Source organism: Oryctolagus cuniculus, chromosome 11 (genome assembly GCF_051225735.1).
Source record: "Oryctolagus cuniculus isolate XC-2025 breed Fujian yellow rabbit chromosome 11, ASM5122573v1, whole genome shotgun sequence".
In the NCBI taxonomy this organism is placed as follows: Eukaryota; Metazoa; Chordata; class Mammalia; order Lagomorpha; family Leporidae; genus Oryctolagus; species Oryctolagus cuniculus.
In genome coordinates, this window is record NC_142877.1 from 47,444,976 (window position 1) to 47,571,612 (window position 126,637).

The window sequence follows — 126,637 nt, forward strand, 5'->3', positions numbered from 1 at the left end:
GAAATTCCAGCTGTGCCAAGACATAGGGCAAAGCATGACGTGGAACACAAATCAGAGGTATCCTGCAGAATTAAAACAAGCAGGAGGGGCCGGCGCCGCGGCTCACTAGGCTAGTCCTCCGCCTAGCGGCACCGGCACACCGGGTTCTAGTCCCGGTCGGGGCGCCGGATTCTGTCCCGGTTGCCCCTCTTCCAGGCCAGCTCTCTGCTGTGACCAGGGAGTGCAGTGGAGGATGGCCCAGGTGCTTGGGCCCTGCACCCCATGGGAGACCAGGAAAAGCACCTGGCTCCTGGCTCCTGCCATTAGATCAGCGCGGTGCGCCGGCCGCAGCGCACCGGCCGCGGCGGCCATTGGAGGGTGAACCAACGGCAAAGGAAAACCTTTCTCTCTGTCTCTCTCCCTCACTGTCCACTCTGCCTGTCAAAAAAAAAAACAAAAAAAAAAAAAAAAAAACAAGCAGGAGGTAGCACATGATCCAGGATGGTAAAAAAAATAATCCTTATTAAGAAATTACTTGGTGAAGGTTCCATTCCAAGTCGCAGGTCAGTTGGGAAAGAATTTAGCTCGGCAATTTGTTTCTTGCAAAATCCTGTTATCTGCAAAAAACAGAAACTGCCATTGGCAGAAGAGTGTGGGTTTCTAGAATCAACATGTCTGAAGATTCTATTCGGAGTGTCACAAGAACGGTCATTGTTTGAGGATCTCATCCCCTAAAACGATTGATGGACATTTAGGTGAGGTGGTTTACTCATAACTAGGAATAAAAGAAAATAAGTCATTTGATAGAACCAGTGCCATATTGGCCAAATAATTCTGGTGGTGTTTAGCAAGGATTTGGCCACCCACAGGTGATTGAAGCATTAGGAACTGTGTAGACTAGACCTCTCTGGACTGCTACCCAGTGGGCTCTTCTCTGGAGGACAGATGAGAGTCAGGCAGACTCTCCAACACAGAAGTGCCCAGTGCCTCATAATGAAGAATAGCAAGAGACAGAGGAGGGGCCAGCGCTATGGCGCAGTAGGTTAGTTCTCCGTCTGCGGTGCCGGCATCCCATATGGGCACCGGTTCTAGGCCCAGCTGTTCCTCTTCCCATCCAGCTCTCTGCTAGGGCCTGGGAAAGCAGTGAAGATGGCCCAAGTCCTTGGGCCCCTGCCCCCTGCCTGGGAGACCCGGAAGAAGCTCCTGGCTCCTGGCTTTGGATCTGCGCAGTTCCAGCCGTTGCAACCATCTGGGGAGTGAACCAACGGAAGGAAGACTTTTCTCTCTGTCTCTCCCTCTCACTGTCTGTAACTCTGTCTCTCAAATAAATAAAATCTTAGAAAAAAGCGAGAGAGAGATGGAGGAGTCCCAAAGACAGAAGGACTCATGTGAGGGGCAATGAGCTTCCAGGTTTGCTGCAATGAAACAAGGACACCATGAGGAAGACCTCAGCACTTTGTGAGCAGATGGGCTGGCCAGGTTTTCCCGGTGATTGCTGAGCAATGCTGAGTCCTCTGCCGCTGGAGGTTGTCAAGCCCTGGCTGGGTACCAGGGAGCAGAAATCCCTGCTCTGCACGGGGGGCTGGGCTGGGTAGCATCTTCCAAACCCATTCTGTAGATTCTACCTGGCTGGGCTGTCTCCGTACCCCAAGTCTGAGCCCAGTTACAGAAATCCTGGTGCAGTGTGGTGCGGCAGATGGAGTGGTGCTGGTGGCAGCTGAACAGCGGCTCTCCGGTAAACAGAAACCCTGGTGTGTGATATGGTGTTGACTCATTTCCGTGGTGTGAATGCGCCCACAGGGCCAACTCCACGCTGCCAGGGTGATGTCACTGAAGGCAGAGTGGGGAAGAAACACGCAGAAGCCAGCGTTCCCTACATGCAACAGATGACATTGGCAGAGGTCATGGAAAACCACACAGTTGTCAGGTTGTGTTGGGCTCTGCAGCTGCTTCATTTGGTTCCCTGTGATTTACTCCATTGGAGGTTCATATAACTCACTTCTTGTGCTGGCTAGTACTTGACCTTGAGCCTTGAAATGTTAACCACTGGATCTCTGGACTCCTATGTCCCCTGAAATCAGGCCTTAAGCAATGCCCCCCAACTTCTGAAGCAAGTCTGGAGAACTTCACAGGCCCTCCCAGCGTTGAGGCTCCCCGGCTTCCATGTTCCAGCACAGAGGAAGAGAAGGGTTGCCTTGGGCTGCAGCTGGGACTCACTCCCCCCGCCCCATGGCTGTTAAGGAATTCCGGGCCTCCACACAGCAGCCAGCCTGCAACCACAGCTGCCTCGGGGTGCCATCCTTTCTTTGCAAGGTCTTGGGTAGCTTTGGTGTTTAGGGTACCGAGAAGCCTCACAGAAGCCAAGGCCTGGAAGCAATCCCACATTGGGAAAGGAGCAGAAAATCACATGGGAGAGCCAAGGGAAAGCTGGGCCAGAGGTGGCACAAAGGCAGAGGCCTCGAGTCACACCCTGCCCTGCAGGTGTCGACCTGTGGTCGGTGCACAGGGAACTCAGAACAGAAGAAGCAGAGACCGAGAGAGCACCCAATTGGGAAACCAGGAGGGAGGGAGGGAGGGAAGTCTTTTGAGGAGATGCCAAGTATGCTGAGAAATAAAACAAGATCAGTTTTGTCCTCAACCATTGCAAGGAACTTTTGGAAAAAATGACCAGGTGCCTCCTGGGCTCTGGCGTCCCCATTACCCTCACATAGCGGCCCTAAAAGTCAGGTTTCCTCAGCTGCTGGAGCTCAGATACACCCGCAGGTGGCCCAAGGTCACAGCTGGCAGCTGGCAAGGACAGGGATGAGGCAAGGGTCTCTCCCTCCCTCCCAAGCCCCCTCTCCACCTCACTCCTACCCCTTGCTCTGCTGGAGCTGACGTCCTACTACTAATAGGGAGAAAAACAGGAAACACACAAACAGATATACCACACACAGGAACACACACACACATGCCACATGCAGGAACACAAACATGCATGAACACATATGAACATACAAACACATGAACAAACACACACAAGAACACAGGCACACAAATACATACATACCACATGCAGGAGCAAGACACAAACACGCAAATACACAAACACATATGAACATACATGAACATGCAAACCCATGGCATCACACAAGTACATACATGAACATACAAATACATTAAACACATATATGAACAGAGACATACCTGAACATACAAACACATGAACATGCAAACATGCATACCACACACAGGAACATAGACACAGGAACACACAAACACACACATATGGCACACAGGAACACAAACAAGAACACACAAAACATACACACAAACATGCATGAACAAGCACATGAACATACAAACACATGAACACATGTAGCACACATGAACACACATGAACATGCACGCTAACACAAAAACACCATAACACACACACATGAACACATGCTAACACTTGAACCTACACAAACACAAAGCACAAGCACACACTTGAACACACACACGCACAGACACCCACAGCAAGACCACAAATGCCAAGTACAGCAGAACAGAGATGGGAATGTGCAGGAGTGCATTTAAAATAGGGTCCACAGCGATACACGTAGACATTCACCCCAAGCAGTGGCCTGAATTCCCTTCTCCTTCCTGAGGGTGGGCTGAAGCCCATGAGTAGCCACCAAGGAACAGAGGACGAAGAGAGAGTGTAGGCTGTACAGTGGACACAGCTGCCCATCCCACCCACACCAGCAATGCCCAGGGCTGAGCCCAGGGTGGTCAGCAGTCGTCACGTGGCCCTGGCTGTGACGTAAGAAAGGGAGCCAGTGGGTAAGAAGACCCTGAGCTCTGTGCTGTTCCCCCCAGCACCTAATCCTGGGGGGAGCCAGGTGGGGTTGTCCTGGGCCATGCACGCTCATAGGTGAAATACAGACAAAGCCATCGCTTCCTGGCCATGGGATGCTTTCAGATTTTAAATCACAGATGCTGGCAACCCGGCTCCTGCCTGACCTGCATGAGACTTCACTGGCCTAGTGTTCTCTGCGGCCTCTCTCCCCAGAGACCATGCACCTGCCTGTTCAGGTCTCCTCCAGCGTCCATGCTTGGCTAGGAGACTTGCCGGGCCTGGGCTCTGCATGGTGCTACCTCTCCACGGCTTGCTGGCCTCAGTCTGCCTACCCTCAGCCTCTGAGAAAGCTCCAGGTTCAGGAGGCTCCCTCTCTTCTGCGCAAGAGGGGACCGGGCACTCAAGAGAACCCTGTTAGGACCCATCGGCCAGATTGGAGAGACAGGGAGGAGTAGCAGGAAGCAGCAGCTCACCCCCAGGAACGCGGGCGGGGCCCAAAGCAGGTGCCATGGAGACTCTGGGTTTTAAGAAGGGAAATCCGAAATAATCCAATAGGACTTGCATTTTTACAAAGTCATCTCCAAACACCGTGTGTGTGTGTGTGTGTGTGTGTGTGTGTCCTAGGGTCCTAGGGCTGCTCCCACAATGACAACAAATCCAGGTCACTTGCATGTATTCTTGCACAAGTCCAAGAGCAAGGTGTGGGCAGAGCCACATGCCCTCCAGCATGTCTGTGGGAGAATCCTCCCACCTCTTCCAACTCCAGGCAGCTGCAAGCCCCCTCCCTGGGCTCATGGTGACCCCACTCTGTTCTCTGCCTCTGTGTCTCTTCCCCCATGTTCAAAGCATCCCCCCATCATATGGAATTGAGGCCCATCCTACGATGCTGCAGTTCCTCGCAGCTGTGGACTTTGAGCGGATACTCCTCGACCCAGACACCTCTGATGTCTACACGGGTTGCTCTTAGCAACAGGGGACCAAAAAGACTCAGTAGCGGAGACGCTGCCATGGTGTAGCAGGTAAAGCCACCACCTGCAGTGCCAGCATCCCATATGGGTGCTAGTTAGGGTCCCGGCTGCTCCACTTCCAATCCAGCTCTCTGCTATGGCCTAGGAAACCAGTAGAAGATGGCTCAAGTCCTTGGGCCCCTGCACCCGCATGGGAGACCCAGAGGAAGCTCCTGGCTCCTGGCTTCAGATCGGCCCAGCTCCGGCCGTTGTGGACAATTGGGGAGTGAACCAGCCGATGGAAGACCTCTCTCTCTCTCTCTCTCTCTCTCTCTCTGCCTCTCCTCTCTCTGTGTAACTCTGACTTTCAAATAAATAAATAAATCTTAAAAAAAAAAAAAAAAAACAGACTCAGCAGCCAGTGATGCAACCACAGAGACTCCAGGGTCAGATGCCCAGGCCCCAATCCAGCCCTGACACTTAGTGGCCATTGAGCTGTGTCCCAGTCGCTTCCTCCCCTAAGCCTCACTATCCTCCATCCCCACTGGCACTGCCCCCAGCCAGTGGCAAGTGTGTTAAGTGCTCAGGGCCCTAGGACCCTCATGCTTTAACACATGGGAGTTGTGCTGGGCTGCATCCACGGGTCTGCGTCAGCCAGGATATCAAGACCCACTCGGGAAGATGAACTTGACTGTCCCACCCAGGGAGGCTCACTCCAAACCTTGCCCCCTCTTCCCAACTGTGCACCTTTCCCAGTCACGGCTGATCCCATGATGTCACCCGTGGTTGATAAGACCCAGCCAGCGTGGCTAAGCCTGGAAGCTTGGATACAGTGGCCACAGAAACAGATGCCTCATCACCCACAAAGCTGGACAGCGGTCAAGAGGAGATGAGCCCAGCCTCCCCCGCTTCCTCCAGCCCTGCCCTCCATCCTGGCTGAGCTCTGTGAGCACCACTCCCAGCCGGGAGGAAGCAGCGCTGTTTCCACGGTGCAGGCTCCAGGAGACGCCTTTTGTCACCCCATGCCAAGGCGAGTGGCCAGGGCCAGGGCAGGGAAACGCAGACCACTCTGTGTTCTGAGAGTAACAATGTCACATGGACAGAAAACCCTGCAGCTCCTTCGATGTCCAGCAACCCCTGGGTGGACAGCTGTGTTTCTATCCATACCAAAGATGTTGAAGGGATGGGAGAAAGAAAATTACGTGGACATGGGCTTTGCAGTTCTAAAGCTACTTAACACGCAGCTGACTCATGAAAGGTCTTTGCAGAGCCCCATGATCTGTAAATAGTCCAGCATCTCTGTGCCCATCCTACAGATGGGAGACCACAGGTGCACAGCAGTGGCCTGGCTAATGCCAGAGCCCAGGCTCAGTCCAGGCTCAGTGGAGGAGCAGGGATTTTTTTTTTTTTTTTTTTTTTTTTGTCAGGCAGAGTGGACAGTGAGACAGAGAGACAGAGAGAAAGGTCTTCCTTTGCCGTTGGTTCACCCTCCAATGGCCGCCGCAGCCGGCACACTGCGGGCGGCGCACCGCGCTGATCCGATGGCAGGAGCCAGGAGCCAGGTGCTTTTCCTGGTCTCCCATGGGGTGCAGGGCCCAAGGACTTGGGCCATCCTCCACTGCACTCCCTGGCCACAGCAGAGAGCTGGCCTGGAAGAGGGGCAACCGGGACAGAATCCGGCGCCCCAACCGGGACTAGAACCCGGTGTGCCGGTGCCGCTAGGCGGAGGATTAGCCTAGTGAGCCGCGGCGCCGGCCTAGGGATTTCTTTAAAAAACATTTTTAAATTTCTATTCATTTGGGGGCCAGCACTGTGGCACTGTGGGTAAAGCCACCATCTGCAGTGTTGGCATCCCATGTGGGTGCTGGTTCAAGTCCCAGTTGCTCCACTTCTGATCCAGCTATCTGCTAATGTGCCTACAAAGGCGGCAGAAGATGGCCCCAGTCCTTGGACCCCTGCATCTGCATGAGAGACCAGAAGGAAGCTCCTGGCTCCTGGCTTCGGATTGATGCAGCTCCAGCCATTGAGGTCATATGGGGAGTGAGCAAGCAGATAGAAGACCTCTCTCTCCCTCTGCCTCTCTGTAACTCTGCCTTTCAAATAAATAAATAAATCTTTTTTTAAAAATTCTATTCATTTGAAGGGGTAGGGGATCTTCTATTCTCTGCTTCATTCTCCAAATGGCCACAACAGCAGGGCAAGGCCAGCCCAAAGCCAGGAGCCCAGAACTCCATCTGGGTCTCCAACATGGGTGGCAGGTTCCCAAACACCTGAGCCATCTTCTGCTGCTTTCCCAGGTGCATTAGCAGAGAGCTGGATTGGAAGTAGAGCAGCCAGGACTTGAACCAGCACTCATTATGGGATGCCAGCAAAGCAACTTAACCCTCTGAGCCACAGTGCCAGCCCTGAAAACCCATTCTTATCCTGCATTACTTGCCCTGAAAGGGACACAGCCACCCATCCCCAGGAGAGAGGCCCAGCCTTCATGTTCATCTCACAGGATCAGCTCACAGGTTGTCAAAGCCTTCCTCATCCATGAGCATATATATGTTAGTAGTTATGTCTGAAGACCCAAGGGTGGGGAGAGACAGGGAACTTGGAGCAAAAAGACCAAGACAGTCAATCTGATCCCTGCAAGCTCCCTGAAATGTTCAGAGTCTCAGTTCATTCACTGTCAAGTGGGGACCGTGACACCTGCCTGCCACCCTGGTGCAGAGACATACATGCCCCATGGAGAAAGTCCATTACCTCAACTTCCAGAATGAGCCTTCAATCCGCAGCCATTCTTTTCCCATTAAAAGCCTGAAAGGCCACCACAAAACACACCAAGCACCGTAGTAAGGAAAAAGGTTTATTGTCAGTGGTGGGGGGTGGGATGGAAGACCCGACCCCGACAGGCTGGAGAGAGGGCAACAGAGAAAGAGAAGTGTGTGAGAAACAGGTCTTGTTATAGCCTTGCATGGGTAGGGAAGTGGGAGCAGCAAATCCCATTAGGGTGGGGGTGGAATGGATGCTTATGGTTGGACCATTTGGTCACCTGACTTCTAAGAAGCCAGGCTGGGCTTAGGGCCAAAGCTTATTGTACAAGATGTAGGCTGGGCCAGAGCTTAACACGGTGCCTGGGGCTTAAGATGGCACCTCAGATAAGACAGCACCATTTCACTAACAATGCCCCTAGCTCTTTCTTGAAGGGAGAAAGGACCATCAACCATGATCATGACTGAGCACAGCCAACATTTGAGCAAACTCAAATGTTGGTGAGAAGACTCCATGCCTGATGACTGACAAATCCCAAATCCCATGTGGACGGAGAGCCAGTCTCCCATTCACAATAGCTGCCTGCTCACTCCTGAGTCACACAGGTCAGGCAGGAGGGCCGAGACCTGGGCAAGTCCAGAAAGGGACACTGAACAATCCAATCAATCCTTTCAACTGCCAGCTGCTGCCAAGGGGAGGGACACAGCTCTTTACGGCCCACGACTGAGGGTTCTTAAGGCACCTGTGAAGCCATTGCGACTTGAGGTAGGTGGAAAATTCACTTGCCAGGCACAACATTTTGGGCCACTGGTGATTTGAGCCAGGAAATGACTCAGCTTCCTTCCAGCCCCAGGCTGTCACAGCTGGGAAGGCGAAAAGACTATTTGCCAGGGTCTGGGGAGCCAGCCAAGTGCACCTTCACACAGTGGCCTCCCCTCATGGGTGAATACGGCCAAGCTGGCCTGGGAGCACCCTCACACCATGTCCTCCCCTGTGGGTACACACAGCCTAGCTGGCCCAGAGTTGGCTGCAGAGTAGGCAGGGACTTCCAGGCGACTGAGCCTCTCAGGAGCCCAGCACACTGGGTAAAAGTAGACCTAGGACGAAATCCCTATGCATCCTACAGCAAAATTGTAAGGGCCTACACCACAGACCAAGGCTGAAGGCTCTCCAGACCTCTTCATAGCCACACTGGAAGCTACAAGACATAAATCAGTTCCTTCTCGATTTCAAAAGTGGGTAATTTCCATCCTAGAATTCTATACCCAGCTGTCTTACTCTACTTGGCCTGCTTTTAAAAAAAGCAATGTTGGGGCAGTGTTGTGGTGTAGCAGGTAAAGGTGCCACCTGCGACACCAGTATTCCATAAAGGTGTTGGATCACATCCTGGCTGCTCCTCTTCTGATCCAGCTCCCTTTTAATGTTCCTGGGAAAGCAGCAGAAGATGGCTCATTTGCTTGGGCCCCTGCATCCATGTGGGAGACCCAGAAGAAGCTCCTGGCTCCTGGTTTGTGTTTGACTCAGCCCTGGCCATTGTGGCCTGCTGGTGAGTGAACCTGCAGATGTAAGATCTCTCTCTCTCTCTCTCTCTCTGGATGTGTGTGTGTTTAACTTTATTATTTGCTTAAAGATTTTTATTTATTTATTTGAAAGGCAGAGTTACAGAGAGGCAGAGAGAAAAAGAGAGAGAGAGAGCTTTTCCATTCACTAGTTTATTCCCCCAGATGCCCACAGTGGCCAGAGCTGCACCGATCCGAAGCCAGGAGCCAGGAGCTTCTTCCAAGTCTCCCACGCAGGTGCAGGAACCCAAAGTCTTGGGCCATCTTCCACTGCTTTCCCAGGCTACAGCAGAGCTGGATCGTAGTGGAGCAGCCGGGACTTAAACCAGTGCCCATATGGGATGCCGACACCACAGGCTGCATCTTTACCTGCTATACCACAGCACCAGCCCCTCTCTGTGTAACTTTTAAAAGAAAAAATCTTAAGACTGGGTAACTTGCAAGCCAGACATTTATGGTTCATGGTTCAGGAGGCTGAGAATTCCAGGATCAAGGCATGCATAGATGTGGTGTCTGGGATGAGCTCACTCTCCACACAGCCATCCCCTCACTGAGTCCTCCGGAGGCAGAGGGATGAGTCAGCTCCCTTTCACAAGGGCACTAATTTTATTCCCTGAGACCTGATAACTTCCCAGAGGCCCCGCCTGTTAATAACATTGCATTGAGGGTCAGGTTCCAACAATGAACTTGGGGGTGGGGGGAGGGGGACAAACATTCAAGCTTCAACGTCAATGAATGAAGCAGGAGAGAGGACCAACACATTCACACGTGTAAGTTCTCAGAAATTCCTTCTCCCTTTTCTCTTTGACAAGAGCCTCCCAGAGTTTGTGTTCCACCAAATCAAGAGAAGGAATCAAAGGCCATGGGTGCTCTGGAACCCAAGAGCCAGAGAACTGGACATTTGCGAGGAGAGGGAACCCCAGGTGGAAGGGCCAGGGTGGCACTGGTGATGCACCACGGAGCCCTGACCTCAGTCTGGATGGGAGGGGCCGGGGAAGGGGCATCCAGCACAGACTTCTTCAGAAACTGAAAGAGCCTCTGGGGCCCAGCGTTGTGGTGCAATGCGGGAAGCTGCCTCCCACAAGACCAGCATCCCATATCAGAGCGCTGGTTCGAGTCCCAGCTCCCTCACTTCTGCTCCCTGGGGTTTATTTGTTTGGTTTTATTTGAGATTTATTTATTTATTTGAAAGTGAGAGTTACAGAGAAAGAGGGAGAGACAGAGAAGGGTTTTCCATCCACTGGTCCACTCCCGAAATGGTCGCAATGGCCAGAACTGGGGCACTCCTCATTCATGGGCAAGGTGGGATGAAGACTGGTGCTAGGGCTGTAATGTGATTTCATTTCATTGATTCCTGCTTGGAAGGTGAGGGCTTGCTCTCTCCTTGTGACCCCTAGGGTCCCAGGCCTTGGTCTGAAAACTGTGAACGGTTTTCTACCCAGAGTCCCCTGGGTGTGGGAAGTGTGGCCTCATCATGGGCCACGAAGCAGCCGTGGAGGGGCTCACATTAACTCTCAGAGCAGTGGCAGCCCGACCTGCTGTGTTTGCAGGAGCAGCGTCCCTTCTGTGAAACCTGCCCACTGCAGGACTGAAAATGCTGGATCTCATATGGAAGCACTGGTTCGAGTCCCAGCTGCTCCACTCCCGATAGATCCAGCCCCCTGCTAACTAACACACCCGGGAAAGTAATGGAAGATGGCCCGAGTGCTTAGGCCCTTGCAGCCCAAGTAGGAGACCTGGATGGAGTCCCAGGCTCCTGGCTTCCATCTGGCCCATCACCAGCTGTTGTAGCCATTTGGGAGAGTGAACCAATAGAGGGAAGATTCTCTCTCTCTCTCTCTCTCTCTCTTACACACACACACACATACAACCCTCCCTCCCTCCCTCTCTGTCTGTGTCACTCTGCCTTTAAAATAAACAAATAAATCTTTTTTAAAAAATCAGAAGAACAATCTCAGTGTTACCCTAGATTTCAGGAAGGCATCATTTTGTCTCACTGAGCTTTATTTTAATTGGTTGTTGTCAATAGTGGGGCCAAATCTCAGGAATAAGTGGCAAAACTCCACAAACAAACAAAAATGGAACGATGAAATTCAATTTTAAGCAAATTGAACAGTGACAATTCAGTGCTTCATTCTAATTCGGTGTCTCTTACATTAATTAGCAAGTTCAAAGGGAATCTTTCAAAATTTTGACAAAACCCCCAACAATTACTCCCAGTGCCAAGTTAGGTCTGACTCCTAGGCCAGCACCAATAATTCTTCTGTTGGTGGTGAGAATGTTCCAGCAAGCTATGGAAATACAATGTTGCTTCCCACATGATGTTCTTCAGTTTTCTGCTAAAGAAAAATAGCCCCTTTTGCTTGAACTGGCCGTGAGAACCGTGGGTTAGCCAGAAAATGAGGCTGCACCCGAGAACCTCCTTGCCAGCACCAGCGGCCAGCAAGTTCACCAGCGGTCACTGGGTTCTTTCCCAAGGAAGTGAGGGTTTCAGGTCAGTCATGGGGTTTCTTGCACTGTGCAAGAAAACGTTTAAAAGAATGATGCATGAAATTTCTCATTTTTAGAAAAATCAGGGGCTTTGGCTTGTGAAAGAGATGCAGACACACACAGGTGTGTCCTCACAGGTATGAGCTGGGCGTGATCTGAAAAAGGCATTAGGAATTGGCTGTGCAGCCGCAGAGGGAAGACGAGAGCCAGAAAGATTTGGATCTCCTGAAGACGTATTCGAGATGCACAAAACTGAGCTGAGGTTTTGGCCCTGATTAAGGAGGCAGCTTTGTCCCGGGAAAAGAAATTGAGAATAAGAAAACTTTCGTTAGGAAGGATTTGCCCAGGACAGATGCTGAGACCAGGATTTAGGGCAAGTAGGATATTTAGGAAAGGATCCCAGGAAGCAGGGGGGGGGGGGGCAGGGTAGCAAGAACCCCAGGGAAAGCTGCTTCAGGGTGGTGTTAGCACTGTGGGGAGCGAGCTCTGAGGTGGGTGTGTTACCTCCGGCTGCCATGCAGGCCAGCCAGGGTTAGCTGGTGTCTGCTGGGCACTTCCAGGGTGGGCCAGGAGATAGGAACACTGGCAACGCCTGCATCAAAAAATAACTTGGTGTTTGCCTCTGACTCCTAAGCTCCCTATTCCCAGCCCTATTCCCCATCCCACCCCCAACCCCCACTCCTGGAATTCTGTTTTCCTGGCACAGCTTCTTAGAAACCTTGATCATGCCCTGCAGCTGAACTGATGTTCTGGCCAGGGCATGAGTCTCTAATGGGCTGCTAGCCCCCTCCTCCTTCCCCCAACCTCGTGCCCAGGCCCTCTGTGGGAGGATAGTCCAGGGTCTTCTGGGAAGAGACGAGCCTTTGCCCACTGCCCCCTGCTCCCCACTCCAGCCCCCACCCCTGGCCCTGACGCTCCCTCTGCCAGCCACAGGGAATAGAATTGGCCTGTGCAGCACCCATGGGTGGCTGCTTTCAAGGTGGCGTGGAGCCCACCTGCACGAGGAGGAAGACGCCGGCCTCACCCTCCATGCCCCCTTCCTCACCACCAGCCCTCGCCCAGGCCTGAGGGTGGCTCCAGCCTCCTCCCACCCCCAGCTGGTGGTCCAGGCTCCACAGGCAGCAGTGGGGAAGGGGAGCCAGCTCTTTCTTTGGCCAGGAGCAGGTGAACAGGCTGGGCTTGGGTGGCTGACCTGGGAGTGGGAGGTGACCAACCCATAGCACCCATGCTGGCCTGAGACCCAAGCCTGGAGGGGGGCAGGGTGGGAAGTGGCTTCTGGAAAGTTCCTTGCCCTGCCCAGAGCCTAGGCCCACTCTTGTCCATGTGGCTAGCTAATGCATCCTTCTCCCCACAACTCCAAGGCCATCCTTGCTCTCTGGCGATTGCTTTGTGAGTGTCCCACACCCTCCGTCTCTCCTGCCCCCCTCCCAATGGTTCCACAGGCCACCTGTCACCTGCACACCTATCACAAAGTCATGATCGCCAGCTCCTTGCCTTCTCCAAACTCCAGGAGGATATGCGGATCCCTTGGGGAGAGGCCTGTACTTGGCCTAGGGGAGGGATTATCCGTGTCTGTCCATCCATTAGGTTGAGGATTTGTTTAGGGTTCTAAGGAGGCGGCTGTTTAAAAGCAGAAAAGACTTTTATTGAAGACAGGACGTGTGGGGGAGGGAGCACAGGAGGGGAAAGCCACAGCCCATCCAGACAGGGAGCAGGGCAGGGGTGGTCCGAGAAGAGATCCAGCCCCCCAGGCAGTGGGCAGCAGCCTCTTCATGCTGTTTGTTGGGACGGGGGCCAGGCAGGCAGGAAGAGACCCATGTCCACTACAACAAGGTGGGCTCAAACGGGCAGAAGACCCCCTGATTTTCAAGCATAGAGCGTTGTTGTCAGGTGCGTGTGTCCAGGGCAAGCGAATGTTAAGAGCCAGAGCCGGCAGACTCTTAGCCCATAAAATTCCATCCCAACATCCTCAGGGTTGGGGCTCCGTCTGCCAGGCGTGAAGTGACTGATTTGTGTCCCAGCAGCTTAGCAAGGACGCCAGCTCCCCAGCGGGGGACACCAGGCTCCCTGCCCCCGCAGCATGCACACTGCCAGAGGTGGGACTCACCAGGGATGGTGCAGGGCCTTGTCGGGCCAGGGTGAGGGGTCCAGGTGTGTCCTGGGCTCACTTCCCAGGAGTCTAGAATAGACAGTGGGGGCTTCAGCTGAAACTAGAGGAACAGGCCAATTTGAATAACCCCACTGTCGTAGGTTGGATTGCGTCTCTCCCACTTCTTACCTTGAAGTCCTAACCCATAGAATGGAGGGGGGGGGGGGGCCTTATTCAATGTGCAGCTGTGGCTCATTGAGATGGGATTACACAGCAGGTGGGCCTCACTCAACATGCTACTCTCCTTATAAAAAGGGGAGGGCCAGGCATTCGGCCTCCTGGCTAAGATTCTGATTGGGAAGCTCACATCCCCCATGGGGACTCCTGACACCAGCCTCCTGCTAATGCAGACTGACCCTGGGAGACACCAGTGACTGCTGAGTTCCCCTGGGAGATGCCGGTGATGGCTGAGTTCCCGGCTCGGGGCCTCAGCCTTCTGGCCATTGTGGGTATTAAGGAACGAACTGGCAGAGATGATCCCTCTGTCTCTGTCTCTGTCTCTCTGTCTCTATGCTTCTCAAATAAATTTTAAATTTATTTTTTTACGGGCCAGCGCTGTGGCACAGAGGGTTAAAGCCCAGGCCTGTAGTGCCAGCATCCTATACGGGCACTGGTTTGCACACTGGCTGCTCCACTTCCAATCCAGCTCTCTGCTATAGCCTGGAAAAGCAGTGGAGAATGGCCCAAGTGCTTGGGCCCCTGCACCAGCGTGGGAGACCCAGAAGAAGCTCCTGGCTCCTGGCTCCTGGCTCCTGGCTCCTGGCTCCTGGCTCTGGATCGGCTCAGCTTGCGGCCATTTGGGGAGTGAATCTGCAAAGGGAGGATCGATCTCTCTCTGCCTCTGCCTCTCTCTCTGTAACTCCACCTTTCAGATAAATAAAATAAATCTTTAAAAAATTATTTTTTTAATCTCTCATTCCATTCCAATGTATTTGCACGTTTCTGATTGAAATCAAAAACAGAAAGAAAAAGACAGGCCAGACCTTTCATGGGAGAGGATCCAGAGTTCCCTCTACTCCCCATCTTCCTCATCACTAAGGCTCAGTCTTTTCTTTTCTTTTCTTTTCTTTTCTTTTTTTTTTTTTTTTTTTTTTTTTTTTTTTTTTTTTGACAGGCAGGGTGGATAGTGAGAGAGAGAGACAGAGAGAAAGGTCTTCCTTTGCCGTTGGTTCACCCTCCAATGGCTGCTGTGGCCTGCGCACCGCGCTGATCCGAAGGCAGGAGCCAGGTGCTTCTCCTGGTCTCCCATGGGGTGCAGGGCCCAAGCACTTGGGCCATCCTCTACTGCACTCCCGGGCCACAGCAGAGAGCTGGCCTGGAAGAGGGGCAACCGGAACAGAATCCGGCGCCCCAACCGGGACTAGAACCTGGTGTGCCGGTGCCGCTAGGTGGAGGATTAGCCTATTGAGCCGCGGCGCCGGCCTCAGTCTTTTATTTTCAAGAAATTTTTTTAAGATTTATTTACTTCAAAGGCAGAAAGAAAGAGAGAGATCTTGCATCTGCTGGTTCACTCCCCAAATGGCTGTAACAGCCAGGGTGGGTCCAGGCCAAATCCAGGAGCCTGGAACTCCACCTGGGTCTCCCACGTGGGTGCAGGGGCCCAAGCACTTGGGCCATCTTCCACTGCTTTCCCAGGCACATCAGCAGGGAGCTGGATCAGCAGTGGAGCAGCCGGAACTTGAAACTAAGACTCCAATATGGGATGCCAGCATCACAAGCAATGGTTCAACCCACCACACAAGGTCACCTGCCCCAGGAGTAAGGAAATTAACTTGGGACTGGCGCTGTGGTATAGCAGGTAAAGCTGTCACCCACAGTGCTGGCATCCCACATGGGCACAGGTTCAAGGCCCAGCTGCTGCACTTTCGATCCAGCTTTACTAATGTGCCTGGGAAAGCAGCAGAGGATGGCCTAAGTCCTTGGGACTGTGCACCTGTGTGGGAAACCCAGAAGAAGCTCCTGGCTCCTGGCTTCGGATCAGCCCAGCTCCAGCAGTTGCAGCCATTTAGGTAGTGAACCAGCGATGGAAGACCTCACCGCCCCCCTCTCTGCTTCTGCCTCTGCCTTTCTGAAACTCTGCCTTTCAAATAAATAAATTTTACCCCAAAAAAAGAAATTAACTTAATTCACTAGCTGTTAAATAACAGTGAACCGGCCAGTGCCGTGGCTCACTAGGCTAATCCTCCGCCTAGCGGTGCCGGCACACCGGGTTCTAGTCCCGGTCGGGGCGCCGGATTCTGTCCCGGTTGCCCCTCTTCCAGGCCAGCTCTCTGCTGTGGCCAGGGAGTGCAGTGGAAGATGGCCCAGGTGCTTGGGCCCTGCACCCCATGGGAGACCAGGAAAAGCACCTGGCTCCTGGCTCCTGGCTCCTGCCATCGGATCAGCACAGTGCGCCGGCCGCAGCGCGCCGGCCGCAGCGGCCACTGGAGGGTGAACCAACGGCAAAAGGAAGACCTTTCTCTCTGTCTCTCTCTCTCACTGTCCACTCTGCCTGTCAAAAAAAAAATTTTAAATAAATAACAGTGAACCTTTGACCACATTAACCTTTAACCTTTAACCTTTCTCCACAACTGTCTTTGTTGTCTCTGGATTTTTCTCTGAAACAGAACTTTCCTTGGTCTGTAGGAAAGAGCCCTTAGGAATCTGTTATGCTTTATAACTATGTGACAAATTTTATCCTTTTATACAAGGTATAATTAAGTGGAAATTGGGACTTTGTTGAATACAAATGACACATACTTGGAACAGACGTCAGGGGCAAATGTATTGGCTTTTCCAATGGCAAGTCCACAAGGTGGGCTGAGGGGTCACCAGGTGCCTCAGTCCAACCTAAATGGAGCCCTTCAGAGGGTGCACACACTCACACCACATCCAAACACAGCACCATGCGCGTCCCCACACAGAGGGCCACAGAAAACCCAATCTGGGTGCTCATCTGTTGAAAGAGCAAAAGAGGCTCCTGCCTTCCCACCATCCCCAAAGAACCAACCTGAACCCCTCAGTTCTGCTGAGCAGACAGCACGACCCTGTGACATGGTCCAGCTCCCACCCCATTCAGAAAAGCCCACCTGTGCATGCAGCTCCTTGCAGGCAGCACCCAACAGTGACTCAGTGCTCTAGAACGGACCTGTGGCCTTTATGTGAGGACGACACAGCTGATGAACCTGCCCGCCACAGTGGACTTTAAACAGCAAGCTACACAAATGGATCACCTCACAAAGGGTGAGGGCAGAGAGCGCTGCCATCCCTCTGTAGCCAGGGAAGCCTTGGAGGCTTCACAAGTACCGAGAAAGGCTAGACATTCATCTGATCTCAGAAAACGCCACAGGAGAACGCTGGCCAACAAGGGTCAGGATGCTACATAAAGAGAAAGGAATTAATCGGCCCTCATTAAGAGGATGCTGCAGTGACATTTAGACCACATCAAAGAGAAGGCGTTTGTGGAGGGAGCCTCCCACCCACAGCATGCCCGCCAGCCCACTGGCCAATTCTGGCCTGCAAACAGGCTCCTGACCCTCTCCATCCCCTCTAGCCAAGGACAGGGTCACGTCCAGAGAAGGCTGACCATCTGTGCAGCTTGGACCATGCAGTAATAAGTGCTCCCCCCACCCACCCACTTCCAGCCCTGGCTCTTGCTGGGAAAGCCTTGGATCTCGTGGCTTCCATGAGATACACCCTCCTGCTCCTGCCTCAAGCCTCTGCCCGCCCGTGACCTCTTCTCAGATTTGGAGAGAAGTTGACAAGGAGCTCACTGGAGCTTCCTGAATTGTCTTCCTGTCAGCCTGAAAGTCCCTCTGTGGCTTCCTCCCGCCACCACCTCCTGTCTTTCTGCAGGCCCTTCCCACTTAGTTCTACAGGCATCAGAGCCACACCCCAGACAGCACCACTGCCTTTCCCACAAGAGGCCCCTAGACAGCACCAGGTGCATCCACAGCCTGGCTGCCAGCTCAGAGGCCTCCTTGCCTGGCCTGGGGCCTGAGAAAGGCCACCAACCTTTCCCCACTGTGCCAAGACAGCCTACCACGCTGGCCTCCACATGGACCTGACCTCTCCTGCAGGTCCTGCAGCACCTCTGGCCACCTGACCCTGCTGGCACCAGCCTCTTGTTGCACTGTGTAGCTAACTTTGATGCCCCTGTCCAGGTAGGCAGGGACCAGGCCTCACAAACCTACCTCTCACAGATGATGAGGCTGCTACACACACACATACAAACAAAATGCACACACATGCATATATACACATATACATACAGGCAGACACATGCACCATGCATATATACATGTACGCACATGTGTATGCATACACACATGCATATCCATGCACATACAAATACATACAAATACATGTGCACACGTGCATATACAAATGTGCATGCACTACACACATGCAGACACATGCAGCCATGCATATATACATGCACACATATACATACATACACATACACACATGCATATCTGTGCACATACAAATACACACAAGCATACATGCACAGATGCATACATATACAAATACATGTATGCACAAATACATACATGCATATATGTACATACACACATGCAGACACATGCAGCCATGCATATGTACACATGTGTATATGTACACATACACATGTGCATGTCTGTGCACATATAAATACATACAAACATGTGTGCACGCATGTGTGCATATACAAATGCATATGTGCACACATGTGCATGCACCCACATATACACACATATATGCATGCACATACACACATGCATGTCCACGCACAAACATATGTGCACACATGCATATATATACACAAATGCACACACACACATATATACACACAAATGCACATGAGCACACACAACACCAGCACACCACACCCTCCAAGTCCTTCACGTGAAAAAATCCATGGAATTTTCAAAGAGGGAAAACACAACGCTAACTGGAAAGTGGCTCATTCAGAAAAGATGTCCCTACTGTTATTTGTGAAATGCGCTTTTGTGCCGTCCTGTGTTCCGCAGAGCGTCTCTGAAATGCAACGCGCTGGCTGTGTGAAATATGCATCCCATTTGCGAGAGTCATGAAGAAGAATGTAAAACACTTCATTTTTACTGCCAACCTATTGAGGTGATATTTTAGATGTCTTGTGTTTAAGAGAATGTATTACTAAAATTAATTTCACCTCTTTTCTTGCTTTGCTCCAAACGTAAAATTATACATGTGAGAAAGCTGGCGTTGGGGCACCACAAGGTAAGCTGCTGCCTGTGACGCCAGCATCCCACAAAGACAGGGCACCTGTCTGCCTGGCTGCCCTGCTTCTGATCCAGCTCCCTGCTAAGGTGCCTGGGAAGGCGGCAGAGGATGGCTCAATTACTTCAGTCCCCACAACCTAAGGGACCCCGTGCGGGTGAGCCAGGGGTGCGCTCCTGTGGCATGTGGTATACCCTCACCCACTCACAACCTGGCAGGCAGTGACCAATTCAATCCTAGTCAAACAGAAAATCGTCTCTTGTCACTCAGAAGTATATATCCTCAATCACTCAGTTACCAAATGCACTGGTTACCAGACTGTCATTTGCAAGAATAGGATCTTGGGTGGGCTCCAGTTCTAACCATGGGAGGCTTTTATTTTGTTTTCCACATTTTGGTCACAAAAAGGAAAACTGACATTCAGTAGCTGGGCCTTGACCCCAGGCCAAGGGTCAGGAGGGGAGTGGCATTGGAATGGACGTGCACTCTTTTACTCCATCGAACTCTCATCCTTGCGGGCTGTGGGTCCATCCTGGGTTGACTAGAAAGGAGCCTGTCTCTGTTGGGAGTCCATTAGGGCTTCAGTGAAAAATCTAGAACAAGCTGTGTAGACACAGAGGAAAACATCTGGGAGATTCTTCCAGGCTCAGTCAAGGGCCCCTGGGAGCAGCTGCCATGGAGCTTGTGCCAGAAGACAGGAGAGCCTCACCTTCCAGAAGGTTCTTCATCTCTGGCTTCACGGGCTAAGGACATGTAGGCTGCTGCTGACCCTCCTGGTTCCCCCTGAGGACAGACAGCAAGAAGGGAGGAGGACCTGCTCTGTGTCTCTGGCCCGGTCTAAAGGGGACGGGATTTGGGCTGGGAAGGGAGGGCCAGTGACACATGACCTTGAGTGAACCAGAGGTCTCCCAGTTCCAGAAAGTCTTTGGCAAGAGTCAGAGCAGCTCACTGAGCCCTGCCGAGGGGCCATTGTCTAGCAGAGGAAAACATCTGTCGCTAACCCATCCCACAGCCCAGCCCTCACTACAAACACCCTCCGGGTCTGACCCAACTCTCCACCTGCTGTGTTCTGAATTATGGCTGGGAAATGCTCTATGAGAGCTTTGATTGCTTCTGCAGCACATTTCTCCTTCATGCACCATGTTCCCAGTTCGCTGTCATCAACCAATAAAGCTGGACTGTCGTTTGGCCAGCGTCCAGGCTGTGTGGGTGGGGAGCAGTGGACGAGTGTCCCAGGAGAGAGGCCACCTGGGGCGGTGCACCAAAGCCGTCTCGGACATCTGATGCTGCGATTGAGAACAATCCTTCAAGCTCCCTCCTGCTCGGCTTGCCAGCCTCTGGCTCTTCCTCCTCCTCCTCCTGTCCTGCACCTGACCTCCACTGGGGACAGTGCAGCGCACATCATGCCCCAAGGAGGCACCAGCGTTCCTCCCTCCTTAGTTCACATCTGCTTCAGTGCCAGGACGAGAGCTACAGCCGGGGGCCTCCGTGCTGAGCTCAGTGCAAAGCAGGGGTCGTTTCCTGAACCTCAAAGCAACCGCCTGAGTTTTGCAGCGGAGGAACCTGAACACTGAGAGAAGCAGCCCCTGTGCCATGAAAATGCCACTCCTTGCCCCAGGACATGGTCGCTGTGGGAAACCAGGGTCAGGGACACTGTTCTGTGTCCTGGCTGGAACGTTCACCATCCCCCAGCAAACCCCCTCTTCAAGAGGACCACACAGGGCAGTCGCAAATTAGGGCCAGAACACATAGCGTGCGCTGACTCAGGCTCTAACCTCCGTAGTGCCCGCCAGCCTCACCCCTGCCCTGCCACTGCTCCCTCTCACCCAGGAGCCCCAGGCTCAGTCCATGGGCCTTTCTGCCGTCCACTGCCCGCTTCCAGAGAGCTCCTCCAGCCTCCTGGCCTCAGGGACCACCCCCATGCCGACTATTCAGACTCCCCGTTTTGTCTCCCCTGGACTCTGCACCTGCGTGTGCACCTGCAGCTCGCAGACCTCACCTGGGTGTCAGTGAGCAGTACTAGCTCACCACAGCGAAAGGGACTCCTGGCTCCTCCCCATCCCACCAGCCTGCTCTCCCTACGTGTCTAGCCGGTCGCTAGTCATGGTTCACCTACAGTCCCTGGCAACTCCATCATCACCAAAGCTTGGAGCCATCTGGAATCTCTTTCTCTGATGTCCCACATCTGACAGCTTCAAGCAATTCCCACCACATCCACTGTGATCCTTGCCTCTTCCTCATCCTCACCCACCTAGGTCCACACTGTAATTCCTGTCTGATCCCTTGCCTGCAAGTCCACTCCCTTCCCTGCAGCCTGGGTGATTCTCTTATACCTGAGTCACGGGGCTGACATCTAACCTAGTACTTAAGATGCTCATGTCCCACAGTGGAGGATCAGCTCCAGCTCCCGAATCCAGCTTCCTGCTAGTGGAGACCCTGGGCGGCAGTGGTGATGGCTCAAGTGACCGAACCCCTGCCACCCACATGGGAGACCTGGATTGACTCAAGTTTTGCAACCAGCCAAGCCCCAACTATTTCCCCAGTATTTGGTAAAATGAATCAGTGGATAGAAGATCTCTCTCTGTTTCCCCTTCACTCCCATCACTCTGCCTTTCTTTCTTTTTTTTTTTTATTTAATGAGCATAAATTTCCAAAGTACAGCTTATGGATTACAATAGCTTCCTCCCCACCGTAACTTCCCTCCCACCCACAACGCTCCCCTCTCCCTCTCCCACTCCCTCTCCCCTTCCCTTCACATCAAGATTAATTTTCAATTATCTTTATATACAGAAGATAAATTTAGCGTATATTAAGTAAATATTTACTCTGCCTTTCATGTAGACAATCAATAAGTATACATTCAGGAAAGAATGCTAAGTTGGGTGCAGACCAACTGCCCCTATGTGTCTTTAAGCAAAGCCCCAGCAATGTGGCGATTTCCTGGAAGTGTGGTTGCCAGCAGCACCCCCCCCCTCTGCACACACAGAGATGGACTTAAGTAAGACTTTTGGGCAGGTGCTGGGATTTGTGTGTGTCCCCATGAATTCACAAGTCAGCCCCTTGTGGCAGTGTGGACAGGCGCAGCCTCATGGGAGGTGTTTGTGCACGGTGGGCTCTGCCCTAATGAATGGATTCAAGGCCTCCTGGCAGGAGTGAGTGAGTTTTCAGTCTCCCAGCCTGAAGCGGTGACTACAAGAGCAGGTGCTTGGAAACCAAATCTGCCTCCTGCATTTTGCCTCTTCCATCATGAGCTGAAGCAGACCCGAACACCAAGGACCAAAATAGACTTCTATTCGTTACAGATTGTCCAGTCTCAGGAATCCTGTGATGGGAGCAGAAAGTGGACTGAGACACAGGTAACCACTGAGTGCTGGGAATAGTGGACAAAGGCGCCACCCCTTGACCTCCCAAGGTCAAGGAAAGCCCCCAGCTGCAATGAAGCCAGCATCCCAGCACCGCCATCATTACAGCAGTGGGCAGCCTGTGCTATGCTATGCTAATACCCCCCGGGATGAGAGGTCGAATCCATCTTTGTTGAATGCCTTTATCTGGACCATGAGCCTGGGGTAACTGGTCTTTCCCAGGACAGTGCAAAACAGAGTGGGAAAAAAAATCTACCCAGGTAGAAATAACTCCTTCAGCCAGCATCAAACAAAAATGGCTGAGGCAGGAATGATCTGTGGAAGACCAGGGTCAGGAGAGATAAAATGCACCCTGCCCCATGCACTTGGAGCAGGAGCCAAGCCCACCAGGCCACCGCAGTGTTGGTTCCAGCGGGAAGGCGCCTCCCAACCCCGCACGCCGGCTTTCATCTCAGCCGCCATTTGCGTTTTCACTTCTGTTTGACTTTGGCTGGGAGTTAATGAACTGTCTGCTAATCTAGCAACAGAGAACCTCGGAGGAAAACTTTTTCAAAGGGAAGATAAATGGGATTCTAAGAGAAACAGACATATACAAGGGGAGCAGACCCTGTGGAGTCATCCTGGCTGCTTAGCGAATGTCTTCGCCTGCTGTGGACAAATATTGATGGCTGAAGGTTTAACGGGGAGATCATGAGCTGACATCCTTGTAAATACTCAGGTGACCATGCACTGACGGCCTAAGAAGAAGTGGGGCTGTCGCCACATGCACACACATGCTAGAATGAAAAGTATTACACACTAGAAGAAAACAGGAGAAAATTGGGGATTTCTCAGAACACAAAAAGCAATTATCATTTTTTTTTAAAGGTGCCATAATGTAAAAGGCCTGCTCTTTAGAGGATGCTGATAGGGGATGGGCATTTGCTGCAGTGGTTGAGGTGCTGCTTGGGACACTACACAGCACAACAGAGCGCGTGCACTGCAGCCCCCACTCTGCTTCTGATCTGGCTTCCTGTTGATGCGCATGGTGGGGGAAGGGCAGCAGACAACAGCTGAAGCACCTGAGTCCCTGGCACAGGGAGACCCAGGTGGAGTTCCCAGCTCCTGCCTTCTGCCTGGCCAACCCCAGCTGTTGTGGGCATTTGGGGAAAGAACCAGCAGGTAAAAGCTCTCGCACGCGCGCGCTCTCGCTCTCACTCTCGCTCTCTCTCGTTCATCTCTTTCTCTCACTCTGCCTTTCAAATAAAAATAAAGCTTTTATAAAGATACAGTTAAAAAATTCAAAGACAAACCACAATGGGGAGAAAACATTTGCCAAACACATATCTGATGGAGGACAGCTGGCCAGGCTAAGGAACCCGTTCTGGGACTCAAGAGTAATGCACAATCCTATTTGAAATCGGCCGAAGGTCTGCATGGGCACTTCCCAAAGAAGTAAACATAGATACTCGATGTCACTAGTTGTTAGGGAAATGGAAGTTAAAACCACGTATCTCTACATGCCTATTCCAATGGCTCAAAGATTAAAGCACTGCTACATGCAACTGGAATTCTCACACATCAACGTTGAAAATGCAAAATGATACAGCTCCTTCGGAAAACAGCTTGGCAGTTTCGTAGCAAGTCAACCACACCTGTGGCACAGGTGTCTGATCTTTGTCCTTGAGAAATGAAAACATACGTCCACTGCAAACCTGTAGTGAAGCTTTATCCCGGTTTTATCCATGTCTGCCAGAAACTAGAAAAAATCCGATGTCTGTCGGTGAACACAGAAGCGAGCTGCGCTACCCCACACTTCAGTATCCCACTGGGGATTATGCACCAGTGAAACCAATGAACTTTATCTGCTTGTGCAACAGCAATAAATCTCAAATGCTCTGTGCATTTGAAAGATGTGAGGTGAACACGGCTGCACGCTGAGTTCCCATACATGGAATTCTGGAAGAGGAAATCCATAGGGGCGGGAAACACATGGGGCTGCCAGGAGCCAGGAAGCAAGAAGGGATTGGCTAGAAAGAAAAGGAAAAGGAAGCAAGCCAGGGGAAGAGGCACCCTTGGAGGGGGAGGACACAGGGTGTGAAGTGTCCCGAGATCGTCAGCACAGAAAATCCTGAGGTGCACCTGCTACCCACCATCCAGGCAGGCGAGCCACATCCAGACGTTAGCCCCAGCTGATTGTTGAATAGCAGTCCCCCTCCCCCTTATCCACAGGGACACAGTCTAAGACCCCCAGTGGATGATGAAATCATTGGTACTGAACCCCGTGTGTCCTGTGATTTTTCCTCTAGGCCCTGCAGCATTGCCACATAGAGACAGCCTTAGGGGCCTGCACTGTGGGCTAAGCCTCTGCCTGTGGTGCCAGGATCTCATATGAGCACTGGTTCAAGTCCCAGCTGCCCCACTTCCGATCCAGCTCTCTGCTATGGCCTGGGAAAGCAGTAGAAGATGGCCCAAGTCCTTGGGCCCCTGCACCCACGTGGGAGACCCAGAAGAAGCTCCTGGCTCCTGGCTTCGGATTGGCACAGCTTGCCATTGCAGCCATCTGGGGAGTGAACTAGCTCATAGAAGACCTCTCTCTGTCTCTCCCTCTCTGTCTGTAACTCTGCCTCTTAGATAGATACACAGTCTTAAGGCATCTTCCCCCTTTTATGTCCTAGTGCCTCCTTGTCAGCACAACCCTTGTAGCTTGTGGCTGTTATTAAATAGAAGAGGGTCCCTTGAACACGTGCCCGGTGACCCTTGATCTGACAGCCACCGGGAAGGCCACGAAGTGACCGACAGATGAGTGGCGAGTACCCCAGGGATACGCCGGACCGAGCAGACAGCACAAGCCTCTCTCTCTCACTCCCCAGATCAGTACACAACTTAAAACTTAGCAAGTGCTTCTTTCTGGAATTCTCTATGCACTCTGGTGGTTAACTGCAGGTGGCTGAAACTGCAGAAATGAAACCCCGGGGCAGGAGGGGACTGGTGTACCACCCACCCTTTGTCCATCCCCCCCACTGACGGGCAGCTGGGCCGTTTCCAGGTCGGGCCTCACTCTGAGTACTCGGGGACCCACGGTGGACGTTAAGCAGCTTAGCCGCAGGCTCAACATCTTAACAAACTGCTAGGGACTGCGCTGCCCTGCTTTCCCGCCAGGGGCCCTGTCCCCCTACACCTGCTGGGCTGGGTCCTCTTGGTGTTAGCCACGTAGCGGGCACGGGCGGAGTTCAGGGTTGCTTTAATGTGGTCCTTCCTGGTGCCCAAGGGTGCTCGGAGCACTTTCAAAGGCCCCTGAGAAGTTGGGGGGTCCCCCCAGTGGCACGTGGAGACCACGGCGGTCCTCCAGCACCTGCTTGGCACCTCCTCCCCCTCCCGCAAATGGAGGGCTCTCCCCGAGGGGCTCTGGTTTCCGCCTTGAGCCAATGGCCTTGGCCCCTGTTAGAGGTCAGCTCCCAGCGTGCTGCCGGCATGTGTCCTGTGGGAAACCCCGATGCAGACGTGGTGGGTACTCGATGTACGTCAGCTCACCGCACGCTGCAGGTATTTACGTCAGCTCCCAGCATGCACGTGATGGGAGCCTGCTGTATGTCAGCTCCCAACATGCACATGGTGGGTACTTCCTGTACGTCAGCTCCCAGCATGCACGTGGTGAGTGCGTGCTGTACGTAAGCTCCCAGCATGCATGTGGTGGGTACGTGCTGTACGTCAATCCCAGCATGCATGTGGTGGGTTCGTGCTGTACGTTTGCTCCTGGCAGGCAGCTGGTATGCGGTGTGTCCTGCACTTCGGCCCCCAGCTTCCGTCGCGCAGCCTGTACGTGTGGTACTCATCTCCTCGCACACTGCCGGCATGCCCACAACGTTTGCTCCCGCACCCCTGCCGACTCCCGCTTGGACTCCACCTGGAGGGAGACGCAGGTGGGCAGATTCCGAGGGGTTGGGGCCGGTCCGCTGTCCCTGGACAGACCAGAGCCAAGCTGGGTCCCTGGTGAGACCTCGGGGATTGTCCCCTTCAGTGCAAGGCATCGCAGGGCCTGTCCCCTCCAAGCCCCCGCCGCACCACGGGAGGCGTTTTGTCAGAAACCCAGGCACGCGCAGGAAGCAGGCTCAGCCCCAGGCGCAGAGAGGCATGCAGAGCGCTCCCTCCCCAGGGCATGGGCCGCGGAGCCAGGAGACCCATGCCCAGGATAAAAACCAGGCGCCTCCTCTCCCGGGCCCGCCTCTGAGGCTGACAGCCTGCACCTGTGTCCGCCGAGACACACCTGGGTGTGCCTGGCACGGTTCACACACCCCCACCTTGGCCTGACTGTCCCCGCACCGTGTGGCCTGGAGCCCACGGCGCTGGTCCCTACATAAAGTCTCAGCGTTCGAGGGTGGCGGGTGCTGGGAGTGGTGGCACCGACGGGAAGGGCGCCGGGCCTCTGGGGATGTGAGAGCTCAGAGCCAGGGCAGGCGGGCCACACCCAGACCTTAAGCCCCAGCTGCACCGGGACTGGGGGCGGGGCGGGGCGGGCTGACTTCCTGAATCCGCGGAGGAAGGGCTGGACCCCGCTCTGTGCAGGGATCAGGGAGGGAGCCAGATGTCACCGCGGTGACAGCAGCCAGAGGCCGGGCTGGGACGGGGGCGCCGGGCGGGGAATTTCTTCCTTCGTGAGCAAGCAGCTCCCGGAGGCACACGCTGCAGGGAGAAATGGTGTTAGTCTGCCATGAGGCCCACTTGGTGAGCCCCTGAGAAATGGGATGTGTTTAAGTGCGGTACAGGAGGACTCCAGGGAGTGGGCGTTTAGCCTAGTGGTTAAAACACCTGTGTCAGGGCCGGGGCTGTGGTGTAGCGGGGAAAGCCACCGCCTGCAGTGCTGGCATCCCATGTGGGCACTGATTCGAGTCTCAGCTGCTCCACTTCTGATCCAGCTCTCTGCTGTGGTCCGGGAAAGCAGTAGACGATGGCCCAACTTCTTGGGCCCCTGTACCTGCGTGGGAGACCTGGAAGAAGCTCCTGGCTCCTGGCTTCCTATTGGCACAGCTCCGGCCATTGCGGCCATTTGGGGAGTAAACCAGTGGATGGAAGACCTCTCTCTGTGTAACTCTGCCTTTCAAATAAATAAATCTTTAAAAAAGCAAACGAACAAAAAACCCGCTTGTGTCCCACATCAGAGCACCTGGATTCAGCTCCTGACCCTGGCTTCCTGCTAATGCACACCCTAGGAGTCCGTACAGATGGTTCAAGTGTTGGTTCCCCTGCCATTGGCCTGGAAGACCTGCGTTGGGTTCCAAGCTCCTGGTCTTGATCATTGGGGCAATTTGGGAGTGAATTAATGGATGAAGCTCTCCCTCTCCCTTCATTCCCTCGCGCTCTCGCTCTCTCTCTCTCTCTCTCTCAAATTGAAAGCAAGAATACCAGAGATATGGGAAGGGCACGAGGCAGGCCAGCAGCAGCACCTCCGCAGACAACACATCCCAGGCCCCAGAAACTACAGCACTACAGTCAGGTGCTCTGTGAGCAGGTGGGCGTGCCACGAGAGCTTTGCAGAGAGATCGTCTGACTGGACTTTTGTGAAAAGACGCTGCCTGTGCCAACCGTGCTGGGGACACGCTGCAGGGTGCGGAAGGGGCAGGACCTGTCGTGTGGTGTTTTCATGGTGGTGCACGCTGTGTCAACTATTTCTCTAAGTCCAAAGCATAGGCCTGATGACTGCTCCTGACGCCTGTCACTCGCAGACAGGTATCCATAGCAACAGCCCTCTCGGGTACCCACCGCCTCTCCTTTAGCTGTCATGAAGTGTATAAAGTATACCTGAATTCTACGTGACGCTGAGGTTGTAGTTAAGTACACAGCCTACTGAGTTGCAGCCGCCCGTGTTAGGCAGAACCTGCAGCCACGAGATGCACACAGCAGCCTCAGGTGCAGGCACTTCCCCCAGCCACCTTCCTGGCTGGGCCTGGGATGCCACCATCAAGGAGATAGTTCTGGAAATAATCTGATGGGAGAACTTTAGACCCCCCTGGACAGGAGCCCGTGTGAAGGTGCTTGTAATTCCTGTTTCAGGAACGAGAAGAAGAAAGCAAGAACACCATTCCCTTGGTGTTCAGAAGGCCCTGACTCAGCTGAGGCTCTGTCATCACCACCTTAAAATAATAGAATAGAGGAGAAAGGAGGCACCACTGTTAATACCACTCACTTGGATGGGCACACACGCACCTGTTATAGTATTTCCTGGGCTTTTTTGTCTGTCTGTCTCTTTCTCCACACACAGACAGAAACACATAATTACAAACAGGATGTATCAGTATTTGAGAGGGGCTTCAAAAACTTTATGGAAATGGATTCAGATATAAGTTTATTTTGTCACAAAAATTTTGGCATCCATGCAGATTGTTCATAATGCATATTTTGATGATGTTTTAGGAGACCCCCCCCTCATGCATGTACACACACAAGCATATACAGAGTCTGGGAGTGTGGTTCCGGGACCCCCACCAGTGCCAGCTCTGTGGATGCGCAAGTCACTTAGATAAAATGATTGCATATAACCTAGACACATGTCCCTGTGTCCTGTAAATCACCTTTGGATTCATTATAATGCCTAATATTTTTAAAATACTGTGTAAACAGCTGCTACACCAAATTGTTGAGGGAATCATGGTACAGAAAAACAGTCGGTCCATGTTCAGAATGGCTGCAAGTTTTGGAAATTTTTTGAATATTTAGAGGGATCAAGGGTTTGATTGAATCCACAGCTGCAGAACGTGCAACTAGGTAGTGCCAACTGTATGTAAGTATATATGGGAGGACTTTAGAGAGTTTGTGGGAAAATATAATTAAAGTTAGCTTTGTTTTGGTACAAAAAAAGTGAAATCCATGAATAGTTAGTTTTCAACTATTTATTTCAGAGGCAGAGTGACAGAGTGAGGGAGGAGACAAAGAAAGAAAGAGAGGTCTTCCATCTGCTGATTCGCTCCCTACATGGTTACAAAGGCTGGAGATGGGCCAGTCCAAAGCCAGGAGCCAGGAGCTTCTTCCAGGTCTCCCATGTGGGTGCAGGGGCCCAAATGCTTGGGCCATCTTCTGCTTTCCCAGGCACATTAGCAGGGAGCTGGATGGGAAGTGGAGCAGCAGGGACTTGAAACAGCGTCCATATGGGATGGTGGCACAACAGGCAGCGATTTTACCTGCTACACCACAGTGCTGGCCCAAAAGATTTTACCTTATTTTATGCTGACAGTCCCAGAGGATTGGTATCCAGAGTCTGGGCCCTGAACAAAACAGGACAACATTTTATATACCTTGGCACAAACACCTGCAACTTTCCCTTTACCTATTTGGTTAGACATATTTTGATTGGCTATTTTATAGCTATAACACAGCTTATGTAATTATTACAAGACTGCATATGTATATATCAAAAGTGCTTAGGTTGCAAAGTAGCTTTTCTCAGAAAGTCCACTTTGCCTCCTTGTTCCCCAAAGGCCCCTGCTGGAAAGCCCCTACCATATCTGTCCCCAGCCAGTTCCCCTTCACAGTATAACTACTTGTTTTCTTTAGTTTGGGGAGGGGGTAGTCCCTGCCACATCAGACCAAGGACAGAGCCATGATCCCTATTTGATGCGGCATCTTAAATGCAGCAGTATACCCGTGGCACTAAGTCAATGCTCACTCAGTATCTGCTGGATAGATAGATGGGTGAATGAGTTGGGTACTTGAGTAGGCACCATGGGGCAGCACCAGGACACTGCAGGGTTGGCGTCTGTAAGCCTTAAGCTGGAAGATGAGAAAGGATGCAAAGAGCTGTCATCCAATACTGTGTGACCTCTCAGGGACACTGAGAGGCCAAATATTTGGACACTTGTTAATAACAGGAAGACAGCAACCCTTGTTCCCAAGACTCTGGGAAGGGGGCATCGCTTGGACTCGTGCACTCTGTCTTAAATATTCCAACAAAGAGAGGATGCAACAGGTCAGCTGGTTGCTATGCCTGCCCTCGGTGTCCTAGAACTCACTGCAAGCTGCCAGTGGCCTTTGTCACCTCAGCACTCTGAGCTAATGATGTACAGCTTCATTGCTTTGGCTGATGGAGCTTGGGGAAGTTAAGTGTTCTCTTTGATATTTGTCTCTGGAATTAGAAAACAAGTCAGAAAGACAACTCATAAAATTCTGCCTGGAGCACTGTCGCGTTCCCAAAATGATCCTTGGCGGGGGGGGAGGATACAGGCTTATCCATATTCAATCTTTAAAAAAAAAAGATTTATTTATTTATTTATTTATTTATTTGAAAGGCAGAGTTAGAGGCAGAGAGAAAGGTCTTCCATCCACTGGTTCACTCCCCAAGTAGCTATAATGGCTGGAATGGGGCCAATCCAAAGCCAGGAGCCAGAAGTTTCACACGCAGGTGCAGGGGCCCAAGGACTTGGGCCATCTTCCACTGCTTTCCCGGGGCATAGCAAAGAGATAGGTTGGAAGTGGACCAGCCTGGACTTGAACCAGCGCCCATACAGGATGCCGGCACTGCAGGCGACTGCTTTACCTGCTACGCCACAGCACCACCACCACTCCACCATCTTCAATCTTTCAAAACAGAAGTCATGATAAACATGGACTATCTCCAACAAATATTCCCTGTTTTGTTTATTCCAAAAGCACAGAGTGGATGCCCATCTGGGATCAAGCGCTAAGCTCAGAGCCCAAGGACAGGAACCATCAAGACAGCTGCTCTCGGAGAATTTTCTGGCACGTAGAGGAATTAGCCAGCTTCCTGTCACCCTAACAAAATACCTAAGAAAAGCTATTACGAGGGAAGGAGGCTGATTTCGTCTCACGATTTTGGGAACTCACAGTCCAATATCAAGTAGACCCCTTTGGTTTGTCCATCTGGTGAGGCTGGAGGATGGCAGTGTCAGAGCAGGTGCAGAGAGAGAATCACGTGGCCAGTCAGGGAGCAGAGAGCGTGGCTGGGCCCGATCTAGTTTTTAAAATCAACCCTTGTGCAAGAGCTATCGACCTAACCCAATAGCCCAATGGCCTCCCGCTAAGCTCACCTCCTCAGTGTCATACTTGGATTACATTTCTGCCACCTTAGCATCCTCAGTTTATGACTCTGGGATTTAACTGCATGGATTTGAGAGCCCTATCATATTCAAAACATAGCAGTGGAAGAGTCAGAGAAATCAGCAAACAATCCCCAGATGGCAGGAGAAAACAGAGACAGAGGTGTCCCTGGGCTTGGCCAGGTGAGTGAGTGCAGGAGGTTCAGGATGAGGAGGTTGCAAGGGTCAAGGAGAAGAACGGGGCTGCAGACAGGGTGGGTGGTGGAGGGCTTCGTCTGGGTGCAGGTTGAGCCTGTCAGGGCTGCCGAGTGGTGGGATTCAGTGGACTGCCCTACCTTCTTTGCTCTAGGCTAACAAAGAGCCTTTCCCAGGATTCCAGGAGTGCAGTAACTACACAAGTAAGCATCCCAGCCCCTGCTAGCTGCTCCAGGGACTAGCTGGTGATGGGAACACTCACTGTTCACAGGAACTTGGTGGCAAGACTGCATCTCACTATCTCTTTGGAGGGCACTCAGTAAAGATACATTTTTATTTGTTGCTATGTCGCATCTTCCCAAAGACATGGGAAGCTCTTCCTTCGTCCCCACCCTCACCAAACATCTGCGGGAGAGAAGCCCAGCCTGGACCCAAGGTCAGCTGCCATCATTTTCCCCAAGTGCAGGAGCCCAGTAGTCCTCAAAGGCCAGGGCTTCCTTTACCCGCTTAAAACCCTCTGTATGTGGAAAAGCAAAAGGTTGTCGGTTGGGTTCCTTCCCCAGCTCTGCCTTAACTTTCCTGCTGAACTCCAGCCTATGGCATGGTCACAGGGATAGTCTTCCAGGAAATGGAGAACACATGTGGTGAGTATGTGCAAAGATTCCAGCATTTAAACTTCATGTCATGGGGGCCGGCACTGTGGCATAACAGGTAAAGCCGCTGCCTGCAGTGCCAGCATCCCATATGGGTACTGGTTCAAGTCCCAGCTGCCCTACTCCAGATCTCTGCTATGGCCTGGGAAAGCAGTAAAAGATGTCCCAAGTCCTTGGGCCCCTGTATCCATGTGGGAGACCCAAAAGAAGCTCCTGGCTCCTGGCTTCAGATTGGCGAAGCTCCAGCCGTTGTGGCCAACTGGGGAGTGAACCAGCAGATGGAAGACCTCTCTCTCTCTGCCTCTCCTTCTCTCTGTGTAACTCGGACTTTCAAATAAATAAATAAATATTTTTAAATTTTTTTATTTATTTAACAGAGTTATAGACAGAGAGAGAGACAAAGAGAAAGGTCTTCCTTCTGTTGGTTCACTCCCCAAATGGCCGCTACGGCTGGCGCTGCGCCAATCCAAAGCTAGGAGCCAGGTGCCTCCTCCTGGTCTCCCATGTGGGTGCAGGGGCCCAAGCTCTTGGACCATCCTCCACTGCCCTCCTGGGCCACAGCAGAGAACTGGACTGGAAGAGGAGCAGCCGGGACTAGAACCGGCACCCATATGGGATGCGGGCACCACAGGCGGAGGATTAACCAAGTGAACCACAGCACCGGCCCCTAAAAATTTTTTTACAAAACTGCATCATGCCCAGAAAATGTCATCAATGCTTAAAACCGGATTTCCTGATTGGGACAGCTTTGGAATACGGTGTGACGTTATAGTCGCTAAGTATCTAAAGCATACCCTACACAGCACAATAGGTCATCCCTCAATCCTTGGCACAAAAAAAATTTAAAAATGGATTCTGATGGAGTTTGGTCATGGCTCTATAGGTAATAACAATAAACTTGATGCAGAAAGAGCATATGGAAAGAGATGGAGGGAGTGGAGAGAAAAGAGAGGAGAAAGAAAGCAAGGGAGAAACTCTCCCATGGAGTTTTGGAGAGGAGAGTGAATTTCACGGCTTAGGTCATCTCGCCTAAATTTAGACGGTCATCTATTCACTTACTCTTGCTGCTTTCCAAGTGGAAAACCTGGGCCCCTCATACCTCTCATTCTCCATAGATATGCTCCTAGTCCCGAGTGGGCCTGCCTCAGGCCTCTGCAGCTGCCTGGCAAGCCCAACATGTTGGGACTGAAAATAACAGCATTCGACTCTTCCTTGCAAATCTCGGGGTTTCCAGGGCAACATCCCCGTCTCCACTGGGCTCGCTTGGTGGCTGGGTTCAGCGGGCAGCAGGGCTGGTGGCTGTGTGTGAGGTGAGGGCCCTCTCTCCACCTCCATCACACACCTGCTCATTTGGTCCTGGGGCTGCCCAGCCTTCACCTGGTGAACCTACACACATGGTTCTCATGCCCTGTCGGCTGATGTCTGGTCTGTCTTTTTTTTTTTTTAAGATTGATTTGTTTATTTTAAGGTCAGAGTTACACGAAGAGAGGAGAGGCAGAGAGAGAGGTCTTCCATCTGCTAGTTCATTCCCCAACTGGCTGCAACAGCCGGAGCTGTGTCGATCCAAAGCTAGGAGCCAGGAGCTTCTTCCAGGTCTCCCATGAGGGTACAGGTGCCCAAGGACTTGAGCCATCTTCTACTGGTTTTCTAGGCCATAGCAGAGAGCTGGATGAGAAGTGGAGCAGCTGGGACACGAACCAGCGCCCATATGGGATGCTGACATTGCAGGCGGCAGTTTTACCCACTACACCCTGCGCCAGCCCCCAGGTGTCTGGATTTCTAAGATCCAGTCCATAGGGCTGAGTCCAGATGTCGTGTGCTTTTCTCTCAGGGCCACAAAACCCATAGTCAGATTCCTCCTTTCTCTCTGCTGGTTGAGAAACCACTGGCTTAGGCCAAGCCAGTTGCTTCATCTGCAGAGTGGGCCCAGGGCAAAATGAAAAATTACGAAGAATTAGCCCAGCTGTCTGTCATGTGCTCATTGGCAGTTAACCAGCTCTGTGAATTTATTTTCCCTTGAATAAATTCACTTTGGCTGTAGAAAAAAAAAAGCATGAAAAACTTCAAGATGATCGCAACAGAGCATTAAGCTGACCGTGGGGCCTTTCTGTGCCCTCTGAGACTGCACAGGTCACACCCCCAGGAGGCTGGTACTGGCCCCAGGCATATGTCTGGGAACCCACAGGTGGAAACCCAGGTGGGGTGGCCAAAACATGGTATTTATGCAGCTTGCCCACGGCTTGCTTCTGCTTGCCCCCTCCCTCTCAAGTGAACAAAAGACTGTGCTGTCTATACTTGGTCTATACTATTCAGCTGTCTATACTGAATAGAATCCTGCCATTTGTGACCACATGCATGAACCTGGAAAACAATGAAGTGACTCGAGCCAGACACAGAAAGACAAATGCCACATAGCCTCACTTCCATGTAGAATCTGAAAAAGTTGGCGATTTAAGAGTAGTACTTGGGACTGGCGCTGTGACACACTAGGTTAATCCTCTGCCTGTGGTGCCGGCATCTGTCGCTCCCCCTCTTCGTGGAGGAGCAACACAGGACCCTGCGCTGTTCTTTCGTCTGCTCGGCCCTCCCCGGGTTTGCTGCTGGTTCTTCCCGGGTTGGCTACTATCCCTTCCACCTCCGTGGAAGGGCAGTTCCCCCTGGCCGCATTCCCCACTTCCGCAGGGGAGCGGCACACCGCCGGCCGGCTCTTTTGGGGGCTGCACGGGTTCCCTTAGATGTTCCCCATAGATGTTCCTGGTGCATGCCGTCTCTCTCCTCCTTTATAGTCCTCCTCCGCCAATCCCAACTCGGCTGAGTACGCTGCTCTCCAATCAGGAGCAAGTCCTACAGTTAATTGGTTGAACTGGAGGCAGCTGTGCGGAAGCTGTTTACTTCTCTCCCAGCGCCATATTGTGGGAGAGCAGATGCATAGAATAAGTCCTAATTCGAGTAACTTAGTCCAGTCCGGATTGCTCCCCACAGATCCCCCTTTCTTTTTATTTTTTAGCGTTGATACGCGCCTGTCTTCGGTGTCCCGCGGAACACACTCTGCTCTACTTGCTAGAGTTGCCACAGGCTCTTACAAGTCCTATCAATCAGGAAAACCGAATCCGGGTCCTCTCTTCGCCATTGTGAGGAGGTTTTTAGGCGCTGATGCATGCCTGTGTTCGGTGCCCTGCAGCGCATGCTCTGCTCTGCCCGCAGGGGCTTACAAAACCTATCAGGCAAACCGAATCCAAGCCTTCTCATTGCCTTATTGTGGGGGAGACTTATTAGTGTTGGTTCGTGCCTATCTTCGGTGACCTGCAGCTCATACTCTGGTCGAGCTGCTTGCTGGCGCTTACCGCCTTAAATTAGGCAGACCGAATCCAAGCCTCCTAATTGTTACATTGTGGGGAAGCCTTACTGATGTTAATTCGTGCCTGTCTTCGGTGACCTGCGGCGCATAAGCTGCTAGCTGCCCGCAGGTGCTCATCGCCTCACTTGATTAGGCAGACCGAATCCAAGCTCTCACATTGCAGTGTTGTAGGAAGGCCTTTTTATTTCTCTATTTCTCTATCTCCGGGCATTCCTATTTCTCCCATTTTACTTCTATCTTCCAGCATTCCTATTTTTCTCACTTTACTTCTAAACTTCTGTTTCTCTTATCCCTGCGGCTTCCCGCTCTCATTCTTATCCCCGCGGCTTCCCGGCTGCGCCCGCCCCGAGGCTGCTTCTCGGCGGCTTCCCGGCTGAGCCGCTTCAGCCCGCGCCTCTCTCATCTGCGCAGCTTCCCGGCTTTGCGCGGCTTCCCGGCGCCTCGCCCCGCCGGCGCCCGCCCCGCGGCGGCTTCACGGCTCTGCGCGGCTTCCCGGCGCCTCGCCCCGCCGGCGGGTTCCCGGCTCTGCGCGCACGCTCCGAGGTCTCCACGCACTTCGCGCCCGCACCACGGCCTCGCGCCAACGCCCCGTGCTCTCTCTGCACGCGGCGGCTTTCGCGAATGTTTCCGCCACCACCGGCATTCAGTCCAAGTTCCCCGGACTAACCTGGCGAATCCTGGCGGCCCACGTCTCTGCCTCTGGTTCCAGATCTTCGCCTCTTGCTCCCCGGGGTGACTTGAAGAATTCCAAGGTGGCTTATATCTCCGCCTCGGCCTGCACTCGCGGCTTCATCCTCCCTAACATTTCTCTCTACCCGGTATGTTTCCTTAAGTTTTCTTCCAACAATATTCCTCTCATTTCTCCTGGCTTCTCCCCACAGTCCGTATCCGAGTCCAAGCCTCCTCCAGGTTTCACTTTCGCTTTCAGTCTCCTAGCTTCCCCGCCATAGTCCGCATCCGAGTCTATGAAAGCTTTCACTTTCGCTGTCAATCCTAACTTCTTTCCCACAGTCCATATCCGAGTCTATGCCTAGGCTTTCAATAGCTTCTTCCGGCACCTTTTCCGTCCGGCTTTTCCCTAGGCTCTTTGCTAGTCTCTCTCTCCGGTATTTTCCCACTTCTTCCCGGTCTTTCCCTCCTAGGTTTCCTATCCGAGTCACGGCACCACTATGTCGCTCCCCGTCTTCATGGGGGAACGACACTAAACCCTGCCTAGGCTTCATATCCGAGTCACGGCACCATTATGTCGCTCCCCCTCTTCGTGGAGGAGCAACACAGGACCCTGCGCTGTTCTTTCGTCTGCTCGGCCCTCCCCGGGTTTGCTGCTGGTTCTTCCCGGGTTGGCTACTATCCCTTCCACCTCCGTGGAAGGGCAGTTCCCCCTGGCCGCATTCCCCACTTCCGCAGGGGAGCGGCACACCGCCGGCCGGCTCTTTTGGGGGCTGCACGGGTTCCCTTAGATGTTCCCCATAGATGTTCCTGGTGCATGCCGTCTCTCTCCTCCTTTATAGTCCTCCTCCGCCAATCCCAACTCGGCTGAGTACGCTGCTCTCCAATCAGGAGCAAGTCCTACAGTTAATTGGTTGAACTGGAGGCAGCTGTGCGGAAGCTGTTTACTTCTCTCCCAGCGCCATATTGTGGGAGAGCAGATGCATAGAATAAGTCCTAATTCGAGTAACTTAGTCCAGTCCGGATTGCTCCCCACAGGCATCCCATATGGGCGCCGGATTCTGTCCCGGTTGCTCCTCTTCCAGTCCAGCTCTCTGCGGTGGCCCTGGAGGGCAGTGGAGGATGGCCCAAGTGCTTGGGCCCCTGCACCCGCATGGGGGACCAGGAGGAAGCCCCTGGCTCCTGGCTTCGGATCGGCGTAGCACCAGCCATAGTGGCCATTTGGTAAGTGAACCAATGGAGGGAAGACCTTTCTCTCTCTCTCTCTCTCTCTCTCTCTCTCTCTCTGTCTATAACTCTACCTGTCCAAAAAAAAAACAAAATGAGTAGTAGTTATCAGAGGCTGGGGAGCAAGAGATTGGCCACCAGGCACCAAGTTCTACACAGACAGGAGACTTGAGGTCCGGTGCTCTGCATGGCAGGGTGACTGAAGTTAAAAAAAAAAATGCATTGTGTATTTCAAAATACCCAGAAGAGAGGACTTTGGAATGTTGCCCCACAAATCATGAAGGCTGTCTTGACTCTTCCCACTGCCAAGGCCCTGCCACAGGAGTCGTTGGCTTGAGGAAGAGGCATCATCTGGAGTTGATAGCCAGGAAGCTCACGGCGCTCCTCTGAGTATGGCGCAAACGTCCTCTCAGGGGTGCGCACCGTGTGTGCTCACCTCCAGATGTGCAAATCCCTTAGAACATCTGCGAACAGCGCTCCGTTCTCTCAGCTCGGAGATTCCCCACTCGAAACTGAGCCCCCGAGCACCCGTGTAGAGGACCTGAAAGCCGAGGTCCTCCTTTGCTCCCTGCTGCATCCACAAAAGGCATTTGGGGCAGGGCTGGGGTGACTTCCCTGCTGCATTCCCGCTGTGTATGCACAGGACTGCAGCCTCAGCCCAAGCGGAAGCCAAGAAGCATTTACTGGGAGCCTTGTTTAGCAAATCGTTTTGATGTGCGTTAATTCTATCCCAGTCTTTTTGTTTCAATCTGCTCTGTTCCTCTAAATAAACAACAGTTAAGCTAATAACTGAGGGAGGACAGAACCAACAGCAGTTGGTTCTTCCCCACGTTCTCCTGCAGTTGGATCTTGCAGGCATGGCGCCTGTGCGGCTGCTGGGTTTATTTATCTGCACCCTTGCCAACTGCACACGTGCTCCCCTGGGGGCAGAAGGGGGCACCATGAACGGGCCCAGGGGCCAATCACTGCTTGGTTCTCCTGGGAGGACCGGCCAGGGAGGCATTCAGAGGACGGGCAGAGCCGGCGTGGACAGAGTCTGGTCTTTAGCAGATTTCAACAAACTCTACCACAGGGGCATACTCTCTTCTGCGAATTGCAGACATTCCGATTTTTTTTTACAATGCCAGGGGGTGCATCACACATCTACAAGGCACTGGAAGAAGGCAGGAGGGATACAACTGTCTGACAAATCCTAAAAATCTAATGTCTAAAAACCAAATGTCTAAAAATCCAATAGCTGACTTCCTCCAGGGGTGTATGAAGGTGAAATTATGCCCAATCAGATACTAGTGGGGACCTGGAGAACTGTGGTGCACCTGTGACGCAGGCATCCCACATGGAAGCACTGGGGTGAGTCCTGGCTGCTCCGCTCCCAACTCAGCTCCCTGCTAATGTCAGCCAGCAGAGCCTCCATGCACCAGGTGCCTCCCTCTCAACCAGGTGATATTTGACCTCCTCAGCAACCACAGCTGGACGGCTTTAAAACGTGTGCTCATGCTGGGACGCCAACTAGGAGATTCTGAGTTTAAGAGACCCAGGGCAAGCCCAGACCAGGCTGCACGTCCTGCCCTCCAGCTGCAGCCAACTCTCTCATCACAGACGCAGCACGAGGCCACTTTGCCAGCTAGACTGCTCTGGGCTTTTCGCCGTTCCGACCATGTGCCGGTGAAGACATGGAAGAATTCTCACACCTGCTTGGAGGGCAGAACGTGGGGCTGACACTTGGACAAGCAGCTTGGATGTTGCTTATCAAGTGCCATGTACCCTTCACCCCCAGGATGGCAATTCTGCTCCCATATGAAAAGCCAACTGCACAGAAAAGACCAGACAAACGTGCTCCGGAAATTTGAGGTGTCACAGTCCAGAGAGGGCGGGCCAGCCACCCAGTGGGACACGACTCCCCGTGAGTGTCCCCAGCCACATGGCCAGAGCTCACAGGCATCAGGTTGAGCAGAAGCAGCCAGATTCCAAGGACCACTTGCCTAGTGCGATTCCTTCTACTTAGGGGAAGTTATCCAAAAGGAAAACCTGCCGCAGATCAGCATTGCTTGAGGGTGGGGGATGGAAGGGACCTGAGAACTTTCAGGGGTGAAACAAATTCTCTTCCTAAATGGGGGTTGAGGTCAAGGTCAAGTGTTAATCCGGGCTGCACTGTCCACAGCTGCTCCTCACCACTCCTCGCTTCTCTACCCCCTACCCAGTGCACCTCCCAGTCATCGCCTCGCCTCTCCCCGCTCCAGCCTGCTCAGCCTCCTAAGCCCACCTGTCTCCCACCAGCAGGGCAGAAGCCACTAGGGTCTACCCTACAAAAGTGCTGTGCCACGCCCAACGTGAGCAGTGCTGGTATCCCACATGTCAGCTGGCACCATTGGGCTGATCAGGGGCGTTCGTCCATGCGAGATCTGGAATCTGGGGAGGCTCTGGTCTCCTGCCCAGCTCCCATACTGGCCGGGCTAGGCCAGGACCACAGTCATTCCTCATGCTGGTGTGGGGCAGGATCTGTACTTCCTGCAAGATCCCATGATGTGGGCACTGCTGGGCCAGGCACACCCTGTTACCAGGCTGTCTGCAGCAGCATGAATGCCCATCACAAGTAGAACAGATTAATATAGATGGTGACCTACTCACTGTGCAAGGCCCCATCCCCGGGAGAGCAGGCGTCTACAACCACACGCAGACCCAGCGTGAAACCGTGATGCTGAGGGAAAGGCGGCAGACGCAGGGTGCACCCTGGTGTACTTTTTTTTTGGGGGGGGGGGATTTATGTATGTATTTTTTTCTTAACGATTTTATTTATTTATCGGAGGGGTAAAATTAGAGAGGGAAAGACAGAGAGAGCTTCCATCCACTGGTTCACTCCCTAAATGGTCACAACAGCCAGAGCTGGGTCGATCCGAAGCCAGGAGCCAGGAACTGTTTCTCCCATGCAGGTGCAGGGGCCCTTGGGCCCTCTTCCACTGCTTTCCCAGGCCATTAGCAGGGAGCTGGATCAGAAAAGGAGCATCCATATGGGATGCCAGCACCACAGGTGGAGGCTTAGCCTACTACGCCACAGCACTAGCCACTGTTTTTATTTTGAAAAACAGAGTTGGGGGGACAGGGAGCAGAGAGAGAGATCTTCCATCCACTGGTTCACTCCCCCAGGTGGCCCCAAAGGCCAGTTCTAGGTCAGACTGAAGCCAGGAGCTTCCTCCGGGTCTCCCATGTGGGTGGCACATGGGTCACTTTCCACTGCTTTTCCCAGGTGCATTAGCAGGGAGCTGGATCAGAAGTGGAGCAGCCAGGATATGAAACAGCACCCGTACAGGATGCCGGCATTGCAGATAGTGGCTTTACTCACTACGCCACAACACCAGCCTTGAGGGTGAGTCGTTTTATATCAGGTTCAACAACCAAAAACACCATCTTTGCTGCTAGAACCCAGATAGGGGTCACACTTGTGGGGGTGTCTGGGTGGAGGCTTAAGGGGGCCATCATGGGGCTGGTCACAATCTCCTCCATGTGGGTGCAGGTCTTACTGTGTGAAAAGTGCCTTGAGCTGGACGCGTATAGTCCAGAAACATTCGGGGTGTTTCTACGTCCATCTTGCCTTGATACGATAGCTGAGAGGGGTCCAGCTCTGAGGCTTCACCTGGGCTCGGCCAGGTCTGGGACTGATTTCTCTCTCTACCTGAATGCGCTCTGCCACCAGGAGGCAGCTACTGGTTATCGTTATTATTCCCATTTTACAGATGAAGAGACTGACGACAGTAGGGGTTCCATTTCCTTCCCGAGCATTTCCCAGTCTGGGCTCAGGTTTGGCTCTCTGGGGCGAACTGATGGAGGCTGCATCTCCCCCTCCTCCTCACACCCGTGCACTCATGCCTGCTTTCCTGTGGCTGCCAGTCTGCGGTCAGGACACCGATTTGCCAGCCGTGCCCACCACATTGTACTTCATCCCTGCCTGTGCAGGAGGAGGCAGGTGCCAAGGCAGCAGGTAGTGATGCCGCCAGGTCAGGCTCCAAAGGGAAAGAAGGCGCAGTGTAGACGCTGCTCTTTCCCAGGGCTGTGATCTGATGGCCAGGGGTCTTCCTCTCCAGCAGCCCAGAGCCCTGCCTCTCTCCCTGCTCCCTGCTGGACCTCCTGCTGCCCAGAGTCCTCTCGGGGCCACACCCCCAGGGAGAGGACCAGCCAGCAACGGGCAGAGGGACACATGGAGAATTCAGAGCAGCGCGTGCCTCACTGTCACATCTGGGCTGCTGCTGGCCAGCAGGGTGGGTGGGCAGGAGGACAGGCTGTGTGCACAGAGGAGGCCACAGGCACCTCGGGGGTGCTGCAGGGCTCCTGGGCCAACTCTAGCCTGCAGCTGTGTAGGAAAGGGGGCCTGGGGCGCATGCACAGTCCAGCACAGCAGCCCTTCCGAGTCACATTGCCATGAGGGGAGTGCCACGGTCCCTCCCACAGCACCCGACCTCTGTGTCCTCAGCTCACTGGAGAAAGTCACCAAACCCACCCCTGGGACCATGCAGAAATTTCTGGAAAGGATAGAGTCAGCCGTAAACAGACAGAAATAATAGTCATCAGTTGTTTTTTTTTTTTTTTAATTTTTTCATTTGAGAGGTAGAGTTACAGACAGAAGGGACAGAGACAAAGAGAGAGGTCTTCCATCCACTGGTCCACTCCCCAAATGGCCACACTGGCCAGAGCTGTGCCAATCCGAAGCCAGGAGCTGCTTCTGAGTCTCCCATGCAGGTGCAGGGGCCCAAGGACTTGGTCCATCCTCCACTGCCTTCCCAGGCCACAGCAGAGAGCTGGATAGGAAGAGGAGCAGCTGGGACTAGAACCAGTGCCCATATGGGATGCTGCAGGTAGAGGTTTAGCCCAATACACCACAGCGCTGGCCCCTGTTGGCACTTTTTAAGACCATAATAGGGGCCAGTGCTGTGGCAAAGCCCCTGGCTTTAAGCCCCTGCCCTTAAGCCCTGGCCTTAAGCGCCTGTCTTTCAAATAAATAAAATAAATCTTTAAAAAAAGAAAAAAAGACCATAATAGGGCCAGCACTTTGGCATAGCCCATGGAGCCACAGCATCACATATGGCGCTGGTTTGGGTCCCAGCTGCTCCACTTCTTATCCAGCTTTCTGCTATGGCCTGGGAAAGCAGTACAAGATGGCCCAGGTCTCTGGGCCTCTGCACCCATGTGGGAGACATGGAAGAAGCTCCTGGCTCCTGGCTTCGGATCGACCCAGCTCTGGCCATTGTGGTCATCTGGGGAGTGAATCAGCAGATAAAGGATCTGTCTCTCTCCCTCTCTCTCTCTTTCTCTGCCTCTCTTCCTCTCTCTGTATAACTCTTTCAAATGAATAAATAAATCTTTAAAAAAAATTCAACTACAAGAAAATAAAGCAATTAAAAAAAAAAAGACCATAATAGCAGCCTTTTACTCAGAATCTTGAACAAGGGCATTGGGTTTGGAGCATCAAAAAACAAAAACAAAAAATTGCCACGTGGAAGCAGCTGCAGGTCAGCACATCATGACAAGTTTGCCACTATTCTCACCCCAGTTCTTTAAAACAAAGTATCCTCTGATCTGAGTTCCAAATTACGGAGTTCATTCCCAAGCAACAAGCACAGCTCTAAGAAAGAGTGGCAGGAACAGAGACTCCCGGCTTGTATTCAGTGGCGATTGTGCTGTAAGGAGGAGAGGTTACCCATCTTCTGCCCCTCCGTCTCCGTTGTCCCCTTGGCCCTGGAAGAAAGTAACCGTCTTCTCTTCTTCTTACGGGAGGCAGGAAACCCAAGGGAACCCCAGGCCTGGCCAACCATTGGCTTAATGTCTGAGCACCCTCCAAGAATGCCACGCATATCCCCAATCCCCTAAATCCATGAGCCCCTCAGGGCTGCCCCACCCTGGCCCCACATGATCCTGCAGCTCCCAGCCATTGCCCCTGCCCCACACCCCTGAGGTTCGAGCCCCACCTTCCTATACAGCACCAGGTGGCTCCCTCTGTAGAGCGTCGGTCACAAAGTGCTGTCTCCCACAACTGCAGTGGCTGAGGATCCGCACAACAAGCAATCCGCAAGGCAGAGGTGTGGCTCAGAGACTAAGAGCTGCAGGGCCAGTGGGTGCCAGTGGGTTCCAGCACATTCCAGTGGATTCCAGTGCAGTGTGAAGGTGTGAGAACCTGGAATGCCAAGGGCACTTCTGCCTGGCCCACCTCTTTGCTCTGCGCAGGTCCTCCATGATTGGACGATGCACACCACATGGGGGAGGACAGCTGCTTTGCAAAGACGTCTGGTTCAAATGCCAACCTCCCTTGTGGGGCTGGCGCTGTGGCGCAGAGGGTTAAGCCACGCCTACAACACCAACGCCAGCATCCCGTATGAGCACTGGTTCAAGTGATAGACCTCTCCTTGGATAATACATAATACAGGTGATACATCTCTTCCTAAATCTACAAGGGTACTTGCAATCTTATTACTTTGTTTAGGTGGGGAAAAAAATATTGAAAGCCACACATATGAAAGGTTTTTCTAAAATCCATGAAAAATGCAAGTTATAAAAAAATGCATTCATTTCAAAATCTTCACAGCAAAACAAATTTATCTTCTAGCTTCCAAAGAACTTAAGATTTATTTTTTTATTATTTGAAAGGGAGAGTTACAGAGAGAGGGAGAGACAGAGAGAGAGGTCTTCCATCAGCTCGTTCACTCCCTAAATGGCTGCAATGACTAGGGCTGGGCCAGGCTGAAGCTAGGAGCCAGGAGCTTCTTCTGGGTCTCCCACATGGGCACAGGAGTCCAAGCACTTGGGCCATCTTCCAATTCTTCCCCAGGTGCATTAGCAGGGAGCTGGATCAGAAGTGGAACAGCCTGAAAAAAAAAAAAACCTAAATGAAAGATCTCTGTGAGTGAGATCCCAGTGGAAAGAACAGGTCTTCAAAGAAGGAGGTACCTTTCTCTGAAGGGAGGAGAGAACCTCCACTTTGACTATGACCTTGTCTAAACAAGATAAGAGTCGGAGAACTCAAGGGGCTTCCATAGCCTTGGAAACTCATGACTGGAGCATGGGGAGATTACTGAGGCCATAAACAAGAGTGTCAATTTGTAAAGTCAACAACAGGAATCACTGTGCACTTACTCCTCATGTAGGATCTCTGTCCTTAATGTGCTGTACATTGAGACTTAATGCTATAACGAGTACTCAAACAGTATATTTCACTTTGTGTTTCTATGGGTGTGCAAACTGTTGAAAGCTTTACTTAATGTATACTAAACTGATCTTCTGTTAAAAAAAAAAAAAAGAAGAAATTATCAATTCCCAACTTGACTCTCACTGGGATTAAACATGACAATAGGTCTGATCTGATTTCATCATCATTTAAAGAATCATCTATTATTTTTCACTTTATGTTTCTGTGTGGGAGCAAACTGTTGAAATCTTTACTTAATGTATGCTAAACTGATCTTCTGTAGATAAAGAGAATCGAAAATGAATCTTGATGTGAATGGAAGGGGAGAGGGGGTGGGAGAGGGGAGGGTTGCGGGTGGGAGGGACGTTATGGGGGGGAAGCCATTGTAATCCATAAGCTGTACTTTGGAAATGTATATTCATTAAATAAAAGTTTAAAAAAAAAGTGGAACAGCCTGGACTCTAACTGGCACCCATATGGAATGCCAGTGCTGCAGGCTGGGGCTTTAACCTGCTGTGCCACAGCACCGGGCCCTCCAAGAAATTTTTGGAATTTCTTTTTGAAGTATTCTGTCATATATAGGGGTGTGTGTGTCCAACATACTATTGGCTCTGCCTCCCTGGGGACTCTGATACACCAAGTGTGATAAAAATTCACAGCAGCCCACACTGTCCCAGCTCCTGGGTAGTTAGTTCCATGTCTTAAATATTTGTGTCTCACAAAAATGAAAAGAGAATGAGACAGGTGCAGGACTCTACGGAAAGGGAGAAAGAATTTGTAAGTAAAGGTTGTCCTACTGCATGCCGTGTTTGGGCCTGTATTTGGAAATCTTCTCTAAGTAAAAGGCAAGAACTTGGAAAATTAGCTTAGACCCAAACCCAGCCCATAACAGTGGTACTAACGCGCGTGTCCGTAGGTTGCCGGTCTTCAGACACTTGGTCTAGGGCTGGAGCACCCGGGCTCTTGGCCAGAGAGGCTGCCTGCTGAGATCCTGTCTGTGATGCCAACAGAGCAGCTCTCTCTGCAAAGGCGAGCGCTCCCTCATGTGGCGTTCTCTTGGAATAGCAACTTCGTTGTTTTGCTCACAAATCCGCAGCCTGGGCTGGGTCCGGCAGGGTAGCCTCCAGTCTGCCAGCTGGGGCTGGAGGGTCCGTTTTCACAGTGGCTCACTCACTCCACGTGGGCACTGGGCACAGGCCGACCCGGGCATGGCTCAGCTGGGGGTAAGGAAGGGCTGGGGGCCTCCATTCCACCCACGTACATCCAGGCCTGTCCAGGGTCTACTCACAGCATGGTGCTGTTTCAGGGACACACAGAGCAACAGGGCAGCACAGGCTGCCTCCCCTTTCAGGGCCTGACCCTAGCTGGGACGCCAGCACCTGGGCCTCTGAACTCTGTTTGCAGTCAACTAGGCCTGCCTGCTCCAAGGGGAGGGGCCTCAACACCCCCTCCTGATGGGGGGGGGGGGGTAGAAAGGCAAGCTTCAGCAGAACTAGTTTTTTTAAAAGATGTATTTATTTATTTGAAGTCAGAGTTACACAGAAGAGAGGTGGGGGGGGGGGGTCTTCCATCCGATGGCTCACTCCCCAGATGGCCCCAGTGGCCAGAGCTGCGCTGATCCGAAGCCAGGAGCTGCTTCTGGGTCTCCCACATGGTGCCAGGGCCCAAGGACTTGGACCATCTTCTGCTTTCCCAGGCCACAGCAGAGAGCTGGATCGGAAGTGGAGCAGCCGAGTCTCAAACCAGCGCCCATATGGGATGCTGGAGCTTCGGGCCAGGGTGTTAACCCACTGTGCCACAGTGCCAGTCCCTCAGCAGAACTATTCAGAGTTCCTTTCTGGAAAACAGAATCGGTCATAGCAGGAAACAGCAAACCACTGGAATTCAAGGCAGCCACACGCCACAGCTCAGAAGTGTAAGTGTACGTGTGCCAGGATGCAGGACTGAGCACAAGTGTGCACGTGTGAGCATGTGCATGAGTGTATGTGTGCATATGTATATATGTGTGCTGTGCATGAGTGTGTACGTGTGTGCATGAGTGCATGTATGTGTGTAAGCATGAGCACACGTAAGCATGTGCATGTGTGCATATATGTGTAAGCATGTGTGTGCTTGAATGCATATGTGCATGAGTCTATGTCATTGTGAGCATTGTGTGCATGAGTGCATGTGTGTGTGCATTTGTGTATATATGTGCGTGTGTGTGCTTATGTAAGCATGTGTGTGCATGAGTGTATATACATGAGTGTACACATATTGATGTGCACATGCATATGAGTGTGCACATGACTGTATGATATACATCTGAGTGTGCACGTATGTGTGTGCGCATATGTCTTACTCCAGCCCTCCTCCCAGCTGTGGCCCGTGGTGACGTAGGCCCAGCCCTACCCTGCTTCATGCTGTTCTGTCTGTGCTCATGGCCACATCTCAGTTCCTAAGCTCGTGGGCCTTGATTTCTCCCGCCTTCCCAGAATCCATCCCCCCTTCCTCTGGGGACAGCCCTCACCCCATTCCTTTGGGAAACATGGTCTTAGTAGAACTGTCTGGCAGGCTCTCCAGCAGATGCATGGCTCCAACTGGAACCAGGCCAATCCCACTCTCTCCTGGGACTCGGCCTTCTGCAGAAAATCCCACGGCTGCAAACCTCACCCACCACAGCCTCAGAAGCACCTGCTGCCGAGTTCTTATTCCTAGACCCGAGGAGCCACCTTTCCTGCACCTGCTGGCAACTCTGCAAGTGCCCATAAAACCCCTTTTGGACCCAATAGAATGACTTTCTCCATGGCTTCCAGGGTGTCTCCGAAAGGCAGGCCTCCGACTGACACCCCTCCCCAAAACAGCCTCAGCTCACCCCAATGCAGCCTCAGCTCGCCCCAGTGCAGCCGCAGGAGCACAGATGAGCCTGCTAAGGCAGAGACGGGACAAGACAGGTTCTTGGTGGCAGCACATCAGAGGCAGGGCTGCTCAGCTGCTACTGCACATCAATGGCTCCAAGTCACGCACACAGCCTCATACAGCAACCAAATGCTGCCATCAGCCTGCCCCAGAGAGCAACACTGACAGTGGCGGGGGTGGGGGCTGGGGAAGAGCAATGTGTGTTTACAGACTTAACGGTTCTTAAGTCAGGCCTGTGTGCAGCGCTGCCAGGGACTCCGTACACACGACAGATGTGCCTTTTCCTCCCTGGACGGGTTCCACGGGGCACAGGGGTCCACAGGCTCCCTGGTCACGTAAGCCAGGCTCATCTTCAGAACGTTGCCCATGTGGGCTGGTGACAAATCCTACCAATTTGTCAATGTGCCTGTCGCAGGTTGTAAGCCCATCACAAGGAGGGGTGGGATTGCTGGCAAACACTGAAGCTGCTATTGATGTCAGATGTCACCCCACCGTTCTGCTCTGTGCTGGGCCTCGTGCAAAGCTCTTGGCACCATTTCCCCTCCCTCTTCACATCAGCCTGAGCCCGTGGATATTAGCATGGCCTCATTCTACAGAGAGGCTAACGCACTTGCCACAGTCATCTAAGCCACGTTAGTTAATTTGCAAGTAACTTTGTGCCCAACTTTTATTTTTTATTATAAGATTTATTTGAAAGTCAAAGTTACAGAGAGAGAGAGATTTTCCATCCTCTGGTTCACTCCCCAGATGGCTGCAACAGCCAGGCTGAGTCCTGGAGCCAGGAGCTTCTTCCAGGCCTGCCACCGTGGGTTGGACCGTTTATGCTGCTTTATCGCCTATGGGGGAGCGGGGGTGAGCCAGCGCTGCAGTCGACAGCTTAACCCGTGAGCCACAATGCCATCCCCTAAAAACTCGATTTAAAAGGACCACTACTCTGAGGAGGCTCACTCACCCTCTCTACTCTGCCTCCAAATTATTTTCAATAACCCACATTTTCACCCACTGTATGAAGCGAGAGGTGGCCTGCAAGAAATAGCCCAGGAGCAATGGACCTTTAGCCTAGCAGTTAACTGCCTGGATCCACACCCTGGCTCCAGCCTCCAGCTTCCTGCTAACATACACCCTGCAAGGCAGAAACGATGGCCGAAGTTACTGGGCCCCTGGCACCGACGTGGGAGACCCGGGTGGAGTCCCAGGCTCCTCTGGGGACATACCTCACCCCATTTCCTGCAGCCATGCACTTGCTGGAGAGCCTGCTCCAGATGTTGTGGGCATCTGGGGAGTGAACCAGAGGATGGGCGCACAAGCTCTCCTCTCTCTATCTCTCAAAATGAGAACAAGTCCTGAAATGTGACAGCAAGGGTTGTCTCGGGAACACAAGCAAAGAGCAGATTAAACTCCACGCGCCGCAGCCAAGCCACGGGCTAAGGGCTCTGCCCGGCTTTGCAAGGAAAGAGCCTCTCAGAACGGGAGGAGGCAGCTGAGGGCTTTTTTATTTGCATGTTCCAGTTTCCCAGGTCCCCGGGTTAGCCGGGCCGTGGTTCCCACGCCGCACAACTGAACTGCCGCACCCACGAAGCTCGCAGCGGCCGGAGCTGGGGGCAGCGGCTTCCCCAGGGCCCCTCGGTTCGCAGACACAGGAGGCCGCCGTGCCACCGCGTCGCTTGGGCGCAACTGCCACCTTCCCTCCCCAGCCACACCTCCGTCCCCACCCTCGATTTGTCTCCGTTTGGCGGAAGCCGGTCTCCCTCTGCGCGTGCGTTAGGGTGTCAGCTCTGGCGGGATAGATCCGCTCAGGTGTTGGTTGCACCAGGTAGACTTCCATCGGCGTCCCCACGGACACTCTGCGTCTGATCGACAGCATCGGCTACGTCAGCGGCTGCTGCTTCCCGAGAGCGCATCCAGTCGTGACATTTCCCGAGTCTTTTACATGGGATCGCGCCACACAGGTGAACGTGGAAGGAACGCATCTCCCCACCGCCCACCGCCCTTTCCCTATCTTTCCCGACCCGCCTCTCGCCGCAACCAATGGAGAGCAACTGGAGAGGCGGGATCTTGGAGGTTTAACCCAATCAGAGGTCGCATCTCACCAGCGGGGGCCGGAGTCTGGGACTTGGTTAGACCAATGAAAATTCGAGCGCGAACTTGCCGTGGTCTTCTGGGAAGGCGCCTTTCCCGGAAATCGCCGCTCCTTTGAGCCACACCTGGGCGGAGCCAGCCTTCAGGCTCGCCGTCTTACAGATGGATCTAGAAGCCTGTCAAGGGGAGGCGGGAGTGGGCGGGACCGAGGCGCTCACGCCTGCGCGGAACACCGCGGACCTCGAGCGGGAACCGGCGGACGGCGTCCTAACGTCCATGGGCTCTGGGGCTCCGGCGACGCGGGCGGAGCTTCTCAGAAGAAAAAGGAAGGGAGAAGGAACGGCTCTTCCCGAAGTGAGCGGCGTACGCCGCGCGGCCTTTTGGGGCTGGTTCCCTTCGCGAGGCCGCGACCGCGCGGGGGACTCCCGGACCGGACTCGCCGCGGCTGGCGCTGCCCTCACAGGTGGGTGCCTGCCCTGCGTGGTAGTCCGAGGGCCCCACAGCCTGCGCGGGGTACCCCGAGACCCCTGCCCACGTGCGTGCCCTCGCCGACTCCCCCCCCCCCCCCCCCGTGGTCAAGAGTAAGACGCGGGGTTGGAAATTTGCGCACGTGGTTTCGATGCGGGTGAGCTGCGGGCTGTGGCCTGTGCGGGACGCGCGACGGCGAACCCGATGTCCAGGGAGGGGAGCGGCAGGTCCCAGGCCAGGGGCCGGCCGGTCCGAGTGGGCAGCGCGCTCGCGCTCGCTCGCTCTCGGATTTGGTAGCTGCGCGGGGGAGGGTGGCAGCTTGCGCCTGAGATGGCTTGGAACAGAAGTGGGGGCGTGACAGACAGGCTGAGCCGGGGGAGCCGGGCGGGGAGGGTTGCGGTGCGCGCGGGGCGGCAGGTGCAGCCCTGCGGCCTCCAGGAAGCCCCCGCGCCAGGGTGCCGGAGTTGGCCGAGTGCGGGCTTGGCGGGGCTCAACCCTGAAGTCCATGGAGGGAGTGGAGACACCCAGGGAGGGCAGTGGCTGGCTCCAGGATCGGGCAGCCGGCAGGGGTCTCCCGGGGGCCAGACCACCGCGTTTGTCAGCCCCCAACCCTGGATGGAATCTTCCATCCATGTCAGAAGCCGAGTGTTTTTTCAAGGGGGCTGAGGCCGGCACTGTGGCACCTCGAATTAAACCGCAGCTTGGGACGCCCGCAGCCCATGTTGGAGTCCCTGGGGTTAGTCCACGGGCCCCTGCCACCCACGTGGGAGGGCCGGGTGGAGCTCTTGGCTCCTCCTGGCTTTGGCCTGGCCCAGCCCTGGCTGTGTTGGTGACATTTGGGGGAAGATCTCTTCCTCCACCTCTTGTGTCACTCTGCCTGTCAAGCGAGTAAATACATAGACTTTTTAAAAAGCCGAATTTTGTTTTTGTTTTTGTTCCTAAGGCAAGGTCTTTGAAATGGGGGGGAAGGGGCGGGCGATCGAGGGGCCCAGCACCTGGGACCCTGGCAGCCCTTAGGACAGCCTGCTTGAGACCCAGCTGCTGTGGTTCCGGTCCAGCTCTCTGCTATGGCCTGGGAAAGCAGCGGAAGACAGCACTGGGCCCTTGGACCCACGTGGAAGACCCGGGTGAAGCTCCAGGCTCCTGGCTTTGGCCTAGCCCTAACAGCTGCGGCCATCTAGGGAGTGAACCAGCGGTTGGAAAAGTCTCTCTCTCTCTCTCTCTCTATCTCTCTAACTCTGCCTTTCAAATACATAAATATAAAAAAAGAAAAGAAATCCACTATTTTAATAATATTGTTCTCTGTTGGGTTTTAAGTGAAACTTTTTTAATCATATGAAAAATATAACAATTGTGATTGTTCCCTGGAAATAGCAAATGTTATTTATGCTTTTGGATTTTTCTTTTAAAGAGATGTAGCTTTGCAGAGCCCATCTGTCGTGGCCCTGCGGCCCCATGGGTATCCCCTGGTGGGTGTCAGCCCTGCAGAAGTCGGCTCTGCGCCCCTTAAGCTCCCCTCGCCCTGGGGGGATTGTGGCTGCCATTTGGGTCGTGTCCTCTGGACATTTGTTGTCTTAACCTATTGAGAATCGGGCATCCCTTCTCGGCCTTTTGGCTGAGATCAAGTGTGAGAATCTGGCTTCTGCTTCCTGGGGGGTGGGGTGCGGGGCACTTTAAAAGGCCTTTCAAACTCAGCGGCCGCAAGTTCACCCTGCCTGTGTGCTTGGCCTTGGTTGAGCCGGGAGTGCTGTGTGCACCTGCAGCTGCTGGCCACGCCCAGGAAGGGCGCTGCCACTCTCCGTAGGGGCACACACACCTGTGCCCCGGCGCTTCCCTCATCAGACACGCTGCACCCTGTAAAATGGGATTTGTCAACTAAGCCCCGATGTACCCGGCTGATCTGATGCCACAGCAGTGACGGTCCCGTCCCGCCGTGGACACACTGAGGCTGTGGCTGCCTCTGCTCCGCGTCTCGGGTTTGCCCCTGGGATGTCAGCAGGACGCACTTGGGCACTAACGCGTGTTCTCTTCACCCTCCCTGCCCCGCAGCCCTGGGCTTCTCCGGTCCGAGACGACGCCCCGGCGGGACCCCACACCCACAGCAGCGGGGATGGCGTCTGTGGACTTCAAGACCTACGTGGACCAGGCATGCCGGGCGGCCGAGGAGTTCGTCAACGTGTACTACACCACCATGGACAAGCGGCGGCGACTGCTCTCGCGCCTGTACATGGGCACCGCCACCCTCGTGTGGAATGGAAACGCCGTCTCAGGACACGAGTCCCTGAGCGAGTTTTTTGAGATGCTGCCTTCCAGTGAGTTCCAGATCAGCGTGGTAGACTGCCAGCCTGTGCACGACGAAGCCACGCCGAGCCAGACCACGGTGCTCGTGGTCATCTGTGGGACGGTGAAGTTCGAGGGCAACAAACAGCGGGACTTCAACCAGAACTTCATCCTCACCGCGCAGGCCTCACCCAGCAACACCGTGTGGAAGATCGCCAGTGACTGCTTCCGCTTCCAGGACTGGGCCAACTAGGGGCGCCCCTGCTGTGTGGGGAGAGACGCCAGGCACGGATCTCAGGAGGCGGGGACCCCAGGTTCTCCTCCGCGGCTGCAGAGACTCCACAGAGCGCCCTGCGCTGAGGCTGAACCATGCGCGAGTCCCAGGAGCCACTCTCCTGACAGGGACTCACTTGTCCTTGTCGCCTTTTCAACCTAGCAGACTTTTCTATTTTTCTACCTGCTCAGTAGAGAACCCAGCTCTGGAATTTCTGACAGCGTAATATAAACGTCGCTGCTTTTCCTTTTACCTGATGTGTTTGAGTTTCAAGGGGAGGGGGAGGAGAGGAGGGTTAGATGTGGGCAGAGGCCTGAGTTCCTGGCCCTGGCACGGGGGGTGCACACAGTGACCCCAGGCTGCAGCTCACGCAGCATCACCCAGCCCTGCCACACGCCAGGCCCACTGCAGCCAGGTCTTTGAGGGCAGAGCCGAGCAGCCAGGTCTTTGAGGGCAGAGCCAAGCAACGGCGCTTGTCAAAGGCCCTCCTTGTGCTAGTGCAGGGCACAGGGCCCCGGGATCCCAGACAGGTGCCTGGGCTTGCGGAGCACCTTACTGCGGGGTGAGTGGTGCCAGCAGGGGAAAGACTAAAGGCTCAGCCGCTCACTTCAGGGGAGCGGCAATTGGATGGCACACAGAGGAGGTGACCAAGTGTGTGTGTAAGAGGAAGACTCCTGAGTACGGGGGACTTGAGGATCAGAGGCCGCGTGACTGGCCCTGAAGCCAGCCCTGATCGTTTCTCCCGTGTAGAGGAAGAGAAGCCCTGAACGAGTGCACTTCAGAAAGCTCCTGGAAAATGGGAGTCATGAGAAACCACGGTGTGGTGTGCGTGGGCTTCAGTATTTTTACACTGAGAAAAACTTAGCTTCTGATTCCATTTTCCTGTTAACGTTCTGAAGTCCCCTTGTAGCAGGCCCCGGCTTTCTCTGACAGTAGACGAGAGCTTGTGACTGTGCAGCTCTCCCAGTTCCATTTTCCTTGGGAAGAGAGTGTGAGGTTTGGCATGGGGGTGGGAGTTGGGATGTTGGAATGGGAAAGTGTGGGAAGGAACTGCGTGGTGATGGAGCAGTGTCCCAGATGGTGGTCTCCTCCTGTGGCCCCCCGCCCCGGGGCGTGTTGACTCCCCAGATCGGTTTGCAGGCAGGTTTATGAGTCAACCCCATCTGTGCCATCATCTGCCTGGGGCAGGTGTAAAGAACCCCGAGGACAAGGGTGTGCAGCGGGGGCAGACAGTGGGCTTACATTACCCGGGGCTCCGCCGCGGCACACTGGGAAACAGTAGGCTCAGGTGTGTCCCTGGCACTCCAGGGTCTCCTAATCCCACCAGGAGACAAGGCTGAGATGGCAAGGTGAGTACAGTCAGGCCCTGCATGACTATGGGTCAACATCACAACATACACAGTGGCCCCCTAAGATGGTCTCACCTGGGCTGGCCCTACATGCAGCAGGTTCCCATATGAGTGCCAGCTTGACATCAGGCTGCCCTACTTCTGAGCCAGCTCCCTGTTAATGCACCTGGAAAAGTAATGGAAGATGGCCCGAGTCCTTGGGCCCCTGCACTCATGTAGGAGACCCAGAAGAAGCTCCTGGCTCTTGGCTTCAGACTGGTCTGATCAGCTGTTGCAACCACTTGGGGGAGGGAACCAGCAGATGGAAGATCTCGCTCTCCTCCTCTCTAATTCTGCCTTTCAAATAAGTAAATAAATCCTAAAAAGTCTCCCCCAGTGGTAGTGGAGCCATCTCATGTGTGTGAGGATGCTGTGGGATGCCTGCACGGTGACAGTCACCTGCCGAGGCACCTGTCAGGACAATGTCATTATCCTGTCCGGACAACGTGCTTTCAGAGCCACAGCAAAACAGTGGCCAGGCAGGTCCGACTCCTGCCCGACCAGCTAGGCCAGGCAGCTCGGCGGAGACGCTAGCACAAAGCAGAGCACTTCCAAAACTGGGAAACGGAATTCAAAGCTGCTTTGAGCATAAAAATCGCGCATGGCCGTACGTGTGAGTTTCCACAGTCAGGATCCTCGGACACATCGTCTGTCTACAGGAAGACGCAGGGGCAGAGGGTGGGGACAGGCTGCTGCCGGGCTCCACACCCCGGCCCAGGGACGCTACCTCCCTCACCTGCAGCCTGGAGCGTGACAGGAACTCCTGGGGGTCTTAGAACCACATTAGCCAGAGAAGCTGTGGGCAGGGGGCCTCCTGAACCTCCCCCAAACCCCGGCATGCCAGAGCAGGTGTGCACAGGCTGAGCTTGGAGCTGACCGCCTGCCTGGAGTTCCGGGAATGTCAGGGTGACGTTGACAGGGCCCCTCTGCATTGCTCACTGTTCATCTCTGCTGTGAGACTCCTCCACGTCACTCCACCTCCTCCCCTCGTGGGCCCCAGCTGCTGCCTCTTCCAGACGCCCCCTCAACACACTCCACCAAACCCAAACCCAGCAGTACCCTGGATGGAGCACGGTGCTCAGAGACCTCAGGGAAGAACTTGAAAATTGGAAACAGGAAGGCGGATGCTCTCGCTTTAAGAGGCAGAGAGAGAGCTTTTCATTCCTTGGCTTATTCCCCCAAGTACCTGCAACAGCCAGGGCTGGGACCAGGGCACAGCTAGGCGCCCAGGACTCCGTGGAGTGTTCCACGTGGGTGGCAGGGACCCCAGTGCTTGGGTCACCTGCTGCCTCCCAGCCTGCACGTTAGCAAGAGGCCGGAATCCGAAGCAGAACAGGCACTGGAACCAGGCACTCAGATATGGGCGGGAGCGCCCAGGTGGGCCCGCAAAGCTGGGCAGTGGGTCCCAGCAGAACCCGAGCCTCTCGCGGCGAGGGCAGAGGGTAGGGGTCTGCGGCGGCCGCGTGGTCCCTGGTGCGGGTTGGGACCGGGTGTAGGCGATAAGGCCCCGCTGCGCAGAGGACGGCACAAGGGCGCACAGCCCCACCGCGGACGAGGACCGGTGTGGAAGACGCTCCAGCAGGGGACGCATCCCGGGTCGCGGGAGGCAGGTGGGGGGCGGCTCGGCCCGCTCCTGCAGTTCTGGGACGCTCCTGCGCTGTCCAGGGAGGCCAGCTGGAGTCAGGGAGGCAGGGGGTTCTCCTGAGATCGCAGCGCGGTCAGACAGAGGTGAAGTCCTGCCATAGCCGTAAAGCCGCCGCCTGCGACGCAGGCCTGGGAAAGCAGCTGAAGATGGAGAGAGCGAGCGCGCGAGCCAGCGCAAAGCCAGGAGGCATTGGCCCTGCTGCTGCCTTCTCTGGCCCAGCTTACAAAATAGGGCCGAAGGTGGTGAGGGTTAAACGGGGATCGGCATGGCCACAGGATATGCTTAGCCCCGGCCAGCCCCCCACCCCCACCCCGTGAATGCCAGGCTGTGAGTGGAGTAGAGGAATCCAGCACCCACAGTTGATCTCCATCCCGAGGAACCGCCCCTCACCCCATCTTTCGAGGGATTGGCTCATTTCTCTGTTTTTTTTTAAAGGATCTATTTATTTATTTGAAATTCAGAGTTACAGAGAAAGGTCTTCCATCTTCTGGTTCACCCCCCAAGGTGACCCCAGCAGCAAGGGTCATGCCAGGCTGAAGCCAGGCGTTTCCTTCGGGTCTCCCATAGGCATGCAGGGGCCCAAGCACTTGGGCAGCCCCTACAGATGCCTAGAACATTCCTCAGAGGCAAGACGGGAAAGGTTGCCTTGTGGCAGCTGACTGCACAATGGACCCTTAACAGGGAAATGCAATGGAGAATCCTACTAGTTCCCCAGTAATTATGTGAAGATGAGTTGTTCTATCAGGCTAGGAGGAAGAGTAGTAGGGGCTGCTCTCATTTATTTATTATTTTATTTTAAAAGGTTGACTTATTTGAAAGGCTGAGTTAAGAGATGAGAAGAGAGAGATCTTCCATTGTTATTCCCAAAATGACCACAAAGTCCAGGGCTAGGCCAGGCAGAAGCCAGGAGCCTGGGAATCCATCCAGGTCTCCCGTGTGGGCACAGGGACCCAAGTATCCGGGGCATCTCCCACTGCTTTCCCAGGTGCATTAGCAGCGGAGCAATTAGGACTGGAACCGGCTCGCCTATGAGATGCTGGCATTGCAGGAGGTGGCTTTAACCTCTTGTAGCGTCTACAGGAGACATGGTCACATTATTTTACGTATTTTCACTGTTTTCATGAAATCGCCCCTGAGCCTGCATTTCTTCCACAAAGTTCTGCAGCATCAAACCTCAGGTGTAACTTTTTGTCAGTGAGGCGTGGACATGTGGTTTATTGTCACACCAGAATTCCACCACTGGTGTCTCCTCCCACGGTGAACTGACTGTTGGCATCCTTTGCAGATTTTGTATTGCGCATGCGATGTTTTCGTCCTCACTGATTTCCCAGAGGTTCTTTGAACAAGCCTGAAGGAATTACCACCTTGGAACCTGGCCTTGTGTGCCAATCCCTGAAGCATGTTTTTTAAAACATTTATTTATTTTAAAGTCAGAGTTACAGAGAGAGAGAGAGAGTGGGGTCTTCCATCTGCTGGTTTACTCCCCAGTTGGCCACAATGGCCGGAGCTGCGCCAATCCAAAGCCAGGAGCTTCTTCAGGTCTCCCACACAGGTGCAGGAGCCCAAGGACCTGGGCCAACTTCTACTGCTTTCCCAGGCCATAACAGAGAGCTGGACTGGAAGTGGAGCAGCTGAGACTCAAACCGGTGCCCATATGGGATGCCAGCACTGCAGGCAGTGGCTTTACCCGCTACGCCACAGCGCCAGCCCCCCTGAAGCATTTCTAAATGAAACAGAATATAGAACTTGGGAGAATCACATGCCACATCTTCTGTTGGCAAAGCATTAGAGCTGTGAGGACACCAGTGATGCAAGTCCCCATGCGCACACAGGCGCAACACTGACCCCAACCTGCCCTGTCCTGGTGTCTCGCCTTCATATCTCCTCAGGCTTCCAACAGCTTCTAACTATGCCACGTGCATTTTCAGACACTCAGATGTGATCCTTGACAGTGATCGAGCAGGGACCACAGCATTGGGGCAACACGTTTTTTATTTGAAACTCTTCTATAAAAAATGATTCACTGATTCTGACAGCAAGCATGGATGTGAAAGCATTTGTGGCCCGGTTAAATCCATCCTGGGGTCCAGCACTGTGACATAGCAGGTAAAGCTGCTGCCTGCAGTGCCAGCATCCCATATGGGCACCGGTTCGAGTCCCGGCTGCTCCACTTCTAATCCAGCTCTCTGTTATGGCCTGGGAAAGCAGTAGAAGATGGCCCAAGTCCTTGGGCCCCTGCCCCCTGCTTGGGAGACCTGGAAGAAGCTCCTGGTTCCTGGTTTTGGATTGGCACAGCTCGGGCCGTTGCAGCCATCTGGGGAGTGAGCCAGCGGATGGAAGACTCTCTCTCTTTTCCTTTCCCTCTGCCTCTCTGTAACTCTGCCTTTCAAATGAAATAAATAAATCTCTAAAAACTAAAAGAAAAAAGCACAAGAGTTTTGATAAATACAATACCATGCTAAACACCCCGTGTGTGTGTGTGTGTGTGTGTGTGAGAGAGAGAGAATCTCTTGCTCTATCGTGTTTCGGTCCCCTTAGAGGATGTAGAGCAATGGGAACTGTTCTGCAACACCGATGAGAAGGTACAATGGTACATCTGCTGTGGAAGGCGATTTGGTGGGTCCTCAAACAGTTAAACATAAATCAGCACACGATCCAGCAGTTCCACGTCCAGGAACCCACCCAGAAGAATTCAGAGCAGGAACTGTGTTACTTGTACACCAGTAGTCAAAGCAGCATGATTCACAGTAACCAAAACATGGAAACTGCAGTCAACAAACGAATAGATAAACAAAGCAGCCACTGGATCCATACAATGTAACATTACTCGGCCTTAAAGGGGACTGAAATTCTCACCCACACTGTGACTGGGATCATTACGCTAAGTAAATATTCAGACAGAAAGGGCTACCATTCCTATGCAGTGCCTAAAGTAGGCTAATTCAGAGACACAAAGTAAGACAGGGGTTACTCCTGACTGGGGGAGTTACTGCTGCACTCCCCAAATGCCTGCAATGCCAGGGGAAGGGCCTGGAACCAGCTTCCCTGAGGTGGGCAGGAATGCAACTACATAGGTTTCCCTGCTGCCTCCCAGGACCTGCATTGGCAAGAAGCTGGAGCCAGGAGCCAGAGCCAGGTGTCCGACCCAGGCAGTGCAACATGGGAAGCGGGAGTCTTAAGACAGACGCACCCCTTCCCCTACCTCCCAGGCTTTGCCGACACCAGCAGCGTCGCACTCGGCAACTGCCCTTAAACTGCTTCTCCAGTCATCAGAGAAATGAAATCAAAGTACGTAATAGGAGCATTGGTTTCTCATGTTCAGGGCACGGGGCCTGGGATTGGGCCAGGGAGAGCCAGGGACGCTCACTTGCATTAGTGTAGATATCTCCAGCCTGGCTTTGTGTAGGAGTTCCCACAGCCTGGTCCACCACAGAGAGGCAAGGCTGCAAGTCAGCTCAGCCATAGGGCAGGGGAGGGAGGGGTTTGCTTGCAGATGAAAAGGGCTGGGCTTGCACGGTTCTTACTGTGAAGCTTCCAGAGAACTGACCACACCAGATGTAGCCAGCAGCCAGCAGCCGGGGGGCCCTGGGCAGCAGACAGTCAAATGGCCATTCTTTGATTTGTTCACTCATTCGTTTGTTTAGCAAGTATGTGTACAGGTTTCTTCTTGTCAGGAAGTTGAGCTTGGCTTTGCTGGGGCCTGGGGGAAGAACCGGAAGTGCAAATGCCCTGTGCTGAGGGGCATATGACCACCACAAGACCCCGGGCCAAACACAACGGCCAGGGAAGTGCTAGGGCTGGCGCCGCACTTCTGGGAGGAAGCCACCACTCTCGCCCAGCAGCCTTCCAAGCCACGTTCCTCCTCTGTGACCCCTGCTGGAGGCTCGCCAAGCAACGTGGAGTCTGGAAATGTTACCCAGTCCTCCTCCCTTTAGTTCCTTTTCTTTTTTTTTTTTTGCCAGATCTGACAAGGGGCAGCTCCTTACCTGGGGAAGTGGCCTGCCTGGGCAAAGCTGGCTCTGGAGGGGCCGTCCTGGCTCTGGGCTTGCTCTCTGTGGGATCGTGGCTAAGTTCGCTTCAGCTCCTTGGGCCTCCATTTTCCTCTCTGTAGAATGGGGATAATAATGCCAGCTTAGAGTTCTGCGGGAAGAAATGAGCAACGCCAGTGATGATCTCAGCAGAGCCTCGCCCATGGTAGGCATCAAACACTTTCTGGTTCTTATTTTCATCATCATTAACTCACAACGGGGGAACAGGATGTCGGGGTACAGCCAATACATCTAGGAAGGCGGCAGAAGATGGCCTAGGTGCTTGGGCTTCTGCCACCCAGGTCAAACACCTGGATGGAGCTCCTGGTTTCTATATTGGAATGCAGTATATTGGGCCCAGACTGGGAGATTTGATGTGTGTTTCAAAATATATTGGTTTGAAGGCCAGCGCCGCGGTTCACTAGGCTAATCCTCCGCCTTGCGGAGCCGGCACACTGGGTTCTAGTCCCGGTTGGGGTACCGGATTCTGTCCCGGTTGCCCGTCTTCCAGGCCAGCTCTCTGCTGTGGCCAGGGAGTGCAGTGGAGGATGGCCCAAGTGCTTGGGCCCTGCACCCCATGGGAGACCAGGATAAGTACCTGGCTCCTGCCATCGGATCAGTGCAGTGCGCCAGCCGCAGCGCGCTGGCGGCAGCGGCCATTGGAGGGTGAACCAACGGCAAAAGAAAGACCTTTCTCTCTCTCTCACTGTCCACTCTGCCTGTCAAAAAATTAAAATATATATATATATATATATTGGTTTGGGAGTTGGGGACACGGACTTGGGAGGATTTCTGTCCGGAGAGCACATTTTAGTGCCAAGAATTTTTGGGTAGAATTCAAAGTAGCCATGGAACAGAGGGGCAGGGCTAAGGGAACAGCTCAAGATCGGAGTGGTTAGAGCCTGTGGGATGTGGGGGTGTGCTCTGGGGTGCGGCCAGAGCTGAGAAACCCGGAGGGGAAGAGCACTGCCGTTATATGAAAGACTTTTGCTGTGTAGTTCACCCTCATTATTTTATAGAGAGGTCTGCTCCTTGCTCCCCAGCATTCCTGCTGCTGGATTTATGCCTGCATTCTTTACCTGTTGACTCTGCTCCTAAGTCTTCTATACAGAGTGCGGTATTTCCTCCTGCACTCCTTAGACAGCTCTAACCATCGGGTCTCTATGGTCTGACTCGGATAATTTAAGGTCTCCTGGGTTCTGACATTCTGCAGTTTCATGACATTGCATCACACATGATTTTATTATCTATCCTTCCCAAACCTGAGAATTTCTTTCTTCAATTCTGGAAAATGAGTCACCATTATCTGTTTGAAAATTATTTCTCAAAGCCTTTTTTTTCCTGCTTCTTGAACCCCTATTGGTATTTAGACTTTCTTAGCCTCTCCTGCATCTTTAACTTTTTGTTCAGAATTTCCATCCTGTGTTACATTGCTAGCCTTTTCCTCTGTCTTCCAATTCAGTAGCTTTCACTTCAGCTGTGCCTAAACTATTTAACTCACCAGGGGAGCTTTTATTTTCAGTGAATATATTTTGACTTTCAGGAGTTTTATTTAGCTCTTTTTCTTTTTTTAAAGGTTTATTTATTTATCTGAGAGGCAGAGTTAGAGAGAGAGAGATCTTCCATCCGCTGGTTCACTCCCCAGATGGCTGCAATAGCCAGGGCTGGGCCAGGTGGCACCAGGAGCTTCATCCAGGTCTCCCACTTTGGTGCAGAGGCCCAAGCACCTGAACCATTTTCTGCTGCTTTCCCAGGCGCATTAGCAGGAAACTTGATCGGAAGTAGAACAGCCAAATAGCCCGGACTCGAACTAGCTTTACCTGCTGATCCACAATGTCGCTCCTTATTCTATAGTCTTCCTGAGGGCCATACTCTTGTATCTGAAGCCCCTAGGGGTGTAACCTGCTGTGTGCAACACGGCTGGCTCCTACTCATTCAGGGAAATTTGTTCTGTCTTCTGCGTTTCTGGGTTGTGAGTTCATGAACAGAAAGGTGAGCCCTCTGAGACCTGAGCAGGGGCATCCCCCTTTCCTCTTGAGCTGTTTTACATTCGTTTCTACAAATTTCCCTGGAATATTTCTGGTCTGGTCAGGGACCAGTTTTGTTGGTCAATGGCCACCACGATAAAACAAACTGAAAAAAAAATTGTATGTAGGAAGCTGACTCCTGTTGAGGAAATATAATTAAAAACATAACCTCCTAACCCAGAGATCTTCTCCTCAAAGGTAGCAGAGAAAGGAAACAGTTTTTTAAAAAATTGGAGGCCAGCATTGTGATGTAGGGAGTTAAGCCACCACCTATAATGCTGGCATCTGAAAGGGCATTGGTTTGAGTCCAGCACTACCAGCTGCTCCACTTCTGACCCAGTTCCTTGCTAATGGCCTGGGGAAAGCAGGAGAAGATGGCCCAAGCGCTTGGGCCCCTGCCACCCACGTGGGAGACCTGGTAGAGTTCTGGGCTCTTGGCTTTGGACTGGCAGAGCCTTAGCTGTTTTGGCCATTGGGGGAGTGAACCAGGGAATGGAAGATCTGTTACTCTGACTTTAAATAAATCTTCAAAAAAAATTTTTGGGGGGCTGGCGCAGTGGTATAGTGGGTAAAGTGGCCTCCCACAGTGCTGGAATCCCATGTGGGCACCAGTTTGAGTCCTGGCTGCTCCACTTCCAGTCCAGCTCTCTGGTATGGCCTGGAAAAGCAATAGAAGATGGCCCAAGTCCTTGGGCCCCTGCACCTGCTTGGGAGACCCGGAAGAAGCTCCTGGCCTTTGGCTTCGGATTAACCCAGCTGCAGCTGTTGCGGCCATTTGGGAAGTGATTCAGCAGATGGAAGACCTCTTTCTCTCTCTAACTCTGCTTTTCAGATAAACAAACCTTTTAAAAAATGTTTTTGAATAGGCATTCAACTGGCATGCGATGCAAGTTCCAGTTAACCCTCTGAGAGGCTGTGCAGACAAGAAGGAATCTCACTCGGTGCGGAGCGAAGCAAAAGCGACGCGGCACCCACACGCGTCCAAGACAGCCAAGTCCTCAAGGAGACGGCCTGGCTACACCGCTCAGCGCCGCCCTCTATCCTGACTCTCCCTGACGCCGGCGCACGGCCGGCTTCGAGGGCAGCAGATCAAACATCTCACACTTGCAGAAGCCCGGCCAGGCTTCAGAGCCCCCATGCACCTGTCCAGGCCGGGACAGGCGCTTGATTCCGGGGCTCTGAGTAACACGCGCCCAGAGGGAGCGGAGGGAAACCTCCCGCTTTCCACCACCAACGCGACTGGGCGGCGAGACAAAGCCGAGTCCCCGGACGGCGGCGCGGGGGCCCCGCACCCACAGAAGCGGAGCCCGGAGAAACCGCAGGTCACGGGAGCCCAAGGAGGCAGATCTCGGGGCACCCATTGCGGTATCCCCTGCGTTCCGGGCGGGGCGCGGTGGACCTGTCGGGGGCCTAGCAGCGGCGGGGTGGGGCACTTGGTGCTCCGGCCAGCCGGGGACCCAGCCCCTTGCCACACGCATCAGGCACGCTCCGGCGCCCCGAAGCTGCCGGCTACTGGGGAGACGCCCCTGTGACCATTCGCGGTGGCTCCGCCCCCCCCGCCGCCGCCGTGACCCGCCTCGCCAGCGGCGCTGTTTTTTGCGCAGGCGCAGGCCATGTCTCGCGGCGGGTGACGCAATCCAGCGCGGCCAGTGGGTGGTGGCGGCGGCATACGTCAGATTACGTAACTCTGTCCGAACGGTCGCCGCAGCGCGACGTGCGCGCGCAGCCCCTGTCCCGGCCTGTGTGGAGGAGGGACGTGGTGGGCGGTGTCTGCGGGGCGGGGCGGGGCTCGCGGCGGCCAATCGGCGGTCCCCGCGCCTGGTGCCGCGCCCCGCCCAGCCAGGCCGGGTAGTTCCTGCGGGCCTGGTCCGGCGGACGGCGTCTGCGGCGGGGCCGCTGGCTGGGAGGTGAGTGTGCGGTCCGCAGGGGCCCCGGCGAGCCTCGCTGCCGCTGCCCGGCTGTCCGCAGGTCCCGGCGGCGCTGAAGAGCGGCGGACCTCGGGATACTGGGGCAGGACCGTGTGCGGCCGAGCCCCGGGGTGCGGGCCGGGTCCACGCGGCCCCGGATGCCTGCGTCGGCGAGGAGGGGCTTGGCCCTGGCCGCAGCATTTTGTGGTGCGGGTCGCCTTTGAGAGGCCGGAGGTTCACGGCGCGGGGTCAGCCAGGGGACCGGAAGTCCGACCGTAGACCCACGCCCCCTGTGCCGAGCTGGCGAGCCGCGTCTGGGTGCCCCGGGCTCGGGCTGCAGGCGTCCGTGCGGGGGCCGGGCGGCAGCGGCGCGGAGTTGAAGTGGGCGCGGGGCACCAGGCCGCAGGCACTGGAGAAGTCGCCCCGGGGCGCCCGCAGGCACGCACGTCCGCCCGAGGCCGGCAGACTGGGGGTGGGGGCTGGCCGGGGGACAGGGGCGCCGGGCCCCGGGTTCCTGAGGAGACCTGGGGCTTCAGGGAGCGTGTGGGGCCCAGCGGACAGCTGAGGCATGGCCGGAAGCGGTCCGAGGAAGGTGGGCGCAGGGTCCAGGGCATAAGTCTGGGGGAGGGGCAGCGGTTACCTCTGCGCGCCCACTGCACTGGACGGACTTCTGGGGCCCAAGACGGCGCTTAGGGGCTGCGGAGAGCAGCTTTGCTTTGAGGCCGGAGCCCAGCCGGGCAGGCCCAAGCTCAAGTCCAGGCCAGCCCCTCACTACCACCTTGTTAGGGCTTCTGTGTTTCTGCATGGGGAGCTAGCAACAAGGAGCCCCCCACCGGCCACCTGCAGAGGGGAAACCCACGGTTCAGCCGCACCCTTGGGGCTTGCACTGTTTCGGGACAGGAACAGTCCTGCAGGTTGTAAAGCGTTTAGGGGTGGTGATGGGATTCTGAGCTACTTTCCCCAGTTTTCCTCACGGAAAGACGGTATTTACAGGTTTGTTTCCACAGGCAGAGATGATTTCTCTAGCGAGGACGGCGTTGTGGCACAGGGGGTTAAAGTGCCACTTGCCCTGTTGGCATCCCATATCTGACAGCTGGTTCCAGGACCAGCTGCTGGCTAATGAGCCCCTGCGTGAAAGATCCCGATGGAGTTCTGGGCTCCTGGCCTAGCCCTTGCTAGCCCGGGGGAGTGAACCAGTGGATGGAAGGTGTATTTCTCTAGATGTTTTTTTATAAAAATGATTCTCTGAGGTTTGCTCCCAGAGAGTGGCTAGCATGTTTCCTTTTAATTATCTGGTTTCCTGGCCAAAGAATCAGACGTTGTTGCCATAAATTCTGTCACAGTTTTAGGGCATGTCTGTAAGCAGATTAGAAAATGACCTTGGGGGCCTGCATGGTGGCCTGTGACACCAGCATCCATATGGGTGCTGGTTTGAGTCCTGGCTGCTCTGCTTCCAATCCAGCTCCCTGCTAATGCACTTGGGGAAACAACAGCCGATGGCCCGAGTGCTTGGGCCCCTGCCACACACATGGGAGACCCGGATGGAGTTCCAGGCTCTTGGCTTCCGCCTAGTGCAGCCCTGGCCATTGCAACCATGTAGGGAGTGAACCAGCAGATGGAAGATCTCTCTCTTCCATAACTCTGTCAAGTAAATCTTTAAAAACAAAAATGGATGACCTTGATAAGCAAGTTATTGTTTTGTTTTTAGATTTATTTTATGTATTTGAAAGACAGAGTTACAGAGAGAGGTAGACAGAGAGGTCTTCCATCTGCTGGTTCACTCCCCAGTTGACCACAATTGCCAGAGCTGCGCCAGTCGGAAGCTAGGAGCCAGGAGCTTCTTCTGGGTCTACCACATGGGTGCAGGGGCCCAAGGACTTAGGCCATCTTATAATTTCCCAGGCCACAGCAGAGAGCTGGATCAGAAGAGGAGCAGCCGGGTCTTGAACCTGCACCCATATGGGATGCCGGTGCTTCAGGCCTGGCCTTTAACCTGCTGCACCACAGCGCCAGCCCCCAAGTTATTGTTTGAATGTATTCCATTAATGATAGTTTTGGTTGTATTTGTTTATCACTGGAGGAAACCTTAGGAAAATGTTCTCTTATTTCATGCAAATATCATCTTTGGAAAGGGCACTGTGAGCTCCAGGACACTGCTGGCTACATGTGCCCATGGGCAGAGCCAGGCTGTTAATGGCGCTGGTACCTCCGGTGAACACAGACGCCTCTCGTGATTTGCAGCTCTTCTGCTTGGGGGGTTGTTAAAACTGCTGTTTGTGTCTTCACAGCTGGTTTTGGAAAGGAAGATGGAAAGTGGCGCGGTGCTGCTGGAATCCAAGTCCTCGCCGCTGAACCTGCTGCACGAGATGCACGAGCTGCGCCGCCTGGGCCACCTGTGCGACGTCACGGTCAGCGTGGAGTACCAGGGCGTCCGCAAAGACTTCATGGCCCACAAGGCTGTGCTGGCGGCCACCAGCAAGTTCTTCAAAGAAATGTTCCTTAACGAGAAGAGCGCCGACGGGGCCAGGACTAACGTGCACTTGAATGAGGTGCAGGTCGTGGACTTCGCTTCGTTCCTCGAGTTTGTCTACACTGCCAAGGTGCAGGTGGAAGAAGACCGGGTGCAGCGGATGCTGGAGACGGCCGAGAAACTGAAATGTCTGGACTTGTCGGAAACGTGTTTTCAGCTCAAGAAGCAGATGCTGGAGTCGGTGCTTTTGGAGCTGCAGAATTTCTCAGAGTCCCAGGAGGCAGAGGCCAGTGGCGGCCCCCAAGTCGGAGTTGGCCCCGACCCCCGGGCAGGTGCACTGGGCATGGACGGGGCTCACCCCAACGGCCTGGTGGATCGCTCAGACTACCCAGGGGAGCAGATGAGCAATGGTGTGTCACCAGGCACACCGCCGAGGAAGTCCAAGGAGAAAGCGGACAAGAAGAAGGATGTGGCTAAGCCTCCCTACCCCAAAATCAGAAGAGCCAGCGGGAGACTGGCCGGAAGAAAGGTCTTCGTGGAGATCCCTAAAAAAAAATACACGAGGAGGCTGCGAGAGCAAGAGACAGGTGCCGAGGGCGGCTCGGGAGACCCCGGGACCGCGCAGGCCCAAGACCCAGAGAGCGCGGGGATGGAGACCGGGCCCCTTACAAAAGTTGAGGGGGGTGGGGCTGGCATGCAGGTGGCAGACCCCCTTCCAAAGGCAGCCGGGGAGGGGGAGGAGGAGGAGGAGGAGGAAGAGGAGGAAGAGGAGGAGGGGGGTGCGGCGGAGAAGAGGAGGAGCAACCTGAAGTGCGGCGTCTGTGAGAAGGCCTTCTTGTACGAGAAGAGCTTCCTGAAGCACATCCGGCGGCACCACGGCGTGGCCAGCGAGGTGGTGTACCGCTGTGACACCTGCGGCCAGACCTTCGCCAACCGCTGCAACCTGCGCAGCCACCAGCGCCACGTGCACAGCAGCGAGCGGCGCTTCCCCTGCGAGCTGTGCGGCAAGAAGTTCAAGCGCAAGAAGGACGTGAAGCGGCACGTAGTACAGGTGCACGAGGGCGGCGGCGAGCGGCACCGCTGCGGCCAGTGCGGCAAGGGCCTGAGCTCCAAGACGGCGCTGCGGCTGCACGAGCGCACGCACACCGGCGACAGGCCCTACGGCTGCACCGAGTGCGGGGCCAAGTTCTCGCAGCCGTCAGCGCTCAAGACCCACATGAGGTGTGCAGTGCACAATGGGCGGGCGGGTAGTCAGTTTGTAGTACACCTGTCGGTGGGCAGTGCTCGATGGGTCAGTGCTCAGTACTTAGGTCTGAGACCCACACCAGCAAGTAAAGGGCCCTCCTCTCAGTTCTAGGCTGGATTTGGGGGTGCTATCGTGGTGCCCCTCATCTTTTGCTCGCTTTGGAGTCAACACAGTTGGCTCAGGCAGTGCTCAGTGAAGCAAGGTTGAGAGCCACTTCCCACGAGCTGGGAGCACCAGACGCTGGGGCCGCTTCTCAGAATCCAGGTTCCACAGCGCCATGACCTCCAGACTGGCCATGTCATGTCCCGCCGTGGCGGGAATGTTCTTGATCACGTGCTGCTGCCCTCACAGTACTTCCCCGGGCTGCTTGTGGCTGGTCCTAACGAGGAAGCTTTCAAAACCTGAAGCAGCTCTCCTCACTCAGCGTGTTAAACAACTTGCACAGGCTTGGCCTGTCCCTGCACGTGCCTTCCAGCATACGCAGTGGGTCTCCCGAGCAGGAGAGAGGTGTGTGCAGGCACCCCGTGCATTCTGGGATGGAGAGCGTGGCCCGCCTGCTCCTCGGGCCTTTGCAGGAAATGATGTGTGCGCGGTCGAGTGGACACCATGTTGTGAAGTGGGCTTTGACTCGCACCCCGAGTTACCATGTGAATGTTGTGCTTTCAGAATCCACACCGGGGAAAAACCTTTTGTCTGTGATGAGTGTGGCGCAAGATTCACCCAGAACCACATGCTGATTTATCACAAAAGGTGCCACACAGGTAAGCGCTCACGCTAAGCACTCAAGCTGTCGGGATTCCGGGGCTCAGCTAGCTGTAGAAGGGAAGCCAGATGATTGACAAGTGGGCACCTCCTGCCGGAGTGGTGCAGGCTGAAGCCAGGACACAGCTCTTCCATCTATGAGCAGACAAGTGACAGGGTGACCGTGTACAGGTGTACTGTGGCCTGCACAGTACACACCAGGCACCAGGGCCCGGGCGTGAGTCTTCGGGGTCAAGAGATATGAAATAGTCCTTACTGTTCTGCCCAGAAATTCCACTGGCAGGAATCTGTCCTCCAGAAATTGTCCAGAATGTAGGGAAAGGTACCTTGTGTTATCCATCTTCTTGCCATTTTTACTAACAAAGAATTGGAAACAACCTGCATGTCCCACCGCAAGGAAGCAGCTCAGAGCAGGCTGAGAAAGGCAAGAAAGAAATGGGCGTGCCCGGATGTGGAACTTAAACATGCACAACACAGCATACCTTGAATCCCAGCTGACTTGCAATTCAGCACGTAAAAAAAAAACAGGAAAAAAAAAAAAAAAAAAAACATTGCTGTGTGATGTGTCAGGGTGCTGGGATCGTCTGATTCCTGCCTCCCCAAAGCTTTGGGATTCGGCTTTCTCTCGAGGGGTAGCATCTCAGCTGGCCTCAGGCTGGTCCAGCCCACGAACATAGTTCCTTTTCCACGGGGTCTTTACCCCTGAGCACTATCATATGAGCCGCAGGTTCAGATACAGCAAGGCAGAGATGAGGCATCTGATGAGGGGAGTGCAGTTGTTAGTGGAGGTGAGTGGCGGGGGACAGTGTCGGGCCACACCGCGGGCTTGGCAGACTTGGTCATCTGAGGCGGTAGTCAGGTTTTAGCAAAGCCAGTATCTTCATCTTGACATGGATGAAATCAGGGGTGCCCTTGATGGGTGACCTTCCAGGGGATGACAGAAGCAAAGGTTGGAATTCAAAGCTTTTTCCTGTCCCACCTTCATGCTGACAGCAGTTAGTCCCTGGGAGGGTTACACACACACACACAGCCGTGGTAAACTTCCTCTCCCGTCCAGAAGGAATTTCATTCTTAGAGAGCCACCTGGAATGGAACGGCTGACTTGCCAGCATGCCAGCTGGCTGACCGGTGCCTCTGGTTCTAGTCCAGCGGCATTTTCGCTGGCCGATCCACGGCCTTTCCCACCAGCGGCCTCTGGTGGTGTCTACTTAGTCCACATAGGTCCTCTGAGGGCAGAGCCGCTCTCCCCACACTGCTCTGACCTTCACTGCCTCTTGTCCACGCAGGTGAGAGGCCTTTCATGTGTGAGACATGCGGCAAGAGTTTTGCTTCGAAGGAGTACTTGAAACATCACAACAGAATCCACACTGGCTCGAAACCCTTTAAATGTGAAGTGTGCTTCCGGACTTTTGCTCAGCGGAACTCCCTGTACCAGCACATCAAGGTCCACACAGGTACGGCTGCCGGGTGCCCGGCGGGGGGGTTCAGGCCGGCAACAGACAACCCCAGGTTATAGACGGACTAGGAGACTACCTGGAGTGAAGTTGTGGGAAAGCTTGTGTGTCACATACATTTTTTTTTTTTAAGATTTTTTAAAAATTTATTTGAAAGAGTTAGAGAGGTAGAGGCAGAGAGAGAGAGAGGTCTTCCATCTGCTGGTTTCACTCCCCAACTGGCTGCAATGGCCAGAACTGGGCTGATCTGAAGCCAGGAGCCAGGAGCTTCTTCCAGGTCTCCCACGTGGGTGCAGGGGCCCAAGCACTTGGGCTATCTTCTACTGCTTTCCCGGGCCATAGCAGAGAGCTGGATCAGAAGAGGAGCAGCCAGGGCTCCAGCTGGCGCCCATATGGGGTGCTGGCACTGCAGGTGGTGGCTATGCCACAGGGCTGGCCCCCATAACAGCATTTTTGAAATGCTGAGGAGCTGAGGAGGAGTACTTACATATGTACATGAGACAACCAAGACCCTTTTCTTCTTTTTTTTTAAGATTTATTATATTTATTTGAAAGGCAGAATTACAAAGAGGAAGAGACAGAGAGCACAAGCTTACATCCAGTGGTTCACTCCCCAGCACCAGGCTGGGGCTGGGCTAAGCCAAAGCCAGGAACTTCCTTTGTGTCTCCAACATGGGTGCAGGGGCCCAAGCACTGTGCCGTATTTCACTGCTTTCCCAGGCCATTAGCAGGGAGCTGGATTGGAAGTGGAGCAGCCGGGACTCGAACCAGCGACCACATGGGATGCTGGCACTGTAGGCAGTGGTTTTTCCTGCTACGCCACAGCACTGCCTGAGTCCCTTTCCTTTTTACGGAAAGGAACGGCCAGCGTACTGATTATGCGCATGGCTGTGTGAAGAGACTACATGTGGATAACCATATACACATGCAGGTGCGGTGACTAGGGGACTTACGGTGCTACACACCATCACTGTGGCACAGAGTTGTCATTTCTACACAGTGCTGGCTGCAGGCATGGACCTGTGTCTCTGGTCGGCTAGCCCTTGAGCCGCTGCCAGCACAGCCTGCCTTAAGGCAGGCGTGGAGGCTTTCCTGGGGTTTTCAGACCGTGTTGCTCCAAAGCCTGCTCGGGATTACGGGCGGCAGGCCAGGGAGACTCACCAGCAGTGTTCTTCCTCTGTCCCGTCTCAGGGGAGCGCCCCTACTGTTGTGACCAGTGTGGGAAGCAGTTCACCCAGCTCAACGCCTTACAGCGCCACCATCGGATCCACACGGGCGAGAAGCCGTTCATGTGCAACGCTTGCGGGCGCACGTTCACGGACAAGTCCACTCTGCGGCGGCACACCTCTGTAAGCAGCAGGCCGCGCCCCCACCCCCGGGCTGGCTCAGCGGTGGGCAGGGCAGGGGGGCGTTTGCAGGGCAAGGCCAAGCGGAAGCCAGAGTGCTTGCAGGCTGCAGAAATGCCCTCGTCAGTGGGTGCTGCGCGGGAGACGGAGAGACACACTCAGTGATGTGTTCTGTGTTTGATTTGTAGATACACGATAAGAATACTCCATGGAAGTCTTTCCTTGTCATTGTAGATGGCTCCCCCAAGAACGACGAGGGTCACAAGACAGAACAGCCGGATGAAGAGTACGTGCCGCCCAAGCTTTCAGATAAACTGCTGTCTTTCGCAGAAAGCAGCCACTTTCACGGCCTGGCCGCGGTGCCTGGCAATGTCGCCCCCGCCCACGACGGCAATGCCGCAGACACCGCCTGCAAGGCCGACGCCGCCGTGGTGTCCCAGGATGCCCTGCTGGCCACCACCCTCAGTGAGCTCAGCGAGCTGAGCCCACAGGCGGACGCAATGCCCGCCCAGCTGCACCCCTTGACCAGCATGGAGTGAGTGGGAGCACGCGGGGCCTGGTGCCAGGCAGGACCCTCCGTGGGGCCCCATGTGGTGGCAGCTGCAGCCCAACGGGGCCTGGGGCCAAGAGACAGCCGTCCCTGTGCAAGGTGTGGGCAGGGACGGCCTCCATCCATCTCCCTTGGCCTCCGTCACCTTGCACGTCATCATCGCTGCGTTGTGAAAGCTTTCCCTTGAAAATCCTGACCTGCATGATCTCATGACGCGGTCACCGAGCAAGGCCGCCCACGTGACCACCTGTAACCCCTGCGTGGGCTGTGTGTGAATCCTCGGAGCGCCGGTGCTTCACCCTGCCTTAGCTTCCTCGTGTGTTTACTTCTCGGATAGTCTGAAGGTATTTTTCTACCAAGCTGATATCAGAGTGGGGCCATGTATTGTTAGCCATGCAAATCACATTTGCCACAGGGACCTTCAGGCAGAACTGAAGAAATGGATTGGTGCATTTATTCCTCCCAGTCCCCTCCCCACTCCCAGGCACTCATGGGAAACTGCTGAGCACAGACACAGCCCGGAACCTGTCAGAAGATCAGCTTTGGAAGCAGATGTGGCTGTTCCATTTCATTCCTGAAGACCAGATTAGGTGAACCCGTCCTACCAAAGAGCCCAGACAGTGTGCTGTTTGCAGCGAGGTGTGAGAAATTAAGCAAGAGGCCATGAACACCCGTGTCATTTCATTCACAAGCAGCAACGCGAGGTGAGCGTGGTAGACATCAGAAGAGTGTTGCTGCCAGGTATTCCTGCCTTGATCTGTGGAATTCTCCAAATACAGATTTCCTCATTTGCACACTCAGCATGGAAGCAGCTAGTGATTGCTAGTGATCTCTGTGTCCTTGGGAGTGCGTGAGAAGATGGGAGAGGGGACCAAAAGCCTGGACACTGTCATCCCTGATTATGCCTTAAAGAGTGGACCATGGGGGCAGGCGCCGTGCTGTTCCCTGGCTCGTGCTGGGCTTCGCTTCGCCACATGTCGCCACGCTTGGAAACACGCACAGTGAAAGGACGACCCTGCTGTTCGCTAAACCTCATGTCTCGTCCCAGGGCCTGGGCCTGTTGCTGTGTGCCTAGGATGTGCCGAGTCACGTGGAACCCTTCAAGGCCTTAAAGGAGAAAATTCCTTTTCTCACCGGTTGCTTCCCCCCTTACATCTTATTTATTAAACGTGCTATGAACACTGATTTCCTAAAAGGAAGGTACTTTATCTGTGAGGTCTGAGATGCAGATACAGCTGTGTTGGGGGAGGGCTTTCTTCCCAGCTGCTTTGTTTGACTTCAGTCAAGGTGAACAGCGAAGCCTCTGCGAGGTGTCTCAGGCGCTGGTAACCTGTATCACACTGGCCCTCAAAAGGTCACAGGGCCGAATTCAGCTAGGACGGCATCACTGTATCCAAGTCGTGTTTACAGAGGGGGAAAAAACACACTAGTTTTCATCTCGGTTGGAAGAGACAGAACCCGCCAGCTGATGCACTGTTTTATGGCGCAAAGTCATCCTGATGAGAAGGAATTTAAGTGATAGATTATTTTGTTACCTCCTGGAATAATTTTTGTCTTGAATTTGTTTCTTTAGAAGTTCTACAAAAACACTGTTTAACGTGTTAATAAATGTCTTCTTTGTAAAAACAGCTTTGCATTTCAGCTTATTTATGTGATTGTGATCACAGCTCTGCAGAAGCCAATTTTCTTTTTAAAAAGATTTACTTATTTGAAAGACTGAGAGACAGAGTCAGTTTCCATTTGTTCATTCACTCCCCAAATGGCTGCAGCAGCCAGGGCTAGGCCAGACCAAAGCCAGCAGCCGGGAGCTTCATCTGGGTCTCCCATGTGGGTGGCAGGGGCCCAACCACTTGGGCCATCTTATGCTGCTTTCCCAGTCACATTAGCAGGGAGCTCGACTGGAAGTGCAGCAGCTGGGACACGAACTGTCACCCACATGGGATGCTGGTGTTGCAGGCAGCAGCTTTCCCTGCCACACCATGCCAGCCCCTGAAATAGGATTCTTACTTTTGTTGATTGTGTGAGGAATCAGGTTTAGGATCAGTCTGTCAGCCTTTACTATGCAGTCTGGGGATTTAACGTGGGTTTCACAGTATTCTCTGGAGGTGACGGCCCCCTACTCACACACAAACAGCAGCGGATGTTCCGTGCCTGCTTCTACATAAGGTCACAGTGGGCATCGGGATGGCATGGTCCCCTGCCCAGGATGAGCTGTCCCTGAGAGCAGAGGTGCCCACAGCCTTGCAGGGGTTCTACAGGGCACTTCATGGGCCATCTCAGATTCTCCTGCCCTAAGTGCAGCCCCGGGAATGAGAGCAAGCCCACCTGCGGCCTCGGTGGCTCTCCAGTGTGACCTGAGGCAAGGAAAGCCCCTGAGCGCCGGCACAGGGCTGCTCCCGGCCTCAACCAAGGTGACTTGGTGCCTTTCAACCACTGTGTGAGAAACACCCTTGGCCCACATTCCAACGGGCTCTGCAGCCTTTGGTCTTGCTTATTTTCCTGTTGTACATTTGGAAAAAACAAGCCAGGGACTGGGGAAAACCTTTAGTAAAGGTGATTTTAAACAGAACTGTAGTTATGGCTTAATACACATAAATTGTAACTTAAGGCTAACCCATTGAACGTTGCACCTCGTCACACCAAGGAGTTTGGCATCTGTTGGAAGCCAGGTGGGTGCTTGTTCACGTAACTGCACTCAATGGTGTTCACGTGCCTGAATGATACAATGGTACTTCCAAAAAGTGCAAGGTGAATGGAATTAAAGACATTTTAGTGCAAAAATACTTGCAATCCATTAAAAAAAAGAAAAAAGGCTGTCGAGGCATGACAGGTTAGGCTGTTGCTTGCAATGACAGCATCCAACATTGGGGCATGGATTGCAGTGCTGGCTGCTCCATTTCCAATCCAGCTCCTTGCTAATGCACCTGGGAAAGCAGCAGAAGATGGCCCAAGTGCTTGGGCTGCTGCATCCATGTGGGAGACTCAGATGGGAATTCCTGGTTCCTGCCTCAGACTGGCCCAGCCCAACTCCTTGCAGCCACTTGGGGAAAGAATCAGCAGATGATCCCTGTCTCTCCCTCTTTGTCACTCTGCCTTTCAAATACATATATCTTAAAAAATTATTTAGGATACAAGCTTAGTTTTTTCTTGTAATTTTTTTTTTCAGATTTATTTGTAATTAAAAGGCAGAGACAGAAAGAAAAGGGGAGGGAGACAGAGCAAATCTACCATCTGCTGGTTCACTCAAACAGCCACTATAGCAGTCCGAAGCCAGGGGCCAGAAGCTTCTCCCGGGTCTCCTGCATGGGTGCAGGGCCCAAGCACTTGGGGGCCATCTGCTGCTGCTTTCCCAGGTGCACTAACAGGAAGCCAGATCAGCAGTGGAGCAGCCAGGACTCAAACTGGCACCCATATGGGATGCTGGCACTGCAGGTGCAGGCTTAACCTTCTACACCATAGCACTGGTCCCTTAGTTTTTTCCTATGTATTTTCCATGAATTCTGTGAAGAACTCCATGTATTACTGCAGCTGGGAGGAGGACACTCATACAAACTCTATGTACCTGTGAGTAGGCATATGTGGCTGAGGTGGCCATACAGGTCAGGGCCATCCAGCAGGTGCCCTAACCAAACCTCAATTTTTAAGATTTACTTCAGAGGGAGAGTTGGAGAGACAGAGAGAGAGGAATCTTCTATCTGTTAGGTCACTCCCCAAATGGCTGCAATGGCTGGAGCTGAGCCAATCAGGAGCTGCTTCTGGGTCTCCCATGCAGGTACAGTGGCCCAAGCACTTAGCCCATCTTTTACTGCTTTACTGCTTTCCCAGGCCATCAGCAAGGAGCCGGATCCAAAACTGGACTCGAACTGGCACCCACATGAGATGCCAGCACTGCACGCACATGTACGCCACAGCGCCGACCCCCCATTTACCCTTGGCAGCCTGCATTGAACTCTTACCATGGGTGAGAAAACCAGGCTTTTATGTCAGGAAACAGACGGTGAGTCTTGCGAGTGACCTGACCTGGAACGAGCAAGCACTCCCAGGTCCTGCCTTTGCCTGGCTGTGCCGCCATTCCTGCTTGGGTTTATTTCCTGTGACTTTCAGTTGTCCTTGGATGACACCTGAGGACAAGACCAGTCTCCAGGCCAGGCCGGCCTGCACTTCTCTCCTCCCCAGAGCATCAGTGGCCTTCACCCCTTCCCGAAGGCACTGCTGTCTGCGTAGACACTGGCCACATGGCTGAGCAGCACTTCCCGGGAGAGGGGCGAGTATCAGGCTTCAGGCTTTGAGGTGCCTCACTCCCCACCACTGGAGTCTCCCAGCAGCCACTCCTCTGCAAGTGACCCTACAGCCCGATGGACGCAAGCACCAGGAGTGGGCTGGGAAGGTGGTCACCATGCACACATAGCGGAGCACCTGCCCCGATGCCCAGCAAACGACTGGGGGTTCATAGAGCCCAGAGGATGCCAAGGTGCACTGCGTCAGACGGAACAGAACCACCCAATGGAGAGGCGGCCACCATCAACATAGCACACCCAGCAGAGACCAGTGCAAATGGTATGCATCTTTTCCACTTTATTGACTGTACAGGTTCACAGAAAACAATCTTTCTGCTAAGGTAGATGTATTTTTTTTTTTTGTTACATGGTCAGCGTTCGTAAGACAATTCCCTGCCCAGGCAGGACGTCTGTCCCTGGCCACGGCACCCACGGCACAGGCAAGTTGTGGGGGCACGCAGCACCGCCAGGCCCTCAGAGGGAAATCATGGAGGTGTGGGTCTGCACGCTGTAGATGTGCAATGCCACAGGGAACAGGGAGTGCACACGGCCGCTGCACAGGCATTGGTTATGGCGACACCACCACACAGAGCCACAAGTGTGCAAAAACACTGTTTTCAAACCATTAAATTAAAAAGGGAACTCACATAAGCTATGAAAGTGTTGCCACGAAAAGCAAAGCTTTCCTGTAAGAACGGAGCCCAAGTCTGCTGGCACGCGGGACTGTAACGCAAGTGCCTGTTTTGTTTCGCTCACCAACCACATGGGAGACTCCCGGGCATCTGGAATCCTGGTGCTGCCCGCATCCACAAGACACAAGAGTCACGGAGCATGTGCACAGTTATGGGGCTTTCTTCTCATTCTCATTCTACTTTCTGGCAGGTCTCCCTCAGCCAGCATCATTACTGTGTTCTTTCCGTGGGCTGCAGGGTTCCCAGTGAGGCTGCAGTCTCCTGAGCAGGCCTGGCGAGGCGCACCTTCCTGAACGGCTGCGGCTGCCCTAAGCTGGTTGCTGGGTTCCTACCAGGTACTGATTTAAGGAACTCAGTCTTCCTAGGGCACAGAGAGAGCCAGCAGCAACACAAGCTTGGGCGCCCTCCACAAGCGTGTCCCGTGATGCTCACCTGCCCTGCTTGTGCCTGTTTGTTACTCTACGACCGTGAGCCCAGCTCTGCTTTCCTGATGCTTAGGTTTCCAGTTCAACCCTGGACAGCCGGAGCCCTCCGGGGGTGCCCTTCCCGGCTCATCATCTTCAAACTCCACACAGTGCAACGCTGGAAACAAAGACCTTGGCCAAGGTCCTGATCCCAGCAGTTACTGCACTGCCCACAGGTGACGTGCTGACACAGCGAAATGGTGCAAGGGATTTTACAAGACCATGCGCCCTCTTCCCACAGGAAGCAGTTGGGCGATCACAATGAGAAGGGAACCAGAAGTGCCTACAGGAAAACCATGTAGAGGGGTCACTGGGGCTGAAACGAGCGCAGCGGCTGGCAGGGTCAGTGCTCTCCGGACGAGGAACCTCGTCACTGTCACAGAGTGCACCTGGCTGGCTGCGCGGCACGTGAGGTTCAGCAACAGGAACCCGTTTCTCTTGATCGCGTTTTCACAAGAGTATTCTAATGGGCAGAGGTTGAAGAACCACCAGGCCCCGTTCCAAATTCTACCCCCTGCAACCGCCAGTTCTTCCTGAACAACTCCAGCGTGCCGGAGAAGAATGGACCCCTCAGCAGTCCCCAGGGCCCACTCCTCTACTGGACACTCAGCTTCCTGCTCCCAGGACCCCCACGGAGGTAGAACCTGCACAGCGGGGCCTCCAAGGGGTCCTTCTAGCTCCGTCGTTGCCGCCTTCTCTCACCCTACACTGAGGCACTCGCCCACCCTCCACCTGTGCGCACTCACTCTGCTTCTGCCCAGCAAAGCCTGACCAACAGCAGCCGAGCTCCCACGCGGCTCAGTCCTGGACAGCTTGGGAGGCTTCGACAGCAGCCTGACTGAGAAGGAACCGCGGGCTGTGTCAGTGCACGCCACATACAACCTACCTGAGCATACCGATGCAGGGCGACTTCAGGAAACAAGACTATACCTCCAGTACTACACTGGCACGTAAGACAGTAACACCAAGTCTGTCCATCGAGAGAGCACACCTCTATTAGGTAAATCAAAATAAACAGCATGGAGTTCAAACGTGTGAGCTAAAGGCATTCCATCAGCTAAGAGAAAACTCAAGTCCCCTGAGAGCCAAGCTGGAGTGCCTGCCCACCCAAACCTGCACCAGGCTCACCCCTCTGACGCGTTGTGTTCTGTGACAAGTAACCCAGCACTTCAATGCTTCATTCTGACTGTGCTGCCCTGGCCAGCCCTGGCCAGGATGTCCACAATGCTGACTCAGCACAAGAGAGTGCTTAAGCCAGGGACAGGGTGTGCTGACCAAAACACTTTCAGTGCAGTATAAAAAAATGGATTTCCACCCCAACAAAGGTTGCAACTACTGCCATAGAAAGGAAAAACTGCATTTCCCTACATCACCTATGTTTGTGTGACAGCACGGATCAATCAAGCCCGCCCCATACCCAGCTGCACACCAGGCGAGCACTGCCAGGAAGCGCCTCCTTCCACCCATGATGCCAACAGATCCCAGCTGTTCTAACTTTTCACCACCCACACGTCAGCCCACAAAATAACACAAAAGCAAAGAGACCTGTCACCAGATCCATCAAAATCATCACAGGATTAAAAAATATGCAGGGCTTCTAGCGAGGTTGCTAACTCATTCCTAGTAACTGTCCTAAACTAAACATTCACACTGATACAATACAGCCAGATGCCAATGTTTAAACAATCTGCCAAGTGTGTGTTGGAACTGGTGTGTGTGCTCGAGTCCCAGAGGAGGACGTGCAAACGTGGCAACACTGCAGGTGGAACAGGAGTCAGTCTGAAGCACTTGCAGAGAGCTCTGGGTGGGCTCTACGCACGACGCAGTGTGTCGTATGCACAACCCCACCAGGAGCCTCCCCTTCATCCACTTCACAGCAACAGACAGGCGAGCTCCGACAGACACGGATCGTGAGGCTCACAGGCAACAAGATGAAGCCATTAAATGGGCGTCCCATAAAGATCACTTGGCCCTAAGACAAAACTAAAAAGGATTTAGCTGCATGCCACAAAAGTACAGACATTTCACTTTAGGTCGCCATCTCCTTCTCCATCGCCTTGGATGGACTTTTTGATCCGAAGCAGCATGGTGGTCAGCCACTGATCCAAGCGAGATATGGAGTCAAACTCCTTGACCTAGTTTAAGGGGAGAGGAGCAGGAATTAGGCTGTGGAAATACACTCGAACCCACACTGCAGCGCCCCAGGCCGGGCTAGGATTCACGGTCACTCCTCCCACTCTACAGCTTCTTCATCGCACATGGCTTTTCCTAAACTGTGACTGTCGGGATGGTACCTGTGACAAGCTCCTCTGCTTTCTATATTGCTCTGTGTGCAAACATGTATATGTAAAAATTCCCAACAGTCACTGTGACTGGAAGAGTGCATTTAATGTCACAAGAAACTGGATGCTGGGTAAGAATTAGCAAGGAATGCGGGGGACCGGCACTGTGGCATAGCAGGTAAGGCCGCCGCCTGCAGTGCCGGCATCCCATATGGGAACCAGTTCAAATCCTGGCTGCTACACTTCTGATCCAGCTCTCTGCTTTGGCCTGGGAAAGCAGCAGAAGATAGCCCAAGTCCTTGGGCCCCTGCACCCACAGGGGAGACCTGGAGGAAGCTCCTGACTCCTGGTTTTAGATCAGCTCAGCTCCAGCCACTGAAAGAAAGGAATGCGGAAAACTAATAATCACTCAGCAGGGAAAAAAGTTACTGCAGAGTTACGATGCATTTTGCTACATTACCAAAGAATAAAATGACAACAGAATGAAAAGGGCATGAGTTAAAGCTAAATAGGAAAACTTCCCACTGTCGCTTCAGGGACGTGAGCAACATGTGAACAAAAGCCACGGAGAGATCAGCTCGATTTTCAACCTGAGATGGCAAAAGATAAAAACAGAAAAAAAGTGTAAAGAAAACAATCCTCCACTTATTTTATGCCATAAACATTAAACTCTCACTAATTACCTTTTATACTTTAAATTGTATTTCAACTAATTTTGCTTTATACTTATTTGTGGATTAGACTTTAAAGATTTATTTATTTACTTGAAAGTCAAAGTTACAGAGAGAGAGAGAGCAAGGTCTTCTATCCACTGGTACACTCCCCAGTTGGCTACAACGGCTGGAGCTGCAATCCGAACCCAGGAGCCAAGAGCTTCTTCCAGGTCTCCCACGTGGGTGCAGGGGCCCAAGGAATTGGGCGATCTTCTGCTGCTTTCCCAGGCCATAGCAGAGAACTGGATCAGAAATGGAGCAGCCGGGACTCGAACCAACGCCCATATGGGATGCCGGCACTGCAGGCAGCAGCTTTACCTGCTATGCCACCACGCCGGCCCCCCAGATTTTAAAAAAATTAAATTAGCAAGTTCTAACAGTATGTGAGTGAAGAAGTAGCCAGGCAGCTGAATTAGTTCCGAGTCTAACTCAAGAGACAGCACTGCGTGTCACCATGGCTACTGGAGCTGATTTTGGCGAATATAACAGACTACTGAAGCATGCTGAAATAATGGTAACATCAATGAAAAGGTGAAAGAACTTCCTGTGACTTAACCCAAAGTGTGACTCACCGCTTCAGTGTAGGCCTCACTGTTCTGCTCTTCATGAGCTTCTAGAAGTTTCTGGCAGCATATATAAAAAAAAAAAAATACACCGTTTGGTGAGATGACATTGTCTCAAGACTGAATGGATACTTTAAACATTAGTACCACACTGGCTGATGTTACTAAATCACTCGCACACGTGGGAAATATTCCAAGGTAAGTCAAGAACTACTCTAGGTCAGGATCTAGCTTTGTACAAATATTTCCAAATTGCCCGTTTCAGAACACAACACCTACATGCCCAACACGATGGCATTTTACACCTATAACACAAACGCAACAGAGTACCAGCACCCTGCATCTGCTTCCTTTTCTGCCAATCCCACTTAGGAGTTGTCCCACAATGGCTAAAGCCCTTTTCTTTAAAGTTCCAATGTTACTTACTTTCAATAATTTACACTCTCTTGAATCAGTAAATGCTGGAAACATTTCCTCATATTTCTCAAGAGCAAGCTGGGAGAGAAGAATGTCTCGTCAATGTCAGACTTAGAACCAGGAAACAAAGCACTCACCAGTCTGTTAACATCAGTAACACTTATCTAGATTTGAACTTTTCAGTGTCTAAACAGTACGCTGTGAACAACAAAATCAACACAGGAACCCTGTTAATTTTTAATTTTCAAGTTCAAGTAAAAATAAGTTTCTAAACCAGTATTCCTAACTGCTAGAGAGAAGACACTGAACAAAATCTCACTGTTCAAAGCTCACAGACCAGGAGCCCGTGTTCATCCACGCAATGGAGATGCTCAGAATACTTCCAAAAGTTCATGGAAAATCAAACTACAAAGTAAGTTTATCTTGGTGCAAAAAGTCCAAAATTCATGCACTCACCAACTCTTCAACAAGTTCATGGAAATGTCTATTATGAAAAAACTACCCCTGGATTTCAAGATTTCCTTCTCGGTCAGAGAGAGCAAGCTTGACCCTCTGCTGTGCTCCTCAAATGCCTGCCACAGCCAGGTGTAGGCCAGGCAGAAGCCAGCAGCCTGGAACTTCACTCCGGTTTCTCAAAGAGGTGGCAGGGGCCCAAGCAAGCCTCCCAGGATGCATTAGCAGGAAGCTGGATCAGAAGTGGTGTTGTGGCCGGCACTACGGCTCAATAGGCTAATCCTCCGCCTTGTGGTGCCGGCACACAGGGTTCTAGTCCTGGTTGGGGCGCCAGATTCCGTCCCGGTTGCTTCTCTTCCTGTCCAGCTCTCTGCTATGGCCCGGGAGTGCAGTGGAGGATGGCCCGAGTCCTTGGGCCCTGCACCCTCATGGGAGACCAGGAGAAGCACCTGGCTCCTGCGTTCGGATCAGCGCAGTGTGCTGGCCGCAGCGCGCCAGCCGCAGCAGCCATTGAGGGGTGAACCAACAGCAAAAGGAAGACCTTTCTCTCTGTCTCTTTCACTGTCCACTCTGTCAAAAAAAAAAAAAAAAAAAAAGGAAGTGGTGGTGTGCCTAGGACAGCAGTGGAAGGTGGCTCAAGTATCTGGGCGCCTGCCACCCACATGGGAGACCTGGATGGAGTTCTCTCCACCCTTCTCCCTCTGTAACCCTGCCATTCAAATAAAAATAAATTGAGACAACAAAAAAAGAAAACAAAGAAGTGAAAGAGCCGGGATTCAAACCAGTGCTCCATTCTGGGATGCGGGGCCCCAGGCAGTGACTTAACCCACTGTGCCACGACACCCACACTCTTTATTTTCCGGATTTTCTACAGCAAGATGAACTCCCCTTTCAGCTCATTACCACAGCCTTGTTGAAGCATGTTTGTAGACCACATTCAGGTCACAGGTGAGGCTGAGCAGCAGCGTCTTCTCTCAGGGGCTCTAATTCTGCTGATGCACGCACGGACGGCATGGAGGCTGTCCGCACTCCCCCAGCTCCGTTCCCAAGTTCCATCAGAGAGGACACGACTCTACTTTGCTTGTGTCCCCCTTGACTCCCTAATTTCCTTACAGCAAAGCCACGAAAGGACAGGTGGCTACCAGGGAACTTCCCGGGCACAGCTTCTGCAGCTGGGACACGTATCACAGAATTATTATTTCTGTTGTCCTCAGTTTAGTCTTCCTACTACCAGAGAAACGAAACGCCAGAAAGAATGATAGAATCCAGCAGAGCATGGGCACTGGCGTCCGCCTTACCTTGGCATTCAGCTCATCTACTATGAAGTGACAGAGGGCTGCTTTGAAGAAGTAATCCTTCGCACTGTACTTCAGCAAAGGGTTATCCATGGTGTTCGCCCCAACCTAGCCAGAGAGCAAAGCTACATTTAAAAGGTTCAAAAGTATCCCTTATGTTAGTTCAGCAATGAAAGACATTCTTTTAACTCAACTATCATACTCATAGAGAAGTTTACTAGACAAGAAATATCAGATACATGAGTAGCTGAGAGGAGCAGGTGGCTTTTTTGTTTTTAAGATTTATTTATTTGAAAGGCGGAGTTACAAACAGAGAAGGAAAGACAGAGAGAGGTCTCGCATCTGCTGATTCACTCCCTAAATGGCTCCGACAATGGCCAGGTCTGGGCCAGGCCAAAGCCATGAATCTGAAACAGCATTCAGGTCTCCCATGCGGATAGCAACCTCAAAACACTTGGACCATTTTCTACTGCTTTCCCAGGCATATCAGCAGCAAGTTGGATTGGAAGTGGAGCAGCCAGGACTTGAACCAGAGCTCAGATGGTATGCCAGTGTCACAGGTGGCAGTTTACCTCACAAGACCACAACACTGGTGGGATGGGTGTTTGGTACAGTGGTTAAGATGCCACTTGGGATGCCCACATCCTACACTGAGGTTTGTGTGTTCGAGTTCCCACATATTTCCCATTGCAGCTTCCTACCAGCACGCACCCCAGTAGGCAGCAGGTAATGGCTGAAGTAGCAGGGTCCTTGCTATCTATGTGCAAGACCCAGAATGATTTTTTTTTTTTTTTTTTGACAGGCAGAGTGGACAGTGAGAGAGAGAGAGACAGAGAGAAAGGTCTTCCTTTTCCGTTGGTTCACCCCCCCTAACGGCCGCTGCAGCAGGTGCACTGTGCTGATCCGAAGCCAGGAGCCAGGTGCTTCTCCTGGCCTCCCATGCGGGAGAGCCTCCATGGGGGAGTCTCCCCATGCAGGGCCCAAGAACCTGGGCCATCCTCCACTGCACTCTCAGGCCACAGCAGAGAGCCGGACAGGAAGAGGAGTGACTGGGACAGAATCTGGTCCCTCGACCGGGACTAGAACCCAGTGTGCCGGCGCCACAGGCGGAGGATTAGCCTAGTGAGCTGCAGCGCCAGCCAGGTTGATTCTTTAGCTCTATCTCTGGCCTGGCTTGACCTCAGCTGTTGTGGGCATTTGAGGAGTCAATCAGTGGATGTTTGTGTGACTTTCAAATAAAAAAATAAATGGAAATTTAAAAAAGAAAAAAGAAAGGAAGAGGAAGTAGACATACAAAGATACTGCAAAGAGTTCATGGAAAATGCGTATTATGACAAAAATGCATGCATTTCCAACTTTTTCTGCACTTTAATAAATAAACTTCTTTTACTTCCATTTTGCAAGTCTCCTCGTATTTTCTCCCATTCCTTCTGCTAAGTGCAGCTCAAAGCCTGTTATTTTACATCAAACATCTGTGAAAAGGTGGGTAACAGTAAGGAGGGGACCAGCTGGGGGCTCCTAGGGGCAGGGTTTGGGGTAGTTCTCAGAATGGAGCTCCTGTTCCTCTCCCACAACTGTCTGCAGACGGTGCAAACTTCCGGCCTGCTCCTGCCAACAGCCGTGATGAAACTACGCAAAGATTACTGCCAGCTGAGAGCGCGCACCTGAACCTGGCGTTATGAACTCACCTGGCTGTGGCTGAGCATTCTCACAGCTGACCTCATTCTCCACCTGCCCACGGTTCTCAAGGCCCCCAGGGAAACAAAGGCATTCTTCCAGGTGGAGTTTGCCAAGAGTTTCGGGATTCCCTCCCAGGACCAGATCTCTGCTTGAGCAAGACAAACACCGTACTGCTCAGCCATGGGCTCTGATTCTTTCTTTACGTTGCCAGAAATGCTTTGGTGACATTCTGTTGAGGATTTAGCTTCCCTATTGCTAAGGGCCACTGGTCTTTAGATACCCTTCTGATTTTGGTGACAACGTCAGTCTGGCCTCAGATTAAGTTATTCCCTCCGCTGCTTTTTTTGGGGGTGGGGGGAGAGCTTGTAAGGGACTGTTGTAATTATTCTCTAGATGCTTGGTTTTAAATTCCATGATTTTTCTGTTCTCATTTCCACTGATTTCTATTCTCTCTATTTCCTGCCTTCTGCTTTCTTTTACATTTATTTTGCTCTTCTAGGTATGTGAGGTTGGAGCGTAACTCAGTGATTTCCTCTTTCTTGTGTGTGCACCTTTAGAGCAATTAACCTTTTAGTGCCACTTTGTGTCTCAAGATTATCCTGTTGTGTTTTTTTTAATTCACTTCACTGTGCTTATTGATAGTCCTTGAGACTTCATGATCGTGGATTGTTTAGATTTTCACTGATCTCCAAGTGTTGGGAGATTGTCCTATAATCTTCCTGTTGTGGAGTTCTACTTTGATTCCACCATCAATTTTTTGAGGCTTGTTTCAAGGCCCAGAACATGATCTCTTGTGACATGTACCGTGTGTTCTGTCAACGTGGCTGTGCTGTGGCTGCAGATCAAAGATCTGATGAGAGACTCATATATAAAGTATATAAAGAACTCCTAAAACTCAACACTAAAAAATACAACTAAAAACTGCCAAAATGACTAGGACAGACAATTCTCCCAAAGGAGACACACAGACAGCCAGTACACACACGAGGAGACACTCCGCCTCACTGACCGCTAAGGCAATGACACACTCACTGGAGTGGCCATCGCTAAACAAAATGTGTGCTGGTGGGAATGAGGAGAAACAGGAGCCCTTGAGCATTAATGGGGGAGGGAGGGTAAAGTGGTGCAGCCACTGCGGAAACCAGTATGGAAGCTTCTCAAAGAATTAAGCACAGGTGGATCCCACGGATGGCAATTCCATCCCCAGGCATATGACAAGAGAACTAAAAATATATCTCACAAAAACCCAAACACAAATGCTCACAGCAGTCCCAGTCCCAGGTGGAAGTGAGCCACATGCCCATCAGCTGATGAAAGGATAAACCTGGAGTTCTATGGCATTGATAACATGTTACAAACTGGACTAGCCTTGAAGACAATCTGCTAAGTGAGAGCGCTCAGTCACACAAGTCTACATCCTGGTCCCACACATACTGAAGGTTCAGGGACAGGCACATGTTTAGTAGACAGGGGAATGGCAGAGGTCGGGGGGCTGGGTTTCTCATGGAGGTGATGAAAATCTTCTAGTATTAGGTAGTGGTGATGTTCACATATTCTTCTGAGTATACTAAAAAATCACTGAACTATATTCATTAAAACGATGAAATACATGACTTGTGAATTATGTCCCAATTTAAAAAATGCTTCCAAAAATCACTCGTAGTCTCTTGTGTTTGAGGCGGTGACAGCACCCTCACCTGCTCGTAAATCTCAATGGCCTTCTGGTACTGCTCCAGCTGTGCCGCGTATGCTGCCACCTTGAGCAGACACTTGTTAGCTGAGCTGAAACCAAGAACCAGAGCAGAATCAACGACAGCCCAGGGAACAGCGAGGGCCCGGGACACCTGCACCGACACCAACACCAACTCGGGGCACAATGACATGAAGAAAAATAACACTTGCCTGTTGGACTCTTCTCCTTTGTAATAGTCAGCAGACTGCTCATAATGTGCGATAGCCTGAAAACACATACATGTGATTCATGAACAATTCAGTGTTGCAGTTAAAAGCTACTTTTGCATAAGCATTTCTCTTATACAAATAAACCCGCAACAACAAGAAACCCTCCACGATGCAGCCCATTTTTACTCAGGAAAACTAGACTGCATGCAGCTCCAGAAGACTCCTGGCGACAGACACCTGCTGTCCATCAAAACCTGTTCTTCCTCCTCCCCCGGGGTGGAAACAGACAAGCTGGGGACCACTTCCAGACCGGGATTTTCCAGCCTTCCCCACTTCCCATAAGCCAGAATGGCAATGACAGGTCCTGACGGATGACACAGGAAGAGACAAACTGAGGATGGCAGAACCCTATTGGCCACATTTCCTAAATAACCACGAAGGGCAGCTGGCACCCAAAACCCAGGGTCCCCACTACTGCTAAACCCACAACAGCTACACTGGTTTGTTCTTTTAGAGAGAATAAGCCCTCTGACGTCTCAGGTCTAGAGCTCACTACAGCAGCACAGGCAGCCCTCACTCACGCCTGAAGTGTCAGCTAGGACGAGGGTGCTCCCTTTAATCCAACATGAATGCCACCCCATTAATAGTCAAGTGGAGAGGAGACACAGGCTGCAGTCTGGAGCCCCAGAAGCCCGTCATGCCAAGCAGACTTAGGGAAGCCAAGAACCTGACCACTCGGAAGTGAAGACCCAACTTGGGGGGGGGGGGAGGTGCCACTCTGGAAGCAGAAAGGGACCAGGCAAAGTCCAGGGAAAAGGGCCTCACAAGACTGCAGACACCTGTGACTTCTGTAGCCCAGAGGGCAAGAGGCAGGTCTGAACAATGCTCAAACCAGGGGTGCAGAGAACTTTCTCTAAGCTTAGGTCACAAACACTTCAGGTTTTGAGAAACAATCTCTGCTGAAACTACTTAGCTGGGGCTGGTGCTGCAGTGTAGTGGGTAAAGCCGACACCTGCAGTGCCAGCATCCCATACAGACACCGGTTTGAGTTCGAGCTGCTTCTCTTCCAATCCAGCTCTCTGCTATGGCCTAGGAAAGCAGTAGAAGATGGCCTAAGTCCTTGGGCCCCTGCACCCACATGGGAGACCCAGAAGATCCTGGCTCCTGGCTTCGGATCAGCACAGCTCCGGCCATTGTGGCCTCTGGGGAGTGAACCAGCAGATGGAAGACCTCTGTCTCTCTCTGCCTCTGCTCTCTGTAACCCTGCCTTTCAAATAAGTAAATAAATCTTGAAGAAAAAAAAAAAAAAGATTACTACTTAGCTCTCCTGGAGGTAACATCAAGACAGCCAGTCAATAAACAAGTGTGGCTGTATCCCAATACAACTCTACTTAGGCACAATTAAGTCTCAATTTCACATAACTTGTACGTGCCAAAAAATGCTTTCTGCTCCAAGGATTAAAAACTGTGACTTCATTCTTGGCTTGCAGGCATGCAGAAACAGGTGGTATGAGTTTGCATTATAGAGCTTTACCAGTAAGACCAAAATGGGCAGCAGGAACTGCCTTCCTACCCAAGCCTAATCCTGATTTCAGTGGCTTGAAGGCAGCCCTCAGTGAGTTAGAGACAGGCAGACAGGTGGAGGAGCAAGAAAACAACAAATGTAACAAAACAGCACAGGGAGCAGACTGGCCCTGCCTGGGTGGGCAGTAGGATGACTAACAGCTGAGCCACCACTGAAGCCACAGGATATAGGAGACAGAACCAATACTATCCTGTGCTCCAAACAGCATGCCTAGAACATTCACCTTGAATAGCTGTGTTAAAAAAACAAACACTTGGGGACGCCACTGTGGCGTAGTGGGTAAAGCTGCCGCCTGCAGTGCCAGCATCCCATATGGGCGCTGGTTCAAGTCCCAGCTGCTCCACTTCCAATCCAGCTCCCTTCTGATGTTCCTGGGAAATCAGTGGAGGATGGCCCAAGTACTTGGGCCCCTGCACCCACAGAGGAGACCTGGAAGAAGCTCCTGGCTTCGGATTGGCCCAGCTCCGGCCATTGCGGCCATTTGGAGAGTAAACAGCGAGATGGAAGACCCCCACCTCGGCCTCTGCCTCTCTGTAACTCTGCCTTTCAAAATAAATAAATAAAATAAATCTTTAAAAAAGAAACAGACACTTGTGCTGTGTTTGAACAATTGTGTTTTGGATCCACTGTGTTGGGCACTTGGCCCATGCCAAAAGGCTCCCTGAACAAACATCCTCTCAGTATTACTTAAAATAGGAGAAAAAGTGGCTGGATAAAATGAGCTACTGTGCTGTGCTTCAAGGTAAGGGACAGAAAGCATGAAAATGAGAATTTTTCAAGAAATACTAGAAACACATGCAGAGCAAGCAGTAAGCCCAACAGGTAAGATGCCTACGGTCCCCCATTCAGTCCTGGCTCCAGCTCCTGAATTCAGCTTGTGGCCAGCACAGCCTGAGAGGCAGCAGCATCGGCTCAAATAGCTGGACTCCTGCCACCCATGTGAGAGACCTGGCATGAGCTCTCAGCTCCGGGCTTAGGCCCAGTCCAGTCACAGCCACTGTAGGCATTAGGGGCAAGAAAGAGTGAATGGGAACTTTCTCTCTCTGTACCTCAAATAAATGCATTTTTAAAAAAATGAAAAAATTTATTTGTTTACTTGCAAAGCAGAGGAACAAGGAGAGAAGGCGAGACAGAAAGATCTTCTATTTGCTGGTTACTTCCTGAAATGCCCACGCCAGCCAGGGCTGGGCCAGGCAGAAACCGGGAGCTGGGACCTCCAGGTTACCCACATGGGTGGCGGGAACCCAATACTTGGGCTGTCGTCTGCTGTCTCCCAGGTCCAGAAAATGCATACTGTGAAAAAACTATACATGGACTTGAAATTTTTTTTTGCACCAAAATAAACACTCTTCTTTTTCAAAGGCTTATTTATTTGAAAGGCAAAGTGAGAGTGAGAGAGAGAGAGAGAGAGAGAAAGAGCGAGAGCGAGAGCGCCCATCGGCTGGTTTGCTCACCAAATGGCTGCAACAGCCGGGGGCTGGGCCAGGTCAAAGCCAGGAACCTAGAACTTCATTCAGGTCTCCCATGTGGGTGCAGGGGCCCAAGGACTTGGGCCATCTTCTGCTGCTTTCCCAGACCATAGCAGAGAGCTGGATCAGAATAAGAGAAGCTAGAACTATAAGGAGCACTCCAATATGGGATGCCAGTGCCACCAGGCCAGCTCCCAGTATCTGTTTTAATTCTACTATTTCCCATGAACCTTTTGAGGTGGCCGTGTCTTCCCCAGGGCAGCTACTTATCTTCCTAGGTCTTACCAGAACTCAGGGTTGCGTATAACTGCTATTTTGAATATTTTTAAAAAAAGCTAAGCATTGCCAATTCAATTTTAACTACGTATTTAAACAATGGGCCCGGCGCATCAAGATGTCAGATGCCACTACATTTACCTTAGTAAAAGGAAAAATTTAATCCAGTTTTTAATAATGCTAATTAAATCAATCATCAACAAATCCATGGTCTTCACACATGCTGGCAGACTGTCCTGAGAAGGGACACAGAGCCTGTTGGTGAGGCAGGCACACTGCAGGGAGCAGAGCGTGGCTCGGGCTGGCTCTGGGTGTCACTCAGTGTGGGCTCTGCAGGCCCCACAGGATGCTCGGCGCTGGAGGTCGGCCTGTGCGCCTGTCAATTTCCAGGACAATAACAAACGCCAGAAGCAGGACACGACTGCCAATTACAAGAGCACACTTAGCAGACCCACGCACCCAGCCTGGCTGAGACTCCTGTTTCTTGAGCAAAGTGCTCTGGAGGCCCCCGTGATGAGCATCTGGGTGTCAGGTTCACTGGGGTTCCAAATGGGGGACGAGGCCCCCACAACACATTACCAACAGCACCTGAAGTGAACGAATCTGCCGAGGTCAAGTGTCAGTCACCATGGAAGCCTTTAGTAGCCTCAAGACAGGTTCCACTGCCAACAAATACCCGAGACATCATGTGACACAGACATGTCACATCCACTACCTTACAAATGAAGAGTTAAAGCAGGTGCTCCAGGGCTGAAAACAGAAATGAGTCCAGTTCCTCTGGATCGCTTAAAGGACCACCAAAGAGGACCCACTTATTATGTGGATCAATGTTTTATCTCATGAAGTAAAAGAAGTGATGAGACGGCTAGTGTCGTGGCACAGTAGGTCAAGCCACTGCTTGCAAGGTCGGCATCACAAATCAGAACACCAGCTACAGTCCCAGCTGTTCCACTTTCTACCCAGCTCCCTGCTAATGCACCTGGGAAGGCAGTGGAAGCCAGCCCAAGAGCTTGGAAAAGGTCACATCAATGAAAGTGGTGCCACCTACTGGCCAAGCACAGAATGGCAGGAACACAAAAAGGTATCTGGCAGGTTTCTGAAACTGTCAGGGCAAAACATCTACTTTTTTAAAAAAGAAGGGGAAGGGGCGGGGCTGTGGTATAGAGGGTAAAGCTGCCCATCCTGTACAGGCGCCAGTTTGAGTCCAGGCTGTTCCACTTCTGATCCAGCTCTCTGCTTATGGCCTGGGAAAACAGTAGAAGATGGCCAAGTCCTTGGGCCCCTGCACCCATGTGGGAGACCCAGAAGAAACTCCTGGCTCCTGGCTTCCCATAGGCCCAGCTCCAGCCGTTGCAGCCATTTGGGGAGTGAACCAGCAGATGGAAGACCTCTCTCTCTGCTTCTGCCTCCATGTAACTCTACCTTTCCAATAAATAAAAAATAAATATTTTAAAAAAAGAAGAGGAAAAGGGTGTCACAGATGACTTTATCCACTTTCACTTTTATGAAGACCAAGTGGTGACCAGCTGCCCAAGATCACGGCCTGGGACTGACTGCATGCCAGGGGAAGCTGACACAGGAGCCGCTGTGGGCAAAGACGCTCTGAGCACAGCGCCGGTCTCTGCAGGATTCCCTGGTCCTCAGGAAAGGTGCTGCATCCATACCAGATCTCGGTCCTGCCTCATCCCACCCAGAAACAAAGGAGGGTTCAGGCCCGGCCCCACATACAGCCTGCCAGAGAGAAGGCTCATACATGTGCGCCAACACACAGGGTGGCTCTTCAGACAAGCACAGCAAAAATGAAAACCAAACCACAGGAGGCCAGATGGGAAATGTCAGCAGCGCAGGTCCAACCTCGCTGCTGCCTGAGAGCCGCTCTTCTCCACAGACCCCATCTGTGGCGGTGTCACGACATCCTGGGCTCCTGGGGCTGGCAGGGCAGCCCCTCCAGTTACAAGCAAGAGAGTAAGAATCGGGAATGCTGAGCAAGCGCGTCAGTGCACAGCATGCGGCAGCATGGGCTCTGCACAACAGACACAGCAGAGTGACAGTGCGCGCCTGCATGGGATCTGAATGTGGGCTCCTCAGGGGCCACGGCTGCGATGTTAACCAAGTGGCCTTGATGAGTGTCGTGTAACAGGTGATAAATGAGCCAAGTTAAAGGACACGGGGTAGGCAGACATGGGTGAAAAGGGTGTGAGGAGCCAGCCAGGTGGACACCTGGGAAAGAGCTCTGCAGGCAAAAGTAGCCGGGAGCTGGCACTGTAGTGTAGCAGGTAAAGCTGTTGCTTGCAGTGCTGGCATCCCATATGGGCGCCGGTATCAAGTCCTGGCTGCTCCACTTCCAATCCAGCTCTCTGCTATGGCCTGGGAAACCAATGGATGATGGCCCAGGTCCTTGGGGCCCTATACCCGCGTGGAAGACATGGAAGAAGCTCCTGGCTCCTGGCTTTGGATCGGCGCAGCTCTGGCCGTTGCAGCCATCTGGGAAGTGAATCAACAGATGGAAGACCTCTCTCTCGCGCGCTCTCTCTCTCTCTCTCTCTCCTCTCTCTGTGTAACTCTGATTTTCAAATAAATAAAATAAATCTTAAAAAAAAAAAGGGAGGAGGAGATGAAGGGAGTGGGGGAGGAGAAGAAGAAATAGCCAGTGCAAAGGTCCTGGGGCAGGAGACCATCCAGCATGTGTGAGGAGGAGCAAGGAGACAAGGGTGGCTGGAGCAGGACTCGCAGGGGAGGAGAGCCACAGAAGAGAGGTCCCAGAGACACATGGGGAGCAGTGCCGTGGGGCCACGAGGGCCACCCTGCATGGAAGGCTCTGGCTGTTGCTCTAAGCGATGCAGGTGCCAACACAAACCTGTGGGTGGGAGAAACAGAATCCCAAGTACTGTTTACAGGGACAGCTCTGCCTGCGTGGGGGTGCCGGAGGCAGCAAGGACTAGGAGCATGGGATGAGCTGGGAGGCTCCTGCACTGATCAAGGGGATGGCACCCACAGGAAGCCCATGGTCTACAGGGAAACAAGGGGGCCTGGGGGACCCTGAGATCAGAATGCACTGCCTGACATGCCAGGCGAGGGGCCTGCAGGACAGACTCTGCCACTCAGAGGTCTGGGCTGCCAGTCAGCATGTGCACATGCGACCCTCACAGCGGTGATGCTGAGGGGCTGTGCAGAGCTCTCCCCCTAAACGCTGCCTCCCCAGGGCCCGAGTCCTTGGCCATACGGCTGATGTGTCGGGAGTGCTAGAGTCTGACACAATCAGACAGTGGGGGCAACCGTGAGCCCGCTCTCACGTCTCGAGACATTCACTGCAGGAAATTGGCCATCTGCTCAGCCAGCCGCTGCCAGGAAGGCTCGTGAAGCCTCTGGGGTCACTGCTCCACTCTGGCCGGCTGGGAGAGGGGCAGGTTCCTCGGGGCCCCCTTCGCTGCTTGCTGCTCACCTTCTCAATGTCCACTAGCTCCGTCTCGTAGATCTCCGCGATAGTGATGTGGTGCTTGGCTGCGATGGTGAACCTTCCCTGGGGGAAAGGACAAAAGCCAGTCACACCCCCCCTCCCCGCTGGAATGCCAGTCCGGGAACGGGGACAGAAAACAACAACACAACAGAAGGCCACTGCCAGCCACGGCCGGCCGAGCGAGCAGTGCGGGTCTTACCATGTCTGTGTAAATGTCGATGGCTGCATTTAAGCAGTTGATAGCCTCTGAAGCGCAGGCATTTGAGAAAAACAACGAGAAATCCATTCAGTCACAGAGAGTTCAGGTGAGCCTGCCTTCCCGGCTCTCGTTAGAACGTTAACGAGGGACAGTTGGGGGCAGAGGGTGGGCAGGTGAGTGAGGAGCAAACACAGATCATGCACCAGTCCAGAGTCAGGGGCACAGCTCCGAGCCCTGCAGCTGCACAGCACCATTCAAGGGGCAACACTGGCTCTGGTACGCTGAACCTCAAAGTGAGGACTGCTTCCAGGGGAGAGACTGGGTCACAGAGGGCAGACAACCGTGGGGACTGTCACCCACACTGGCAGATTCTAGCTGCCCAAATGCAAATGCCCATGTGCTAAAACCACCCATCAGTTCAGGAAGACGGCACCCCTACAGGAGAACGACCCCTCGGGCAGATTCTAGCCCTCGTGCGGCCAAAAGGCCAGAGCACTGGAACAAGTGCAGCAGAGCCAGCGTCCCGCGTCCGGGGTGCTGCCTGTCCTGTCCCAACACATCTACAGAGGAAGGGGAGAACCCCAGCGAGTGCCAACGCTACTTCCCAAAGTGGGGAGCCAGCACACAGCCCTGACCCAAAACGCTGGTATGTATAATGCTGCACATGGCTGACGGCTCCAGGGCGACTGCTTTTGGTTTGAAAGAGGCAGCGATGTGAAAAGGCCTGACCGAAGAATCATGAAGATAAACAGATCAGCAAAGATGAAAAGCAATCTCCTCCCAAACTGTATTTTAAAGAGTGGACTCGCCGCTGCACTTTACAAATAGACAACGACCAGAACGGCAGCCTGTCCCCGCTTGCACAGAAGCCCGCCATCGCAGCGGACGTACCTTTCCTCCCAAAGTGTGTGGCGTGTTTTCTGCAATCAAGGTCACACAACCCTTGGTCTCGCGCGGTGTATCATGACCACGCGAATGCTGACTGGGTCCCGGGAAGAGTCTCTTCCACCAGGCATTGTGACGCCTGTATTGTATGCTAACAGGTGGACACACTGTGAGTCCCTCTGGCTACTCCCACTGCTCACACGGTCTGTGTCCAGTTTGTCATTAGAGAAATAAACTGTGACTTATCTGTGTATAAAAAAAGCCCTCGAAGATATCTTATTTCTATATGACATAGTCATAAAACTTGGGGTTTCTGTGTCAAACAGAAAGTACCACTAAAAGAAAAAAACAGACGCAGTGCTATCCATGCAGTGTGCAAGAGGGAAGAAATCAATGCTGTTAATTGCTAATGCACACTTCCAACTAAAAAAGAAAGAAACTTGCAAAATGCTAAATATCCAATTCCATTATTTCCTCAAAACCAATATGTGGAAAAAACATTTAAAAAAATGACTACAGTGTGAACGAAAGGCGTTTTGAACCACAGATATCACAATCTCACACTGACTGGCTCCTAAAATCCACCAGGCACATGGAAGGGGGCCCTTAGTTGCCTTTTGTGATCAGTAACATAGTTCATAAAGTCAAGATGGAAGAAGGCTTAGATAAATTTCCAAAATGCAACATCAAGTGGCTTAGAGGAAAAACGGTGCTGACAACTAAACCACCAGGATACGAGATGCACCAGGACACATTTCAACCGTTTTCTGTTCACAGAAGCCTCCGAAGTCTCCACCAGGAAAAATCGCTATCCTTACCCAAGAGTCACTATCATTTCAACACACAAAAATTCCTCTACTAGGACTGGAAGGGACCCCACGCGGGCCTGGAGGCGGGAGGCACGGTGGCCCAGTCAGCGCCCCCGACGGTCGGCTGTGTGCCCGTGCCCGGCGGCCTCACCTTGAGGGTCTGCCTTTTTGTAAGCGTTTCCGGCGTCCACAAAGCTGGTGGCAGAGTCATGCTTGCTCTGCAGCTGCATGTGCAGCTTGGCCGCCTGACAGAACGCGTTTCCTGCAGCTGAACAAGAGAAGACCACAATCAATCAATCAATCAATCAATCAATCAGAAGAAGCAACGACCACAATGATTCATATGTAATTAATGAATTCCTGCAGAGCGGCCCCCACCTGAGGTGCTGGACCTCACTAAAAAGCAGCATTCCCACCTGAGAACCTTGGTCAAGTGCACCCAGGTGCACACAACAGCAGCCTGACCTTCCCGTCCCAGCCCTGGGCACGCAGCCTCCAGAACAGCCAGGCTCTGGGCTGTTCAATTCTACTCTGCAAACACGTAAAGGACACACCCTCGGGCCTTCCAGCTGCAAAGTGACTAAGCAAAGGCAACACACCCAGAGCGAGAGTGCTGGCGGCTCCTTTTCTATCTTGCCACGTCCACTGTGCTTAGCTGTCATTGCTGAAGTTGCTAAGACAGGCCCTAAGGAGAGAGTTTCTTAAAGACTGAAAATGAGGCCTACAATTTTGAATCTTAAAATAAAAAAGCCTAAAAATTCAGTTTTTCCTCTAGCGTATAGCAAAACCTGATGGAAACTTATGCACAGGTATGGCCTGCTCTGTACCAGGCAGGGTTAGAAGTTGTGCTCTTCCTGGAGCACCCTGACAGGTGTGGCTATAAATAATACCCAGATCCCTGCTGGGACACAGCCTGTGACAAATGTACAGAGTCTGTTCAGAGCAAACTCTGCCTCAGGGGCACAGATTCTGTGGCCGAAGAGGGAGGGAAGGGACCCCTGAGAGAGGCATCATGGGAACATGGTGACAGGCCTGTCCTGCCTGCAGGAGGCCAGTGGGACAACAGCTGAAGCTGCACCCGGCCTTTCAGGGAGGGCCTCCCCACCTCCGGCAGCAAGTCCCCTGCGGTAGGGACGCCTGAAGTGCCTCCAGCTCAGGAAGGTCTGGAACAGGCAACCCCCAACGGGAAAGGACAGACTCTGCACCCAATCCCACCAAAGCTCCACCTGTGACCCCTGTCCCAAGCCCTCCCCAGAGGCAGCCACTGACTCCCCCGTAGGCTTCTCAACCTTCATGCAAGGGTGAGCACACTCTGTGGCTACCTGACCTGCACTCAGTTCCTGCTCCAATGAAGAGTGCCCAGGCAGCTGTGGAAACACGTGAGTGCAGCGTGACATGGGCACTGCTGCAGTCTGGACGAGGGCATCAGGAGGGGCCCTCTGGGAGGAGGACCGTGCCCTTACGCAAGCGGCTGCTGCGCGGCCCTGCTCCTGCACTGCAGCCCTTCCAGACACGGCGTCTGCTGGCGCCTGGATCTTGGACCGCCCAGACCCCAGAACTGTGAGCAGCAAGTTTTCACCGTTTACTCAATAATCAGCCTAAGGTATTTTGTTATGGCAATTAACAAGAGACTAAGGTTGGCACAGGCTAGTCAGAGTGGACACTGGCTATGGGGCTGGAGACCATGGCTGGCCTGTAAAGAGGCAGGTGGTCCCAAGGAGTGGCGGAGACTCTGCCAGGGTAATGGGCAGGCAACAGGGGTACCTGGGGCAGCAGCCAACCACCAAGTGGCAGTTTAGGAACACACCAGCTGGCTGAACAGCTGATAGGCTGAGGCCAGCTCTGATGGGCTCTGCCTCTGTCTCTCTGTAGCTCTTTCAAATAAATAAATAAATCTTTCAAAAATAAAACACTATTATTTGTTTTGCTTAATGGTGATAAAGGTATCAGAGAAAAAGGAAAGAGAAGATTGCTCTTTTTTTTTCTTAAAGATTAATTTATTTATTTGAGAGGCAGAATTATAGATAGAGAGAAGGAGACAAAGACAGAGGTGTCGCTCCCCCTCTTCGTGGAGGAACGACACAGGACCCTGCACTGTTCTTTTGTCTGTTCGGCCTTTCCCGGGTTTGCTGCTGGTTCTTCCCGGGTTGGCTACCGTCCCTTCCACCTCCGTGGAAGGGCGGTTCCCCCTGCCACCTTCCCCACTTCCGCGGGGGAGCGGCACACCGCCGGCCGGCTCTCTCGGGGGCTGCACAGGTGTTCCTTCAGATAGATGTTCCTGGTGCATGTTGTCTCTCTCCTCCTTTATAGTCCTCTTCCACCAATCCCAACTCTGCTACCCACACGCCGAGTACGCTGCTCTCCTCCAATCAGGAGCAGGTCCTGCAGCTTGTCAAGTTGGTGAGAGGCAGCTGTGCAGAAGCTGTTTCCTCCTCTCCCAGCGCCATATTGTGGGAGAGCAGATGCACAGAATAAGTCTTAATTCGAGTAACTTAGTCTAGTCCCAGTTGCTCCCAGTTGCTCCCCACACAGAGGTCTTCCATCCGCTGGCTCACTCCCCAAACAGTTCAACAGCTGGAGCTGGGCTGATCCGAAGCCAGGAGCCAAGAGTTTCTTTGGGTCTACCCATGCAGGTGCATTGCCCCAAGCACTTGGACCAGCTTCCGCTGCTTTCCTAGGCCATTAACAGGGAGCTGGATAGGAAGTGGAGCAGCAGGGACTTGAACCAGTGCCCGCCCATATGGGATGCCGGCACTGCAGGCCAAGACTTAACCTACTATACCACAGCGCTGGCCCCAAAGATTGCTCTTGTTAAAGGGGTGATCAGGGCAGGCCTTGCTAACACAACATTTAAAGGAGGATCTGAAGGAAGCAGGGCACCAGGTACATTCTGTACAGGGGAAGAGTGTGCAGACAGGAGCAGTGCGTGCAAAAGGCTCTGAGGCAGGAAGGGGTGCACAGAGCCCGGGCAGGAAACAAGTTCACAGACAGGAAGGGGATGGTCCCTGAAGGCCACTGTAAGGATGCCAGCTCTTTATCTGGAATGACATGAACTGATCTGATTTGTGTTATATTGCTTCATTAAAACAGACGGGGTGGGGCCATTGAGGGGCCGGCACCACAGCTCACTAGGCTAATCCTATGCATGTGGCAACGGCACTCTGGGTTCTAGCCCCGGTTGGGGCTCCGGATTCTGATCCAGTTGCTCCTCTTCCAGTCCAGCTCTCTGCTGTGGCCCAGGAAGGCAGAGGAGGATGGCCCAAGTCCTTGGGCCCTGCACCCACGTGGGAGACCAGGAGGAAGCACCTGGCTCCTGGCTTTGCATCAGCGCAGTGCACCGGCTGTAGCAGCCATTTGGGGGGTGAACCAATGGAAGGAAGACCATTTCTTTCTTTCTTTCTTTCTCTTTCTTTCTTTCTCTCTCTCTCTCTCTCTCTCTCTCTCTCTCTCTCTCACACACACACACACACACACACACACAAAAGATGCCACTGAGGTACCCACATCTCATATCAGCGTGCCCGGCTCATGTCCTACCTCCACGTCCAACTCAGCTTCCTGCTAACGCACAGCCTGAGAGGCAGTGGGTGATTGCTCAAGTACGTGGGTTCCTGCCGCCCATGTAGGAGACTCTGATGGCTTTGGCTTTGCCCAGCCCTGGCTCTCGTGGGCATTTGGGGCATGAACCAGCAGACGAAATCTCTCTCCCCTCCACCCATCCCCCATAGCCCTCCTCCTGGCTTACTGCTCTGCCTTTCAAATAAATAAAAAGGAATAAACAAATAAAGTGATGAGTCTGGGGGAGGGTAAAAACACTTGCACTGTTGATTTTCAATATAACCATCACTTCTCTTAGGGTGGGAAAGGTCAGGAATTCTCAACCTGTGTTTAGGTAACATGCATTTCTGTTTATGACACTGATTTCCAATGAGTTTTACTACAACTTTCATCCCTTAGGGCACTGCATTTCTTTGAGCACATTAAGAAGCCAAGATTACTCTTCCTGGCTCCTAGTAAGCACAACTCTTTTAGGTACCACATGCCCACTGTTATCAGGTGCTTTGCAGGGACTAAAACAGGGGCCGACTGTGCTGTGCTTACCTGTGACCTTTAGTCAGGTCTCCAAAGCACACGGCAGCCACAGCAGCAGCCAGCACTGGCCCTGCCCCCAGGCCACAGCCTCCCCCTTCCAGGGCAGTCCTCTCCCCCTTGCAAGCGCTTTCGGAGCACGTGCCTGGAAAGCAAGCCGACAGAAGATGGGTACGTACCACTCCAGTTTTTTGCCATCTTGAACATGTTTGCAGCTCTGGTATACATTTCACAAGCCTCTTCTATTCTCGTGTTTCCTCTGGGAAAAATTGAAAACTGACGTTAAGTTTTACCAGTAACACACACCTGCCAAACAAACCTGCCCTGGCTCACATAACACAGTGAGTGGGCACTCGCACGTGCCAGACAGCGTTCCGGAATCTTCCCAGCTTCCTGGCCCCACTTTCCACTAGAGGAAACTGAGGCATGTGACGGTGAAGTCACTAGCCCGAGTCATACAGCCAAGAGGCACGGAACTGAGACTTAGCTACAGATCTGGCTATGCCTCCCACTACAGTCCTTTCTATGGATTAAAAACCGCGTCTTCTCAGTCTCAGTAATTGGAAGTACATTTTTCCAAGGAGAATTCATTTTAAAAGCTCAACACTCTATTACCCTATTGTTTTTTTCAAGAGTTTGGCACTATGTTTTTTCAGACTTGAAAACCCAAAGCAAAGCTGACGGCAGAGCACTGGGAGCACACCGGCCACTCCACAGCAAGGCCGCCCAGCAGCCCCTCTCCCCGTGTGAGAGCACATGCCGCAGCACCCTGAGTGGAGCGCGCTTCACTACTGCCTGACTACATTCAGTTCCAGAAGGTTCTTCCCCAGGAAGCTGGTCCCACTGAAGGATAGCTGTAGCAGCTTAGAAATTTCCTCTAATAATTCTCTGTAATCCCCCAGAGTTCCAATTCAATCTTACTTTTTGCTAAGCTGAGGTTGCTCTATAAAGGACACTGATCCATCTTACCTACCTACATCATAAATCTGCAATAACCCAGAGGTCAAGGCCCAGAGACATCTGTCTGCAGTTCACATAAGCAGAAACTGGACGAGGAGCATGGCCACGAGGAAGAAGTCAGCACTGACCCTAGAGGCCGGCTACGACACAAACATTAACAGTACATACAAATTCAGCGGGAACTCAAGCTGCAAGCCACAGCAAACCCATCACAAGAGCCCTGGTGTCGAGTCAAGGCTGGGCAACCCCATGGCCCAGGTGCGACCAGACCTCTGGCAGCAACTACTGACAATGTGACCAAGCGAGTTCTTCAGTTACAAAGCACCTCAGCTCTTGCACTTGAGGGCGGTATCGTCTCATTCCTCATTCCTATTGTGGGGACCCAAAGCAGCCACTCAGAGCTTGACCTGCAGTAAGCACTCAGTCAAGATTGCTGTTACTGGGGCCACCGTTGTGGCACAGTGGGTAAAGCTGCTGCCTGCAGCGCCAGCATCCCATATGGTGTTGGTCTGTGTCCCGGTTGCTCTACTTCCAATCCAGCCCCGTGCTAATGGTCTGGGTAAAGCAGCGGAAGATGGCCTAAGTGCTTGGGCCACTGTACCCATGGGTGGGACCCAGATGAATCTCCTGGCTCCTGGCTTGGGCCTGGCCCAGTGCCAGCTGTTGTGGCCATCAGGGGAGTAAACCAGGAGATGGAGGATCTCTCTCTCTCTGTTAACTCTGAATTTCAAACAAATAAATAAATCTTTAAAAAAAAGATTGCTATTACAGATTCATGTAATGAAAGCATAGAACATGGAAATATTTGTACATGATAAATCTCATAAGGAACTTGTAACTAGACTATACAAAGAACTCTCACATCTCAATAATGAAAAGACTAATAGCTAATAAAAAATGCACAAAGGATCAGAATAAATACTTCTCCAAAGAGCAGAGACAAATGGCCATAAGCACATGGGAAGACAAAAACATCATTAGCCATCAGGGAAATGCCACTGGGCTGCCACTAGGACATGCAGAACCCAAAGACAGACAGTAACAGGTGTTACGGAGGCCGTGGAGAAACTGGAGCCCCGCACAGTGCTCCTAGCAATGTAAAATGGAGCAGCCACCGTGGCAGACAGTCTGGCTGTTGCTCAAAAGGTTAAACATAGCTCTCATATGGTGTAGCAATTCTACTCCTAAATGTCCACCCCAGAGAAATGAAAACACTGCGTGAAACTTCACATGCAAATGCTTACAGCAGCATCTGTCATCATAGCCATAACATACAAACAAATCAAACGTCCGTCAACTGAGAAACAGACTGGTAAATGAGGCATACAAATACGAGGGACCATCACTGAAGAAGAAGGGAACGAGTACCCATACCTGCTACAACATGACTGGGTCTTGGAAATGTTATGCTAAGTCAAAGAAACTAGTCGTATTAGGATTCTGTTTATATCAAAGCTCTAGAGCAGACAAAGCTATGGACACAGATGATTGCCTAATGCTATGGTATGAGTATTTTTTTCCCTTCCAAAACCCATTTTGAAACTTAATCCCAATGTGAGTGTTGGGAGATGGGGCCTGATGAGAGGGGTTTAGGTCATGAGGGCCCCCAGCTCACGAGTGGATTAATGCTGCTAAAACAGGGAATGTGGAAGTGGGTTCTCTCTCACTATCCTGCCACCTAAGAACATGGCAAGGAGGCCCCCAGTGGATACCACCTGCCACCCCTTGACCTTAGACTATCCCACCCCCGGAACTGCAAGGGACACTGTTCTTTTTTCTTTCTTTCTTTTCTTTTTTTTTTTTTTCTTTTTTTTAATTTTTGACAGGCGGAGTGGACAGTGAGAGAGAGAGAGAGAGAGAGAGAGAGAGAGAGAGAAAGGTCTCCCTTTACCGTTGGTTCACCCTCCAATGGCTGCCCCGGCCAGCATGCTGCGGCCGGCGCACCACGCTGATCTGAAGTCGGGAGCCAGGTGCCTCTCCTGGTCTCCCATGGGGTGCAGGGCCCAAGAACCTGAGCCATCCTCCACTGCACTCCCGGGCCTCAGCAGAGAGCTGGACTGGAAGAGGGGCAACGGGACAGAATCCGGCATCCCGATCGGGACTAGAACCCGGTGTGCCGGCGCCACAAGGCAGAGGATTAACCTATTGAGCCGCGGCGCTGGCCAACACTGTTCTTCATAAATTACCCAGTCTCAAGGGTCCTGCTGCAGCCCCCCTAAACAGAGTTAAGACACCTAGAGCTCAGAGTGTTGTGGTGAGGTGTAAGGCGTGGAAATGACGCTCAAAGGGCACAGGGCTCCTTTGGGGGAGGTAGTGTAGATATTCTAGAATTGTTCTGACAGTTACACAGCTCTGCGAAGATGCTAGAAACTGCTGAAGTGTGCATTTAAGCAGGTGAACCGGGGCAGGTGTCCCGGCACAGCAGGTCAAGCGGCTACTCAGGACACCACACTCCGTATCACAGTGTTGGTTAGACACTAGACTCTGCTCCCAGTCCAGCTCCCAGCTAATGCACCCTGGGAGGCAGCAAGTGATGGCTCAAGTGATTGGGCCCCTGCCAACTACATGGGAGACCTGGATGGCTTTGGTCTGGTCCAGCCATGGCTGCTACTGGCATCCAGAGAGTGAACCAGTGGATAGAAGTATGCTCACTTGCGCTCTCTCTTTCTCTCTCTCTGCCTTTGAAGAAGATAGAAAAAATAAACAATTAAATGGGTGAACTGTATATGAATTAAACCCCATTAAAGCAATTACTCACACCCCCCAACACACAAACCCCAAACACACAAAATTAAAAAAAAAAAAAAGAAAAGAAAGCAACCTTTGAATGCCAAGATAGCAGCAAGCCACCCAAAAAATGAAGAGTCAGAATAAGCGAAGCTCTCTCTCACACTTCAATGTCCCTTTTCCTCCAGCTACATCTACACCTTCCTCAAAAACAAGCAGCTGGTAGGTTTCCCCAGCGGAAAATTCCTAATGAGTGCACTCTCAACCTTAGCCACAGTGCCTTACCATTTTCCTGTGTCTTGTTTTTTTCTAGAGAGTACCATGAATCACAAACTGCAATTACTGCAGTCATTCTTATTAAAGGTTTCCAAATAAAGCCAGCTTAATCAAGATGCACTTTATCCTATTATTTTCAGAGACAGCTGCAGCTAACAGAACTCCATGATGCTCGGTTTATGGCAGATATTTCCACCTGTATCAGTTTCATTACCACAGCAACTGCAATATACTACCTCCACTCTACAGAAGAAAAAGCACCATCAGGAGGTGAATGGCTCCCCACAGAGAACCGAAGGTCCATGCTGTAGCTACCACTGATTCAAGGTCGGTGGTCTTTATAAAAATACTGAATGAACTCTGAGAGACTAAGAGACTCTTAAAATGGAATCACCAGAAACATTCCCACTTAAAAAAAAAAAATGGAAATTTGACTAGCAAAAATATAACTTCAAAACTTCATGAAGAGATTTAGTTTTGTAATTACCCCATGTGCATACTATTTTATATTCATGCAAGTTATTTTTACTAAGTTTTAAGAACAAATATTCAGAACTCACATTCACATAATTCTACTTGTTGTTAGCCAGAGTGCAAAGGAAAATCTCTAAAAACAGAACCAGATTCTGTGAGCGGTCTACATTTAGAAAGCTAAACTGGGACCAACACCGTGGCTCATTTGGTTAATCCTCTGCCTGCGGTGCTGGCATCCCATATGGGCGCTGGTTCTCGTCCCAGTTGCTCCTCTTCCAGTCCAGCTCTCTGCTGTGGCCCGGGAGGGCAGTGGAGGATGGCCCAAGTGCTTGGGCACCTGCACCCGAATGGGAGACCAGGAAGAAGCACCTGGCTCCTGGCTTCAGATTGGCTAGTTCTGGCCATAGCGGCCATTTAGGAGGTGAACCATCGGAAGGAAGACCTTTCTCTCTGTCTCTTTCTCTCTCTCACTGTCTAACTCTGTCAAAAAAAGAAAAAGAAAAAGAAAAAGAAAAGGAAAAAGAAAAAGAAAGGAAAGGAAAAGAAAGAAAGCTAAACTGATGGGGCCGGCGCTGTGGCGTAGCAGGTAAAGCCCCTGCCTGCGATGTTGCCATCCCATATGGGTGCCAGTTCCTGTCCTGGCTGCTCACTTCTGATCCAGCTCCCTGCTAACGGCCTGGGAACACAGCAGAAGATGGCCCAAATATCTGGGCCCCTGCTACCCACATAGGACACCTGGATGAAGCTCATGGCTCCTAGCTTCGGTCTGGCCCAGCCATTGCGGCCATCTGGGAGTGAACCTTTCTCTGTCTCTGTAACTCTGACTTTCAAATAAAAAGAATGAAAGAAATTAAAGGGGGGGGGGGGAGAGGAGAGAGAAGAGGTGAGGAGAGGAGATTAGAGAGAGGAGAGGAGAAAAAAGAAAGCTAAAGTAAGCTAAAGTAATTATTTCAGTGCTTTCTCCACCATGAAAGAAAACACTGCCCACCCAAAACTCACCCCCCACCCGCACCCCGACCCTTGCAGAATCAGCCCCAACTCCAGAGGCAAGGCAGCCCCTCTTCTTGATATTTATTCAGGAAATACTGCCCAACATCAATGCACGCCAAGAAACACTAACAACAGAAACTGCTTGCCCACAGGAGACAGCAAAGAGTACCCAGCTTTGGCTGAGGACACATGGTCAAAGGCCCAGCACGTCCCACCAGGGCCAGTGAACAGCAGAGCTGCAAAAAACACTGGTTCCTACAACAGGCTGAGTCCCAGCTTCCCACCACCCTGCACAGCGACTGTATCAGCGGGCTGTGTGACAGCAGTGATGGCAGCACCCGCGCTGTTTTAAAGCTGTGGGCAGGAGGAGGGAGATGTGGGATCTGAGGGCACATACACCCCTGCTGAGGGAGAAATAGAGCTGTCTGTAAAGTCACAAGCCATGGCAGGGGTGTCACAGTGGTGGTGCTGTGATGAAGCGCATGCTCCATCATGAAGCGGGAGCAGGACTGAAGACAGGGATCACCGTCCATACATCCAGGGTCGGGTACAGGCACGGGTCGGGGCTCCTCCTCAGCCACCAGAGGCTCGGGCCAGGCAACCAGCACAGGGCCTGGCACACAGGCTGCAATGACAATGATCAGTGTCTGCATCGCAGCTTGGGGCTGCTCCACTTCCCATCCAGCTCCCTGCTGGTGCACCTGGGAGGGCAGCAGGGGATGGCCCAAGTGCCTGGGCCCCTGCACTCACATGGGAGACTTGGAAGATGTTCCTGGCCCAGCTCCAGCTGTTGCAGCCACTTAGGAAGTGAACCAATGGATGGAAGACCTCTCTGTCTCACCCTCTCTCTCTGTAACTCTTGCCTTTCAATTAAATAATCCTTGGTGAGGAAAAAAAAAGCCTGGACCCAAGGGCTGCGGTAGCAACTGTAAGTACCTTTGCATTTTTCACAAACCAGTCAGACAGAAGCCCAAGTACCAGCAGAAAGACCCCTGGTTTGGACTTTAGTCAGAGGAACTGCAAAAACACTGTAATTTAAAAGCCACCTATTCCCAGAAGCAGTCAGGCCCCTCTTCCCAGCCGTAAACAGGAAGAGAAATCCCACCTAGAATTTCAACAGGCACTCTGTCAGCAAGGGCAGCAGCCCTCAGTGTTCTGCATTGAAGTCTTTTTTTTTTTTTTTAGGCAGAGAGAGAGAGGTCTTCCATCCAACAATTCACTCCCCAGATGTCCGCAACAGTTGGAGCTGCACCGATCTGAAGCCAGGAGCCAGGAGCTTCTTCCGGGTCTCCCATGTGGGTGCAGGGCCCAAGGACTTGGGCCATCTTGTACTGCTTCCCCAGGCCATAGCAAAGAGCTGGATCAAAAGTGGAGCAGCCAGGTCTCGAACCGGCACCCATATGGGATGCCAGCACCACAGGCGGCAGCTTTACCTGCTACGCCACACCGCCGGCCCCTGCACTGGATTCTTAGATTCCATGTTCTAAGAGCTTTCTACCTTATTTTGCTTATTTAAGAAAAACTTAGGGACCAGCGTTGTGGCACGATGGGTTAGGCTGCCACCCTCAATACCAGCATCCCAAATGGGCAACAGTTTGAGCCCCAGCTGCTCCACTTCCGATCCAGCTCCCTACTAATGCGCCTGGGAAAGCAGTGGAATGGAAGATGGCCCAAGTGCTTGGGCCCCTGCACCCACATGGGAGACCTGGAAGAAGCCCCTAGCTCCTGCTTCAGCCTCTCCTTCTCTCTCTAGTAACACAGCCTCTCAAATTAATAAAATAAATCTTAAGGAACAAAGGAACGAAGGAAAACTATAATCAGAAGTTTTCAGACATAGGAAATAACCAGAGACATTTAAGGGATAACAAAAGTATCTACAGTTAAGGATAACTTCTTGAAATAAAGTTTATGAGGGTAGGTATATCAAAGAAAGCTAGCTGGACTTCGACAACAGTGCCAATGCCTCCAGTGATATGGGCAGTAGTCACATTTTATACAGAGGGGAAATACGAGTACATTGTATTTAATGAAAAAACAAAAGCAAGATATTTAAGTACATAAGAAAGCTAAGAGCAGAAACTACTAGATGAACTCAGAAATGACTGTTAACTTGATATGCCATAAGTAGTTTAAAAACATATTTACTTTCATTTTGTTTAAAAGACTGAGATTTTCCATCCACTGGTTCACTTCCCAAATGCCTGAACAGCCTGGGCTAGGCCAGGCCAGAGCCAGGAGCCTAGAACTCCACCTGGGTTTCCCATGTGGGTGGCGGGAACCCAAGTATTTGAGCCATCACCCGCTGCCTCCCAGCATGCACATTACTGTAAAGCTGGATTTGAAAGGGGAGTAGCCAGGACTTGAATCAGGTACTCTGATATGGGGCACACGGACTTAAGCTGCTGTGCTAAACACCAGCCCCCAAGAGGAGTTTGTAAATGGAATTTCAAACTTTAAAAACTACTGACGAGACCCGTCATTCCCTAAGGCAGCTCTCTAGGTACAAATTTATTCATACATCCGCTCCAAAGCATACACATCAATCAAGAATTAGTACAACCACTCATAACCCAAAACTACAACATAACTAGGAACCAGAATTCAACAGCCTCCATTTAAATGTAACTGGGGAAATAAAAATCCAAAATTAGCAGAGCCAGCAACACAGCTCCTGATGGAAGCCAGGAGGAGGCAAGCATGTGGACGAGGTCTTGCCACAGGGCTGAGCATGGCAGCCAGAGAGCAAGGGCCCCACCAGGATGGGAAGCAGGCGCAGGGGCACCACAGCCAGGGACTGGGGGGAGGGGGCTGGCCACCAAGGCACCTCCAGAGGACGCGGCTTCTGGGAAAGGGGAGGTGGCTTTAAGGAAGCCTGGCAACTGGTGGCAGTAAATCCACAGTCTTCCCTCAGACACAGAAGCACCACAGAACTGCAGCCAGCTCGGGACCCCACCCACCCTCCACAGCGCCATTCACCACAGAAGCTGCACTGCAACTGTTCTAAGGACACTCCAGACACTCTGAACAGTCGAGGGTGGCCGTGCCCATGCAAGGCTACCACATAGGCATGAGAATGAAAGCTGAAATGGACAAAGCACACCTGAAACACGGCAAGGCAGAGGAGGCCCTGATTTCACATGACTTAAATCCTGTGAAACACTTGCAGAACTTTAAGAACTGAGAAGAGAGGTGTACAAAAAGAGGGTGAATTCCTTTCAAACTCTAGAAGGAGGGGCCGGTGTTGTGGCAACAGCAGGTAAAGCTACTACCTGCAGCACCAGCATCCCATATGGGTGCTGGTTTGAGATCAGCTGCTCCACTTCAATCCAGCTCCCTGTTATTGAGCCTAGGAAAGCAGCAGAAGATGGCCCAAGTGCTTGGGCCCCTGCATCCTTATGGGAAACAAGGAAGAAGCTCCTGGCTCCTGGCTTCAGCCTCCAAATGCTATGGGCATTTGGAGAATGAATCAGCAGATAGAAGATCTCTCTCTAACTCTGCCTTTCAAATAAATAAAAAATAAATCTTTAAAAAAAATCCTAGAGGGGAAGAAAAACACAAAACCATCTCAGAAATGAAATCCTCACTTAAGATAGCTTAAGGGAGAACAGATTCTACTAATACGGAGAAGAAAACTGAAAACAAGGAAACAAGCGGAGGCCCTGAAAGGGGAGGAAAATGAATCCAAAACGTGGTATGCACAACCAGAATCTTGGAACATTTTCTAGAAACCAAAGGTCTGATTTTATTTTTAAACATTTACTTGTTCATTTTTATCATTTGAAAGGCAGATTAACAGAGACACTGTCCATCTACTGGTTCATTTCTCAAATGCCCATAACAGCCAGGGCTCAGCCAAGCCAAAGCCAGGGTCCAGGAGCTCCACCTGGGTCTCCTATGTGGGTGACAGGGACCCACAGACTCGAGCCTTCATCTGCTCTTTCCCAGGATGTGCCTTAGCAAGAAACTGGATCAGAAGCAAGGGAGCCAAGACTCAAATCAGGCACTCTGATCCTGAAGTGGGTGCCCTGCGCAGCGGCTTAACTCGATGCATCGCGACATCTGCTCCGAGACCTGGATTTCAATACTTCACAGGCTTCCCGTGTCCTGGGAAAACGGACTCAGACTCGTCTACTGCAGAATACACCCCAGGACCACTACCAGACTTCACAAAGGAAACCTCTGGGTGTTCAAGAAAAAGACAAAATTACAAACAAAACTAACACAATCCGGGAGCATGACACTCCACCAGCAGCCTACAAAGCCAAGCAGACAGGGGAATGCCATCTTTCAGGGAACTCAAAGAATAACAAAGTGTGAGTTGTGGTGCATAGCCATCCATCAAGTACCACTTAGACTGCCGGAACTCAGGGATACCACACTAGCTTCCAGGTCAGAAACAACTGAGCCGTTTTACTATAGCTGTACAGCTGGAAACCACAGCAATGGCAGAAATACAGCCACATTTTTATGTCTGACAAACAGCTCAACATCAATAAAATAGAACTGCACCCTGGACAAGGTGGGAAGTGAGACAGGCCCACTAATAGTCACATGGGTAATGGGTGTCTTTCAAAGCCAACAAATGGGTGCCTAAAAGTCAAATGGATCGAAACACAAACCTCCCCAAATTAAAAAGGAAAGCACGTGAGAAAAGCAGCAACTGAAATATTACCTACAGTAAGTATACAGTGGCATGAGAGAGCTAAGAACCCATCACACACCTGTCGTTTTCACATCTGCTCACCAAACAAAAGCCAACTCCAGAGTAGGAGACACATACCTAAAACAGAGCTACTCTGAAAGGCCTACAGTCAACAGGTGGTCAGAAGCATCACACGTGTGTCAAGCAGACCTTAGATTTGTCACAAAAACCGCAGCACCTCTCTCATGCACAGTGCTCATTCTTTCTCCAGGTGTCCTTGCCCACTGTTCTGGAAGCTCTGGAATGGCATCTTATTTTCTTACAAAGAAAAAAAAAAAAAAAAAAAAACACAACAACATCGCTGTCCCTCTGTGGGGACGGATGCATCCCTTGCACTCATTCCTCATCAAAGTCCGGCATGTGGCCAGGACCAGCTCAGAGAGGCGGGGGAGCTGGGCAGCGCCGGGCACATGCATGGGCAGAGAGTACACCCGGCTTATTACATAACATAGCCCCGAAGCAGGCAAGTGCAAACAGGGAGGCAGGGACTATAATCTGGAATCAAACCAAGTAGAATTTGGGCTCAAAGGCTTTCAATGAGATAAAGAAATCCTATTAGTTGTGAATGTCTATGTACCCAAACACAGGAGCCACCTTTATAAAGCAAAAGCTGTGAGACACAAGAGAAATACCCTGAGAGGAGACATTAATGCATGGTCAGTCCAAAGACAGTTAAGTGGACAGAAATAAACAGACACCAAAGACTCAGACAATTTAATCAACAATCATCGAGCCCTCATAGATCAGCCGCCTTCTTCCAAGGTGCGCATGAACTGTTTGTAAACAACAATCACACACAGGTGGCAAATACAAATGCAGTAGACTCCTCTGACCATAATGAAGTAAAACCAGAAATTAGTAATAATGTACACAAAAGTCCTTCCACTGGGAAAAAAAACCTCTGAACAAACTGAAATAACATTATAAGTCAAGGATCCTTGGGATACTAATAGAGCGATTTTTAAAGGAAAATTCATGGCCATGAATATCTGGATCCATACAAACACAACAGTGAAAACAGCAACCATACAAGGGACTGGAAATCCAATCAATCTATACAGCAGGCTAATTTTTAAGTTGATAACTTTGTATGGCCTGTGAATGATGTTACAAATATCCACATGGCCCTTGGTGGAAAAAAGGTTCCCCACCCCTGGCCAGGGGAAAAGAAACGTTTCCAAATGATGAAGCATCTAGAACCTCAATACTTCAATGTGACAGAAACACAAAAGAACTGTAAATAAACCGATTCTAAATAATAGGAGCCATTAAAAAATTATAATCCAAAGGGATTTATTCCAGAAATACAACGACAGCTCAACATGAGGATGTTTAGCACTGAAGGTATAACAGAAAAAGCTTCCACAACACGACGGCAATCCCTGTTGAAATGCCCTCGCCAAACAGGAACTGACATACTTTCCAGCCATGAAGAGAAGCTGTGCTTTAATCCAGGAGCGTGCTGACCCATTAATTTGCTGGAGTTTAATCAATATTTACATTAAGTTCCATTTAAGTACAGAAAGGGTAAGTGTCTCCATCATGACCTGTGTCAGTCACCGCACATCCTTTGGAGGCACAAAAGCTTTCCGGATTCCACCCACGTCACGAGAAGGTGCCATGAGACTAGGAGGACAGACTTCCGGGCCAGTCTCCTGCATCCTGGCTGGCTGCACCCTCTGGGCTCACATCCATTACTCACAGAACCAGGGATATATGTGAAAAGGTTTTAAGCTATGATAATAATAGACAAATATTTAAATAAAACACAGAATAAAGAAACAGAAAAGTCCCTTTACCCAGCATATCTATGCTTTTGAAAAATAGACAGGGATAAAAGAAAAAAAATCAGCATTTGTTGTGTCATCATTAGCATATTCACCTTTCCTACCAATACTGACCAAGTGAGTGCTGCATGCTGTGAGCCGGCTGAGGTGCAGGGCCACAGCCACAAATAGGACACCATGGTCCAGCCTGCATCTCCCAAGCAATGCTACCCGTCACAGACACCGCAGGAACATGAGAATGCACGGAGAACACTGTGACACTGCAGACAGACGGTGGCTCCCCAGGAATAGCTTATCACCTGACACCTGACTGTGTCACGACCCAAAATCAGAAAACACGATTTCCATCGACAGTGACATACCTCGGTGCAGCAGAGTAAGCACCTGACCCCTCATTCAACCCTCACAAATCTGAAAAGTCCACTCTGTCTCTTTGCCCACTGCAAAGTTAAAGGTACGGAAGTTCTAAGACTGATTTTGGCTATGGTCACCAAAGGAAGTGACTGAGCTAGAGGCTGTACTTCAATTCCTCATACATAATTATCCAGGGTGGGCAGTTGGCTTGGTGGCTGATGTGCCCACATCTCATACTGGAGAGCCAGGGATTGAGTTGTGGCTCCACTCCTTCTTGCTGGCATGTATTCTGGGAGGTAGCACGTGGTGACTCAAGTACTTGGGTCCCTGCCGCCCACATGGGAGACCGCGAATAAGTTCCTGGCTTATGGCTTCAGCCTGGCCCAACCTCAGGTGTTGCAGGCATTTGGAGAATAAACCTACAGGATAAGAGATCTCTCGGTCTGTGTTTCAAACAAAATGAGATTTTTAAATGTACATAATTATGTGCATTTCCTATACCTAAGTAAATATAAGATTAATGATTTTTTTTTTATTAGACAGAGTTAGACAGTGAGAGAGAGAGAGAAAAAGGTCTTCCTTCCATTGGTTCACTCCCCAAAAGGCTGCTGCAGCCAGCACACAGTGCTGATCCGAAGCTAGGAGCCAGGTGCTTCTTCCTGGTCTCCCATGCGGGTACAAGGGCCCAAGCACTTGGCCAATCCTCCACTGCCTTCCCAGGCCACAGCAGAGCCGGACTGGAAGAGGGGCAGCCGGGACTAGAACCCGGCACCTATATGGGATGCCTGCGCTGCAGGCGGAGGATTAACCAAGTGAGCCATGGTGCTGGCCCCAAGATTAATGATTTTTTAAAAAAAGTATAGTCTAGAGGCTGGCATTGTGGTGCAGTGGGTAAAGTTGCTGCCTGTGATGCAGGCATCCCTGGCTGCTCTACTTCCAATGCAGTTCCTTGCTAATGGCCTGGGAAAGCAGTAGAAGATGGCCCAAGTGCTTGGGCCCCTGCACCCATGTGGGAGACCCAGAAGCTCCTGGCTCCTGGCTTTGGCCAGGCCCAGCCCTGGCCATGGTGGCCATCTGGGGAAAGAACCAGCAGATGGAAGATTCCTCTCTGTCCTGTCCCCACCCCCAGTAAGTAAATAAATCTTTTTTTTTTAAAGTCTATATTTCAAATAGTCTATATTTGAAATCAACTGTAACTGAAGACCCCAAGTGCTTTACCAAAGTTATCACATGGCCCCACACCTGGCAAAACTTAAACACATTCAAGTATCTGTTGAAATGAAGGCTGAGTAAAGAATACGATGACCAACATTCTACAGTGCTTAAGAATTTCATATTGAGGGGGATCTGGTGCAGCAGTTGTCACTTGAGACATCTACATCCCATACCAGAGTGCCTGGATTCTGTCCTGGCTCCTCTGCTTTCGATCCACAACCTCGGACGCACAGGTGATGGCTTAACTGCTTAGATCTCTGCCACCATGTGGGAGACGTGGATTGAGTGCCAGGCTCCTTGCTTTGGCCTGGCCCAGTCCTAGCCATTAGATGCATTTGGGGAGTGATGGAAGACCTCTGACTCCGTGTTTTTCTGCATTTCAAACGAAACGAAATTGAAGAAAAAAAAAAAAAAAAAAGGGAGTCAGTACTGTGGTACAGTGGGTTAAGACACTGCTTATGAAGCCACCACCCCATATCAGAGTTCTGGTTCAAGTTCCAGCTACTCTGCTTCCAATTCAGCTTCCCGCTAATACACCTGGGAAGGCAGCAGATGAGCCAAGTGCTTTGGGCCCCTACCACCCATGTGGGAGACTAGGACGGAGTTCCTGGCTCCTGAATCCTGGATATGGCCTGGCCTGGCCTGGCTGTTGCAGGCATTTGGAGAGTGAACAAGCAGATGGAAGATTTCCCTCTCTCTCTGATGTTCTAGTTTTCAAATAAATAAATCTTTAAAAATTGGAAAAAAATCTATTTTCACAAATAGCTAAAAATTATAGATTTATATCTGAAGATAACCCATTAGAACCTTTCATTAAATTTACACTGAAGGTTAGGCATTGTGGTGTAGTGGGTTAAGCTGCCACTTGGGATACCTACACCCCATTAGACTTGTGCCTGGGTTCAAGTCTTGCTTCTGCTTCCAAACCAGCTTCCTGCTAACGCACACCCTGGGAGACAGCAGAAGATGGCTCAAGTGCTTGGGTTCCTGCCATCCATAAAGGAGAACTGGTGGAATTACTGATTCCTGGCTTCAGCCTCATCCAGCCCAGTTGCTGCAGCATTTAGGGGGTCAACCAGAGGATAGAAGATTGATCTGTTCTTGTTGCTAAGCCTTTCAAATAAATAAAATCATTTAAAAAAAAGAAAAAATTTACATTCACACAGCCAGATTTACAGCTCTTTCCTAAGATATTTAATAATGCTGAAATGCAAGGGAAGACAACATTAACCATCAGAAACATCTTCCCACGGCCAGTGTTTCTGTTTTTGTTTTTCACTGTTAATGAGCACCATGTATTCTTAAAAATTTTCAAGAAGACAGAGAGCTCCCATGCACTGGTTTCCTCGCTGGAACGGAGGTGGCTGTGGCTGGGAGCCAAGAACTCAATCCAGGTCTCCCAGGAGGGTCACAGAGATCCAATTACTGGAGCCATTACCAAGGCTTACCAGCGTCTACAGCAGCAGAAAGCAGCAGTCAGGAGTCAAAGCCAGGCACGCCCACGTGGGACAAGGGCATTTTAACCTCCACGCTCAACGCCCAGCCTTCCACCGCCAGTCTCAGGCACCACTTTCTCCGATCTACACTGTGCAGTTTATCCCCAACCTGTGGTCTCCTAGCACTAAGACAGAGGATATTGAGAGGCCTTCTCAATGCAAAACCACCCAACTGTCCATCTTGGGCCAGTTTTAGGATCACTGTAGCAGTTCATGAAGATTCTACATTAGAGTTTGCAATGAACTACAAAACTCCATAGCAGTGAATGAAATGATGGAACAATTCTTTTGGTAGCACTTTTACCACATTAGGCTCCTCCCAAAATGTACCACTTAACCTGGTTCCACAGCTACAAGAACACCTCACTGTTTAACCCGAGGTCAAGCAGAAAGACGGAGCACCATGAACAGCAGTTCCCAGCCTTGCTTTCATCTTTGGTCACAGGGGGCGGACGTCACGGGGAACTGCACTGATATCTTGCCTAGGGTGCAGCCAAGGCAGGAGGCCTGTGTCCTATACATCTGCAGTATAAACAGCGGACCCCCTCTCATGGATACACACATGTCTTTTCATCTAATTTTACCAAAAGCCACAAATACACAAGAGCCATGCTGAGAATATTTGTGCCACAAAATCAGGGTGGGTGGCTCTGAGTGATGGAGACGTGAACTCCAGAGGGGCTGTCACCTGCAGTCAGAACACGGGGCTGGTATGCGATGTGCAACACCTGCAGGATACACCTGCAGGATGCTGAGAACCTCTGGATGGCGCCACAATCTCCATGAAGCAGCCATCTGACCCCTTGAAAGCGCTAGCTGGTCACCTGCTAAAAATAAGTGCGTTCCAGAGGTACTCATATGTTAGCACGTGTGTCTTGTTAATTTTGTGCTTTGTCAGTTCAGGAGTCAGGAGTCTGAGTACAGATGGATTACAGAGCTAAGGAAGACACAGGCTGGGCGGAACAGCTTGCCTTCCACTCTAGAAAGGTAACAGGTGCAGGAGGTCTAGACATCCAAAGCTCATACAAAGGCCCAGTCTTCCCACTGTAATTCTCAGGGAAACTATACACAATTCTATAATATTAAAACCCACAGAACACAGAGCCTTCTTCTGTGAAGCTCCCCTGGAGCCAAGTATGGCCAAAAACATCAGAGTCCTCATGGCAAATAACACTTGCAGGGCACTTTGACTGGCTAGAAGCTCTGCCAGCCATTCGATCTCATTAAAAGACCAATGATCCAGCCCAATAGGCCTTTGCCCCAAAAATCCTGGAAAAGCCACTTATCTGTCTGGCCCCTTTGTTCCCTGGATACAAAAACCAGACTTGGCCATTTTGATCAAGTCTGGTACACAAACGAAATCACTGAGCCCTCACAAATTATGAGATGTTCTACTATCATATTGTTTAAAACGTCTTTTGAGAGGCAAGAGAGAGAGACAGACTGATGAAACGAGTTCTCACTCACTGGTCCACTTACGAAATGCACCCAACAGCCGGGCCAGCAGTCAAAGCGGGGAGCTGGGCACAAATCCCTGAATGTGGGAGGCAGGAGCCCAATAACCTGAGGCATCACTAATGCCAGGGAGAGTCTGCATTAGCTGAGAGCAGAAGTCAGGAGCTAAGCGGGGACCCAAGTCCTCCAAGGTGAGGACACAGGCATCTAAATGCCCACTCTTGCCCCTTTACAGCAGAGGAAACTAAGGCATGGAGAACAAGGCGAGGACAATAAATGTGTTTAGTATCCAGTTTAGTCCTAGGATAACACGGCTTCCGTCCAAACCACGTGTGAGGGCAGAAGACCAAAGTCGTCTTCGGCTGGCACTGTGGTTCAGTGGGTTAAGCTACTGCCTATGACCCTGGCTTCCCCTACTGGAGTACTAGCCTTCTGGGCTGCTGGGCTTCCGATCCAGCTCCCTGCTAATGGCCTGGGAAGGCAGCAGAAGACGGTCCAAGCCCTTGGGACCTGTCACCCACACAGGAGACCCGGATGGAGTTCCCGGCTTCAGCCTGGTCATCTGGGGTGTGAACCAGTGGACAGAAGATCTATTGCTCTGCCTTTCAAATTATTAAATAAATCTTAAAAGAGAGAGAGAAAAAGTCTTGTATGGCCTGTCAGACCTTAAAAAAGAAGTTCTTCAAAATCTTTTTAGGATTACTGGATCAAGATTCGGCCTAGCTCCCTAAAAACAAGGAAACGCCTGGGTCCCAGAGGCAGGTGTCAGGGGCTGCCACCCTGTTTCCTCTGCTCCATGACAGAGCCTCCCTGGGAAGCATGCAGTGGGGACATTCAGATCATTCACCCGGCAGGAGGTGCAATGACAGATGTTATCCAAATGAGGAGCTGCTCTGTCAACGATGCACTGCCCAGAGCCAGCCCTTAGGCACATCCTGGAGATGCATCAACAGTGGTAAAACAACTTAGAGCCAAAGGAGGAGGCTCCTGACCAGTGTTTTCTGAAATAAGTGTCTGAGCTGCAAGTCTACAGAAAACCGCGCCTAACAACGCAAGGTTGCAGGGGCCTGCTCTTGGGGCAAGCTGCGGCTTTTCCACTTTCAAAAGGAAAAACAAAAAAGCAAAGGCGCACACCCCACCCGGCATCTCTGCCTCTCTCTCCCATCCTAAACAGCTGAATCATTCGCATAATCAACAGCCCCAGGATTCCTCCAAGGCTGTCCTAGCGCAGGCTCTGCTTTTGAGAGATCCGAATCCAAACACCTGCCCCAGGAGAGCCTGTTAGAATGACAGGCTATTATCGGGATTCCCAAAAGACGCTGGCTTTAAATCAATCTCTGGCGAAAGAAAAATACTATGCTGAGAAGATGCATTTCCTTACCCAGAGAGCACGGGCTAAATGTCTACTGGGCGCGCGGCCAACCCGCGCAAGCCGGCGGGCCCGGGGAGAGCTCCCGACCCCAGGCCCGGGCCGGGGTTCCCGGACCGGCGCGACCCCCACCCCACACTCCCACCCCACTCCCCATGGGAGTCCGGGGCCACGCGGGCTCGCCCTCCCGGGAGCGGTGCTGGAGATTTCAAAGGAGTGTGCTGCGGGCTCTGGGGGGCCAGCGGGAATCCAGGGGTCGTGGAGAGGGGGCTCTGGGGAGGGGGCGGGATCCAGAGTGAGGGTCTGGAGGGCCCTACAGGCTCGCTGGAGGGCGTGCGGGCGCCGATGGTCCAGGGGCCATCTGAGGAGTCTAGAGAGGCGCTGGGGGCCCAAGGCGGGGGGCTCTGGAGAGGGCGTCCTGGGGGATCCAGAGGAGGGGCGCTGGGGGCCCTACAGCCGCTCTGGAGGACCCCAAGCGTGTTCCGGGAGGCCCAAGAGGTCTGTGGGGGCACTCTAGCGGAACAACCAGAGACGGAGGGTGCCTGGTAAGGAGACCCCCCCCCCACACACACACCCCAACTCCGGGCACGCGAGGTCGGGCGCTCACCCAAACAGCCCTCGGAGGAAGGAGTGGGAGGCCTTGACTCGCTTCTCGGCCTCCGCCATCAGCTGCACCGCCTCTCGCTCCTTCCCCGCGTTGTCCATGTCTGCCGCGCCACGGCCGCCGCCACCACTGCCACAGCCGCCGCCGCCGCCGAGCTTACGACGCACCAGGGAAGCTCCGTCTTCCCTCGCGTGTGGACGCGCAGGCGCGGCGCGCGGGACCTGTCGGGACTTGTAGTCCGTGGCCCGCCAAAGAGGCCGGGGAGGGGGCGATGAGCACGACGTCAACTACAATTCCCAGAAAGCCGAAGGGCGGGCCGGGTAGGGGCAAGGCGTGAGAAACGTTGCCGCCTGGGGCTGCGGAACAGGAGGAGTGACCCTCAGGTCCGGGGCGGGGTGGGGGGGGGGGGGGGGGGTGGCTTCCATTGAAGAATTACGGAAAATACGTTCAACAATGACTACCAAGGCAATGGGGTGGACGAAGGCACAGGGAATAAGGCGCTGGAGCTATCCACCTGGCAAACTCTGCAGTGGGGAGCTCGATGTAGCCCCAGAAAGCGATCCCAGCAACACGTGGCGCCCCCAACCCGCCCACCAAGGAAGGAGCAGCCGGCCCAAAGAGCCGTTTCTGTCTCTAAGGCCAGGGTTTTCAGGAATGTCCTCTCTGCATACATTCAGTTATTTTCGTCTCTCCGAACTGCGAACTGCGAGCCACTTTCTCTTGGCCCTTTCTTCCTGGGTTATAAATGAGCTTGCAAATGCGCAGTATGTGCACAGTCTACTTTCTGGATCAGCTGTAGTCGATGAATGTCAGCCATGGGGCCAGCTTGTCCGCCCGGGCTTCTGGGACAACATCCCGGCCGGCCAGGAGGATGTGTAACCTCCGCGGTCGTGTGCCAGCGCCTTCCAGGCTTGTCCCAGGGGGAGCTGTTTTCTAATACAACGTCTAGACCGGTTATGCTTGGCAATGCTAAAGCGGGAGGTGATGAAGCAAATAGAGTGTGCCAAAGGAGAACTTGTGACAGTTGTGAGCAAAATGTAGGCTGGAATAGCAGAGCGGCGAGTGGAGCCAGCTCACAGCACCTCAGTGCAACAAGGTGTTGATTCAAACCATTCCAAGCCCCTGGCTCAATGCAGATGCTAAGGGAAAGAATTGATGACCTGTGGGCTATTGGATTTTTGGTATCAGTATCTCCTGGAAACAGGGGCGAGAGCCTGCACTTCTGTAAAAAGTTCTGTTCTTTATTTCTGAAGTACATCTTTATTCTGAAGTGCACAACAGTTCTAGGTTCCCAGATGTGCAGACAGCTGGAATGCACCACTTCCTCTAAGCTAGAACCCACAACAGAATGTCAATGGTGACATTCCTTTTTTTTAACACAATTTTTCTTTAGTCATCTTTTTTTTAATTATTTATTTTTATTTGAAAGTTAGAGTTACACAGAGAGAGGAGAGCCAGAGAGAGAGGTCTTCTTCCATCCGATGGTTCACTCCCCAATTGGCCACAATGGCCGGAGCTGTGCCTATCCAAAGCCAGGAGCCAGGAGCTTCTTCCAGGTCTCTCATGCGGGTGCAGGGGCCCAAGGACTTGGGCCATCTTCCACTGCTTTCCCAGAGCATAGCAGAGAGCTGGATTGGAAGTGGAGCAGCCAGGCCTTGAACCAGTGTGCATATGAGATGCCAGCACTGCAGGCCAGGGCGTTAACCTGCTGTGCCACAGTGCTGGCCCCAGATGGTGGCCTTCTCAGTTGCTTCTAGGTCTTTCCTTCAGTCTCTTCTTTTGCCTGGGAAACTTGTGTGCCCTCCCCCTGGTTCACCCCCAAAGTGGGAGAAAAGCTTCAAAATCTTAAGTGCTGTATAGGGCAGGTGTTTTCTGCTCCCCGGGGCTGGGTGAGGGGAAGGAGGACAGGTAGACCTCGCAAATGAGGACTGTGACATGAGGGACAGAGAAGGTATCAAAGCAGCAGGGAAACGGGCAGGGAAGCCAGCCCTGGCATGGGCCTGGGGAGGACTGGATGCACTTCCAGTACAAGCTGTCTCGGATCCACCACCTGCACTTGCGCCATCCAGGATGGGGCCACTTGCCACACGTGGCCATTTACATTTAAGTTAGATAAAATCTAAGATTCCATTTCTCAGTCGCATTAGCCACATTTCAGGTACTCCATAGCCATATGCAGCTGTCATATTAGGATGCACAGATGTGGAACATTTCCATCATTGCCCAAATCCTAGTGAACAAAACTGGCTCATGCATACCTCACCTTTCAGCAGCTCTGTGCATTTGTAAGAAAAGCGGGAAGGGATGTGATGAAGTAGGCTAAGCCTCTGCCTGCAGTGCTGGCATCCCATATGGGTGCCGGTTCGAGTCCCGGCTGCTCCACTTCCGATCCAGCTCCCTGGCCTGCGAAAGCAGTAGAAGATGGCCCAAGTCCTTGGGCCCCTGCACCCACATGGGAGACCCAGAAGAAGCTCCTGGCTCCTGGCTTCAGATCGACCCAGCTCCAGCCGTTGTGGCCATTTGAGGAGTGAACCAGTGGGTGGAAGATCTTTTTCTCTGTCCCTCTCTCTATCTGTCTGTAACTCTGCTTCTCAAATAAATAAATAAAATCTTAAAAAAAAAGAGAGAGAGAGAGAGAAAGGCTTCAGGAAGTTTTGAGATGGGGAGGAGGAGCCACACCCTAACTGAGGCAGAATCAGATGAACTGCTGGCTTCTCATGGGCATGGGATGGAGGTGCCCATGTGGACACGCCTGCTAAAGCAACACTCAGGAGACTGGACTGAGAGGGGGAAGTGTCCACCCACCCAGCACTAGAGGCCATGCACACCACAAGGTCATTGAGAGCACTCAGCTCTGAGAGGCAGGGTCAGAAATCCACCCCTGGGGATTCAAAGGTGTGGTCACCTGCACTGGTTCCCAGAATGGCAGGCGCACCACGCACAGTCGGTTCACCATTTATAATCCTGCCTCTTGCTTCCCTGAAGCACCTTCTAAGCCTCACTCATCTTCAAAGGGAGGAGAATTAGATGCCAGCTCATGGTGGGAACAAAACATTTGTGAGTGTTGAAAATGACCGCAGTTAGTTAGAAGGACTCAGTGCCCAGCCTGGCCCCTCACCGGCTTGTGAAGTTGGATACCCCAGGCCAAGCAGTAAGCCTGCCGCCCCAGGGACCTGCCTCCTCCTGGGACCTCTCGGCCTGGGTTCTGCCTCTATCGGCAGGAGTAGCTCAGAGACCCCCAGACAGGGCTGAGCCACTTTCTAGAGCAATGTGCAGGGCTCTAGATGACCTGAAGAAAGGATTCCATTCCAGAAGGTTCTTCATGCAAAATCTTAACACATAGTGAAATAAATGTTCTCCATGTGTGGGTATATGGTAATGCAGCTTTTATTTTTAAAAGATTTATTATCTATTTGAAAGTCAGAGTTGCAGATAGAGAGAGGGAGAGACTGAGAGAGAGGTCTTCCATTCGCTGGTTCACTCCCCAAATGGCCACAATAGCCGGGGCTGAGCCAGGCCAAAGCCAGGAGCCCGGAACTCCATCTAGGTCTCCCACATGGCAGGGGCCCAAGTACTCAGGCCATCTTCTGCGGCTTTCCCAGGTGCATTAGCAGGGAGCTGGATCAAAAGTGGAGGAGCTGGGACTCGAACCAGTGCCCATATATGATGCTGGTGCAGCAGGCTGAGGCTTTACCCATTCCACACAATGGCTGGTTCCTCGTAATGCAGCTTTTTTTATTTTTTATTTTTGGCAGGCAGAGTGGACAGTGAGAGAGAGAGAGACAGACAGAAAGGTCTTCCTTTTGCCATTGGTTCACCCTCCAATGGCCGCCGTGGCCGGCGCGCTGCGGCTGGCGCACCGCGTCGATCCGAAGCCAGGAGCCAGGTGCCTCTCCTGGTCTCCCATGCGGGTGCAGGGCCCAAGTACTTGGGGCATCCTCCACTGCACTCCCGGGCCATAGCAGAGAGCTGGCCTGGAAGAGGGGCAACCGGGACAGAATCCGGAGTGCCAGAGCCGCAGGCAGAGGATTAGCCTATTGAGCCGTGGTGCCAGCCAGTAATGCAACTTTAAGGACAGAATTCAAGTGTTCTATTTACAAGGGCTCTTTGCATTTTCTTCTTGAAAATCTCAGGAATATTTGTATGACAAATTTTAGAGGAATAATGAGGTAAGTATTTCTTCCTAAAATTTTAAAGACTTTGAAACTTAGTTCCCATGTGTATGTGGGGGGAGGCATTACACACCAAGTCAGAATTGGTACAAAGATTCCCGAATGCAGTCTTGTCGCTATTATTTAATACTTCCTTATGACGTAATTCTAAAAAAAAATCTAGACCAAGAAATAAGGGGTAAGATTATATCTATATTTATAATATTATGAATATTAAAACGTAAATATAAAACATATATAAATTAAAAATAAATATAGCACACAGCAAATGCTTCTAAGAAAGTATATTTTATTCATGTTTCTTATTAATGTTACCTTCCAACATGTTTTGAAATTAACTTGGTGCTTTTTTAAAGATTATTTATTTGACAGTCAGAGTTACACAGAGAAAGGAGAGGCAGAGAGAAAGAGAGAAGTCTTCCATCCGCTGTTTCACTCCCCAGATGGCCTCAAAGGAGGAACTGCACAGATCTGAAGCCAGGAGCCAGGAGCTTCCTCTGGGTCTCCCACGTGGATATAGGAGCCTCAGGACTTGGGCCATCTTCTACTGCTTTCCCAGGCCACAGCAGAGAGCTGGATCAGAAGTGGAGCAGCTGAGTCTCGAACTGATGCCCATATGGGATGCCGGCGCTGCAGGCGGCAGCTTAACCCACTACTCCACGGCACCGGCCCCATAACTTGATGCTTTTAATTATGGCAAGGAGACATGAAGCCAAGGTGACCGCTTTAATTTACAGCAGATATTTTCAGCCCTTTCTCATCTATGATTAATGTAGGTCTCCTCAAAGTGACTTTTCTGAGAGTTGCTGAGAGGGAAATGTGGCGAGTGGTCTGTTTCCCGCATACCTTTTGGTTTCACATTATTGTTTAATGCTACATTAAAATAAATTTTAGAAAAAAAATATGCACCCGGGGCCAGCGCTGTGGCATAAGTCAGTAAAGCCGCCGCCTGCAGTGCTGGCATCCCATATGGGCATAGGTTTGAGTCCTGGCTGCACCACTTCTGATCCAGCTCTCTGCTATGGCCCAGGAAAGCAGTAGAAGATGGCCCAAATCCTTCTGCCCCGCACCCACATAGGAAACCTGGAAGAAGCTCCTGGCTCCTGGCTTTGGATCAGCGCAGCTCTGGCCATTGTGGCCAGTTGGGGAGTGAACCAGTGGATGGAAGACCTCTTTCTCTTGCTCTCTGCCTCTCCTTCTCTCTCTGTGTAATTCTGACTTCCAAATAAACAAATAAATCTTAAAAAAAGAAAAAATGCACCCGCAGATCTCGCACCTAGTGAGACTGTTTTCATTTTAATACGTGTGTGCTTCTCTCTAATCTTTATCCATCAAGCTTGCAAATACGTAGGTATTATTAGGGTGGATGCTGCTGTGAGTATTTTTTGTTTCTTTATGCAACATATGTTTTCTAGGCTGTTAGAAGCCTCCATCATTAATTGTTGATAGCCAGTAGTTAATTAAGTGCATTGAATTTTGTGGCATAATTGAGTCGCATCAAATGTGGCTCTCCTGGACATACTCAAGTATATCCTGAAAAAGCCTGCATTTTCCTGTCCCTGCCTACACTTTTGCAGGGCGTTTAGATGTGGTGCAGTGTGGGCAATAATCAGTGGTCACAGTGCATTTTGTATTGTAGGAACCAGTGTTGAAAATACAGCCGGCTGGTGCCGTGGCTCAATAGGCTAATCCTCTGCCTGCGGCGCTGGCACACTGGGCTCTAGTCCTGGTCAGGGCGCCAGATTCTGTCCCGGTTGCTCCTCTTCCAGGCCAGCTCTCTACTATGGCCAGGGAGTGCAGTGAAGGATGCCCCAAGTCCTTGGGCTCTGCACCTGCATGGGAGACCAGGAGAAGCACCTGGCTCCTGGCTTCGGATCGGCGCAGTGTGCCGGCCGCCACGCGCTGGCTGCAGCGGCCATTGGAGGGTGAACCAATGGCAAAAGGAAGACCTTTCTCTCTCTCTCTCTCTCTCTCTCTCTCACTGTCCACTCTGCCTGCCAAAAAAGAAAAAAAAAAGAAGAAAATACAGCCAATGGGGGTAGGAGAGGAGGAGGGTTTGGTACAGCAGTTAAGGGCGCCTTCATCCTATGTTGGAGCGCCTAGGTTCAGATCTCAGCTCTGCCTCTTCTTTTTTTCTAAAGACATTTATTTGAAAGGCAGGGGTGGCCGGCGCCGCGGCTCTCTAGGCTAATCCTCCGCCTAGCGGCGCCGGCACACCGGGTTCTAGTCCCGGTTGGGGCGCCGGATTCTGTCCCGGTTGCCCCTCTTCCAGGCCAGCTCTCTGCTGTGGCCAGGGAGTGCAGTGGAGGATGGCCCAGGTGCTTGGGCCCTGCACCCCATGGGAGACCAGGATAAGTACCTGGCTCCTGGCTCCTGCTATCAGATCAGCGCGGTGCGCAGGCCGCAGCGCGCCAGCCGAGGCGGCCATTGGAGGGTGAACCAACTTCAAAAGGAAGACCTTTCTCTCTGTCTCTCTCTCTCACTGTCCACTCTGCCTGTTAAAAAAGAAAAAAAAGAAAAGAAAAAAAAATGAAAGGCAGGGGTACAGAGAGAGAGAGGGACACACACACACACACAGAGGGAGAGAGAGATCTACCATCCACCTGTTGGTTCACTCGCAGGCCAGAGCCCCTATGGGATGCTGACACTGCAGGCAGAGACTTTACCCACTATGCCACAGTGCAGGCCCCTGGTTCACTCCCCAGATGGCCACAAAGGCCTGGTAAACCTATACCCACGTGGGATGTTGGCGTCATAGGTGGTGCTTAACCTGCTGTACCACAATGCCAGCCTCAGCTCTGCTCCTGATTCCAACTTCCTGCTAATGCTCATCCTGGGAGGCAGCTAACAATTGGGTCAGTGCCACCCAGTAGGAACACCTTGGATGGCGTTCCTGTCTCCCTCCACCACCATTGTAGTCATCTGGGGAGTGAACCCACAGATGGGAAACCCGCCTCTGAAATAAGTGAATGAATACAAATTTCATGAAAAAGAAGATAGTCGATCTTTATGATTCACGTATTCTGCACTTTTAAAAAAGATTATTTAGGCCGGCGCCGCAGCTCACTAGGCTAATCCTCTGCCTTGCGGCGCCGGCACCCCAGGTTCTAGTCCCGGTCGGGCACCGGATTCTGTCCCGGTTGCCCCTCTTCCAGGCCAGCTCTCTGCTGTGGCCAGGGAGTGCAGTGGAGGATCTGCATCCCATGGGAGACCCAGATAAGTACCTGGCTCCTGTCATCTGATCGGCGCGGTGCACCGGCTGCAGCGCGCTGGCCGTGGCGTCCATTGCAGGGTGAACCAACAGCAAAGGAAGACCTTTCTCTCTGTCTCTCTCTCTCACTGTCCACTCTGCCTGTCCAAAAAAAAAAAAAAAAGATTATTTAGTTGAAACGCAGTTACAGAGAGAGAGAGAGAGAGAGAGAGAGAGAGAGAGATCTTCCATCTGTTTGTTTACTACCCAAATGGCTGCAATGGCCAGGATTGGGCCAGGCCAAAGCCAGGAATCAGGAACTCCATTTGGGTGTCCCATATGGATGGCAGGGCCCCAGGACTTGGGCCATTAACTGCTGCCTCCCAAGCACATTAGAGCGAAGCTAGATGGGAAGCCAAGCAGCTGGATTTGAAGGAGTGCTCCAGTGTGGGGTGCTGGTGTCACAGAGGGTGGCTTACCCCTCTGCACCACAGTGCCAGTCTGGTGATGCTGAGCAGTGGCAGTGAACACAGGCCCCAGGCTACCCTGTGGGCATGAGAGGGGCCCCCCTAGGCTCTACAGTGTGCTGTGTTGCTAAGCTAAGGGGTTGGCTGGCTTAGGTGTATTGAACGCATTCTCGACATATGATACCTTCAGCTCATGATGGGTTTATCTGGACGTAACTCCCTTCTAAGTGGAGGAGCACCTGTGGCCATTGGTGCTGTTTCTCTGGGCAAGCCTGACTGATGCACCTTCTCTATGCCACTCACTCTGCTCCAGGACCGTAGCCAACAGAGATTCCGCCCCAGGGCTCCTGTGCCTTGTGGCCTCTGACTGTGTTTATTCAATGAGCCGCCTGGCCATGAGGTGCAGGACGTAAAGTGATGAGACCGCAGTACTCATCCCCTGGTCCCTCTGCAAGGCGGCCAGCTGATGCTCCTTCTAGATGGTTCCCTGCATCCTTCAGCTGCCCTGTGTCCATGCACCACTGACCACACCCCCTGTGCATAAACTGATTCTCCTCCTGCCATGGCACCTCCATTGGCTATGGAGACCTTGTCTAACACGCTCTGTGACTTGTTGTACGAGACCAGTGTTACCATGAAGCCCAAACCACAAGAGGTCAAGATGAGCAAGGACGATCATGGACACAAGTCCAAAAATTCCCAATTAAACATTAGCAAAGGCACCCCATGAAAAAAGCTAGAAGGGCTAAACTTTAAGACGTTGAAAATACAAGAAAGTAGCCTTGTGACCTTGATTTCCTAAATAAGGCATCAAATGTGCAAAGCAGAAGAGAAAAAAAAATCAATGCCTTCACTCCATTAAGGTTAAGGGTTTTGTTTCACCAACAGGCTGTAAATACACTGAAGACATAAGCTTCCTGCAGCCACCCAGAGTGTGCCCGGTTCCCACTAACCGCCCTCTTCCAGTCCTGCCCCACCCTCTCTGGGGTGGCCACTCTTCCACCCTCTGTTGCTATGCAATCAGCTTGTTTAGCGTCCACAGGTGCTGAGATCCCTAAGCATTTGTCTTTCTGTGCCTAGTTTCAGGTAACAGCATTCTCTGGATTTTGGGTATTCCCAACACAAAGAAATGATACATGTTTACGGTGATGGAAATGCTCATTGCTCTGGTTTGTTACACATTGTGTACATGGACCCAAAGCCCACACTGCACTCCATGAATATGGACTTGCTATATATCTATTAATTTTTTTAAAAAGTTAAGGGATGAGTTTTTCTTTCTTTCTTTTTTTTAAAGATCTATTTTATTTATTTGAAAGGCAGAGTTACACACAGAGAGAGGTCTTCCATCTGCTGGTTCACTCCCCAAACTGTCGCAACATCTGGGGAGTCAGCTTGTGGATAGGAACTCTTATCTCCCTTCCCTCTGCCTTTCAGATAAATAAAATAAATGCATTTTTGCGCATGAGCCCTGATGGCTATTGA

The 126,637-nt window shown here is 52.3% G+C and overlaps 3 protein-coding genes across 17 annotated transcripts; 2 read left to right on the forward strand and 1 right to left on the reverse strand.

Moving 5' to 3' along the window:
• Positions 1-49,805: 49,805 nt before the first annotated feature.
• NXT1 (nuclear transport factor 2 like export factor 1) lies at positions 49,806-52,836 on the forward strand. The gene is made up of 2 exons (XM_002710938.6): positions 49,806-50,025; positions 52,080-52,836. Exon 2 carries the CDS (start codon positions 52,141-52,143, stop codon positions 52,561-52,563), a length of 423 nt encoding a protein of 140 aa, XP_002710984.1. The 5' UTR covers positions 49,806-50,025; positions 52,080-52,140; the 3' UTR covers positions 52,564-52,836.
• A 10,614-nt stretch (positions 52,837-63,450) lies between these two features.
• Positions 63,451-73,035, forward strand: GZF1 (GDNF inducible zinc finger protein 1). Of its 2 annotated transcripts, none has more exons than XM_002710937.6 (6): positions 63,451-63,579; positions 65,868-67,270; positions 67,962-68,056; positions 69,344-69,511; positions 70,703-70,860; positions 71,046-73,035. In XM_002710937.6, the coding sequence occupies exons 2-6, from the start codon at positions 65,886-65,888 to the stop codon at positions 71,394-71,396; spliced, it is 2,157 nt and encodes a 718-aa protein (XP_002710983.3). In that variant the 5' UTR covers positions 63,451-63,579; positions 65,868-65,885; the 3' UTR covers positions 71,397-73,035. The 2 variants fall into 2 exon arrangements, with proteins under 2 accessions (XP_002710983.3, XP_069908239.2); XM_070052138.2 differs by having other exon boundaries at positions 71,092-73,035.
• Positions 73,036-75,962: 2,927 nt separating this feature from the next.
• Positions 75,963-117,546, reverse strand: NAPB (NSF attachment protein beta). 14 transcript variants are annotated; one of them, XM_017341770.4, is made up of 11 exons: positions 117,327-117,546; positions 99,094-99,173; positions 94,977-95,093; positions 93,132-93,178; positions 92,918-92,995; positions 86,146-86,201; positions 85,941-86,025; positions 82,567-82,671; positions 80,825-80,893; positions 80,408-80,458; positions 75,963-79,712 (listed from the first exon to the last, which is right to left on the reverse strand). In XM_017341770.4, the coding sequence occupies exons 1-11, from the start codon at positions 117,422-117,424 to the stop codon at positions 79,548-79,550; spliced, it is 951 nt and encodes a 316-aa protein (XP_017197259.3). In that variant the 5' UTR covers positions 117,425-117,546; the 3' UTR covers positions 75,963-79,547. The 14 variants fall into 14 exon arrangements, with proteins under 14 accessions (XP_017197259.3, XP_002710982.1, XP_069908241.1 ...); XM_002710936.6 differs by having other exon boundaries at positions 75,963-78,975; positions 117,327-117,534; XM_070052140.2 differs by lacking the exon at positions 82,567-82,671 and having other exon boundaries at positions 75,963-78,975; positions 117,327-117,535.
• Positions 117,547-126,637: the final 9,091 nt, after the last annotated feature.

What these genes read in the sequence shown, in the direction of transcription:
- NAPB (XM_017341770.4), bottom strand. Translation starts at nt 117,424, where the DNA reads ATGGACAACGCGGGGAAGGAGCGAGAGGCGGTGCAGCTGATGGCGGAG. An exon ending in TTCCTCCGAGGGCTGTTTGG is followed by an intron (nt 99,174 to 117,326) that starts GTGAGCGCCCGA and finishes AATTTTTCCCAG; the next exon opens with AGGAAACACGAGAATAGAAG. An exon ending in TCGACATTTACACAGACATG is followed by an intron (nt 92,996 to 93,131) that starts GTAAGACCCGCA and finishes CCTTTCCCCCAG; the next exon opens with GGAAGGTTCACCATCGCAGC.
- GZF1 (XM_002710937.6), top strand. Translation starts at nt 65,886, where the DNA reads ATGGAAAGTGGCGCGGTGCTGCTGGAATCCAAGTCCTCGCCGCTGAAC. An exon ending in GCGCTCAAGACCCACATGAG is followed by an intron (nt 67,271 to 67,961) that starts GTGTGCAGTGCA and finishes TTGTGCTTTCAG; the next exon opens with AATCCACACCGGGGAAAAAC. An exon ending in GCACATCAAGGTCCACACAG is followed by an intron (nt 69,512 to 70,702) that starts GTACGGCTGCCG and finishes GTCCCGTCTCAG; the next exon opens with GGGAGCGCCCCTACTGTTGT.
- NXT1 (XM_002710938.6), top strand. Translation starts at nt 52,141, where the DNA reads ATGGCGTCTGTGGACTTCAAGACCTACGTGGACCAGGCATGCCGGGCG.